At 40.6% G+C, this 144,179-nt stretch overlaps 1 protein-coding gene across 4 annotated transcripts; it reads left to right on the forward strand.

Annotated features, from left to right (window-relative positions):
- The first annotated feature begins 35,806 nt into the window (after positions 1–35,806).
- BPGM (bisphosphoglycerate mutase) lies at positions 35,807–101,523 on the forward strand. Of its 4 annotated transcripts, XM_058426911.1 has the most exons (4): positions 35,807–35,855; positions 48,685–48,739; positions 81,024–81,685; positions 98,002–101,523. In XM_058426911.1, exons 3-4 carry the CDS (start codon positions 81,085–81,087, stop codon positions 98,178–98,180), a joined length of 780 nt encoding a protein of 259 aa, XP_058282894.1. In that variant the 5' UTR covers positions 35,807–35,855; positions 48,685–48,739; positions 81,024–81,084; the 3' UTR covers positions 98,181–101,523. The 4 variants fall into 4 exon arrangements, with proteins under 4 accessions (XP_058282894.1, XP_032617693.1, XP_032617696.1 ...); XM_032761802.2 differs by lacking the exons at positions 35,807–35,855; positions 48,685–48,739 and adding an exon at positions 66,513–66,644; XM_032761805.2 differs by lacking the exons at positions 35,807–35,855; positions 48,685–48,739 and adding an exon at positions 76,738–76,867.
- Positions 101,524–144,179: the final 42,656 nt, after the last annotated feature.

Genomic DNA, 144,179 nt, shown 5'->3' on the forward strand with positions numbered 1-144,179 from the left:
AGATGCTAGTGTTCATTGAGAGAGGTGTGGCATTTCCTCGGGAAGTAGGGTGGAAGAACAATAAAGATGCTCACTATTGCCATTAATCTGGAACATTTCTATTTGTCCTATAATAATTGCTTCTTATGAAATATTCCAACTATATAGAAATGTACAGGAAATAAACTAATGAGCATCTGGTCACCCACCTTATAATGTTAACAAGTGCTAGCCGGGTGTAGTGGTGTGCACCTGTAGTCCCAGCTACTCCGAAGGCTGAGGTGGGAGGGTCGCTTGAACCTGGGAGGTGGAGGTTGCAGAGAGCCCAGATTGCACCACTGCACACCAGCCTACGTGACAGAGAGAGACTCTGTCTCAAAACAAAAAACAAATTGCAAATGCTAACCTTTTGCCATATTGGCTCCAAACCTTTAAAAAAAAATTAAGAAATTAGGGGTTACCAATGTGGTCGAGGACCACTTTGTGCCTCTCCCCATCCCCATTCCCCTGACTCCCTCTCCAGAGGCAAATGCTTATCCTAAATTTGTGAGTCCCCTCATCCTCTGGTTGGCCCTGGGGGGTACATCTAATTCCCAAGCTTCCTTGCTATGTTATGACTTCCCCCGGGTTTGCTCAGTGAGAGGTACTGTTAGGAGCTTGAAGGGCTGGAGAAGGGAAGAGCCAGGCATTTCTCTCTCCCTCTCTTCCTGTCTCTTGACCTTGAGTGGCATCTCCAGTAGAAGGCACATTCCTCTGTGGGCTCAGCTTTTCCAGGCAGCCTCCACCTTGATTCTATCTCCTACCAGACAAAGCTTCTGGGATGAGGAAGCAGCACTCTTTCTTTGTCCTTCTTCCTTAGAAGCAGGAATCTCTTCCTGCTGCTGCTAACCTGAGTTGCCTCATCTTCTCCTTTCAATAGCCCAGCTCTTCCATCACGTGTAACTGATCACCTATTATAACCAAGTATTTGAATCAAATATCCAATATTTAAAACTCTTAGTGTAGTTTCTTTTCTCCTGGCTGGACCTTTGACTGGTATACTTCCCATCCACATTTTTGTATTTTTAGTATATATGTGCACATCCATACACAATATCATAGACTGGGTGCTTTTAAAATGTATATAAAATGTATACAATTGATACACAGGAAGCATTTTCAACCCAGAGCCCAGTGATAGCTCTTTAGTGAGCATTTTGTGAAAGTTTTCTTCTTCATGTGACTGTGATTATGATTTGCTCCATAAAAAGCTGAGGTTTTGGGATAAAATGGTTGGGTTTCTATTATGTGGCTTTTTGTTTTGTTTTGTTTCACTTGAATTTAACCAAACAGAGGTAAATTTAAAAAGCTGATATGGTGGAGTTCTGTGTTTTAAAAAGCAACATCTTAGTTATTCTGTTTATCTTTGTAGAGAAGGAGTCTTGCTCTGTTGCCTGGGCTGGAGTGGAGTGCAGTGGCATGAGTATAGCTCACTGCAACCTTTAATTACTGGTGCTCAAGTGATCCTCCTGCCACAGCCTTCTGAGTATCTGGGACTACTAATTATGTCCTCCTAATTATTTTTTGTAGAGACAGGATCTTGCAGTGTTGCTATGTTGCCCAGGCTGGTCTCAAACTCCTGGCCTCAAGTGATCCTCCCTCCTCTGCCTTCCAAAGTGTTGGAATCACAAGCATGGGCCACCTCACACAGCCAGTTATCTGATTATATTTTCAGCATTTATATCTCAAGTAACGAGAACCTTGCAGGCCTCGGGGTCCTCAATGTCACAACTGTAAGAAATACAATGAATCCATCCTAAAATTTGTTCACTATTTTGTCTCAATTGTTCAGAAATAAAGCCACCATCATCATCGGCTAAACCAAAGCTGCCATTATGGGGAGAGAATCTAAGGTATACACTACAGGTGTGTGTTAAATAACTCTTATGATAATATAGGGAACTTGCCTTATGAAGAGAAAAGAAGGGGAATAACCACAGAGAGGAAGATTGTAAGTAAGGTCAGTGTGAAAATGGAAGGGAGCTTGTCGTGGGAAGTAGGGAGGCAAGGAGTGAGGCTCTTATGTTTCAAGTATTCTCTCTACTCATTGTCTAAGAGAGGGCTGGAAAAATGGGTTGCAACTACCATGGAGATTCTGGAATCACTTTGACCATCCTGCCGGGTCCAGGTAGTTCAGAGGGCTAGACTTGCCCACTTGTATTTAAGCGAGATCTGGCAAATGCTGGCCAGATGATGCCAAACTATAACTGGGACCTAAAGGGATTTGGATCTCCCAGCCAGACCCCTTAATGCCTGACTGTCCAGGGCTGCTCCAGTCATTTCAACAACCTTACAACAACTCTGCACTTTACATGATTAAAAATTTGGACCCAGCCAGGCCTGGTGGTTCACACCTGTAATCCCAGCACTTTGGGAGGCCGAGGCAGGAGGCTTGCTTGAGGTCAGGAATTCGAGACCAGCCTGGGCAACATAGTGAGACTGTTGCCGTATGAAATATTAAATTAAAAAATTTGCATTGTTGTGAGATTTAACTATTTATTGCATTATTGTGAGATTTAACTGTATATTAGAATTAAAAATGTACAGATGAGAGAGGCTTCTGTAGAAAATAGTTTTCAGTAAAATTTGAAAGGAACCTGAAGAGTGAAGATTGTTGGAAATAATCTTTTTTTTTCTTTAATGAGTGTGCATGACTATAGAAATGTAAATTCTGAACATAAACATATGCAAAAATAAACCAGCAGCGGTGGCTCACGTCTATAATCCCAGCAATTTGGGAGGCTGAGGAGGGTGGATCACTTGAGGTCAGGAGTTTGAGACTAGCCTGGCCAACATGGTGAAACCCTGCCTCTAATAAAAATACAAAAATTAGCTGGGCGTGGTGGCAAATGCCTCTTATCCCACTCAGGAGGCTGAGGCATGAAAATTGCTTTATCTCAGGAGGCAGAGGTTGCAGTGAGCTGGGATCGTGCCATTGCAATGCTGCCTGGGCGACAGAGTGGGACTCCGTCTCAAAACAAAAACAAAAACAAACTAAGAGGAGATAAACAAACTTGAACGAAACCATTTGGCAATTTTCATATAATCAAAAGAGCTTATTCATATCAATAAGAAAATTCTAAGATGCCAAAAAGAAAGTTGGTACATAAAAATTGAACAGTACATGACATGAAAAATTGTACTGACTAGTAATAAGAATAAAAATTAAAATAAGTTTTTTTCACTAACTATCAAACCAACAAAACTTAGAAATAAAAGGAAAATATATCTAGAAAGATATGAATATTAACAGGGTTTTTTTCTATATTGTATGGCAACAGGTTTTTTTTAATTATTCTTTAATGTAATTTTCAAAATTTCCACAATATGAAATGCACTTTTACAATCAAGAGAGGCATTAAGGATTTAGAAAATAACAGAGATTTAGCTCAATTAGTTATTTTATACATCCACTGGGAAAACTAAATGTAAGAGACACTTTCACTTGAAATTATTCTCATTTAACAAGGCTTTCAATTTTAGAAAATACGTATTCTGAATGTACAATGCAGTGGAATTTGATTACATTTAATTTTAAACTCTACCTAGTTCATTTGTTTTTCCTCGTTTGTTGTCAGCGTTCTCTCAGAAACTTCATGAAAGTTTTGCACCCTTAAAATCTTACAGTGTTGCGTTCCAGCACTTTGTTGGTTCAAAAATGTCAACCCCCAGATAAGTTAGGGACAGTTGGTGGGGACCAAGAGGACCTTGACCATTACTAAAAAATTACACAAGAGAGGTACTTGTGCCTCAGGGTTTTCCCTTGCTGTTATTGCCTGGGATGCTCTGCCCTCAGATATTAGAATAATTCTCTGGCTTGTATTTTTAATTTCCTTGCCGATTTATCATCTTGTCAGGGAGGCTTTTCTTCATCACCCTATTTAAAATTAACCCATCTCCTCTGACATTTCCTCTTGTCCTTCTGTGTTTTCTTCTTCTCCTTGGCATTTATCAATATGTTATGTATTTTAAATATTTACTGTTTGCTTGCTTACCCTGTTTCTACCCACTGGAATGTAAGCTCTATGGGAGAAGGGATTCTCAATAATATCTGTTGAATAAATGGATAGATCGAATGGATGGAACAATGGATGGATGAATGGATGGATAGAGGGAGGGAGGCATGGATGGATGGATGGAAACATGGAGGAAGGATGGAAGGATGGATGAAAGGAAGGAAGGATGGATGGAAGGATGAATGGAAGGAAGGATGGGTAGAAGGATACAGGGATTGGGGATGGATGAATGATGGATGGATGAAATGATGGATGGATAGAAGGGTGGTTGGAAGGATTGATAGGTGGAGGGAGGGAGGCATGGATAAATGGATGGAAGCAGGGAAGGAAGGATGGATTGATGGATGTTGGATGGATGGAAGGATGGATGGATGGAAGGATAGTTGGAAGGATGGATGGATGGGAAGTGTTTTTACTCCGATTTTACTTTTTAACTCCAATTTCAGATTAAAAAAACCTGAAGCTAGATTTCTTAATCGTTACAACCCATAATGCCTACTCACAAAATCTGAAGTAATTTCATGAACTCTACAGCCAGTCATAAATTGCAGAGACTGTATAACATCCTTGAACTGGAACTGAGATAATCATTTTGGAGTCAGGGATGATATGTGGAGAATGTCAATCTTTAATTCATGATTGAAGTTTTACTTCTGTTCTCATTCAAGTCTAATAGTGAGAGGTCAAATAGGAATTGAGGCACCACTAATATTCTCTCCTTTCAATTCTGTTTGTTCTACTCCATGCTAGAAAATGGTGCATTGCTCTTATTAGCAATTCCTTCCTATGTGTGAGTTGAACATGGCTTGCATATATTTCCAGGATCTACTTTCTACTAGGACACAGCATTCAGCAGACCTGAGAAGCACTGAGCAGAGAACAGCCGTGGTACTGCTATCCATGAACCAAGGGATGCTGACAGCTAAAGTGAAAAGCGGGGGTAAAGGCAGCCTATATGTCAGATTCCCAGGGTATAGTTAAAGGCTGTCTTGATTGGAAAAAACTATACCCTAGTGCTTCAACCTTGGGATAATCCTGAAGACTAAAAAAAGATAATGGCTCCTCTATATTTACTGATAAGCAGAATTCATAACCTTGATTTCTTCCTATGAATATCAATATTCTCATTATTCTAGTTTTTGTTTCTCCATTAGTGTCTCTATTAGTTTTCCTAGTGAGAGGCAGGACTAGCTGGATTTCCTAGGCTGACTAAGAATTCCTAAGCCTAGCTGGGGAAGGTGATTGCACCCACCTTTAAACACAGGGCTTGTAACTCAGCTCACACCCGACCAATCAGGTAGTAAAAAGGGCTCACTAAAATACAAATTAGGCTAAAAGCAGGAGGTAAGGAAATAGTCAAATCATATATCGCCTGAGACCACAGGGGGAGGGACAATGATCAGGATATAAACCCTGGCATTCAAGCAGGGAGTGGCAACCCGATTTGGGTCCCCTCTCATTGTATGGGAGCTCTGTTTTCACTCTATTAAATCTTGCAACTGCACACTCTTCTGGTCCATGTTTGTTCTGGCTCAAGCTGAGCTTTTGCTATCCATCCACTGCTGAATGCCACGGTCACAGACCTGCCATTGACTTCCACCTCTCCAGATCAGGCAGGGTGTCCACTGCATTTCTGATCCAGTGAGGCACCTGTTGCCACTCCCATTTGGGCTAGAGCTCACCATTGTTCCTGCATGGCTAAGTGCCCAGGTTCTTCCTAATTGAGCTGAACACTAGTCGCTGGGTTCCACGGTTCTGGTCCATGACCCACGGCTTCTAATAGAGCTATAACACTCACCACATGGCCCAAGGTTCCATTCCTTGGAATCTGTGAGGCCAAGAATCCCAGTTCAGAGAGCAAAAGGCTTGCTGCCATCTTGGGAGTGGCTGCCACCATCTTGGGGGTGGCCCGCCACCATCTTGGGAGCTCTAAGAACAAAGACCCACACGTAACATTTGGTGGTCTGTACGGGGATTCTCTAAAGCAGTGAGTAATATTGGACCACTTTCTCTTGCTCTTCTGTCCTATCCTTCCTTAGAATTGGAGGAAAATACCTGGCACCTGTCGGCTGGTTAAAAATGATTAGTATGGCTGCCGGACTAAAGACTCAGGTGTGAGGCTTCCTGGGAAAAGGCTTGCTAACAACCCCCAACCCTTATGGGTTGGGAGCATTGGTGTGCCTGGAATCAGCTTCCACTTTCACAATTTTCCTGGGGAAGCTGAGGGTTGACTAGAGGCAGAAAGCTGTCGTCCTGAACTCCTGGCATTGGCCGGTTGAGATCATGGCACAGTCAAAAGTCTCTACTCAAAAGTCACCCATGCGTGTGCCCCTACCTCTCCTTCTGACCCATACCTCCTGGATCCCAACCATGATTTTCTTGAAAGCGTAGCCCCAAAATTCTCCTTACCTCTGAATCTACTTCCTCCGATCCCTGCCTCCTAGGTACGAATGCTTCAGACTTTCACTTCCTCTCCCAAGTATGAGAGCAAGTTGTATCTCCAAAGGGATCTAAGGAAGCTCTATGCTGCATCCTTAGGCATCTAGGCTATGAATCCAGGGAATCTTGTCCCTGGAGTCCCTCCCAATTTAGGCATCTAGCTCTCAACATGACCAGTTATGTGTGACCCATTCCCCACCACCCTTGCTGGGGCCTTAGAACTGATAATCCAGTACTTTAACAACTGGAACTGGGTCTACAACAACATAATAGATCAGGATGAAAATGAACTGAGTAAATGAAAGGGAGGCGCATATTCCTATAGTGAAAAATGGGGGCAATGAGCAAATATCCTTCCACTGTGTTTCCAAACTCCATCTACAAAGACAGAGAAGAGAGACACAGAGAGGAGAGACAGAGAGAATGGGGGGGAAAAGAAGCAGAGAGAGAGGGGGGGAAGAGGCAGAGAGACAAAAAGGGAGTCAAAAAGAGAAAGAAAGAGAAAAATAGAAGTAGTGAAGAAAAAAACAGTGTACCCTATTCCTTTAAAAGCCAGGGTAAATTTAAAATGTATAAGATAATTGAAGGTCTTCTCTGTGACCCTATAACACTCCAATACCACCTCGTTGTCAGTGCAAACAAGGGCATAGCCTGAAAACACTGAAGACCATTGACAACCCATAACATTCCTATCAAAAATACTTAACTCAGTAATCGCGGATGGGCCAAATGCATTCAGTCAGTAGTGGCAACTGCTTTGCTAAAAGTAGAAAAATAACCTTTAGAGGAAACCTCATTGTGAGCACACCTCACTAGTTCCGAGCTATCCTAAGTCAAAAAAAGCAAAAAGGTAGCTTACTAATTCAAAAATCTTAAAGTATGGGGCTATTCTGTTAGAAAAAGGTGATTTAACATTAACCACTGAAAATTCCCTTAAACCAGCAGGTTTCCTAACAGGGGATTTAAATTTTAATTACCATACAAAGGTCCGACCAGACCTAGGAGGAACTCCCTTCAGGACAGGACGATAGATGGTTCCTCCTGGGTGATTGAGAAAAAAATCACAATGGGTATTCAGTAAATTATAGGGAGACTCCTGTGGAAGCAGAGTTAGGATAATTGCCCAATAACTGGTCTGCTCAACTGTGCAAGCTGTTTGCACTCAGCCAAGCCTTAAAGTACTTACAGAATCAAAACTCTATCTCAATCCTGACTCAAAAGGTTACCTACACCCTCTCTGAAATGAATTTGCATAAGAACAGTTGTTTATGGGAATGCATCTGATGGGGCAGCTGGGTTGTTATGAAATACTCAGGAACCCAGCCCAGCTCTAGGACTCATCCCTGAGCAGAAAGGCAATATTGGGCACACTGGTAAAGGACCACTAGAATCCAGCAGCCTGGACCCCTTTCTTTGTGGTCAAGAAAAGTGGGGAAACAGGTGCAGGACTGCCTCATCGGTGAGCATAACTAATCCAATAAGCAGAGGTCCATGTGTGGTTACACACCCTGGAAAGGTGCTGAGACCAGCTCGGTCATGGAGACCCTAACCCAGCAGTGCTAGAGGAATTAAAGACACACACACAGAAATATAGAGTGTGGAGTGGGAAATCAGGGGTCTCACAGCCTTCAGAGCTGAGAGCCTCGAACAGAGATTTACCCACATATTTATTGACAGCAAGCCAGTGATAAGCATTGTTTCTATAGTTTATAGATTAACTAAAAGTATTCCTTACGGGAAACAAAGGGATGGGCTCTGGCTAGTTATCTGTAGGAAGAACATGTCCTAAGGCACAGATCGCTCATGCTATTGTTTGGGGTTTAAGAACGCCTTATGTGGTTTTCTGCCCTAGGTGGGCCAGGTGTTCTTTGCCCTCATTCCAGTAAACTCACAGCCTTCAGTGTTGGCATCATGGCCATCATAAACATGTCACAGTGCTGCAGAGATTTTGTTTATGGCCAGTTTTGGGGCCAGTTTATGGCCAGATTTGGGGGCCCGGTCCCAACACAAAGGAATAAGCATTAGGACCATAGAGGACGCTCTAGGACTAATGCTCACTGGAAAATGACTAGGGGTGCTGGCATCCCTATGTTCTTTTTTCAGAAATGTTCCCCCCAAGGCAAAAATGCCCCTAAGATGTATTCTGGATAATTTGGCCTAGTCAGAGTATATGTACTTTTTTCCCTCTCAGACTTGAAGCAAACTAAAATAGACCTAGGTAAATTCTCAGATAACCCTGATGGCTATATTGATGTTTTACAAGGGCTAGGACAATCCTGTGATCTGACATGGAGAGATATAATGTTACTGCTAGATCAGACACAAACCCCAAATGAGAGAAGTGCCGCCATAACTGCAGTGCGAGAGTTTGGCAATCTCTTGTTTCTCAGTCAGGTCAATGATAGGATGACAACAGAGGAAAGAGAACAATTCCCCACAGGCCACCAGGGAGTCCCAGCGTAGACCCTCATTGGGACGCAGAATAAGAACATGGAGAGTGTTGCCGTAGACATTTGCTAACTTGTGTGCTAGAAGGACTAAGGAAAACTAGGAAGAGGCCTATGAATTCTTCAATGATGTCCAATATAACACAGGAAAAGGAAGAAAATCCTACTGCCTTTCTAGAGAGACTAAGGGAGGCATTGAGAAAGCATACCTCTCTGTCATCTGACTCTGTTGAAGGCCAACTAATCTTAAAGGATAAGTTTATCACTCGGTCAGCTGAAGACATTCAAAAAGACTTCAAAAGTCTGCCTCAGGCCCAGAGCAAAACTTAGAAACCCTATTGAACTTGGCAACCTCGGTTTTTTATCATAGAGATCAGGAGGAGCAGGCACAACTGGACAAACAGGATAAGAAAAAGGTCACCACTTTAGTCATGGCCCTCAGGCAAGCAGACATTGGAGGCTCTGGAACAGGAAAAGGCTAGGCAAATTGAATGCTTAATAGGGCTTGCTTCCAGTGCGGTCTACAATTACACTTTAAATAAGATTGTTCGAATAGAAATAAGCCACCCCCTTGTCCATGGCCCTTATATCAAGGGAATCACTGGAAGGCCCACTGCCCCAGGGGATGAAGTTCCTCTGAATCAGAAGCCACTAACCAGATGATCCAGCAGCAGGACTGAGGGTGCCTGGGGCAAGTGCCAGCCCATGCCATCACTCTCGCAGAGTGCCGGGTATGCTTGATTATTGAAGGCCAGGACTTTAACTGTCTCCTGGACACTGGCACAGTCTTACTCTCTTGTCCTGGACAACTGTCTGCCAGATCTGTCACTGTCTGAGGGGTCCTAGGACAGGCAGTCACTAGATACTTCTCCTAGCCACTAGGCTGTGACTGGGGAACTTTACTCTTTTCACATGCCTTTCTAATTATGCCTGAAAGCCCCATTCCTTTGTTAGGGAGAGACATCCTAGCAAAAGCAGGGGCCATTATACACTATAGTTAGGAGAAGGAAAAAGGGTGAATATGTATATAGACTCTAAATATGCTTACCTAGTCCTCCATGCCCACGCAGCAATATGGAGAGAAAGGGAATTCCTAACTTCCAAGGGAACACCTATCATACATCAGGAAGCCATTAGGAGATTATTATTGGCTGTACAGAAACCTAAAGAGGTGGCAGTCTTACACTGCTGGCGTCATCAGAAAGGAAAGGAAAGGGAAGTAGAAGGGAACTGCCAAGCGGATATTGAAGCCAAAAGAGCTGCAAGGCGGGACCCTCCATTAGAAATGCTTATAGAAGGATCCCTAGTATGGGGTAATCCCCTCCAGGAAACCAAGCCCCAGTACTCAGAAGAAGAAATAGAAGGGGGAACCTCACAAGGACATAGTTTCCTCCCCTCAGGATGTCTAGCCACTGAAGAAGGAAAAATACTTTTGCCTGCAGCTCACCAATGGAAAGTACTTGAAACCCTTCACCAGACCTTTAACTTAGGCATTGATAGCACCCATCAGATGGCCAAATCATTATTTACTGGACCAGGCCTTTTCAAAACTATCAAGCAGATAGTCAGGGCCTGTGAAGTGTGCCAAAGAAATAATCCCCTTATTGCCAAGCTCCTTCAGGAGAACAAAGAACAGGCCATTACCCAGGAGAAGACTGGCAACTAGATTTTACCCACATGCCCAAATATCAGGGATTTCAGTATCTACTAGTCTGGGCAGATACTTTCACTTGTTGGGCAGAGGCCTTCCCACGTAGGACAGAAAAGGCCCAAGAGGTAATAAAGGCACTAATTCATGAAATAATTCCTAGATTTGGACTTCCCCAAGGCTTACAGAGTGACAATGGCCCTGCTTTCAAGGCTGCAGTAACCCAGGGAGTATCCCAGGCGTTAGGCATACAATATCACTCACACTGTGCCTGGAGGCCACAGTCCTCAGGAAGAGTCAAGAAAATGAACGAAACACTCAAACAACATCTAAAAAAGCGAACCCAAGAAACCCACCTTGCATGGCCTGCTCTGTTGCCTATAGCCTTACTAAGAATCCTAAACTCTCCCCAAAAAGTGGGACTTAGTCCATGTGAGATGCTGTACGGATGGACCTTCCTAACCAATGACCTCGTGCTCGACCGAGAGATGGCCAACTTAGTTGCAGACATCACCTCCTTAGCCAAATATCAACAAGTTCTTAAAACATTACAAGGAGCTTGTCCCCGAGAAGAGGGAAAGGAACTATTCCACCCTGGTGACATGGTATTAGTCAAGTCCCTTCCTGCTAATTCCCCATCCCTAGACACATCCTGGGAAGGACCCTACCCAGTCACTTTATCTACCTCAATAATGGTTAAAGTGGCTGGAGTGGAGTCTTGGATACATCACACTTGAGTCAAACCCTGGATACTGCCAAAGGAACCTGAAAATCTAGGAGACAACACTAGCTGTTCCTGTGAACCTCTAGAGGATCTGCGCCTGCTCTTCAAGTGACAACTGTGAGGAAAGTAACTGAATCATAGATCCCCATGGCCCTCCCTTTTCAAATTTTTCTCTTTACTGTTCTCTTATCCCCTTTTACTCTCACTGCACCTCCTCCATGCCACTGTACTACTGGTAGCTCCCCTTACCAAGAGCTTCTGTGGAGAATGTGTCTTCCTGGAAATATTGATGCCCCATCTTATAGGAGTTTTTCTAAAGGAAACCCCACTTTCACTGCCCACACCCATATGCCCCTGCACTTCAGGCCTACATTTCAATCCCTGTATCTTTAACCTCCTTGTTAAGTTTGCCTCTTCCAGAATCAAAGCTGTAAAACTACAAATGGTTCTTCAAATGGAGCACCAGATGCGGTGCACGACTAAGATCTACCGTGGACCCCTGGACTGGCCAGCTAGCCCATGCTCCAATGTTAATAACATTGAAGGCACTCCTCCTGAGGAAATCTCAACTGCATGACCCCTACTACACCCCAATTCAGCAGGAAGCAGTTAGAGTAGTCATTGGCCAACCTCCCCAACAGCACTTGGGTGTTCCTGTTGAGAGTGGGGACTGAGAGACAGGACTAGCTGGATTTCCTAGGCTGACTAAGAATTCCTAAGCCTAGCTGGGGAAGGTGACTGCACCCACCTTTAAACACAGGGCTTGTAACTCAGCTCACACCCGGCCAATCAGGTAGTAAAAAGGGCTCACTAAAATACAAATTAGGCTAAAAGCAGGAGGTAAATAAATAGTCAAGTCATATATCACCTGAGACCACAGTGGGAGGGACAATGATCAGGATATAAACCCAGGCATTCGAGCAGGGAGTGGCAACCCGATTTGGGTCGCCTCCCATTGTATGGGAGCTCTGTTTTCACTCTATTAAATCTTGCAACTGCACACTCTTCTGGTCCATGTTTGTTCTGGCTCAAGCTGAGCTTTTGCTCACCGTCCACCACTGCTGAATGCCACTGTCGCAGACCCGCCATTGACTTCTACCTCTGATCCAGTGAGGCACCCATTGCCAATCCATTTGGGCTAGAGGCTCGCCATTGTTCCTGTGTGGCTAAGTGCCTGGGTTCATCCTAATCGAGCCAGACACTAGTCACTGGGTTCCATGGTTCTCTTCCATGACCCACGGCTTCTAATAGAGCTATAACACTCACCGCATGTCCCAAAGTTCCATTCCTTGGAATCTGTGAGGCCAAGAACCCCAGGTCAGAGAACAAAAGGCTTGCTGCCATCTTGGGAGTGGCTGCCACCATCTTGGGAGCAGCCCACCACCATCTTGGGAGCTCTAGGAACAAAGATCCACCCCATAACACTAGGGTGGCTGTAGCAAATTACCACAATCTTAAAACACCAGAAATTTATTCCTGCATAATTCTGGAGGCCAGGAATCCAAAATTTACGTGTCATCAGGGATGCACTCCCTCTGAAGCCTCCAGGAAAGCATCCTTGTTGCCTCTTCCTAGCGTCTGGTGGTTGCTGGCAATCCTTGGAGTTCCTTGGCTTGTAGCTGCCTTCCTCTGATTTCTGCCTCTGCCTTCACATGACCTTCTTATGAGGACACAAGTCATTGGATTTATGATCCGCCTTAATTCAGAATGCCCTCATCTTAATTTAACTCCATCTGCAAAGACTCTATATTCAAATAAGGTCACAATCTGAGGTTCTGAGTGGACATGGACTTTGTGGGGACAGGATTCCACCCAATATAGAGTCTGACACATTTTCCTGCTTGTAGTTGAATGCTCAATATTTATGAGTATATACTTAGGGACTTTTGTTTATTTGTTTGTTTGTTGAGACAAAATCTCGCTCTATTGCCCAGGCTGGAGTGCAGTGGCATGATCTCAGCCTCCTGAGTAGCTGTGATTACAGGTGTGTGCCACCATGCCTGGCTAATTTTTGTATTTTTAGTAGAGATTGGGTTTTGTCATGTTGGCCAGGCTGGTGCTTGTGCCCCAGGGCTTGTGGCACTTTTGCCCCAGGGCTTGTGGCACTTGTGCCCCACTCCTGACCTCCAGTGATCTGCCCACCTTAGCCTACCAAAATGCTGGGCTTATAGGCATGAGCCACTGTACTCAGCCAACATTTTTTATCAGAACTTACTTTCTCATTCATTCGTTACCCAAGTAGCTAAAATACCATCTCTTGGTATAATCTGATTCATATTTAGCCACTGCTTTTCTCAGTAGCCTGTTTGTTTCTGTACGTATTCATTCTCCAGTCTCCCTGGATTCTCATTTTTTTTATCCAAAACAAAGCATTCTCAGTTGTGTCTGAGAGTGTTGGCAGCTTCCCCAGCACCATGACTTTGCATTTGTGCTCTCTGACATGGAAATTTGGACTCAAGCAGTTTAGTCCCACAATTGACATTTACTGACCTTGTGGAAGAAACAAATTGCCTGATCTGACTGGAGGGATTAACTGGGCCTTGATCTATCTGGCCTAGGGGCATTTTGCTTGTTAAAGCCAGGCTGAGTGGAAGCCCTGATAGTGATAGCCAGCCATTCTCTATCACAAAGAAAATGTAGGCTGAGTTCTAAGACAACCTCCAATGACCCTTGCCTAATCTTGCTCTATGTAACCTCCTTCCTTGAAGAATAGGCAGAACCTGTGATGAACATGATCACACTGGCATGATTATTATGTTGTATAGTAAAAGAAATTTTTTTAGATGTAATTAATGTTTCAGATCAATTGATGTTAAGATGGGGAGATCATTGGGGTGGGCTTGACTTAATCACATAAGACCTTCATTATGTTATCTCTGTTTATTGGACACCCCATATTCCGAAAGTGACATCGAAGAAATGAAAAGATAGGGGAAACCATAGTTTATTTTCCTTTCAGTACATCCTTACCAACCAGTAAGCCAAAAATAAAGTATATTAGTAGACTGTGTGCATATCAGGAAATGAAATAAAAGCATTTGGGCCAGGCACAGTGGCTCATGCCTGTAATCCCAGCACTTTGGGAGGCCAAGGTGGGCAGATAACCTGAGGTCAGGAGTTCAAGACCAGCCTGACCAACATAGAGAAACCCTGTCTCTACTAAAAATACAAAATGAGTCGGGCGTGGTGGCACATACCTGTAATAACAGCTACTTGGGAGGCTGAGGCAGGAGAATCACTTGAACCCGGAAGGCAGAGGTTGTGGTGAGTGGAGATCGTGCCACTGCACTCCAGCCAGGGCAACAGAGTGAGACGCCATCTCAAAGAACAAACAAACAAACAAACCAAAAAAAAAAACCAACAAAAACAAACAAAAACATTTGAATTAGTTTTGTGCAGTGTTTCCACTCTTCTAAGAACAAAATATATACACATATATGAGCTCCAAAATATGAGTTGTATAAAGTTGGTGACTCTGTAAAAACCAGTATTGCACAATATAAAGACAAACAGTATAACTCATGCTAAAAACTTAACATTTTAATTTTTCTATATTTAAAATGCATTAAATAACAAACAAAAAAAAGCCACTAAGAAAACTTGAGAAAGAAACTGTGGGAAAAAGGAAAAAGATTTATATTTTAGCACTTTTTTTCCCCAGTGAAAAATAGTATGATTTGATCCAGCGAAATGTTTTTAAAACTGTAATATACGATAATACAAGCAACCCTTGTGTATTAGTCTGTTCTCACTTTGCTATGAAGATACTTCCTGAGACTGGGTAATTTATAAAAGAAAGAGGTTTAATTGACTCAGTTCTGCATGGTTGGGGAGGCCTCAGGAAACTTACAGTCATGGTGGAAGGTAAAGGGGAAGCAGGCACCTTTTTCACAAGACAGCAGGAGAGAGAAACAGCACCGGGGAAACTTGCCACTTTTAAGCCATCAGATTTTCAAGAACTTCCTGACTAGCATCAGAACAGCATGGGGGAAACCGCCTCCATGATCCAATCACCTCCAACCAGGTCCCTCCCTCAACACATGGGGATTACAGTTAGAGATGAGATTTGGGTGGGGACACAGAGCCAAACTGTATCACCTTGCTAATACATTTTCCCCCAGCTCTCAGTTGAACTCAGGTGAAAGTTGAAGATTTTTAGGTACTGTTATTGAAAGTAAATTTTTTCTAAGTACCAAATATAAATTTCACTGTAGAATATGTAGGAAAACAGAAAAACTCGAAAAAAGAAATTAAAATAATCAGTAATCCCAGCACTCAAAGATCACCATTTTTAATATATTGGTATGTTACCTTCATTCTTGGTCTATCCTGAGATATGCCTTCTTTACACGAATGCTATATTTTGTAATGTGCCTTTTTTTTTTTTTTTTTTTTTTTTGATTCTCACTCTATCGCCCAGGCTGGAATGCAGTGGTGTGATCTCAGCTCACTGCAACCTCTGCCTCCCGGGTTCAAGTGATTCTCCTGCCTCAGCCTCCTGAGTAGCCGGGACTACAGGTACACGCCACCACGCCCAGCTAATGTATGTGTTCTTTTGAAAAGTGTCTGTTCATGTCCTTTGCCTACTTTTTAACAGAGTTATTTGTTTTTTTCTTCTACATTAGTTTAAGTTCCTTATAGATGCTGGATATTAGACATTTATCAGATTCATAGTTTGCAAATACTTTCTCCCATTCTTTTTTTGTGACTGTGTGGTTGAGGGACAGAATCTCGCTCTGTCGCCCAGGCTGAAGTGCAGTGGCACAATCTCAGCTCACCACAATCTCTGCCTCCCAGGTTCAAGTGATTCTTCTGCCTCAGCCTACTGAGTAGCTGAGATTACAGGCATGCGCCACCATGCCCAGTTAATTTTTTGTATTTTTAGTGGATACAGGTTTTTGCCATGTTGGCCAGGCTGGTCTCAAACTCCTAGCCTCAAGTGATCCGCTTGCCTCAGCCTCCCAAAGTGTTGAGATTACAGGTGACAGCCACCGCGACTGACCCATTTTGTAGGTTGTCTATTTATACTGTTAGTAGTTTCTTTTGCTCTGCGGAAGCTCTTTAGTTTAATTAGATCCTATTTGTCAATGTTTGCTCTTGTTGCAATTGCTTTTGTCGTCTTTGTCATGAAATCTTTGCCTATTCCTATGTCTAGAATCAGATTGCCGTGGTCATCTTCCAAGGTTTTTATAGTTTTGCCTTTTATGTTTAAGTTTTTTTTTTTTTTTTTTTTTTGAGACTGAGTCTCACTCTGTTGCCCAGGCTGGAGTGCAGTGGCATGATCTTGGCTCACCGCATCCTCCGCTTCCTGGGCTCAAGCAATTCTCCTGCCTCAGCCTCCTGAGTAGCTGGGACTACAGGTGCACACCACCACACCTGGCTAATTTTTTGTATTTTAGTAGAGATGGGGTTTCACCGTGTTGCCCAGGCTGGTCTCAAACTCTTGGGCTCAGGCAATCTGCCTGCCTTGGCCTCCCAAAGTGCTACGATTACCAGGCATGAGCCCCTGCTCCCGGCCACTTTTAAGTCTTTAATCCATCTTAAGTTGGTTTTTGTACATACTGTAAAGAAGGGGTCAAGTTTCAGTCTGCTGTATTTGGCTAGCCAGTTATCCCAGCACCCTTTATTGAATAGGGAGTCCTTTCCCCATTCTTTGTTTTTGTCATCTTTTTCAAAGATCAGATAGTTGTAGCTGTGCAGACTTATTTCTGGGCTCTCTATCCTGTTTCATTGGTTTATGTGTTTGTTTTTGTACCAGTACTATGCTGTTTTGGTTACTGTAGCCCTGTGGTATAGTTTGAAGTTGGGTAGCATGATGCCTCCAGCTTTGTTCTTTTTGTTTAGGATTGTCTTGGCTATTCAGGCTCTTTTTTGGTTCCAGATGAATTTTAAAATTTTTTTTTAGTTCTGTGAAGAATGTCATTGCTAGTTTGATAGGAGTGGCATTGAATCTATAAATTGCTTTGGGCAGCATGGCCATTTTAATGAAATTGATTCTTCCTATCCATGAGCATGGAATGTTTTTCCATTTGGTTATGTCATTTCTGATTTCTTTGAGCAGTGTTTTGTAGTTTTTTTTGTAGAGAACTTTTGCTTCCTTGGTTAGCTGTATTTCTAGGTATTTTATTCTTTTTGTGGCAATTGTGAATGGGATTGCTTTCCTGATTTGGCTGTCAGCTTGACTGTTGATTTTGTATCCAGAAACTTTGCTAAAGTTTTTTTTTTTTTTATTAGCTTAGGCAGCTTTTGGGCCGAGACTATGGGGTTTTCTAAATATAAGATCATGTTATATGCAAATAAGGATAGTTGAACTTCCTCTCTTCCTATTTAGGTGCGCTTTATTTCTTTCTCTTGCCTGATAGCTCTGGCCAGGACTTCCAATACTATATTGTATAGGAGTGGTGACAGAGGGCATCCTTGTTTTGTGCTGGTTTTCAAGGGGAATGCTTCTAGCTTTTGCCCATTCAGTATGATGTTGGCTGTGTGTTTATCATAGATGGTTCTTATTATTTTAAGGTGTGTTCTTTCAATACCTAGTTTACTGAGAGTTTTTAATATAAAGGAGTTGATTCCATGTCTCTACTATTGTGAACAGTGCTGCAATAAACATACGTGTGCATGTGTCTTTATGATAGAACAATTTATATTCCTTTGGGTATGAATTTGGGTTGAATTTTATTGAAAGCCTTTTCTGCATCTATTGAGATAATCATGTGGTTTTATCTTTAGTTCTGTTTATGTGATGAATTACATTTATCGATTTGTGTATGTTGAACCAACTTATATTTCAGGGCAAAAGCCTACTTGCTCCTTGTGGATAAGCTTTTTGATGTGCTGCTGGGTTTGGTTTGCCAGTACTTTGTTCAAGATTTTTGCATCAATGTTCACCAAGGATATTGGCCTCATGTTTTCTTTTTTTGTTATGTCTCTGCCAGGTTTTGGTATCAGGATGATGCTGGCCTCATAGAATGAGTTAGGGAGGAGTCCTTCCTCCTCAATTTTTTGGAAAAGTTTCAGACTTTTGGAGCTCATTATTGGGCCACTGAGGGATTCAGTTTCTTCCTGGTTCAGTCTTGGGAGGGTGTACGTGTCCAGACGTTTTTCCATTTCTTCTATATTTTCTAGCTTATGTGCATAGAGGTGTTTATAATATTCTCTGAGGTTATTTGGATTTTTGTGGGGTCAGTGGTGACATCCCCTTGTCATTTCTAATTGTGTTTATTTAAATCTTCTCTCTTTTCTTCTTTATTAGCCTAGTAGTGGTCTATTTTCTTAATTTTTTCAAAAAATCAACTCCTGGATTTGTTAATCTTTTGATTTTTGTGTGTGTGTCTTAATCTCCTTCAGTTCAGCTCTGATTTTGGTTATTTCTTGTCTTCTGCTAGCTTTGGGGTTGGTTTGCTCTCAGTTCTCTAGTTTTTTTAGTTGTGAGTTATTATACTGAGATCTTTTCTAACTCTTTGATGTGGGCATTTAGTGCTATGAATTTCCCTCTTAACACTGGTTTAGCTGTGTCCCAGATATTCTGGTATGTTGTATCTTTGTTCTCCCTAGTTTCAAAGAACTTCTTGATTTCTGCCTTAATTTCATCATTTACCCAAAAGTCATTCAGAAGTAGGTTATTCAATTTCCATGTAATGTATGGTTTTGAGTCTCAGTAGGTCACATGCCCCCCTAGTCCACTGGATCTGCACCCAGCTCAGCACTAGGATTTGCCTAAGAATTGCAGTCCTTGTGGCCCAGACTGCCCCACAAGTTCACTTAGGGTCCCAGAGCACTCCAGCCCACAGTGGTGAGGCTTGCTGGAACTCAAGCTCTGATTGCTGGGCTGGGTGACTTCGCTTTGGCTAGGGCCAATCCAAATGCTCCGTCTGTGGGCAGACATCAGCTGAATACAGCCTGGATCTAATTTTAAATGAGGTAATGTGATTGCTCACTGATTTTTGGTTTTTGTGAGAGTATTTTATTATTATTATTATTATTATTATACTTTAAGTTTTAGGGTACTTGTCTTGTGAAAGTATTTTTGCATGTAGTTAGTTGTTAAAACTTGGTGTTTCTGCTGTGGGGACGAATGATGTAGGCTTCTATTCAGCCATCTTGCTCTGCCTCCCCCATATAAATAATTAATATCAATTCAAGAAACATCAATGGATGCTGAAACTAGTGGGTAAACATTTGATGAGGAATAGGATATCTGTCTCGTCTCAAAGTACCTCTTTACAAAATGCTTATTAATTACTAAAAACAGGTACTTTACAACTGAGAGACTGGCAGATCCCACTTGTATTAGTTTTCTATTGCTGCATGACAAATTACTACAAACCTAACAGCTTGAAACAACCCATTTATGGTCTTATAGTTCTGTAAGTTAGAAGTCCAGGCAGTCCCCCTGAGTTCTTTGCCTAGAGTCTCCCAAGGCTGCAATCAAGGTGTTGGCCAGGCTGGGCTCTTCTCTGGAGGCTTTGGGGAAGAATCCCTCTCCCAGAATTCAGCTCCTTGCTGCAATTAGACCAAAGTCTCTATTTCCTTGCTAGCTGTCAGATGGTGGCTGTGTTCCATTCCTGGAGGCCAATCACAGTTCTGTGCTGTGGGTCTTCTCCATCTCAACAAGGTAGAGCTTCTCTGGAGGTGAATCTCTGCCACATCTTGAATATTTTTGACTTCTGCCATCAGCTCTCAAAAACCCTCTGCTTTAAAGGCCTGATTTATTTAGATTAGGCCTACTTCGGTAATTGCCCATTTGCAATATAACACCATCGTGGGAGTAATACCATGAGCCAAGGTCATAGGGCCATCTTAAAATTCTGCCTACCACACAATCTGAATCAAGTGATCAATTTAATATTACTAGTAATAGGACAAATTGAAATTGTGTACCACTTGATAGCATGCAGTGTGAAGAATCCAGCTTCAAATCTGTGATATCTCTGCTAAAGATGTATACTTTGAATCTAAACACTAGGAAATATCAGACAAACCTACAACGAGATAAATTCCACAAAATTAGTGGTCTGTAGTGTTTAAAATAGTCAAAATTATGAAATCAGAAAAACTGAGAAATGGTTCCAAATCAAATAATATTAAAAAGACATGATAAATGAAATATGTAATTTTAAAATGGATCATTTGGCTAAAATGGATATTACTGAGGCAACTGAAAAAACTTTAATGATGTCTGAAACAAAATGATAGTAATGTATTAGAATTAATTTCCTCATTTCAATGGTTTAAATGTAGTAAGAGGTGTAAGTCTTTGTAAGAATTGCCCACTAATGCATTTAAGGGTGATGGAGCATCATGTTGGTAAAATACTCTCAAATTACTAAGGAAAAAAAAGTTATTTGTATGATTTCCGCAATTTTTCCTGAAATTTTTTTCTGAAATTATCCAAAAGAAAAGAAAAGAATCATCAGTTATTTAATAAAGAAAATAAAAAAGACAAACTAGATACAAAGCAGAATGGAAAAGAAATGATTTGGGGAAGAATCTCACATATTCTTTTTAAAATCCGTTTTATTTTATGTTGAACATTAAAAAAACACACCAAATATAAGGGTCTGTCCCCTTTACCAAATCAGTTTGCAAAAATGGAAAAATTGCTAACTAGGAAGAAATGTTACTAAATCAATGTGAGTAATAAAACTGATTTTGCTGAGTGTGGTGGCTCACGCCTGTAATCTCAGCACTTTGGGAGGCCGAGGAGGGAGGATCTCTTGAGCCCAGGAGTTTAAGAGCAGCCTGGGCAACATGGCAAAACCCTGTCTCTATAAAAAAGACAAAAATGAGCTGGGCATGGTGGTGTCAGCCTGTAGTCCCAGCTACCCCAGGGGGATGAGGTGGGAGAGTCTCTTGAGCCCTGGAGGTGGAGATTGCAGTGAGGCATAACCATGCACTCCAGCCTGAGCCACAGAGCAAGACCCTGTCTCAAAACAGAAACAAAAACAAACTTGTCTGAGTAGTTCTCAGACAATCAGTGTATCAAAATGGCAAAGCAGAATTTCGGAAGGATAGAAAAACAGTATTTGTTTCTACAGTATATTAAGAAGGTGATAAATGTTCTTAAAAGTATACAGAAATGTCAAGAGTTTTGTCATGGTCCCAGGGTTACAGAAAGACAATGACCTTCCTTTATGTGGCAATAACAAGGGTTTATAACAGTTTTTAAAAACATTTCATAAGCAGTGAATATTTACTGATCATTCTTGTTTCTCCTGGAATTCAACACTTAATCAATACACAGGGTCTAGCTTTTGGTTTCTGTAAAAACAAAAATCACCCAAGCTTAGGATTCTTAATTGTCTTAGTAACATTATCAAACTCTAATCGTCACCTGAGACACACATTCGAGGTTCTACTTTTTTTAAATAAACTCTAATGACTTCCACAGGTTAGTTCTCTGCAGTTTGGATTTCCACATCCAGATATGGTCTGATCAAATGCTAAGTTTGCTGGCTGAGTTCCCAGCACCATGACTTTGCAGATGCACCTTCCTCACCCTGTCTTTAGATTTGGGATTTTGACTTTTGTCTGTACAAGATACATCGTTGTCACTCTCTCTCACCAAGGCCAGGGCTGTGGACTCTTGGGGGAGAGCAGGCTTGTGAGAATCAGAAACAGCCACATGTCCCCAGCTCATTCTTTCTCTTAAGAACCTCTTTTCCTGGTGCTAGTTATTGTAAAAAAAAAAAAAAAGTCCCAAAAAAGTTATTTTTAAAAAGTGCCACATCTCCCATGCGTACTCTTCAGAAGAAACCACATGCCAAGTATTTTCTTAAAAGTACACAATCAGAAGATTAGTAAATTGGTAAAGTTAGAAACTACAACCCTTCCTAAAGTATTAATACTCCCACATCTGCCAAAAATAAAGTTCCCTCTCTTCTGCTTGCCTCTCAGATAATGTAACGTCGGAAGAGGCTTTTTCTGAACCCTATAATTTTCCTTGGCAACAATTTGGAGCTAGCCCTAAAGGCACTGGAACTCTTGAATCTGCTTCCTTAATTTCTGCTTCAGCTCTCAGAGAGAAAAAGTGATCTCGGGGAAAATACAACTTTCGGCTCCTTTTGTCTCCTCTGATTCCAACACTAAAGGTGCAGCTTCTGTCCGTTTAGCTTCACTTGATTTATTTATAAGCAAACAGTTAATATTCTAAACCAGAAAATCCTGCTGCAATTGGTGTGTCCTAATGTTTTGTAACTTAGTACTCTTCTACCTACAAGCCGGAAACCAAGCATCCAGACAAGGACTTTAAACACTTGCTTCATCAACATATTATCAGCTGCAATTTCACCCATTATGCATTCACTAGGTACAAAGCAGCACACTCATAGCGTCAAGCTCTACAAGCTGATAAACTAACAGCTTTGTCTCACTGGAGCCCTGCCCTTTTTCTGTGCAAGATGTGAGCTAGGGCTGGTAGAAAACGTAATTCCAAGGCTAGCATGCAGCTGTAGGCTTCAGGCTGCAGGAGAAGGGATATGGCTGATTTAGGAGGTTTAGCATGTGCCTGCCAGTCTAGAAGTGGAACCAAACGCATGCTCGCTGCTTGCAGTCTAATTAACAAAAGCGAGGTCTGGTAGAAAGAAAGTGACTTTATTAACCAACACTAGTAAAGGGGAAGCTGCTGGATTCCTATCCAAAGGAACCGCTTTGAATCTAGCGGGGAAAGCAAGAGTTCAAAATGGGAAAACTCGGTAAGGAAGGCATGCAGGAATTGTGCTGATTCCAATGCCTGTGTGTCTTGCTCTGGTGGCTGTCTTGGGTCCCAGGCCACCTGGATCACTGGCTGGCATCATCTTAACAATGGCTGGGTTGTTGACTAGTCACCTTGAAGTCATCTCTGGAATTCTGTAGCTGGGTCTCCAGAGTTGGTCTGCCTAAAAATTAGCCCCATAATAATTATGTGCCTTTAGACACTAGCACGCAGTTAGATAAATGCGAAGGGACTATATTCGGTGAGAAAGAGGGACGTGGAGTCCATTTTAAGGCTCAGGAAAAAGGCTTCTGCAGTTTGCTTCAAGGTTATATGTTGAAACCCAAGAGAAAGGAAAAAAAAAAACATTTAAAATGCATCTTGAAGTTAAGTTGCCTAATTACAGAATCATAGACTCGAGGTTGGTGGGGCCTAGAGGCACTGGAGGTCTTGTAGATCTTCAATATTACACACAGTCTGGCTAATGTTTAAACACCTCTAGGGATCAGAATTCACTTCCCAACGAATATTTAGGAGAAAATCTTGTGTTTAGCAAGTCTTCCTTATGTGCAGCTGAAATGCCATCTTCCTTCATCTTCCATTTGTAGATCTCAATTCCGCATGCAGTGACGGCACAGAACAGGTCTTTTCCTATTCCTAATGAAAGCCCTCCAAATATTTGATATAGGTCTTATATTCCTCTGTTACACCCAATTGTTTTTGATGAATACCCCCAATTAATGGATACAGTTCAAATTCAACAAATTAAATTCATTTTTAAATTCAATTTATTAAAAATTGATTTATTAGTTTACTAATATTGATACATCAATTAAATTACATAACTTCAATTAATACAGTTCCAAATGGATGTGTCTTTAATACTCTTGGCTTTAAGAGAGAGACAGAAGGCTGGGCGCCGTGGCTCACGCCGTGGTTCAAGCACTTTGGGTGGCTGAGGCAGGTGGATCACGAGGTCAGGAGTTCAAGACCAGCCTCGCCAAGATGGTGAAACTCCATGTCTACTAAAAACACAAAAATTAGCTGGGCACGGTGGCAGGCACCTGTAATCCCAGCTACTCAGGAGGCTGAGGCAGGAGAATCGCTTGAACCAGGGGGGCAGAGGTTGCATTGAGCTGATATCACACCACTGCACTCCAGCCTGGGCGACAGAGCCAGACTCTGTCTCAAAAAAACCAAAACAAAACAAAACAAAAAAACAGGAGAAAGACAGAAGGCTCCAGCTGAATCTTTTAGGCTGTCAGTACCTTAGTAGGGTCATTTTGAGACCAAGGTCCAGTCTACAGTTTTTCAAATTTAAAAACTTATTTCTAAAAATGTATTTTTGTTAATCCACTCAGGAATAATATTGGGGATGATCCATAATAATCTAGTTCATTAAAAAACTGATATAGTAGAATCTTACATAACTATTCAGAGAGCTATATCCATCAAGCCGACTGAAACATATGTGCACCTGCTGGTCATATATGATCTTTTCAGTAGCCAGAAAGTCTTTGAAAATGATTTGCATATCAGAAGAGTGATTATAATAAATAACTTAAGCCTGAGGCACTTACCATCTTGATTGATCCTAAGGACAGAGCACACTGCCACATGCCTGCAGCCCAGTGGGTAGATCCTGTTTTGATAGTTGTGGAGGGAGATTCTCATAAATTCTGGATGAATGATTCTTCCCTTTCAATATTCATTATCAGACATACAAGTCTTCCATCATCTCTGTTTTTGGCAGTACGTGTAGCGGCTATGAGGCTTGGCTCTAGAATAAGTATTTATCAAATGAATGACTGAATACACAAACCACATGTCATCGGGATAGGATAAAGTCAGTTGAAGTTTAATGACAGGAGCATATTTTGCTGAAGTATAGTTTGAAAGCATTGCCGTTCCAGATAAAATTTGTAAAAGGTGTCACCTCAGGCTCCTTCCTATGATTTAGAAAACACTCCAGTTAGTAATGTTTGTAACATATTTTGGGGGAGTAAGTTGATTCAGAGATGAGATACAGGATATCCATTTTTATTACTTTCTATTGAAGAGGGTGGAATTTCTATCTTCTCCATCCGACTCGGTACATCTACCCGGAAAGACTCTGTAGCTCCTGTGCTCAGTCTACAGTAGAGAAGGGCTTCAGAGAGGACAGGATGGATGACCTCAGTCCCCCAGATAAAGGAGGATGTGAGCTCAACTGCTGCGGTTGGGGAAGCTGAAATGCGGTAAGGGATTTCAGGGAGTGGGGAAGGCTTAGAATGCTTCCATGAGGAATCCCCTAAGAAGTTAATGAAGAATGAAAGTTGAGTATTGAAGTCACCACTGAGGTTACATATCACATATTTAGAATTGTCACTGTGCAGACTTTTGTAATTTTCTGCCAAGCACCTGGCTGCCCAGAGAAAGAGAGATAAGAAGGTTGATTTTATCTAGTGTTGGGAATTGCCTAAGTACAAAGGATTCCAGGAGGCCTAGTGATATTAAATGATCTTTAAATAGAAAATCGTTAAGGGTTGTTTAGCGGGAAATGTTTCAAAGCAGGGGAAAGGCTACCCACGTAGACAGATAGGAGTTGATTATAGACAGTGAAACTGAGAGTACCCTGTCATCTCCCCAATGGCTGAGGTCTCACCATTTCTCTGGTTTACACTTGCATGGGGCTTAAGATCTTCTTGGCCCCAGCTGACTGACCTCCCTGTATTATTCACTATTGTTTGTTTAATTCCGCTATTGTCTTACCCCTTCAAACTTGAGGCTTTCATTATAAATATTAATTATCTGACTCGGTGCCCAAGCTGGGGGACAGTCAGGTTGGGGCTCTGCTGCCACCTAGTGGTCTTTAGTCGCTTTGCATGTCTATGGTGTCCAGGCTAGGAAGGGGGCAAGTGAAACCAAAACACAGCTGGAATAGAAGCACTCAAGGGGTCTGGAGTTCACGACGGGTAAAAAGAAAAAATTATTAGGTACCAGGAAGACATAAGAATAATAGTTTGTAGTCTAGAAGAATTTCAGAGTTTGAGATCTTGATGATGGAGGAGTACTAGGGAGGATAATAACCAAAGAAGTGGCTATGGTTGTGTGTGGCTGAAAAAGACTGAAGAAGAACATTAAAGTTGAAGGTCAAGGAGTTCAGGGTCAGTTTGTTGCAAGGGCCATTTACGTTCTCCACTTAGAGGTGAGTGTCCCTGTGTGGGACACAGGATCCTAAGATCCACGTTTCGGTAATACTTATTTTTTATCTTCCACACTTCCAAATACAGTGTCAGCAAAATGTTGGTGGAATTGACTTGAGTGTTGAAGAAAAAAATCACTCACGATGATTGTAGGAGATGGAGTGGAGATTATAACTTTGGACTTGCTGATCTATACTTTTAGATGAGAATGGTTTCAAATAGGTGGCTTTCTCAAGCCAGGCAGCTATTTTCACTCTTTCAGTGACTGCCCCAACATATCTCCACTGGACGAATCTCCCCATTCCTGGTATTTTACAGTTTGTTGTGATTCCTTCTAAGGCAGGAGAACATCCTGGATGTTGCTGTGTGCTCATGGTCTGAAATGAGCACACCACATGTAGCAATGCCCTTCATACATTTCCTGCCATTGATTCTCCATGTGAACTTTCTGTAAGCAAGATGTTCATCCAGGAGTTCTCCAAAGCCTACCTTCTTTTCACTCCTTTCTGAGTTTGTAAAAAAAAAATTGGGAGTTAGTTACTCTACTTTCCCATACTACTCCAGGAAATTTGGAATTCCTGCACATCTGCTTCCTGGGTAAGTTGGCTCTTGATTGCACTGTTTTCAGTCAGCTGGGTCTTTGGCCAACCCAGAGGTATTCCTTTGTTAATTCCCACAAGCTAGAGGGTTTCTAGAGATTTTTTTTCATTCCCTATTCAGTGGACTCTTTATTTCTTCTCACCCTAAATCATCGGCTTGCCTCACCCCTGCCCCACTCTGATTTACCTCCCATGTGGCTCATTAGCTCCAAGCCAGTTTGCAGTGACTCCCAGGCTCTCAGCTGCCTGAAGGATTGGCTGCCATATTGGACACTTTGATGACTATTCTGGTTGTCTCTTGATTCTTAGGACATCTTTGTAGGCCAACCTATCTATATGATGACTTCCTTCTTTGTCAGATATAATAATGGATATTGATTTTTTCCTAATTTTTCATTATAGGAATTTTGAACACATAGAAAGTTAGCGGGAATAGTGTATTGAATGTAGTGTACATATCACTCAGCTTCATTTATGGACAATATTATTTCATCTGTACTTTTTTACTTCCCTGATTATTTTGAAACAAATCCTAAACATCATATCCTTTTATCTGTCAATGACAGTGCATAGATTTAAAAAATAATAATACTTATTTTGTCACACCTAAAAATTAGCAAAATTTAGCAAACAAATTTACAAAGTCATTCAGACTAGAATAATAGTGGTTGAGAGTAGCTCTTCTTGTTTAGAAAAATTTTAATTTCAGCCTGAGTGAAAACCAAAAAATCACAATTAAGCTTTACCACTGCTAAGCCATTAAATTCTTGTTGATAGAGCAATTCAGGATATTCAGCTTCTATTTTTGACAAAAAAGTCATGAAACTGCAGATGTTTACACCACAAAAGTGAATAAGGTCCATTTTGGACACGACCTGTTCAACAACATATGATAGAATCAGACATGTTATGCAAAGTACCTATTGATGAATGATTACAGGTTTTAACATCTTACTTTTTCACAAGCTTTTAAATGAGTCCATGTAACCCTTTGTCTGCTTCATACAAATTTTTACCACCATGTAGCACATCTTAGCAGATTCCACTTCAGGTTGTACTGAATTAGAAATTTTACCAACTTCTTTGAAAATATTATTCTCACTTGTAGTTATTCCATACAGACTATTCATAGAACCTAATTCTTTAGTTACTTCAAACTTAGCATTGATACCTCAAGTAAAAAACAACAGCTGAGCAGTATCAGTGGCATCTGTCTATTCATCAAGAGACAAGGAAAGATACTCAGAACAATTAACCTTGTTTTTAACTATTGATGTTGCTCCCAAGGTCCTCAACTTTTCAATCAACTTTTGTTACCAAAAGACTCACAGTCTTGAACAAGTTTATTTTCTGTGGACACATTTCTTCAGCTAATAAAAACACAATTTAATTAGCTTACCATTGATAAATGGGTTTCCTCCCTTGCTAACAAATGAACCACTTGGAAACTAAGTGTGGTTGCAGCCTCATTTACATTTGTAATTCTTGTGAAGAAATTCCACTATAATAAGATATTCTATTTTAAATTTCCTAATTTTTCTCCCTGTTGCTTTCCTGTGAGTTGGGCATATTGTGATGAGTGGTTAGTCTGGCAATGTTGACATATATTGTGTTGTTTTAGCATAGTTATAGTGTCAGTCCACACTAAACACATGCTTTCCGATCTAATTCAATTTAAAAAAAGCCAGATGCCACAGTAACTTAAAGCACAACATTTGAAGTTGACTTTTCTTGTTTTGACATGAAAGATATGCACTGATAAAATAAAATAAAAGTAAAACAAATATGCTTGGCACTTGAAACACTGTCAAGTCGACTCACTGAGCAGCAGTAAGAAGTGATGAAGATTCCACAAATGGTCTCTGTTGCAACTCTTCAACTTTGCTGTTGAAACTCAAATGCAGCCATAGACAATATGGAAATGAATAAGTGTGGCTATGCTATAGTAAAACTTTATTTATAATATTAAGCTTTAATTTAAAATAATTTTCACATCATAAAATATTATTGTTCTTTTGATTTTTTTTTCAATCATTAAAAAACGTAAAAACTGGCCGGGTGCCGTGGCTCATGCCTATAATCCCAGAACTTTGTGAGGTCAAGGTGGGTGGATCACTTGAGGTCAGGAGTTCAAGACAAGCCTGGCCAACCTGGTGAAATTCCATCTCTGCTAAAAATACAAAAATTAGGCCAGGCGCAGTGGCTCATGCCTGTAATCCCAGCACTTTGGGAGGCGGAGGTGGGCTGATCACGAGGTCAGGAGATCGAGACCATCCTGGCTAACACAGTGAAACCACATCTCTGCTACTAGCCAGGCGCGGTGACATTGCGCCTGTAGTCCCAGCTACTCAGGAGGCTGAGGTAGGAAAATCGCTTGAACCCAGGAGGCGGAGGTTACAGTGAGCTGAGATCACGCCACTGCACTCCAGCCTGGGCGGCAGAGCGAGACTCAGTCTCAAAAAAAAAAAAAAAAAAAAAATTAGCTGGGCATGGTGGTGCACGCCTGTAATTCCGTCTACTCAGGATTCTACCGCTGAGGCAGGAGAATCGCTTGAACTCAGGAGGTGGAGGTTGCAGTGAACTAGGATGGCACCACTGCACTCCAGCCTGGGTGACAGAGTGAGACTCCTTTTCAAAAAAAAAAAAAAAAAAGTAAAAACCATACCAAAGGCTGGATGTGATACATGGGCCGTAGTTTGGCAATCCCTGGTCTAGACCATTGCACCTCAAAAAATTTCACAGATGTGTCATGCCCTTGAATATTTGTAGGGTTTATCTTCTATCACCTGAGGTGCAGATGCCTTACTTAGGCATTCAGAACTCTAGTCACTTTCTGCCACCAGGTCCACTTGGCGTGATCTCATCAAAATAGTGGAACAATGACCAGAATGTCCAGGTGATCAAGATCCATCATCTGTCTAGTTCAAGCAAGGACCAAACTGGTAAATTGAATGGGTTTTCATGGGAAGCATCACTCCTGCATCCTTTAAGTGTTTGAGGAAGACACAAATCACTTCAGGATGCAGCAAGTAGCTACTTGAGGAGAGGTTGTGAATAGCTACTTTAACTACTTGCTATGGCATTGCTGGCATTTCCTCAAGGGGACATGGCCCTTTTATCAGTGTATTCTAAGTCTTAAAATGGCCTTAGTTCTTAAAACGGGACAAGAGATCATGACTTCCTATCATGTGCTGACCAACCCAAGGTCTTTTTCAGATTATTAGTCAAACAACACCTTAATGTATGTTGCTGCTAGAATACCATAGTTTATTAGTCTTAGGCTCCCTGGTTGTCACTCTGGCCTTGTTACCCATTAGGGTAATCGAGTATACCTGTCTTCCTGCAAGGTTGTTGTGGAAATTAACACAGCAGCTAATTTCATCAATCCTACCTTTCGACAGTTTTATGCTGTCATCTGGCTATTCTAGATCCTATCATTCGTATTGACACCAGGGAGCCCAGTTTCTGAGAGTGTCTCCTACTATCAATCTTGACCTACAGAGGACACACAGCATTGAGTTTCTCAAGGTGCTAGTGCCTCCTTTATGAATGCTTTATTCCTTATTGCTTTAGTAAAGAGAGCATCCTCTGGGTCCTCGTGGGAAACACAATCATCTAGTGGTTCTTTGGTGTCTCACAATACATCAGTTCTAACATGCCTACCTCTCTGAACTTTTAGATCCCTTCCTCTGCCAAGGAATTTCCAGCATCTCTACCTCATTTACTGCAGACATTTATTGTTTCCAAGCTGCAAGGAGCTATTTTAGCAGTTTATTAGCAATGGCTCCAGCTATCCATACCAGGACAAGCTGGGGGAGGAGAAAGCAAAGAGCAAGGAGAATGAAAGAAGAGACCACACGCCTTCTTCCCTCTGTTAAATCCGTCAACCAAAAATCAGTTCTGAACTGTGGGAGGGGAAACATGTTGAAATGTATTACAGTTTGAAGTTTTTAGCCAGATAGTACCTTTTAGTACCTGAAAAGTCAGATTGTTTTAACACACAATAGTGACTGGAAAGTGATTGCCTATGATATCTCCAAGGAACAGGGAAGAGCGGAGAACCCATGGTATTTTGGGGTTGGGGGACAAGATGTTGCTCTGCAGTGAAGTGGTGTGATCTCAACTCACTACAGCCTCAACCTCCCTGGCTCAACCAATCTTCCCACCTCAGCCTCCTAAGTAGCTGGGACTATAGGGGCACACTACCATGCCTGGCTAATTTTTTCATTTTTGTAGACACGATGTCTCACTATGTTGCCCAGGCTGGTCTTGTGTTTCTGGGCTCAAGTGATCCTCCCGTCTTGGCCTTCCATAGTGCTGGAATTACAAGCATGAGCCACCATGCCTGGCCCCAATGGTATTTTTGAAGGCAGTGGTGGAAGAAAAATAGCTGTTTCCTCGTTGTTCACTACCAATTACAGATAGTTCAAATAACCAGCTGCACAAGTGTTGCAGTGCAAAATGGAGTTGCTGCCTCTTCGTTCTTTGATTTTTTTTTCCATTTAGGAAATGGGTTAAAATAAGCTATTGTGGAATATGAAATTACTAAACATTCTGTCCTTTATAAACACAGGGAACAAAATACATTAATTCTGCATACCATAATATGTGAACTGGTTTTGGAGACTGGGGAATAGTAACATAAATGCCATACAGGAGTTTTAGCCATGAACTATGGTGCTCAAGGAAGGAAATAAATGTCTCATCCATGGCTATGGGGGGCTGCTGGTCAAAGAGAGCTTAATGAAAGAGGTTATACTTAAACAGAAGTTGACATGCTGAGTGTGGTTTTGAAAGATATACAAAAAAATGATTTCTGCGTACAGAGAACAACAGGAAAAGGTATGGCAGTATACTAAAAATGGGTAATCCAATTTAGATGAAACAAAGAATCTATGAAGAGATATAATGGAAAACAAAGCCTGAAAAACATACTTGACCAATATCTGAAGTCTTGGATACAAGGTGGCAGGATTTATACATTATAGGTAGGCGTATGCTATGGTTTGCATACATAGTTCACCTGTTGGATGTGATCACCTTAACACCCAAGGTCATGGTATTAAGAGGTGGGGTCTTTGGGAGGTAGTGAGGGCTCCATCCTTATCAATGAAATTAGTGCCCTTATTAAAGGACTTGAAGGAACCTGTTAGCTTCTTCTGCCTTTTCTGCCATGTGAGGATGCCGCAAGAAGGCACCCTCACCAATTACTGAAGCTGCTAGCACCATGATCTCAGACTTCTCAGCCTCTAGCACTGTAAGAAATACATTTCTATTGCTTATAAATTCTCCCATCTAAGACATTTTGTTATAGCAGCAGGAATAGACTAAGGCAGTATATTAGTCAATTTTCAAGCTGCTGATAAAGACATACCCAAGGCTGGGTAGTTTATAAAGAAAAAGAGGTTTAATAGACTTACAGTTCCACGTGGCTGAGAGAGGCCTCACAATCATGGCAGAAGGCGAAAAGCACATTTTACAAGGTGGCAGACAAGAGAAAAATGAGAACCATGCAAAAAGGGTTTCCTCTTATAAAACCATCAGATCTCGTGAGACTTATTCACTACCATGAGAACAGTATGGGGGAAACTGTCCCCATGATTCAATTATCTCCCACTGGGCCCCTTCCACAACATGCAGGAATTATGGGAGCTACAATTCAAGATGAGATTTGGGTGGGGACACAGCCAAACCATATCAGGCAGCATAAGAAAGATTGATTGAAATTCTAATATTTCCCTTGGTGTTTCAAAAATAATTTATTTAAATTCTTATTTATAAACTGAACCTCAAGATAGAGGAATTGGGAGTAAGACTCCACTAAGGGACAGTGGGAAGGGAGCTGGGAAGCACAGCAGTGACTGGGGTAACTATCAGTACATTCTGATGGGAGGGACTTAGTGGAAAGAGACAGCCCAAAATTCTTGCTGCATCTGCCAGTCAGCAATAGCTGAGGTGGGAGCAGGCAGACCCCTGTTACTCAGGCACCACTTCTGAATTTGGCATCCTCCAATAAGTCTCTTTCGCTGAAGTCCACCCACTACCCCATCCCAGTCTGATCTTGGTCTGAGTATAGGAAGTGAATGGTATACCTCTGTGTCAGATCCTGTGTGCCAAGTGTTCTTTACCTCTGGAGTTGATCACTTAAACTTCAAGTTGAATACTGGGAGTCCAGTATCAAAACACCACATTTACATTAACAAGCATATGCTTCCCCATTTCTTAATCATCAGAAGGAATAGAGTTATTAGAAAGTTGCTAAGTTGTTAGAAATCCATCAGCTGTCTGAGGAAGTTAGTGGAAGGATGCAATAGAACAACACATTTAAAATGACTACCACTTCCTGGCACAGAGTAGATATTCAATATCAAGTTCCCTCTCTGTTGTTTTCCTATACAAGAGAGTGGCACAGAGTAAGTAATACCTGTCCTATAAACTCTCTGCATGGCTATCCCTCCCTGCCCTGCTAAAATAAGACATAGTATATCCTCCCATTAATTTCTTTCCCCATTCCTACAGACATTCTTCCTATGAGATGGTGTCATCCTTATCCATTCCTGTTTTCTTCTTCTGGACACCTATGGTTTGTTTCTGTCCGTTTATGATGCAATACCTCAAACAACATTCAGTTCCTCAGATATGAGCTGACTAATGAAGGAGAAACAAAAGGGCTCCTTCATCTTGGCTTAGATGCAACAATTCTGTTTTTCCAGGCTAAGGATTTCTTTCGGGTTTTGTTTGGTTTGGTTTGGTATAGCAGCCACAAGTTGCTGTTGACTCATTTAGCTTCTAGCCAAAGGAAACCCCTGAGCCTCTTTTTCCTCCATGTGATGCTGCTGAGCCATCTCTTCCCCACCCAGATCCTGGACAGCTGTTTGCTTTTCTAGATCTGAGTAAAGGACCTCTCATACCCAGTAAATTCCATCTTGTTAGATTCATTTTCTTCATTGTAGCCTTTAAGCACATTAACTATCCCGTTCCATCACCACTCCACATATCTTCTTCAAATTAGATTGATTTTCCAGTGATGTCCTTTATTGAAGACATTGCTAAAAAGCCTGAATAGGACAAGAGACAACACTGAGCCCTGTGACCTGCCACAAGAAGCCTCTTAACAGGTTGAAAGAGAATTCATTAAACAGAACTCTTTTGGTATGGCCATTCAACTGGATGTGAATTCACCTAATTGATCTAGAATCCAGTTCATATTATTACACATTTTCTTTTTTTCTTTTTCCTTTTATTTTTAGATGGAATCTTGCTGTCACCCAGGCTGTAGTGCAGTGGCGTGATCTTGGCTTACTGCAACCTCCGCCTCCCAGGTTCAAGCGATTCTTCTGCCTCAGCCTCCCGAGTAGCTGGGATTACAGGTGCCTGCCACCACGTCTAGCTAATTTTTTGTATTTTTAGTAGAGATGAGGTTTCACTGTGTTAGCCAGGATGGTCTCGATCTCCTGACCTTGTGATCCACCCATCTCGGCCTCCCAAAGTGCTGGGATTACAGCCATGAGCCACGGCGCCCAGCCTATTACATATTTTCTAAAACAAATCATGAGATATCTTGCTAAACACTTTGTTCAAGTCACATCTACAATTTTTGCGGCACTCACTTCATCTTCCAGTCTAGAAAGTTTATCAAAAATGAAAATAATTCTACTGTAGAATGGTTTACTCTTTGTGAATACTGTTTATTAATGTTTGAAATGTACCACCACTCCATTGCCCTCACACATTAAAAAACTCATTTTCTAAAATGTGCCCCCCGCCCCCCAACTTTTTTTTTGAGCCAGAGTCTCACTCTGTCACCCAGACTGGAGTGCAATGGTGTGATCTCAGCCCACTGCAACCTCCGCCTCCCAGGTTCAAGCAATTCTCTTGCCTCAGCCTCTCAAGTAGCTAGGACTATAGGTGTATGCCACCACACCCAGCTAAGTTTTGTATTTTTAGTAGAGATGGGGTTTCGCCATGTTGACCAGGCTGGTCTCAAACTCCTGACCTCAAGTGATCTGCCTGCCTTGGCCACCCAAAGTGCTGGGATTACTGGCATGAGCCACCACACCTGGCCTCAAATGTACCCCTTTTTTCATAGAGACAGTACAGCACTGTGATCCAGAGTGTGGCTTGAATCCTGGCTCCTCTACCTTCTGGCTGTGCCGACATGGGCACTTCGCCTCAGCTGTCTGTCCCTCAGGTTCTTAATCAGTAAAATTTGGACAATGATAGAACCCACATCATAGGATTAGTATAAGTATTGAATCACTTCACACTGGTAAAGCATTTAGAAGCATTTCTGGCACTTTAGTAAGCAAAATATGATTCTGGAATTTGGAAGATATTTGAGCTACAGATATAAACATGGGAGTCTTTGGCGTATCAATAGTATTTGTTTTACCTTGGATTCCCCTAGAAGCAGACCCTGACAAGGATATGAGTGTAAATACTTTATCTGGGAGGAGAGTCCAAGAAATACTGGTGGAGAAATGGGGAATTGAGACAGGAAAAGGAAGGACGTCAATAAACGGTGCATTATGAAGTAAGTTATTCTTGCAGATAACAGATGTTTAGTCCCATTGTGGGACTCTGGGAGAGAATGTAGAAGAGGCCTTAAAATTATCCTAACTGAGGGGCCAGAAAGCTAGATAATTATCCATCAAATCTCAACCATGTTTGGCCAAGGCCTGCTTTGGGGGCTTAACTCTTCAGCAGTTCCAGCTTCTCTGCAAGAGAGTCCAGAGCTCCCTGGGTCAAGAAAAGGCCCCAAGGCAGAGAATCTGAAGTGCCCCCAGTAATCAGCCTTCTGTGTGCAGAGGTGAGTCTTGAGGGACTATGAGTGGGGCACCCAAGCATGAGAGTATCCGATGTCATCCTAGGAGTGAGTGAAGTTAGAGAGAAGGTGGGGTCTGGTCACCAAAGTGCTGTAGCACTCCAACATTTAGAGGTCAAGAAGATGAGACGGAACCAGGAAAAGAAACTGAGGAGGGGCCAGTGAAAAAAGAGAGAGTAGAGTTCTGGACTCCAAGTTGAGAGGAAGAATCCAAGCAGGAGGAAGAATCAACCATGTCAAATACTGCAGAAAGGTCAAATAAGGTGAGGACTGAAGACTGACCATTGGATTTAAAAACTTGGAGGCCACTGTTGACCTTGACAGGAGCGGTTTTAGAGAGGTAGTTCAGGATAGGGAGTGAGTTCCAAAGAGAAGTAAAATTGGAGGCACCCTGTATAGACAACTCTTTCAAATAGTTGGTTGTAGAGAAATAAAACAGTAGCTGTAGGGGGTGTGCAGGTCGAGAGAGAGAGAGAGAGAGAGTTTGAGATGGGAAATGTTGCAGCATGGTTGTACGTGGATGGGATTGATTCAGTCAAGAGAGAAAAACTGATGATGCAGGGAAAAGAAGGATAGTTATGAAAGTGTTATCCTTCATAAGTGAGAGGGAATGGGATCTTGTGCACAAGCGGAGGAAGTTTCCTTAGAAGCAGAGATCACTCATCAATAGTAACAGAGAGAAGGCAGAAGGGTCTACACACTCCACCACAGATGCAGACAGATGGTGAAGTGTGTAGAAATTCTCTTCTGAGCTCTGATAAATTTGACAGAAACAAGTAAGTCAGCTGATATCTGATGATTGGGGCAGAGGGGATGTTGGAGTATTGAGGAGAATGGAGAAGGTGGGAAATAATCATCTAGGATTGAGAATAGATGAGGAACAGGGAGAAGGATCGCCAAGCAGCACCAAAGGGTCATGGGAGATGAGTGGCCTAAGAGCAGTCAGCAGGGTTATGTCTTTCTCCAGCCATGTTCAGCTGCTTGGGTGCAGACACGGAGTGGAGGAGAAATAGATTTAACCAAGGTTGGGTATGCTTTATGTCCAACTTCCAACATGTGACCTTGCTCCAGGAAGACATTATGTAGTTATTGGCTAAGAAATTAAATTTTATTGAGACAATAATCCTGAATTCCAAGAGTTTTGAGAATATGTTAAAAGCAAAGTGAGATAAAAGAGATTTATGGGAAAGCAAAGCAGAAGTTGCTTTACTCAATCCATTTTGAAGGTGTTTCTTTGCCAAAACTGAATAGGGGGTTAGCAGAAACTCGTTTACCCTCCATAAATGTTGGGAACTGGCTTTCCTCTCTGAGTCTCTTGATTCTGGTGGACCCTGCAACCACTGACTAGCTAAGTAATCAGAACCCAACATGTCCTTTAACTGTAAGAGTGGTAAATTATCTGTTCCAGTTTAAAAGAGGCAGAGTATGTTACAATCACAGGGACTATAAAAAGAAAGGAAGGTGTGTGTGAAGTAACTCCACCTTTCTCCAGTAAACATGTCTTACTCTAGGTGTCTTACAGCAGAGCTCACATCCCTTCATGAGCCTCTAGTCAAAGATTCTAGTAAGAAAACTCTTGGAGACCCGAAGCTGGATAATCAGGACCTCTATTTTACCCCTGGATAATGGGAGTTAAGGCACTGCATCTTTCTGTTCTAGTATCCAGTTTATCTAGTTTCTGGACAAGGTCAAACAGCCCAGTCATAGGTACTCAAAAGACAACCTTAGCAGTAAGCCACAAGATGTGTGCAACAAAGAAGGTGCGTAGCGGGTTGAATGGTGTCCTCCCAAAAGGATATGTTCAAATCCTAATTCCCAGAACCTGTGAATGTATGCTTATTTGGAAAGGAGGCCTTTGCAGATATAATTAAGGATCTAGGGATGAGATAATCCTAGATTCAGGATGGGCCCTAAATCCACTGATTGATATACTTAAGGCAAAAGAGAGGGAGTTTTGAGACACATGGAAGCACAGATGAAGGTTTCATGAAGCAGGAGGCAGAGGTTAGAGTGCTGTGTCCACAAGGGCCGAGGATTGCTGGAAACCAGAGGTGAGGAGAGAGGCATGGAACAGATTCTCCCTCAGATCCCCCAGGAGGAACCAACCCTGCAGACACCTTGATTTCAGACTTCTGACCTACTTAACTGTGAGAGAATACATTTCTGTTGTTTTCAGCCACAAGTTTGTGGTCCTTTGTTAAGGTAGCCCTAGGAAACTGATACAGGGTGGGAACTCCTATTTTAGTCATGTGAAAAGTGAATGGTCTGGAAAAACACAATGATGTATTCATGGGGCTAGGGAGACTAAGACCACCTGTAGTCCCTGAAACTTTGGGGGTAATCTCCTTCAAGCTCCCTTTAGAAAAATATGGCTCCTTTTCCAGAAACCACATATCCTGATAGTCTGAAATATCTGTAGTTATTTTTAGTCCATTGTTCCATTTCCACGGAAATGTTTGCAAAATTAGCCGGGCATGGTGGCGCGTAGTAGTCCCAGCTACTGGGAAGACTGAGGTGGGAGGATCACTTGTGCCCAGGAGTTCGTGGTTGCAGTGAGCTCTGATCATGCCACTGTACTCCAGCCTGGGTGACAGAGTGAGACCATGTCCCAGGAAAAAAAGAAAAAAAGGAAAAAAAGAAAGAGTTTGCAAATATTTTGTTTCCCGGGAAGTCATAATACCCTTATGATTCAGTCAGCCTGATTCTGCAGTCCTGAAATCTCGGCTTGCAGCAGGTCTGTGCTGACAAGTCTGTGCTTAAAGAGAGCAGCCTCCCAGATCCCTGTATGCCCTGATTCCTGACTTGTCTCATCTGGAATAAAAAGAAGTAACAACCAACACTGCACTTTGAGGCTTTTATTCATTTGCTGCTTTTATTCATCTGTTCTCCACCTCAAGTGCCCTCACCCCACTTGGGGAGTCCTGGCTTATCCTTCAAGACTTGCCCAAATGCCTTCTGCCCTGTGAAGTCCTCCTTGAAACTGAAGAAGCAATTATTCTTCCTTCTACGTTCCCACAGAACTCTGCACCTCTATTAAAGACTTATTAAATTCTATCACAGCTTAGTTTTTATGTAACTGTCTTCCCTGAAACACTCCAGAGGTGGCATCATGACTTATTCATGTCTGAATCACCAGCACTTAATCTAGAACCTAGCTCCATAGTTTTCATATAAATGAAGAAAAGCAATACCTTAGAAAATCTCTAGTAGCCAAATTCAAAGTTTCTCTAAAGTGTACAACTGCTATGATTTAACTTCCTCTATTTTGGATTTCAAGCCACTAGAATTTGGAACAGGAACAAAGTAGTGCAGAAATTATTGTGTACTATGTGAGCAGAGTTCAGTGCAAAATTATGGAGGTATGTAAGTGTTTGTAGCTTTGGCATTATGGTCAGGGGAAACTTCTTTCCTGCAGAGGAAAAGGGCAGTGTCATCCCTGGGATCACAAGCTTCTTGAACATGTGGAAGGTGGGTTCTTCCTATTTTGGATTTGAGCTCAGCAAAGGCTTTCCTGAATTAATCACTGAAGGAGCACATGGTGCCATATTTCCTTCATCTGGTCACTGCAGACAGCGAAAATGTTTATACCAGATGGTGCTCAATGTGATGTCATCATTCCATGGTTTATCCAAATTCCCTCTTTCATCATGTTTTGCTTGGAGTTACACCTGGAGTTTTATGTATCTGCCTGGAGTTTTATGTATCTGCAAATAGTCAGAATGAATTCTCAGTTGTGGAAGAAAAAAATAGATGGTGCTCTAAGCTTATGTGTAAATATCCTTTGTAGAAAAGACAAAACATTTCAATGAATAAAGCTGAGGGCAAAAGGAAGGTTTGAGTAGGTAAGTGGTATATGTTCCCATGGGAACAAGCAGCAGCTGCCAACAAATGCATGAGAAAAGGCTATAGAGTCTTTCTATGATTCAGGCTAAAACTAAATTTGTAAAGGAGTCGAAACACACATGAATCATCCCCTCTTGTCCACTATGATCATGACTATCTCCAAGTCAAAAGCTAGCCAAGAGTCACAATGAAGACTAGCCTGTTGTGACAACTGAAGTTGTTTGCACTAAATATCTCCACCAAGGAATTCCAACAGCTTCTGACATCTACCACATAACAATTTAGATTAATTGGCCTATTAAGACCCTCATAATCTGGCACCATGATCTCTATCCCATCTAATTTCTGACCACTTTCCTATATGGGCTAAGGTGGTCTCACTATTCCCTAAACATTCTTGTTCATTCTTAACTCCAAAGCCTTTCTCATATACTTTCTCTGCCTTCTAGCGCTGTTTCCTTTTTCTTCATCTATTCAAACCAATCTATTCTTAAATTCCAGTCCTAGGATTATCTGATCTGTGAGGTTTTTCATGATTGCAAATCATACTGGTTTCTCCCTGCTCTGGATTTCTGTACTGTCCCTCAAGAGCTGGAGGTGCAAGCTAATGTTTCTATTGACATCAACCATCATTTATGGACACTCTTTTGTTCACACACTGTGCTAGCAGCATAATGGACATTTCCTGTTGTCCTGCTCCCTATTTTCTTTGCTGTTCCTTTGTTTTAAACCATTTAAAATAGTTTTTTTTCCCTTCCTCCCGATGATCAATATAACTAAGGAATTTTTGTTCCTCTTCAATCCTATATAAGGAAAACATTTTCCTCCCCTTCTTAGGATAGGAAAGAATTGGTGGATACTAAGCTTGGTAAAATCTGTTGGAATCTTCAACTTTAATCCCTTCCAAATTGAGGGGCTAGAATAAACCTTAGTTAAAGCACGAATTAGTTACTAATTAGGGAACTCCTGTACAGATAAGGGAGTATCAATTTTAGACCCTTTGGCCACTTTTTTGGATATCCAGATTGTAGAATTACCAACAGGCATACTCATTGGTGTGTACTGAGTCTCAGCCAGGATTCAGAATGAGAGTAATTATTTTGGGATCTGAATCTTGCAGGAAAATAAAAACAGGCAAAGCTCGATTCAGGTCTCAAAGTCTGGCACTGCCAGTTTAACCATGAACAGATAATGAAATCTTCATAATAACATTTGATTGATATCTAAAACCCCAAAATGCCTCTATTTCTAGGGCAATACTATCTCTACATTTTTAAAAATTTTCTAGATGCCAAGATATTTAGCTTGATTTTATTTATTTTTTATTTCAACAGGTTTTTGGAAAACAGGTGGTGTTTGATTACATGGATAAGTTATTTAGTGATGATTTCTGAGATTTTGGTATACCCCTCACCCGAGTAGTGTACACTGTAAAGTCACTCTTGTTCACTTATGAAGAATGAGAAGAAAAACTCTGAAACAAAAATTCTCCTGCCTTTAATTGAACAAACTATAGCCCACTCCTGAATGACTTTTCTGTAGCTGGCCCACTGTGGTAGAGTACTTTCAAAAATATTCACTCCTTTCCCCTTTTACCTCCACAAAGGAAATATTCTTCCCCAAATCCTTGACTTTGGGTTTGGCTGCATGGCTTGCCTTGTCAGATGTGACACAAATAGCGGGTTGAAATGTGCTTGAGTGGTTGGGCCTGGCCTCTTGCACCCCTATCATTGCCACGAGAAGAGTGTGTCTTGACTAGTCACTGATCCAAGGCACATGAAGAAGATGAAGCAGAGCCACCCAGCTGACCTGCAGCTCTGTGAGATTAAATGATTGCTATTTTAAGATACTGAGTTTTGGGGTGGTTTGTGACACAGGATTTTTGTGGCAATAGATGATACACATCCCAATAGCTCCACAAATGGTCATATCTTCCCAAGTTCTGTTTCTGTCCCCAGAAAATATCATTCTTGACTGAAAAAACGCAAATATAATATTTTCCTATGGGCTTCTAACTCAAACGGCATAGGGTGTTTCAGAAAAATGTTCCTATTTAATTACTTCAGTTATTTTTTATTCCTGACATCATGCTTTCCTCTAAGTACTGTGAGTGCACAGAGGGAAATGTGAGTCTGTGTGCTCAAGTACTTATTTAATTTCAGGCTTAGGGGAGTCTGTGATCCCTAAGTCTGACACTGTCTCATGGACTGAGAAGAACTTGAAGGCAGGAGGCTCTATCAGCCTCTCAGCAAGAGAGACAGCACACTCAGCTTTGTTGTGTAGAGGCTTTTTCATAAAGGAAATATTTAGAGGTGTGGTTTGGGTTAGAGGAACTAGCAAGGGATGTTGAGGTGCCCAGACACTAGGAACAGCAGGGAGTTCTGATGATCCCCGGGCCTGAAAAGTAGGGGGAGAAAACGCAATTTTTGGAGACTGGCTAAGAGTTAGAGTCAAGATGGGCTGCCCAACAGTAGCTGTAGTTTGAGTGATGAGGCCATTGATAGAACCACGGTGCAGCAGATGGTGAGTGGGAATAAATGGGTGAGGAGAGATATATTGAAAATAAATATTCCAACATCTTCTCCTCCCACTGGCCAGAGGGCAAGGGAACCTGGGTCACACAGTACCTAGAGGTCAGGCTCCCAGGACAAAGAACATAACAGAACACAGAATAAATCTGCAACGAATCAAAGAATAACCACAACAGATGTTTATGAATACTTGCCCCAGTTTTCTCAGGAAAGAAGGCATGGGGAAAGGGAGGGCAAGAAATGAGTTGTGTTTACAAGGAAATTGGTTACAGAGAGTTTACAAAGTCTTCAATTTTGAATTGAGTAGCAAAAAGATGGAGAATTAGACGACCTGTGACTGGGCCAGTAGATGTCTTTGCATTGCAGATATTCACCTCAAGCATTTCTCTAAAAGTATCATGAGACAAAACTGTAGTACTAGATGGCATCAGTGAAATTAACCTTAAAGTACCTGGAAGATAATTATTTTGAGGAGGGCTATGAGATCAAGCTTCTGGTCTTAATCTCTGGGTTTGACATTGAGATTTTAGAAGAAATATTTAAATGGATAGGGAAGTAAAAGGTATATTGATGCCAGCAGATTCCTGAGCTATAGAACTCTGACACTATTTCAATTTTTTGATAATCTTCTGATTCTTCACCTATGAAAATATTATATGAAACTATTTACCAAATTTATCAACCCATGACACATCCACAAACCCAAACTTGCCAGAATACTTTAGTTGTTGTGTTAATGTTTTTGAAGAAGAGTGTGGAGGGCGGGGAACACAGGAGACTCCTTGGTCTACATGTCCATACATGCATATCCACATACCAGCATCAGCCATCTCTCTTTCTTCAGCAAAATTACTCTTGCTTTCCATTTCTGTTGCCCAAAATGGGCAAAGGTGAGTGAGTAAAACCAAAACACCAATACATTGAGGATGTCTTTTATTATACACAGAAGTATCCTACTATGCTAGAAAACAATATTATACTAATTTTCTTAGAGAAACCAAGTAGCTGACTAGTCATCTGATTCAAATATATGTGAGAAACACTTTTTTGTCCTTCAGATACAATTTTCACATCATACTTTCTCTTTAGATTTTATAGTTGGCCCAGTTTCCCCTTGAATGCGAGCCTTATAAGCTTTTTGTACCTCTTAACATCAAACTCAATGAATAACTAAGACTTGGGCTATTTGTTTGCCCAAATGGGAAATGGGGGAGGGTAAAGGAAGAGAATCCTCCCCATCCGAAGGTTCCAGGAGGCTACAAAGAGATAGTGGTCGATGTTGATTCTAGAAAACTCGTTCTCATGAAGTTTTCAAGCTGATTTCCTTATGTATTAACTTCACTAAAAGAAGGATTCCTTTTGATAAGTGAGGACAAAAAGGCATCATTGAATAGCAATTACAAAAAGAAAAAATCTACAAGTACAATATTTTGCTTCAAATAAAATATATTTATGTGGCCGCTATGTTTTTGTTGATAGTCAATATATGTAAATATTTAGCTAAATTATGAAAATTCAAGAAAGATCACAGCTATTGGAAGTAGCAGGCTAGCTAAAAGCCTCTGCAGCATTGCTTGAACGGAAACAGACCAAAAGCAGATTATGTCTGAAGATGTATTGATTATTTATATCTCCTTAAAGAAATAATAAGTTCTTTAAAAGGGCAATATAAGCAACATTCATGTACTTATGAGAAATGTGTAACTAAATACTTCATTGCTTAACTAAACATTGATTGGATGCCTATTGGTGATTAGAATGAATGATTAGGAGTCTTGACCAAGGGTGTTCCAGTTAATTAATTACCTGAATTTGTCTTCCTATATATAATTTTCAAGGAAGAAAATAATATGACAAAAAGGAAATGGTTACAAAGTAACAAACATTTTATTTCCCAGTCTAATCTTTTTCAACCTATATTTATACCCAGAGCACTGTGTGGTATGTTCAGCATCATGTATCTTGGCTTCTGTCAAGATGAATATTTTGTATTGATCAACACTTTACACTTTACAAAGCCCTTTCAAATACTTATTTCCTTTGACTTCTAAGTCTTACTGTACCATTGTCTAGATGGAAAAATTGAGTCTGAAGTGGTGATTTCCCCAATGTTATTCTACTTCATGCCCACTAGAATAGCTAAAATCTAAGACTGACAGTATCAAGTATTGGTAAGGATGCAGAACAATTAAAACTCACATATATTGCTGATGGAAGTATAAAATGATATAACCACTTTGACAAAAAGTTTGGCAGTTTCTTATAAAGTTAAACACATCTTCTGATCCAGCAATTGCAGTTGTAGGTAATTATCCAAGATAAGTGAAAATACATGTTCACAAAAAGACTTGTAGAAGAATGTTCATAGCAGCTCTATTCACTGTAGTCAAAAATTGAAAACAACCCAAATTTCCATCAACAACAGGATGGGTAAACAAGTTGTAGTATATTAGCACTTAGCAATAAAAAGGAATGAATTACTGTACTGATACATCCAATAACATGAATAAAACATAATGATGAGAAAAGAAGCTGCATACAAGAGAGTATATATTGTATGTTTCCACTTATGTGAAGTTCTAGAACAGGTAGAGCTAACCTAAGGTGAAAAAAATCAGTCGTGCCTTTGAGGGTTTGGGGCATTGCTCCCAAGGGAGGACTTTTTTTCTTACGAGATGGAAATACAGTGAGGATATAGACACACAGCCCAAATTGTTCAATTAATACTTGTGCATCTCAATATATGTATATTTTACCTTAAAAACTGTAAAAACAATAACAATCAGATGGAGGAGTTGGGAGTGGAGGTTTAGATAAAAGAAGCGAGGCAGAACATTGATACTACAAGTTGAGTGATGAGTGATGTTCCTTATACTCTTCTGTTTATCTATGCTTGAAATTTTCCACCAAAAAAAAAGTTTTAAAAAAGACAATAAGGAAAAATGATCAAAAGGCTTTCAGGGAACTGGAAATAGTTCAGTATGGCTGGAGCAGAGAGTGTGTTTTCTGCTCTCTCATTTCACAGGAATCTTCCCAGACAGTGGTGAACTGAAAACACCAAATCTCTTAGTCACATCTGATTCTACAGCAAGGACGGTTACAATGACTAGCCAACACAAACGAATAATTGTGGTGGAAAAAACAGATGTTTGTATCTCAAGTGTAAATATAACTTACCAAATACTATTACTTGAAGTACTTGGCAACAATTGGAAAAAGAATTTAAACATGAGCCATGTAGTTACCACGGAATATGGACATGATTAATGGTACAGGCTCAGACCAGTATAATCCCCTTCCATAACTTGGTAACGCTCCTGACATTGCAATAAGTAAACTAAACCACACCCAGTCAGCAACTAATTAAAAAACTATAAATGTCTTATAAATAAAAAAATTATGTATCTGAAAATATGTGGGAAATATGCTCAATAAATCATCTGATTCATCACTTCTTATTTTAATACAGATTATTGCAAAGCTGTGGGTATTTCAATAAGAAATCTACATTAAGTTTTCTTCATCTGAATGCAACGCATTTGTGTGTGTGTATGTGTATGTGTGTGAAGTTGGGGCTCTGTGTAGACTTAGAATGAATTACAGATTTCTATTTTAGGAAGAGAACTTAAAAGTTCCCTTTAATTTTATAAATGAGGGAACTAAAACCAAGAGAAATGAAGTGACTTGTCCAAGGTAAAAAGGTGTAAGACCACAGATTTAGATCTGATTTCTTCAAATTGAAGTAGACTGTTTACAATGTGTATGAATCTAAAACGCTTCCCATGAGCTGCATCCATATTGAATAACTCAAGAAAAGTTTGTCTTGGCAGTTCACAGAACACTATTCAAATACAGAAGCCTTGTGCATTAGTGGAAATATTCTTCTGCCCCATGGAGATTATAATACTGAAGCAGACAGATATCTTCAAAAGGTTGTGGAAAACAGCCAATGTACCATTTGTCTATGCTTGCTTATAGAGCATTAGAGAGGATATTGAACTACCAAGACCCTTTCCTCTATTTTCTCTTCTTGCCTAGCTCTTTATTTGGGTGCCACCACATGCTCTTTATACCACTGTGTTTCAAGCTATGGGTTACAATCCACTTATGAGTTATACAATCAACTTAATGGCCACAATCAGCATTTTTAAAATTAAATTAATTAGATTAGAAAATATCAGTGGACAACACTCATAAGGTTAGGGCAAATTATTTCATGAAATTCCTGTTTCAGTTATAAACATATGTGTGTACACTGTATGGAAATGTAAAACATTTTTTACTATGGATCAGTCAAGAGTACTTGAAAGAAGATGGCATTCATAGGTCCTCAGAGGGACTTGGACATGCTTTAACTCTGATTACGCCTTCCTCAACTTGTGTGTTCATGGTGTTCACGATTTTATTCTCATTTTTAAGTCGACACAAATGAGGCGTTATTAGAATCATTTATTCTCATAATATACAATGTACGACATCTGTATTTACCTACATGTTTGCTAATTTCTTTGCATCTGTGAAATTTTTTAATGTGGTAACTTTCTTAATACACAATATTCACCATTTAATCATTTAACCCCAACTCAGTGGCATTCAGTACAGTGATGTGCAACCATCACCACTATCTATTTCTAGAACATTTTTGTCGCCCACAAAGGAAACTCCCTATTCATTAAGCAATCACTTTCCATTCCTCCCTCCCCTGCAGCATCTGGAAATCAGTAACCTGCTATCTATCTCTATGGATTCTGGATATTCCATGTAAATGGAATCATACAATATGTGGCATTTTGTGTCTGGCTTCTTTAAATTAGCATAATGTTTTTAAGATTCATTCAAGTTGTAGCATGTATCAGCTATTCATTCCTTTTCTGTGTCTGAATATTTCATTGTATGAATATACATTGTATGAATATACCATCTATCCATTGATAGACATTTAGGCTGCTTCCACCTTTTGGCTACAGTGAGTAGTGCTGTTATGAACATTTGTGTACGAATACTTATTTGAATATCTGCTTTCAGTTCTTTAGGGGTATATACCTAGGAGCGGAATTACTGGTTCATAAGACAATACTATGTTGAATTTTTTGAAGAATCACCAAGCTGTTACAATCTATTAGTGGGTTATGAAATCAAACTCTTTTCCACAGTGGCTGTACCATTTTAAGTACCCACCAGTAACGTACAAAGACTCCAATTTCTCCACATCCTTACCAACACGTTATTTTTCATTTTCGAAAGATGATAGCCATTCTAGTGGGTATGAGGTGGTATCTCATTATGGTTTCAATTTGCATTTCCCTAGTCGCTAACAATGCTAAACATTTTTTTATGTGCCTGTTGGCCATTTGTATGTCTTCTTTGGATAAATGTCCATACAAGTCCTTTGCCCATTTTTAAATGAGGTGTTTGTCTTTTTGTTGTTGAGCTGTAAAAGTTCTTTATATGTTCTGGATACTAGATCCTTATCATTTATATAATTTGCAAATAATTCTATGTTGTCTTTTTACTTCCTTGGTAATGTCTTTTGATGAATAAAAGCTTTTGAATCCAATTTACTTCTTCTTTTGTTGCTTGTGCATTTGGTGTCATATCTAAGAAATCATTGTCAAATTCAAGACTGTGAAGTCTATCCTTCTGTTTTTTCCTAAGGATATTACAATTTTAGCTCTTAAATTTAGGTCTTTGATCCATTTTAATTTTTGTATATGGTCTGAGGTTAGAGTCCAACTGTATTCTTCTGCATGTGAATACTCTGAACTTTTTAGAATCCTATTTCCTCTTTCTGAAATACATTTCTTAAAAGTTTGTTTAGAAAAGATTTCTTGGTAATAATTTCTACGTTTTTTTTTTTTTTTTTTGGTAATGTCTGTATTACCACTGTATTCTGGCTTCCATTGCTGTTACTGAGAAACTTGACATCATTTTTCCTCCTTTTTTTCCTACCTCTTTTCTCTGCCTACTTTTAAATAGTCTTTGGTTTTACTAAAATATATCTGAGAGTGGCTTTCTTTTTATCTATTCTACCTTGGACTCTTGTTTCTTGTATCTGTGGATTCATGACCTTTCTTCAGTTCTGGAAAATTCTCAGGCTTTGTATCTTCAAACATTGCCTTTCGTCTATTTTCTCTATTCTCTCTTTCTGAAACTGCACTTACATATGTTATATTTACTCATTCTATCCTCCAAGTAGCCTAACATTTATCTTCTTTAATATTTATCTCCCATCTCTCTGTATTATGAGTATTTCCTTCAGATTTAATTCTCTCTTCCTGCGTATATTCTGCTGGCTAATTTATTGGGTTATGGATTTCAATAATGATATTTTTATTTCTAAATATCTTAATTCATTCTTTTTTTCAAATGTGCCTGGTATTTTAAATTAGATTTATATTTTGATCATTTTTCAGTTTTTATTCCATCTTTAATATCTTAAAACATTTGCTGATAATTGCTTTTTACTATAATAATTTCATTATCTTAAATTCTCAATAACTTAAGTGTGTTTTTGTCTTCTCCTAACTTTTGTTCATGATATATTTGTTAATATCTTATTATACATTATATTTTATTGAATTTAATATTTCCAAATCAGAAGGCCTTAAATTGGGAATTTGCATTTGCTTTATGGATCCAGGAGGAAGTACTAATCTGGGACTACTCTAGAGCTCTTCAAAGTTATTGGCTTAATGAAAGAGTCTCATTTTCTTTGCAGAAAGCCCAGAGCTTAATCTTCGAATTCCAGTGCTGGCACTGACATTTTCCCCAAGGTAATCCTAGCCTTTTCGTTTTTTAAACTGTTTATCATTCCAGTTTTAGTTGTTTTTCACTTTCTATTTTTGGCAAATGGGGATATTCCTTATTTCTTGTCAGTCAGTGTGATATCATAGAAAGATACTTGGCCTTTGTTCCTGGTTTCTGGCACACAGTTCCCAAAACTCTTAGAATTTCCTGAGTGATAAGCGTGACAGGAGTATTTTTTGCTCTAGTGACATGACTTTTTGTGGGCTTCTAGATAGCTTCAGGAGGGTGGCTGTTCCAGAAAAACCAGCCTTGATTAGAAGCTTGGAACATTCCACCCACCTCCCTCTAATCTCTAGTGCAGGGAAAGGAGCTGGAGAATGAATTGATTGCTGGTGGCCAATGATTTAATCATTGCCCACAGATGAAACTTCCATAAGAAACCCTAAATGCTGACATTTGGAGAGCTTCCAGGTTGGTGAACACATCAAGATGCTGGGGAAGTGACATGACCAGAGAAGGCATGGGAGCCCCATATCCCTGATCCCAAACCTTGCCCTAAGAATCTCTTTCACTTTACCATTCCAGAGTGGTAGCATTGATAATAAACCAGTGAATTTTATGATCTGTTCTCACAAATCATCAAACCTGAGGAGGGGATCATGAGAACCTCTGATTTATAGCTGGTCAGTCAGAAGGATGGGAGGCTCGGGACTTAGGGCTGGCATCCGAAGACTGTGTTGAGGGGTAGTCCTGTAGTACTGAGCTCGAAACCTGTGGCGTCTGCACTAACTCTGGGTTGTTAGTGACAGAATTGAATTGAATCAGTGGACACTCAGCTGGTGTCCAGAGAGCTGGAGAAGTGATAATGGAAAAGACACCATGCATTTGGCATCAGGAGGAATAAATGTCTCAGTCAGCAATGTTTTAAAAATTATATTTGAAATACATCCAGCCTTTAGTCATATCATAGTGGGAGAGTCACTCTATCTAATCCATCATAATCCTAGCAGTAAATGGAATAGAATGTTTTTCTCTATATCCACTGAAGGTTTTGACTTTGGAAGAAAAAAAAAGGAAGTGAGATGTGAATAATAAACCGTGCAGAGGTCTTGGGTAACAGGGTTTGGTTTCTTAAACCATGATTATACCATGCTTACTTTTCTGAGAAAGATAGCAAAATACATGGAGAAAAGTTAACTGTAAAAGGGTCTAGAAGAGCTTGACACCTAAAGATAAAAGAGAGAAAATGTTTCCTTATAGTTAACTACTTAAAATAAGTCATATTTTCATAAAATAATAAGCTTCTTGAGAATAAGGACAGTATCTCTTTCATATTGCTTGTTTAACAAAGAATAACCACCTATGCACTTTTGGGGATCCAAAACTACTATACTAAAATGATTGTCAAAGGTCGTGTAGACTTATCCTGAGGTCACACAGCCAGTGTAACAGATCATAGGAGTAGACTAAAGTCTCCTGACTCCAGGCCATGCTTGTGTATTATATCACACTACACCACTGAACTGAGTCAATATAAATTATTCAAGTACATGGCATTGCATACCACAAAGGAGAAAAAAATACTCTATTTGGATTCAATCGTTTTCTTCTTTACTGATTACTTCATATATAACCTTGTTTGTTGAAAGGAGCACATATTCTCTATCACTATACATCCTCAATTGTATGTTTAAAAAAAAATTCATACTGTAAGGACACAGTCATTGTGTATGTATACAGCTCAACTTCCTCGGTTGCTAAGGATGAATACTGCTCAGGATTAAACATGAAACACAGCTCTAGCTAGAGGCCAAGAAAGAGCTGATTTGTACATCAAAGTCATGGTGTCTAAGAGCTATAAATGGTAAATACGTGATGAAAGAGGTTAAGAGAAAAAAGAGAGGTGTACATGCATGATGTGAGTCAGGCTGGGGTCTGAAATTCTAAAAGGTGGATATGTTTTGCTGATTTGGGGGTAGTTTTAAAGCAGTCAAGATGCCATGCATACTATCTCTGGATTTATCCACCTCCCTTCAGAGTGGGCCTGAGTAGAACTGGATTGGAGTTTCTTTAGTGGTTTGTTTAGTGAAAGTTGTCACATGGTTGAGGGTGTGCTTGTAGCACTGTGGACTCCCTTTTGGTCATCAGGTGTTACACCTGTTTTTTCCAGGATAACCTGTACAGCACTTTCTCACTTCCTCCAGTAACAGAGGTGAGCTATGGAGGCAGGGTATATTGGATAGATGCAGCTAGGCTGGGTACAGCAGGGAGTAGCAAAGGGCAGGTGTATATATATGCGTGTGTGTGTGTGTGCGTGTGCGTATGCACGCGTGTGTGTGTGAAGAGCTAGAGAAGAAAGTGAAATAATGACAACTCTGGATACCCAAGAATGGGCACAGGACTCTGTCCCACAGCTCCCAGCTGTGATTTGTAGTACAGATCTGCTAGCAAGAGACTACAACCACCTTGCTACTTCAGTAGCTTTCTCTGCTGTGTGGGTTTGCAGTTAAGATCTTATAGCTCTATTTGACTATAGATGGATGCAGCAAGGAATGATAAAAGATGAGGTAGATACATAGAGAAAAGTAGTGGATGTGGGGAGACCAGTCAGGAGGTTACTGCAGTCAATAAGAAAGGATGGCAACCTGAATAGCAAAAGGGTTATAAGTACAATGAAAACAGATATTTTAAAATTATAAGAAAATACAACATAAAATTTTGGTGCCATAACTTCAAAATCTAGATGAAATGGCTGATTATACAGAAAACACAAATTACCAAAATTGATTCAAGAAGAGATAAGAAGCAGGAATAGACCAGCTAGCAGCAGAGGTCAGGGAAAAGGTGAGGTGGTGAAAACCATATGAAAAGATCTACCCTATAAAACATCTCCAAGTTTGAATGACTATGCCAAAAAAAAAACCCTATCAAACATTCAGAGTGTAGATCATTTCCATGATATCCAAATTATGTCAAAGCATCAAAACCAGGAAATTTTGCAATTCATCTCACAAGGTTAAAATAACCTAGAATTACAATCTAACAGTCATTGAAAATTACAGACCAGGCTTTCAAATAAAAATAGATAGGAAATCCTGAATAAAACATATAACAATTGAATCTAACAGTATATTTAGAAAATATACTGTGCCCAAGTAGGTTTTTATTTCGGAAATTAAAGGATAGCTAAATATTAAATATTCTATAGTGTAAATACTACATAGTGTAAATACTATTTATTTACATAATATAAAAGAACCAATTAATGAATTTAATTAATAGAATAGAAGATAAAGCAAGCAAAAGATAAAGAGTCAGTAATTAGAGAAGTTGGAGGCTAGAAGTAGCCAGTTTGGGGTCTGGTCAAAATACAGGGAAGATGATTATTCCAAGTAAAGAAGAGGGACAATGAGACAATTAAAGTACCACAAGATGTTAAGATCTCTAAGGAGATCTCGGTTGTCCAATAGACATTTGAGGTGGATGCTGAGTGTGGGCTTTTGGCCACAGACGCCTCTGAGGAGGCAATCTATCCATCACTCACTTGGGCCATTTAATTCGAATCTCTGTAACCCTAAATTCTCACCTAAAAATATGAGGCTAATGTGATGTAGTATATCTTTCAGGGTTGTTGTGAGGATTAAACGAGATAATGAGAACTAAGTAGTTAGCACAGAACCTGGCACATAATAAAGTATGGTAGCTGCTATCTTGATTATTAATGTATTTTTTTAAACTGAGACTGGATTGACAACCCCTTCATACGTGCTTTCTTCTCTGACCACCAGAGAGCAGACCAACATTACCCTTCCAGAATGAGCAAGTACCTCAGGTTCCACAGCCTGAGAGTTCAGAATGTTTTCGGTAAGCTGCTCTTCTATAAATTTTGTCAGAAGAGCAAACTAACCTTTGTGAAAGGCATAGCAAAATGTCTGCTTTCTTCTTTATATTTTAGTTGAGAAAGGAGCAAGATGTAAGTTAAATAGTCACTGAATATGAAATTATATGTAAATATCAAGATACACCATATCTGGCATTAGGAATCAAGATGATAACTTGATGTATTACTTTTCTTTTTGCTTTACATCGTAGGACACTTTTTGAAGTGCTATTATATAGATATAACAGGTATAATATAATAGATGTAAATATTCCATTTTATCTTCACAATAACAGTGTGAACTTCACAGGCCAGAGCACGTTGTTCCAATTTAACTGGTGTGAAAACTGAGGTTTATTCGAGTTTAGTGGCTCTTCTAAAGACACACATATATTTGGTGTCACAATCTGAACTTCATCGGATCTGAAGACAACAGCACATACAGGAGTGCTCTTTTGGTTCTCTTCCCCTTCTTCTCTCCCTTCCTGTGTCCTTCCTGCCCTTCTTTTCTTGCTTTCCTCTTTATATTTTCTTTCCTTTCCCCTAGCTCCCCCCTACTTTTTCTTCACTTCCTTCTTCATTATGTGATATTCCACACATATATATGATCTAAATAAAATGAATGTGATTAACCCACCATTCAGCTAAGAAATATTCCAGTTTCTCTGAAGCCCAACTGCACGCCATACCCAACCTGTAACCTGGATTTTGTAATAATTTTCCTTTTCGTTCAGTTTTATCATCTTATCACTTATGCATCCCTACAAATATATACATTATTTATTTTTATATTGTTGGACTTTATGTAAATGAAATCATTCTCTCTTTTTTTGCTCAAAATTGTGTATCTGAGATTTATCTGTGTTGATGTGTATAGCTATGGTTCATTCATTTTCACAGCTTACAGTACTCCATTTTATTCCTCTGTTCTCTTACTAATGGGCTTTTGGGTGATTTTCAGTTTTGTGCTATCATAAACAAAGCTGTATATGACTCTTGCTGTACATATGCAAAAGTTTCTCCAAGGTATTCGCCTGGGAATGAAATTACTGGTTCATGAAGTGTACTTACCTACAACTTTACTAGCTAATGCCGAATTGTTTTCCAAATTATTTTTACCAATTCCTATGAGCTCATTACTTTGCATTTTCACCAACATGAAATTGTCAGAAATTTTAGCCAATTTCGCACCTAATGCTCAGATTTTGGTTTTCAAACACCATTCTGCAATAAAAGGAACCAGGTTCCTTGGAGAAATAGCTGATTCCAGGGCTAGAGTAAGTAATAAACAAGATGATCTTGGAATATCTTGTAGTGCCAGAGAGTAAGAAAATGCTCCACGAAACAAAAACAAAAAAAAAACACAGCAGCCAATCACTAAGGAGCTCCTAATTGCCAAACCTGGAACAATCAGAGCAGCAAAATAAATACAGTGTACCCTAGAACAACATGGGTTTGAGCTGTGAGGGTCCACATACACATGGATTTCCTTCCACCTCTGCCACCCGGAGACATCAAGACTAACACCTCCTCTTCCTCGTCCTCCTCAGCCTACTCAGTGTGAAGTCGATGATGATGAAGATCTTTATGATGATCCGTTTCCACTTAATCAATAGTAAATATATTTTCTCTTCCTTATAGTTTTCTTAATAACATTTTATTTTCTCTATTTTAAGTATACAGTATATCATGCATATACAAAATATGTGTTAATTGATAATGTTTTCTGGAAGGCTTCTGGCCAACAGTAGGCTGGAAGTAGTTAAATTTTTTGGGAGCCAAAAGTTATAAGTGGATTTTTTTACTGCATGGAGGTCAGTGGCCCTAATTCCCATGGTATTCAAGAGTCAACTGTATAGTATTAGATTATAAGCCATAAAATATAATAAGCTTCCATTAATTCTTACTGATATAAATAAATAAATAAATAAATAAATAAATAAATAAATAGGGGAGATGGGACAGCTCTTCCTTGTGACAGAATTTGAATTAATAAATGTAAAATGAAAGAAAAACACAAAAAGTCTTCACTAAATACCACCATAATAACTCTTGCAGACATCCTCCATCAAGAGATGCTAAAATTAGTGGGTGAAAGTTTGAGTAGAAATAAAGTTTGAATCATTTCAAAATACCTTCCCTAAAATATTGACGACAAAGAGAAAGACAGTAATTTTACCAGGGAGAAACTTGGCAGAAAGCAACTTAATCAAGTGATCGAGGTTACCACTACCAGTAATAAGATATCAAAATCATGAGCCCTGCGATATGATGCAGTGAGGACACAGCATCATTTCATGGTAGTCTCACACAACATGCATAACTAGAGTTCAATCACAAGAACACATTAGACAAACTCAAAATTGAGGGACATTTGACAAAATAATGTCTATTCTTCAAAAATATCAAGGCCATGAAAGATAAGAAAAGGACAGGCATTGACTTCTCCCTAGCTATGAAAGTCCGAGGTGGCAACTTCTTCCAACAGAAGGCTGTTTCATTTACATTAAAAATCTGTTTAGTGTAGCCACTTTCATCAATGATCTTAGCTAGATCTCCTGGCTAAGTTGCTGCAGCTTCTACATGAGCACTTGCTGCTTCACTTTGCATTTTAATGCTATAAAGACACATTCCTTCCTTAAACCTCATGAATCAACCTCTGTTAGCTTCCAACTTTTTTCTCTTTAGTTTGAAGCTTCAAACTTTTTTCCTGCAGCTTCCTCACCTTTCTCAGCCTTTATAAAATTGGAGAGAGTTACAGCCTTGCTCTGGATTAGGCTTGGGCTTAAGGGAATGTTGTGGCTGGTTTGATCTTCTATCCAGACCACTAAAACCTCTGTATCAGCAATAACACTGTTTCACTTTCTCATCATTTGTGTGTTCCCTAGAGTTTAATTTCCTTCAAGAGCTTTTGCTTTGCATTCACAGCTTGGCCGTTTGGTGCAAGAGCCTTAGCTTTCAGCCTCTCTCGACTTTCAACATGCCTTCCTCACTAAGCTTAATCATTTCTAGCTTTCGATTTCAAGTGAGAGACGTGTGATTTCCTTTAACTGGAACACTTACAGGTCACTGTAGGACTATTAATTGGCCTAATTCCAATGTTGTTGTGTCTCAGAGAATAAGAAGGCCCGAGGAAATGCGGAGAGATGGGGGAATGGCTGGTAGGTCAAGCAGTCAGAACACACACATTTATCAATTAACTTTGATGTAGTATATGGGTGTAGCTCATTGCACACCAAAGCAATACAATAGTAAAATCAAAGACAACTCATCACAGATCGCCATAACATATATAATAATGAAAAAGTTTGAAATATCCTGAGAATTGTCAAAATGTGGAAGAGATACAAAGTGAGCAGATGCTGTTGGAAAAAAATGGCGCCAATGGACTTGCTTGACAAAGGGCTGCTGCAAACCTTCAATTTGTGAAAAATGCAGTATCTGCAGCATGAAGTAAAATGAAGAGCAATAAAATGGGGTATCTGTACAGATATTAAACTGAATTAAATATTTCCATTTGGTTCAATGACAGTAACTTATAAGAATGGTTGATTAGAGATTGCTGGGAGATAATTGCTGGGCACCAAGCCACTTTTTAGTAATAGTTTCAAAATTTACAGTGATTGGAATAGTGAGTTTATATTTGGTGGTGCATGAAAAAACAAGGAGATACATCATAAAAACCTTGGAAATAATAGAATCATTATCTTTTATAGCTTATAAAATGGTGGGCTGAGCTTGTGAGTCTACAAAATTGAGTGGGAAACCTTACACATAGTGAGTTCACCAAAGCTAGTGTCACCTCAATGGTTTTCCAGGCCTCATTGCCCACATTTTGTTTGAAACTTCTTTGGGTCCTAGGAAGGTGCCCCCTTGAACAACAATTAAGAAAAGTCCAGACCACATTTCTATCATTCAGGCCTTCTTTCACTTCCTTTTCAAGGCTACATTCATTTCTCTTATCTGTGTCTGTAGCAATAGATGGTATTTTCTTTTTTTTTTTTTTTTTTTTTTTTTAGATGGAGTCTTGCTCTGCGGCCTGGGCTGGAATGCAGTGGCATGATCTCGGCTCACTGCAACCTCCACCTCCTGGGTTCAAGCTATTCTCCTGCCTCAGCCTCCTGAATAATTCGGATTACAAGTGAATGCCACCGTGCCCGGCTAATTTTTTTCTTTTTTTTTGTATTTTTGATAGAGAGGTTTCACCATGTTGGCCAGGCTGGTCTTAAACTCCTGACCTTGTGATCAACCCACCTCAGCCCTCAGCCTCCCAAAGTGCTGGGATTACAGGTATGAGCCACCACACCCGGCGGATAGATGGTATTTTCTAAGCAACAAATGAGGGTATTTGAGCTGAAAAAAATGTGCCTGTCTTCAAAGAAAGAGTGGATAGAATATTTCAAAAATCAGCCAGTCTTGGGAAATCAGCAGAGTAGTTACTGTGCTCCAATCCCACCTCTTTCTGTAAATGACACATGGAGGGTATAACACAAGGATTTAGTCTGGGGGTGGGGCCGGGCACGGAAGTCTACACTCCTAGTTGGGAGGAATCTTCACCTTGACTAATTCTCCATGGTCACAGAGTTCCTTTTATACCGCTCCCTCTAATTTCTATTATCAGAGTCTTTAAACCTATGCCAACATATTTCTTTAAAAATGTGGTCCAAGAAAGGGCCACTTTAGAAGAATGAGCTCAAAGACTGCTTTCCCTGCTCCTCTGACCCCATCAGGTTTCCAACACTTCATCTCCAGTAACTTCAGTCTCTCCACTGTTTCTTCCAGGCTAGTTTCCAGTGGAAAGACTGTGTCTAATGTCCTTGAGTTCTTCTTCTGTTGCTGGTTGAGATATGCCATTGCCCCAGGCAGCAATGGCAGCAGTTCAGAATCCCCAGCCTCTTTCAAAATAGGAAGCCCCATCCCTTAAACAACCACCTTCTAGTGTAGTACATGCTAGACCGTGCTACCTGGGAGAAGTGGAAATAGCATCCTCTACAGCGGCCTCTGGTCTCAGAGCACATCAGTGCTTTGGCTCTGTGTTTCTATTCTGTCTTTGGTCCATGGAAATGTCTATACTGTTTTCGAACCCTAAAATATATTTTAGGCATTTTCTTTTTATGTTATTTAATACTGCTGGACGTTTAAAGTGGAAACCTACTAAGCAATTCTGACTGGAATTCTGTGCATATTTCAACATTGCTCAGAATTCACCTCTTCCGTCAAATATCTAAACTTATTACATCCCTGCACTTACACACTCCCTTTCCACCCCAAAATACTCTGTGAGCCCTTAATCATTCTACTTGCACTTGTATTTGTTGGACTGTAATTAACACCTGAGTTAGTCTTTCCCCTACTGGACCATGCTCCTTGAGGACAAGGAGGATGTTTAATTTATTTATATATCTCTTGTGCTTGGCACAGTGACTTGTTTATAGTAGGCATGAAAAACATTAATTCATTTCCTTCAAAATTCCTAACACAAGTTCTTGAACATTAGGAGGAATTCAATGAATAATTGGTTACTTATTGGTTTGCTAGCTGAGACCAGATTCTGTACACACTTCTGAAGATTTTACTTATTATTCTTCCTTATCCTTTTTTTCTCTCCTTTGTCTCCCATTTTTAGAGAGGGCAGAGACGCAGCAAAGCATAAGGAAATAGATGAGTTTAGGAAAACAGAATATATATATATATATGCTATAGTTACCTTTTTTCAGAAAAAAAAGAAATGAAAGCATTTTCCATAATATTTTGTTAGAGGTTGGTCTATTCTTGTTTTACTGAATATAGCTGGGTTTGGAGCTGAGAACACAGGTCCTTTCCTGCTGTGTGTAAAAACAGTTATCTACAGAAGGGAAACTCTAGCAATATATCAATGCCAGGCCTTTATACACTTGTTGGTATTCTGATGGTGAAGACGTGTATGTCATTTGGCATTGCAGTTCTTTCTTTATTTCAGCTGTGATAGAGTGATCCAGGATCCTAACAGTCTAAACATCACCTTACTTCGAATTATCAAGCTTTGAAGCCTTTGCCATTACTCACTGTATTTTTTTTTTTTTTTGAGACGGAGTCTTGCTCTGTCACCCAGGCTGGAGTGTAGTGGCGCAATCTCGGCTCACTGCAAGCTCCGCCTCCCGGGTTCACGCCATTCTCCTGCCTCAGCCTCTCCGAGTAGCTGGGACTACATGCGCCCGCCACCACACCCGCTAATTTTTTTTTGTATTTTTAGTAGAGACGGGGTTTCACCGTGGTCTCGATCTCCTGACCTCGTGATCCGCCCGCCTCGGCCTCCCAAAGTGCTGGGATTACAAGCTTGAGCCACCGCGCCCGGCCTGCCATTACTCACTTTATAAATCGTAATTTAGTAAACAGAACATCATATGAGAGTGATTTTTCTTCCCTATCTGATTTTTACATCTTCTGGTTGCAAACAGCAATTTATCTATTCCTCTTATCTGATACCTCACAGAATGACAACACCAGAAACTAGTTAGGACACTCACCTGGCAGAGACTGGAGTTTAGTGGTTGGTACTGACTGATGATATAAACAATGAATTATTTACTCTCTTTATTCTTTATTTCAAAAGTTACTAATAAATGAAGCCAGTCAAGCTGTTTCTTAAATTTTATTATTTTTAAATTTTATATTTTTATTTTAATTTTATATTTTAAATTTTAAATTTTATTATAAAAATAAATTTTATTAAATTTATTTTATAAGGATTTTATTTTATAAGGATTCTGTGAGTACTTAAATGGGAAACATAAAGAACTTTGTCTCAGTCATGTTGGAATCATAGCTCTTTAGTAAAAAAGTAGCCTCTCTCTAGACATAAAATAACAACTAGAAGTTGCTATAGAAACAACAGCTCTCAAAGCCAGTAGAGAACATTTTTAAAAAGGGTGCCCCTTAGAATCTCAGGTAGCCTCCAAAATGCTTACACCCAAAGAAAAAGTATTTTACATAGAAGGGCTTAGTTTAGAAGTTTAAGATGATTTCATCTTTAAATAAATTGCCCTTTATTCTCTGTTGTGATTTTTATACTGTTTTAGATTTCTGAAAAATTTTTCCCCTCTCTATTTTTCAGACCCATTAGGCTTCATGTCATCTCAGCTGACTAGCATCTGTGGCCTGGCACTTGTTTTGACTAAGTAATCATATGCCTTTCCCTACCTAGTGCAGCCCCTGAAACCTTATCTGCTAGGACCAGCCTTTTACTGCCCTAGGAAGGCCTCCCGGTTGCATGTTACATCTGTTTTTCTCTGGAAGAAAACAAGAGAAAACAATCAAGAAGGTTGATTTTACCCTATATATAAGAAACTTCGATTCTCATCCTGTGCTTTAACTGCTTTTGTACTTAAGCAATTCTTTTGTCTACTTTGAGCCTCTATTTTCTCAACTATAAAATAAGGGAGTTGAGTTATATGATTTCTGTTTCTTTCAGAGCTAACATTTTCAGTCCACACATAAAATTTAACATTATTCTTATAAGTTTTTATATATCACATTTTATTGTAAACTCCTAGGGTCTCAAGGCATAAACGTTTTTAAAAAGACATGTAGTTATTTATTTGTGTGAACTTATACATAAAAAGTATTATTTAGCAAAAAAAAAAGACAGAGGAAATTTAATCTATTTCTTTTTTGATGCATTCATTTATTAACATATATTAATTGAGCACCTAATGCTGGGCATTGTGGACAAGTGGTAAACCAAAGCAACAGGGCCCATATGTTTAGGGAGCTTGAAGACCAATGGAGAGACAGATCATATACAGTGTAAGTACATTAGTGTAAAGTTCGATAAAGAAGTGCACAGTGCCTTGAAAACATGTAATTAACCTAGGAGATAGAAGCCAGGTAGGATCAAGTTTTTCCAGGGGAATTACCACTCAATAAATATCAAAGTTGAATAGGAATCATTAGACTAAGGGGCAGGGAGTGGGGAAGGGAGGAAGAAGAGAGGGAGGGGAAGGATGTAGCATTCTAGGTAGGGAAAACACATGTGTGGAGGCCATATGATCATAGGGAGAAGGAAGGGTCACTATAAGGAGCAATGGGAAGCCACTGTTCTAAGCTAGGGGGTGGTAGGGGGTGACTTGTGACAAAATCACTAAGGTATTCTACCATATCACTCACCCCTGGCTGCCTAGAAGAGAGTAAAAGTGGATTCAGAAAGACTTGTTGGGAGGCTACTGAGAAAATGCCGGCAAGAGGTGATGGTAGCTTGGGCTAAAGTGTTGGTAGTGTGTAGGGGTGTGGTGTGTCTGTGAATAGGATGAGGAGGATGGAAAAAAATATTTGAAACATATACCTTGATTGATACTGATTTGGATTAGATTGTGTGAAGAGGCTTTAATGAGACATTCTAGAAATTACACTTCCATGTGTCACTGCCTTCTAAGTGTTACATTATGAAGTTACACACCCATTTCAAAGATGCTTCATGGGTGTCAACAATTCTGAGAAGCTTCTTTCAGAACTTACGTCAGAACCAGTGTATAAACCACACCAGAAAAATAGGCTTACTGCTATATAGAAAATATTTCATAAATCCCCAAAGCTAAGGAAACAAATATGTGTGTTATGTTCTTAAGTTGATGCAGGGTTTATAAAGACTTCCTTTTATGAGTTTGACCTTCCAACATATACAGTGAGGTCACTTCTTTAAGAAAATATGCATGTATGTAGGAGAAAAGCTATGTTATCTGAGTCTTCATCAAAGAATGAGGATATGTTCTTTTACCCAAGAGCTAGCTGACTGGGGAAGCCCATAGGCAGAAGAAAATCCTGGTCAGGAGGGTTTTTTTCATTTTTATTTTTAGGGAGCAGATAAATACCTCTTAGATGACTGACAACAAATTTTCCGAAGAAAAGAAGAATGAAGTTATATCCATAAGTTTTTAGGAGCAGTGCATGGTGGGAAAAGCTTAGAACAAAGGCTAAGAGTCAAACTCCGGTTTTGTGACTAGCTGCGCAGTCTTAGACAAATTATTTCTTCCAGTCTTACTTTTCTCATCTGTAAATGGGGACACATATGCCAGGAGTTTTGTGAGGATTTACTGATGGAGCTCTGATAGTTTGGCTGTGTCCCCACCCAAATCTCATCTTGAATTATATCCCCCATAATTCCCACTGTTGTAGGAGGGACCTGGTGGGAGATAATTGAATTATGGCAGTGGTTTCCCCCATACTGTTCTCATGATAGTGAATAAGTCTCACGAGATCTAATGGTTTTATAAGGAGAAATCTCTTTCGTTTGGTTCTCATTCTCTCTTTGCCTGCCACCATCCATGTAAGACATAACTTGCTCCTCCTTGCCTTCCATCATGTTTGTGAGGCTTCCCCAGCCACATGGAACTGAAAATTCAATTAAACCTCTTTCTTTTGTAAATTGCCCAGTCTTGGGTATGTCTTTATCAGCAGTGTGAAAATGGACTAATACAAACTCTGATTTCCATCCACCATTCCCTCCATATCACCTCCCCACCCTGGCTCCTCAGCTAAACACTTTTCTTCAGGTTAAAGAATAGAAAACTCTGTGGAGACAGAGGGTAAAGGGAAACCCTTCAGTAGCTATCAGCCTACTATCTTCACCTTTCTTAGCTCTGTAATATTAGAGAACAGAGAAAAGAATTCCTGGCCACTTTATCAGTCTCCATGAAGAAAGGGTGGAGCCAGTAGGCATTGCCATTGATTCAGTAGACATTCCCGCAGCACCGTCATTTAGAGAAACAGCAGCCCATTTAAATCAATGAACCTTTTTAGGAAACTGAAACAAGTGCAATGCCCAAGAGTAGAGAATTGGTTGGACAATTCTCTACTCTTGTACATACCACCTGGATGCACATTCATGTAATGGAATTATACACCGAAGAAAAATATTAAATGACATTGGGACATGTTAATAACAAATTAAGTAAAAAAGATTGCCACAAAACAGTATATATACTAAGATTCCAGGTTTTTTTTAAGTAATTGATTTATGGGAAAAATAGGATATACAAAATGTTAAAAATAAATTCTGGAAGGTAGGATTATAGGTATTTTCAGTTTTTTTCTTTTCTAAACCTTACACAATAAACATTTTAAAACATAAATTTATAATTAATAAATATAAGCTTTAAAAAAAACTCCATAGGGCAGAATTTGTGTTTACCACCATATAAACAACAAGCATTTAAAGAAACATGGGTTTTTCCTTAGTGGAGTAGAGAGTTTGTAAAAGAGGAAAGCACCTCTCTTGATTCCTCATGTTTCTACCTTTTTCCCCTATCCTTGTCCCAGATCTGAAAGTAGTGGGGAAAAAAATCAACCTGGCTCTTTTCCTACGCCAAGGTGGTTACTCAATGTTTAGTCTTACTGTAGGGGAATTTCACATAGATCAGGCTTCCCAATACCAGAGGTTCCTGGCTTTGCCACTGGGTCTGTACCCTCTCTGGCATTCACTTCCTGCCCATTACCTCTCTGGGTAGCTGCAAGATAGCTGGGGAAATCCCAGTCTCATGTCCTCTGCAAGAGTCCAGGTCTCCACTTGAGTGGAGAGCAGGAAAAAGAGGCAAGTGCAATGCCAAGACTTTACTGAGTTATTTGAATAAGAATACTTGTAAGCAGGTAAAATGCTTTACATTTATCATTACCATAATTGTTGGGAACAACAACTACCATTTATGAGATGCTTTCCATGTGCCAGGCACACACCACATTATCCCATTTAATTTTCACATTGGTAATTTGGGTATTATCTGTATTTAACAGATAAAGACACTGAGGCTGAGGTCAAGCAATTTGCCTAGGCTATTCTGCATTTTGCTAGCCTAGCAAAACCATTGGCTCCTTCCTTCCAGCAAACTCTAGAGTTAGCTATGATTGTGAGGCTTCCCCAGCCACGTGGAACTATAAGTCCAATTAAGCCCCTAAGTTCCCAGTGGTGGAAAGTGACAGAAACAAGGTGCTTCAAAGATTGCAAAGCTATTCCAAAACTGCCTCCATGATTCTTCACCCTACTCTGTGAGGTAGATGAGGATTCTAAGTTTTAACTTTTGAAAGAAAGGGACAGACTTTAAGGTCCCTTCTGAGAGGTCTGGATGGCTGATCCATAAGAGCATTTCCAGTTTTTAGTTTCAGAAAAGGGAGTCTTGTACTTAGGAGGTCAATGATGGGGGCCACACATAGGTCTATTATACTAGGTTACGAGTGGTTAATTTTAATCTGACCCTGAAGTAAGTAGGGTATAGTTGGAGACTAAACACTGGCAGCAAATAACCAACTCATGGTGTGTCCTGATACTGTGAAGAAAAGGAGACATGGGATATAGAACTAGCTAACTCTGGAGTTTGCTGGAAGGAGGGAGCCAATGGTTCTGCTAGGCTAGCAAAAGGGAGAATAGCCTAGGTCCATGGATGATGTTTTGATGCATAGTGAACCAATTCAGCCATACGTGGAAAAGGCTAGAGGCTCTGTGCACATAACTGTGAAATTATTTTGACCAGGTATGTATGCTATCGATAAAATAGTAGTTTATTCAGGTCACAAGGAAGACAATTTTCTACTAAAACTCAAAGTATTATATGGGTTAATATTGACTTTTTGATATACACTTCTAACAGAAAGGAAGACAAAGAGACAACATAGCTATAATAATTTATCGCTTTTCATTTCTTGTTTGGATAAAAGTGAGACTACATCAAAAGTAGTTTGATGACACTGAATTATTTTCATAGTATCTATATCACTTGCTGTATCAGAATTGAAGTCCTCATGATTGGTCTTCAATGGAATTGAATCCTAAAATTAACCATAATTTAAAAAACACATTGCTTTTGGGATGACGAGGAGAAGGCAGCAGGAAGAGGAAGCATTTTCCCAGAATTATATGAATTAGCAACCTTGGGTCCTAGCCCAAGATTTGTCCCCAACCAAGTAATTCTGAGCACATCACTTAAGCTTCAGTTTCTTTATCTGTACAACAAGGAGCTAAAGTTTAATTTCCAAAGCCCTGTCAAGTACTATGTTTGTACAAGTCTAATATTCTTTGGAGTTCATCTTTGCCTTAAATGGATTTATGATCATCTTTGTGAACCACGACCTCGTTATTTAAAAATTCATAAGGGAGACAGCTCATAGAATTGACCAGGACACAGGGTTCAGGATATGATACTGTAACATAATTAAGTATGGAGAACAATCTTGCCATAGGGCAAAAGTAACTCATGAAATTCTGTTAGCCTCTGTGCACATTTGTCTTACAAACATGCTTGCTCCTGATGAAAATTTGCTTTTTAATTCCTTCTAGACAGAATCACTGATACAACTGCTTCCATCTTATATCAAAATGACTTATTCATAAGCCACATATTCTTGCGAATGATTCCAAAAGGCAAGTGATGTTTGATATTGTTAAGGTTTTATGTAACAAGCTAGCATTCCATCGGTGTCCATAACAACAGTATACTTAAATCCAATGAGTAGGCGCCCTTAAGTCCAGACTAAGTAGCCCTAAATGCCAAATGCCACAAGACTGCCACTTGGGAATGACTGTCTTTAGCCTCCAGAGTATGGATGGTGGGCACTCTAAGTAGGAGCTTTATTACACTGTAGAAGAAAAGCTTTCTCCTTACTTTGTCCTCAATTGATATTGAGAAAAAAGCAAGAGGGCAAATGTATAAGATTTGGAAGCTGCCTCTTCCAGCTGTTCTGGCCTGAACTCTAGTTTATCTTGTGCAAGTTAAATTCTAACTATCACTAGATGGGACCTATCACCTGCTGGGACCTGTCAAGCCTTGGATTAGTGCCGTCCCGGAAGTAACGTTCTGTTCTTTAATATCCCAGGAAGGAACTGTCATGCTCTAAGATGGATAAATGAGATACAGAACTGGCTACGATTAGGTCTTAATGAGTTCAATAAAGAGTGTGTCACAGAATTTCAAATGTGGAAAGATTATCTTTTCAACTGTATGTATAATTATTCTGAGGACTTGCTTGCCTGTCACAAACGTAATGCGTTTGTTATGAGGATGAAACAGGAAAAACTCACATGAAGACACGAAACACTACGTAGGATAGCTTCTAAGAAGGGAATCTCCCACAACATTCCTTATCTTTCCCGCCCACCCAAAAGTTCTGACACATATGCTTCAAAACCTCGTGGGGTAGTTCAAGCCTGCTTAGAAGCTTTTAAGGCCTCGTGCCATGTTTCCGGTGTTTTCATAGATTTCTCTCGTTCAGTTATTGTCGCCTCCAAATTTGTCATTCTCTCATTCCACTCCAGCCTGCCTTCCTCTGTGCAATAAGCTTTTAGGGCATTCCATTCATCACTTTTCTTCCCCACCTAAAATACCGTCAGCAAACTGCCTAAGGGGAATTGCTATAAAAGCAGTAAGAGAAAGTAAGGATGCGTTACTGCCTATAAATTGGACACTTTAAAGGCATTTGTTTTAATCACGACTTAAGACTTTCAATCACGAGTAATTTGTGCGAAAGGAGCTTCTTCTGGGAGGATAGCTCGGCTTCGTCTTCAGGTTTCAATCCCTAAATTTCCCATAAGTAAAAGAAACATCACCTCCTCTCTTCCAAGAGTCCACTGACACCTGTCTTCACCCGCAGGTGCTTCTCTTAAGACGTTAAGCGCTTTCTAGAACCTCAAACCGCTAAGATGCCCCCCAGACCCGAGGTTTCGCCCCAGCGACGCTCCAGGGTGTATTTTTCTACTTCCCTAGGCCCAAGCCTGCCCGCTGGCATCGAAGCCAACTCCTTACTGGTTCAGGTATGTGCTCGTCTCTATAGCGAACCAATCAGCGCCCCACTTCTTACTCCTGGGATTTGGTAAACGGAAGAGACCTCTCCGGTCCCGGGAGTAGGCCGGGACCGTGGATGAGTGACAGTTCGACTTTCCAATAGGCAGAGCCCTAGGACCTGCCCTCGTCTGGTTCAGGGGCTAGAAAAGAGCGTCGATGCCGGCGGCAGTGATGAGTTCTAGGAGGCGCTGGCTCCTCGGCGGCTCGGAGGAGCGGCTGCTGCTGCTGCTGCTGGTGGCCCCTTTGCAGGTGAGTGGTTTTGTTTTAGAAAATGTTGCGAACGTTTCCATTTTTTAGTGATGTGATGTTTTATTTTTGGGTGCGAGGAAGGCCAGTTTCTTTACTTCCCCCGGTTTAGTCGTTGGTGGGAGTCTAGTGCCCACTCCAGCCCTCAAGCTGGGACCCTCTCTTATCGCCCCGGTCGCTTTCCCTTGTCCCTTTCTCAGAATGAGCCTCACAGGCAGTCACAGTTCTGTCAACTGAGAGGAGGAGCCCGCTTTGGTAGTGCTGTCCTTATGGCAAGAATATATAGAAGTTGGAGGGAAGATAAACTCTCTCCTGGACGTCTGAGGCACTGTGTGGCAGAGCCCTTCCAATAGTAAGATCCCCTGGAAGGAAGCAGGGCGATGCCGCTGTATTTAGGGCTCTGGCAGACCTGGCCCTATCTATCATTTTGTGTAGTAGACAGAAAAACTCGAATGCGGTGAAAAGAGAAGGAGGTGAATATATGCAGTGGTTTCATGTAGGAATCTGGGGCCAAATCACAAGTTCTTAGAACCACTAGAAATAAAAACGTAAGTGTATTTTCCTCTTGTCTAAGGGACGGGCTGGTATTACACTAGAGAAGGTCAATGAAATGCATAATTGCAGTTAAGTTCACAGTTAAGCTTTAAAGAATAGTTGGTTGTTAGCTAACTTATTATAACTCTCATTCCCCTACTGCCTCCCTTGCAAATTACGGAAGATCTTTAGCTTGTGAGTGGCACTAGAATGTTAGCTGACTAAATGCAGACTCTTTCCAAGAAGGGGAAAAATCAAAAGCTAAGTTTCACCTGTAGGTACTAAAGGTTTTTTTTATAGTGCAAGCAGAACTCATGTCAATTTGTCTTTTATTTTTTATTTTTTTTGAAACGGAGTCGCTTTGTCGCCCAGGCTGGAGTGACTGCAGTGGCTCGATCTCGGCTCACTGCAACCTCCGCCTCCCGGGTTCAAGAGATTCTCCTGCCTCAGCCTCCCCAGTAGCTGGGATTACAAGCCTAGGCCACCACGCCTGGCTAATTTTTGTATTTTTAGTAGAGACGGGGTTTCACCGTGTTGGGCAGGCTGGTCTCGAACTCCTGACCTCAGGTGATCTGCCCGCCTCGGCCTCCCAAAGTGCTGGGATTACAGGCGTGAGCCACCGCGCCTGGCCTTGTCTCTTTTCTTTCTTTCTTTCTTTCTTTCTTTTTTTTTGTTTGTTTGTTTGTTTTGAGATGGAGTTTTGCTTCTGTTGCCCAGGCTGGAGTGCAATGGCGCGATCTTGGCTCACCGCAACCTCCGCCTTCTGGATTCAATTGATTCTCCTGCCTCAGCCTCCTGAGTAGCTGGGATTACAGGCATGCGTCACCACGCCCAGCTAATTTTGTATTTTTAGTAGAGACAGGATTTCACCATATTGGCCAGGCTGGTCTCGAATTCTTGACCTCAGATGATCTGCCCGCCTCAGCCTCCCAAAGTGCTGTGATTACAGGTGTGAGCTACAGCGCCCGGCCTTCTTTTTTTTAAAACTACCTCCCATGAGTCCAGGGAATAGCTCTTTCTTAGCCATCTTTGTATTCCAGTAGCACCTCATACACCACAGATGCTCCCCAGTTGGTGGTGGACTTTAGAGAAGCATAATTCAAACAGTGTCATAGTGGAAGGAGTTCTGAGTTAGAAATCAAGAACATTGGCTTTAGTCCTGAAGCTGTTACTATTTGTATGATCTTAAACAAATCGTTTCAACTGTGACTCTTAATTTTTGCATTTTTTTTTTTGAGACAGGATCTCGCTCTGTTGCCCAGGCTGGAGTGCAGTGGCGCGATCTCTGCTCACTGCAACCTCCACCTTTGCCTCCTGGGCTCAAGCAATCCTACCACCTCGATTTTTGCATCTTTAGAAAGCAGATGTTGTGTTAAATTATACCTGAGGTATAAACTCTGTATTAAAAGTCTGTTTTAAAGTAAAAATGATTAGTATACAAGCAGAATCTCATTGCAGTAAATTCTGTACCATCTATTAGCAAGTAAAAGTTCCCAGCTTCAAGGATATATTCTTGTTTTTTAATTTTTAATTTTTGTGGGTATCTACTAGGTGTATATATTTGTGGGTTACATGAGATATTTTGACATAGGCATGCAATGCGTAATCACATCAGAGTGCATAGGGTAGCTGTCACCAAAAGCATTTATCCTTTATGTTTCAAACAATCCAATTATACTCTTTTAGTTATTTGAAAAATTTACAATTAATTTTTTTTTTTACTGTAGTCACCCTGTTGTGCTAGCAAATACTAGGTCTTATTGATCTTCCTATTTTTGTCCCCATTACAAGGATATACTCTTTTGTGTTCATATTTAAACCAAACCAGATTATTGTAGAAAATTTGGAGCATACAGAAGTATAATGTGGCAGAAAAATGTCACTTAGAAGCAACCACTGTTAGTGTTTGGGTAGAGCTTTTAGTCTTTCTTCCTCTTTTGCCTGCTGTGGTTGGTTGAGATTAAGAGGCACATTTTAAGTAATGATTGATGCACCTAAATTCACCTGGCCTTCATCTTTGTGTGTCTGGGGCCTGAAGAACAGAGGTCACAAAAGTGTTTGAAGCGAATGGTTTCTTGAAACATCCTTGGAATGAAATCTGATATGAAAGATGTTTATATGGGTGGCAGGACAAAAGAGGACAAAAAGTATTACTTAATAACAAAACCCTTCTGCTGAAACTTGGCCACAAATATGAGGAAAACATACTTTGTAAAATATAAATTAAATGTTAACCACTTCATTAAAGCATTTGGATTGCAGAATATTAGTACTTGGTAAGCTTCTGAGACTGTATCTTACCATCACCTTCTTCCATCCCACAATATTTGATTGCATTCCTCCTTCTACCACCTAATTTAAGCATTTCTCCTCTAATTCCTCCCTTCATTTTACTTTATTCTCAGCTTTTGCTTCTGCTCATATCACCGGCAAGGTAGGATTGCTTTGACGGGCCTGAGATCTGTGCCATTATTTATGAGTTAGTCAAAGTCTGCTCCATTCTACTTCTCACTTTTTGGTAGAGTGCTTCACCATAATCTCATTTAATCTTCCTGATAGCCCCCTGAGAACTGTAGTTTCATGATCCTCATCTTTATAGATATGGAACCTGAGGTTCAAAGAATTTAAATAACTTACTTAAGATCACATTGTCAGTCAGTAGCAGAGCTGGGCTCATATCTGGGTTGTTTTTACTTTAGACTTTTGGGATTTGGTGGAAACAGTTTGTGTTGATAAAAGCTACTACCCTGGGGAAGACAATGACCAGAGATAGGAAGGAAGGGTCCGTCATGAGTGGGTGTTGTCCACAGTGGTGATGCCATGTAGGCTGGAACATGCAACATGCCCTGAGCAAATGCACATCTCATTACACATGTATATCTCTTCCCCATGAGTAGGAGTCTGCCTGGTATGGTTGGTTATTCTTGTAACAAGCAATCAGTAGGAAATATTAGTAGATGTAAGATTGGTGAATGAGAGGGTTTTAGTGTCTGGAAAACATCTGTGAGTGGTAACATTTGCTCCTGGTAAAAAGATGTTCTTATAACTGCAAGTACAGATGAAAAAGTTTCTACAAAGCCTTAGGAAAAATAATGGACCATGGAACAGTTTTAGGTACAGTTGTGTTTGAACTTCTAATAGTGAACTTGATTTGGGGGAAGGCATAGTTTGTTAAGACATTAAAAGCCTTGGCCAGGCACGGTGGCTCACGCCTGTAATCCCAGCACTTGGGAGGCCGAGGCGGGCAGATCACGAGGTCGGGAGATCGAGACCATCCTGGCTAACACGGTGAAACCCCGTCTCTACTAAAGATACAAAAAAAATTAGCCGGGCATGGTGACAGGCGCCTGTGGTCTCCGCTACTCAGGAGGCTGAAGCAGGAGAATGGCATGAACCTGGGAGGCGGAGCTTGCAGCTAGCCGAGATCCACGCCACTGCACTCCAGCCTGGGTGACAGAGTGAGACTCCGTCTCAAAAAAAGCATTAAAAGCCTTAAGGAACTGAGCCCCAGATTTCATTTCCCTTGAGAACTGTTCCTTTTTAATTTGTTAAAGACATGGTTCTTTTTCTTTGTCCTCAAATAATAGCCAGCCCATCTTCTATAAAGTTAGATTCCTATTGCAGTGTGGGTTAAAAGTTGCTCAAAACCACACAATAAGGGGTTTGGACCAAGGAAAACGTCATCTGAGTGTCTAGGGTAGCAACTGACTATTTAATATTTAAATGTGAACTTTGAATCTAAGTGATTCTGGTTCTACTTGTCTTATTTTATATAACTTCAACATTATATTGCTGATCAAATTTCTTGCTCAAACGTTGGAAATACAAGAAAAACTAGGTTTTTTAAGTTGGACTTTACCCTGTAGTTGGCCCTATTTGTCCGTGAGTTGTACCACTAGGGTCTTAGGCATTTTATTAACTTTCAAACACGTGAGGAAGGGAGGAAGCAAAGTCCCAGGAGTGTCAGTTTGGAAGACAGGATGAGCCTCAGTTATGGGGAGTACTTATAACAGAGGAGCCTCAGTTATGGGAGAAATATAATGTGAAATTATATTTCACATAATTTCATATGTGGAATTATATAGTTTAATGAAGGAGCAGGAAGCAGCAGCAGATGATCATGCTACATTTGTTGAAAGTACTTAGGCATCTCGAAAATATTAGAGGGGTAACCTTAGTAAATGCAGTGCTTTGCAAGTACATCATTCCCATAACTACAGCCCCTGTCTTGCCAAAAAGAATGCTAATCTTGAATCATAATTTTGTGTTTCAATTTTATGGTGGCATTTATGGAAAGAATATTCTTTGCTTTATAGCTAACTTAGATGGAATTGCTATACATTTATAGTGAAAGGTCTTTGAAAGTTATAAGTCACCTGCAAAGTATGTTCTTTGATTTGTTTATTGTCAAAGCAATTACATAGCACCTACTCCTGAGCAAGTATGAATTCCCCTGAAGTGTGAGGCACTATGGGATAATTTATGAAGATGTCTAATGGAGTAAAGTGTGTCAAAATGACAGATAATATTTTTGAAGGAGATTAACAGGATGAATCCTATAGTTTTCCCCCATAGTTCAATCTTGAACCCATTCCTAAATAATTTAGTTAAGCAAAAATCAAGTACTCAGACTGATTTAAATGTCTTCAGTACTGCATTCTATGAGGAATAAAAACAGTTATGAATGGGATTCCATTACTCATGGTACTTGCCGTTCTGGCCAAGAATAAAATCTAGTGATTTCATAATGTTGGGATTATTCTATGACAGGATGCTTAAAGGTTAAAAATGCTGATGTCATTAGTAGATCTAAGTGTGGGATCCAGCTAGGCCAAGATCGACATATTGAGGGCTTCTGGCCTATACCTTTTTAAAAAAAATTTACATTTTTAATTTTAAATTATGGGTGCATAATAGTTGTATATATTTATAGGTATATGTGATGTTTTGGTACAGGTATACAATATGTAATGATCAAATCAGGGTAATTGATTTACCTCATGCATTTGTCTATTACCTCATGCATTTTTCGTGTTGGGAACATTCTAATTCCATTATTTTAGTTATTTTAAAATGCAATAAATTATTATCACCGTATTGTGCTACTGAATACTAGACCTTATTTATTCTAACTATAGTTTTGTACCTGTTAACCATCCTCACTTTAACCCCCTCACTCCTGTTACCTTTCCCTGCCTCTGGCAACCATAATTCTGCTATTGCAATACATTCAATTTTCAAAATTTTTAGCTCCCATATATGAGTGAAAACGTGAAATTTGTCTTTCCATGCCTGGCTTATTTCACCTAAACATATGCTCTCCAGTTCCATCCATGTTGTTGTGAATGACAGGGTTTCGTTCTTTTTATGGTTGAATAATATTCCATTGTATATATGTGCCAAATTTTCTTTATCTGTTCATCTGTTGATGGGCACTTAGATTGCTTCCATATCTTGGCTATTGTGAATAGTGCTGCAATAAACATGGAGTGCAGATGTCTCTTCAGTATACTTACTTGTTTTCTTTTGGATGTATACCCAGTGGTGGGCTTGCTGGATCATATGTCTACTACTTGTTTTTGAACAGCCCACAAACTATGCATGGGTTTTACATGCAAAATGGTTGAAATAAATTAATATTTCATGTGCGTGAAAATTATGTGAAATTCTAATTTCAGTGTCCATACCTAAAGTTTTATTGAAACAGATTTATTCACTTATATATTATGTATGGTGGCTTTCAGCTGCAGTGGCAGAATTATACATTTGTACCTAATTATGGCAGAGACCAGTATAGCCTAGAAAGCCTAAAAAATTTGCTATTTGGTGGTTTACAGAAAAAGTTGCTAACATCTGAGCTAAGCTATAGTGTCTTTCACATTTATCTCCTTCATCTCACTTAAACGGCCATTTTCCTGGTCCAAGTCTTTGTTCTGTGTTACCAGAATTATTGCAAAAACCTCTCAGCTAGTGTTCATACTCCTTGGTTTTCTTGTCTATTTCTGTATGTAAGTGCTGCCTGATCCTGCTAAAATGCATGCTACTAAACTTTTAATGATGTCCCAATATGTACAGAAAAACCTACATGCTTTGGCACAAGGCCTTTTTTGGATCACTATTTTTTCTTATCTTTCTAGGCTAGTCTCCTCCTGCTTCCTTATTATACCCTATACTTACAGTGGCCATATAATTTTCCAAATGGGACACTTAAGTGTGAAAGGGGCCCTAGTAGTAATTATGTTGGGGAAACAGGCCTAAGACAATACTGTTCTTTAAAATGATGCATGTGCATCTTTCTCCTAACTACCCTCTCTGTCCTGACCTTGCTAAAAGAATGCTAATCTTGAACCATAACTTCAGTTTTATGGTGGCATTTATGGAAAGAATATTTTTTGCCTATTAGACAAATCAGGATGTATGGTTACTCTAGCTATACTCCGACCAGTTTGAATGGGCTCACCATTTTCCATATGTACCTGTTCCTTTGCCTTCACTCACTGTTCCCCTAGATTGGAATTCCTTTACTTTTTTCTGTAAATCTAAACCTTGCCTTTCCAAATCCAGCTTAAAAAATACCGTGTCCACGAAGCCTTACTCAGAAATATTCTCTCCCATCCCACCTCTCTTTTACTAATGAAGTGCTTTCTCATGGTGTGAATTATTTTGAGTTTTAGGTACACACACACACACACACACACACACACACACACACACGTACTGAAGACATAATTCTTGTTGGATTACATATTCCTCATAGGCCTAGCATTGGGCCATGCCTAAATGGGATCTGCAAAATGTTTGAAGAATGAATTAATTGGTCAGGCTAGGGAGACTGAGTATTTGGGGCTTTCAATTTATGAGTCATCCATTTTAATGTGATTAAAGCAGTGAGAAAAGGGTTTCCCAGAACTGAAGACTGAGCCTCAGGTTTCAATGTGACAGTGTAGCAAAATGGTTCAGGGCATAGATATGGACTTCTTGAGACTAAATTCCAGCTCTGCCATTTACAGCCTCTGTTACCCTGGGCAAGTTAACCTCTCCTCCTGTTTCTTCATCTGTAAAATGGGAGTAATCATAGTAGCAACTCCATGGAATGGTGGTTGAGGATTCAAACAGTGTCAAGTAACATTGAAGTAACATTCATAGGTGAGCACTCTGTGAATGTTGGCTACTGTGACTAATATGATCATCTTCATAGTACTCTTATGGGTGGGTAAGAAAATGCAGAGACCCAAGACCAAGTTGTAACCGTGGAAGAGCTGGAGGAAATGCTACACCAAAATCTTAGTGGGTTTTTTTCTTGATGGAAGTAGTCTGTTTTAGAGAAGTCGTGAGAGAAGATGATCTCCACTTAGTAAGAAGTAACTAACCTGCAGTCTTTTGAGACACCATTTCAGTAGAGTGGGTAAGGCACAAGTTAGGTGTCAGGAAACTAAAAAAGGAATGGCTAGAAGGGAAGGTAAATGGACAAGAGGAAGGGGAGGGAGGATAAGATACACAGTTGTGTAAAAGATGTTTGCTTAGTAAACTTTTTCTTCAAGCCAGATCACACTTTAAAAAGGATAATTCAATAACCTATGTGTTCTTTTTCTGACATGATGTAAATTATTGATTAAAATTGGTACTTAAGTGCCAGTAACTTTTGCTATGGGATAAATGAGAAACCAGGTGCAGGTTGGTGAGCTTTTATGAAAAACAAAACAAAACAAAACAAAAAAATAAAGAGGTTGAAAAGGAATAGTTTTTAATTTGGGATGGGGAGTATATATTCTTAGTAAGGTTCCTCTTTATAAGTTGGGATGACTATTGCCTGTCTTACTTTGTGCCTTGAGGTTTTTCTCAGGACTATTAATAAGCCGAGCCCTCCTTCATGTTCACCTTGTTCATTTGCGTTTTATGAAATGGCTGCCTGGGTTTGGAAGGACAAGTTGGAACTGGAGATGCCTCTGTGAAGTGAAGCCAAGTGAGCCAATATCCTCAAACCACGACTCTAATATCTCCAGTGGTGGGTTGAAGGCAGAAGACCAGGGTTGCAGTTCCAGTTTGCCATTTACTGGCCATATGTTTTTGAACAAGTCAATCAGAATCTCCATTTTTTTTTCTGTGGAGATTATGGCCATCCATGAACATACTAAACTTATAGTACAAAAGTACAAGGTACAAAACTATAATGGATCGTTATTCTTGGCTCCTGTTTTGACATAAATACACTGGGATTCTTAAGTTAAAGCTTCCTAACATCTTGGCCCTGTCAACTGATTTTACCGTGGCAGTTACCATTAAAACTCTCAAGCCTTAGTCTCATGAGCACAATCCAGTCATTTCTGTCTGACTTTGATTCAGTCAGCAGGCCTGACCTACTTCCCAATGGGTGAAGAGGAAGGGAGAGAAGTCTAAAGCAGGGGTTCTCAAAACATGGTCCTTGGGCCAGCCATGTCACCATCACCTGAGGACTTGCTAGAAATGCATATTCACAGTCCCACCCCAGACCTACTAAATCAAGCTCTGGAAGTGGGCCCAAGCAATCTGTTTAATGTGATTTTGATATACATTAAAGTTTGAGAACCACTGGCCTAGAGGAACTAACATTTAAGCTGAGCTCTAAAGCTGCATGATCTAGTGTAGTAGCCACTGGTCACATGTGGCTATGGAGCACTTGAAATGTGGCTGGTTCACATTGAGATATGCTTTCATTATAAAATACACACCAGATTCCAAAGACATACTATGGAAAAAAGAATGTAAATTGCCTTATTAATAATTTTTGTATGTATTATGTGTTAGAATTGTATTAGTTCTCATGCTGCTAATAAAGACATATCAGAGACTGGGTAATTTATAAAGGAAAGAGGTTTAATTGATTCACAGTTCAGCATGGCTTGAGAGGCCTCAGGAAACTTACAATCATGATGGAAGGGAAGCAAACATGTCCTTCTTCACATGGTGGCAGCAAGGAGAAGTATAAGTGAAGTGGGGGCAAAGCTCCTTATAAAACCATCAGACCTCGTGAGAACTCACTTTCTATCATAAGAACAGCATGAGGGTAACTGTCCCCATGAATCAGTTACCTCCCACTGCGTACCTCCCATGACACATGGGGATTATGGGAACTACAATTCAAGATGAAATTTGGTCCTGGCCCCTCCCAAATCTCATGTCCTCACATTTCAAAACATAATCATGCCCTTTCCAACAGTCGCCCAAAGTCTTAGCTCATTCCAGCATTAACCCAAAAGTCCAAGTCCAAAGTCTCATCTGAGACAAGGCAAGCCCTCTCTGCCTATGAGCCTAGAAAATTGAAAGCAAGTTGGTTACTTCCTAGATACAGTGGGACTATAGGCATTGGGTAAATACACCTGTTCCAAATGGAAGAAATTGGCCAAAACAAAGGGGCTACAGCAGGCCCCATGCAAGTCCAAAATCCAATAGGGCAGTCATTACACCTTAAAGTTCCAAAATGATCTCCTTTGACTCCATGTCTGAATGATAACTTTTGGACCTATAGGATTAAATAAAATATTGCAATTTATTCCACCTATTTCTTTTTACTTTTTCATGTGGCTTGTAGAAAATTTAAAACTTCATTGTGCCTCGCATTATATCTTGATTGGACACAACTGATCTGAAGGATGACTAGAGCTTAACCTAAAGCAGGGTGAGACTGAAGTGGCAATGGAGAGATGAGATGAAGGGTGAGTGTTCTGCATGGGGTACAGTGTGTGCAAAACTACTGAGGCAAGAAAGAAGCTGACATGCTTAAGGAAATAAAACCAAAGCCTTGCAGGTCACATGAAGGATTCTGAACATTTTTCTAAGACCAATAGGAAGAATTGAGGGTTTAAAATAAGATACTTAATTTTCAAGGAGTTTAATTGTTAGTTCGCAGTTAATAAATGAGGGCAAGAGAACTTCAACTGAATATAGCAAGACTTTCAACATTGAAGCTCCTCAACTCCCTAGGATGGTGGGGGAGGGGCAGTTTGTTCAGCAGAGGAAGCATGACACTGCCCATCACCTGATCCTAACCCTAGGGTATGAGGCATGAGCACCCCCCACTAGAGAGAGAAGCAGTGTCACCTGGGAAGAGGCAGTTTTCAGTTCAGTTCTTTTTCAGTGCAATTGACACTCAAAGCTGAGTGGAAGTTTGAGGACAGAGCTAGAAATTCTGCAGGGCACCAGCAAATGGTTTGGTGAGGGAGGGCTGTAAAGGTGGGTCAGGGAGAAGGAAGCCCAGAGCATTATGGGGATTAGAGGGTCTGTCCTTTGAAAGGCTGTGTTGGGCAATAACAGGTAAGCTGTTTAAGTGGTCCGGATGCTTGGGTTCTGACCGTCTCCTGGGGTATGGTGGCTGCACCATTTATCTGTGGCCCAGAGGAGGTTTCCCTTTAAGTCAGAGGTCGTAAGCTAGCAGCTACAATCTAGCCTGCAGAAGAAATGTTTTGTTTCACTCACATTTTACAAATGTATATTAGTTGCTAATATTTAAATCAGATATCAGATAAAAATACATGTTTTCATGATTTTTTTAATTGGAAGATCTAGAAACCTCAGTTGCTCAGTATCACAGGGCAATGGGCTGGAGCTAAGTAGTAGGTACTCCTTTTATTTTTTATATGAATTTTTAGGAGGTTTTGAAATGATTGTTTTAGCTTTTTTAAAAAAAAGACATTTATTTACTCAAAGGTTCTCTGTGATCTGACTCTAGGTCTTGCATTCATCCTAGTCTTCGGTGTCAGCAATCCCATCTTCTTTTTGTTTTCCAGAAAACTTCTAAGAACAGTGCTGTTGGTTCAGTGAGATGAGGTTATCTGAAGACTTTCACTGTTTACACAAGAGTTGCCTCCTTCAGAGAAGCATGCATGTTCCTTGCAGTTCACTGTGCCCATCACTCTGCATAGTCCAGCTGCACTCTGCTTCACACAGCTGCCTGGCCATTGTAGGCATTTGAGTTTGCAATCCATGCCTTAAACTTTAAATCACACTGGCTACAGCGCTGTGTGTTTCTTGGTAAACACTGGGTAAATCAGCTCCAGTGGATGTTGACTGAAGTTTTCATGTTTGCAAGCTAATCCTCAGCAGTTTCTTTGTAAATATCCAGCAGTTAAGTGGGAAAAGTCTGTTGATAGTACTAGGGAGGAGAGAGGAAAGTGACCTTTTGTTTTCCTGAGATAGACATACTAATTTAGTACTTTATCATGTATTCACCTGTGTAAATGTATTCCTGTGCTTCAGAGTGAGGGAAGATGTGTATTTGCATAGTTTTTGTGACTGCAGTACTGTTCCTCTGTTCTGGTGTGTGTGTGTGTGTATTTATTTTTTTTTTAGTAAAAAGAAAACAACTTTGTTTTAATGCAGTAAGCAAATATAGGAGAATAAGATACCACAAAGCTTGGTGGTGGGTGCCTGAGTGTCCATGTTGCTATTGCTACATTGTTTTGTCCCGTTGATATAGTTTATAATCAAAAGATGGTGGAAAGGTGATTCTGTCTACAAAATTTGTCTAACCATGCGCTTCTTTAACTGAAGAGAGAACGGCTTCATTAGCTTATGGAGGTTTCTTACTTGACAAGATAAACTGAGGGTGAAGGTAGAGGAACAGTTGATAGCTTCCTTTTTCTCCATACCCCTCCTCCACTACCACTAACAAAACCAAATGATCAATGGTTACAAAGGGTAGATACAGTTTTTGATGGAGCTGAGGCTTCTACTACTTGGTGGATTGGGGCTTTGTAAAGAAACAATGCAAAAATATCTTCCATTTGCAAATTAACACACTTACACACACCCCTCCGTGTGTGTGTGTGTGTGTTCATCGCTTGGTTTCTTGCAGGTGGGGGGCTCTGAAGCTTGAACTTTGTTAGACTCATGACTATTCTGCCCCTGGGCACAGGCAGCCATCTGGCAAAACACCGCCTAGATACCTTTTGTTCCCTTCTCTATTCTGCCACCCTGATGCCCCTTCTAGGCTAAGGACAAGAGACATTAGACCCCCTCCTTGGGAATTCTCAGCTCTGTGGGATGCTTTCACCTGGGTCTTGAGTCCAGGCTCTTCTGGTTCCCTGGCACTTCCCTGCTCCACATGCACAGCAACCTGATACTTAACAAGAAAGCAAAATCATCATCCTAACTGCTGTAGCCTTTCAACTTCAGTCATGCACCACCTAATGATGTTTCAGTCAAGCATGGATCGCGTATATGATGGTGGCTCTTTAAGATGGTAATGGAGCATATATAGACATCTGATATGTGGCACTTGACATTGGCATTGCAGATCGAGTAGGGGAAATGATTGATATTCAGTAATTGTGCTGGGATACTTGGTTTTCCATATGAAAAAACATAAGTAACAATATGTATACCATCTAGGTTTGTGTAAGTACATTCTGTGTTGTTTGCATGACGAAATCACCTAATGATGCATTTGCCAGAATATATTCCCTTCATTAAGCAACACATGACGATTCTTGCAAATCACCTCAATTTGATTTCTTCCCTTAAGTCCTCTGTTTGCCTTCCATTGAAATATAAAGCCTTATTTTAAAGACTGTTTTCCCTTCAGAATCTCTTGGAATTACTAAAGAAAGGTAGAAACTAGATCTAGATTCCAATCAATTTTGCCATTGATTGTTATTTTACTGTAGGTGACTCACAGTTTAAGTGGGAGAGAAAATCTCCAGTTAATGGAAGTTGCCAAGAGTGGCAGAGGACCAGGCCGTAGTGCTCGTATAATCTTTACAACCCAGTGTGCAAAACACTGGAGTGGAGATGGAGAGGCCCGGCGTGTAAACCAAGCATGTGTCAGTGTAGATGTATCAACCACAAGGAGAGAGAGGTGGGCTGAGCAGCCATGTCAGCAGATTCTCCGAGGACGGAGTGGGCCCAGCAGATCTTCAGGCCAGCAGCTTAAATGTAAGGAGTTCAGCATAGCTTGAGAATTGCTGGTCTCCCTTTACTAGATTCTCCCCCTGCTAAGATGTAGCTGGTGTGTGTAGGATATCTGGATGGCTGGGGAGGAGGAGGCGGGGCCTCTTTATCAGTGTGGTTCCTCTCACTCCTACCGACCAAATCTGTTTGTACAGGCAGCATCCCTCAGCTGCTTGCATTTGATAGCTTATTTTGCACTGGATTTATTCCTGCTGAAAACTCTATCTTGAGGCAGGTGCAAGATTATTTAGGTGCGTGCCGTATTTGGTGTTAGTGTCTCTTTAAATCATTTAATTTGTCTGAATGTTGAACTGATGTGTTTTGCATACCTTAGATTTTGTTGTGTGTGATGTAGCTTGTGGCATTGAAGAGCTAGTTGCCACCAGCCAGTGATACATACCAGATATACGCAGTGGTGCATTGAAATAACATGTTTAATAACTTCTATAATAAGAATGTGAGACTGGTAAATACTTCTTTTTCCACCACAGGAAAACAAAGTGAAAAGGGTGCCTTCAGTGTAGAGTCAGCTGCCGGGAGCTGGGAGTTCCCAGCCACTAGTCATTCTTTCAGACGTCTGTAACTCATTCTATTAAATCCTTTCTACTGTAAGCATAAATTGCCTTTGTATCTGGCAGAAACACAGCATGCCATTAGAATGAAGTGTTTTGTTATTTTATGTCATACAGTTAACATGCTATCCAAACATCAGAAAATTTAAGTCAACTAGATTCCCTGTAATGAATTATTAATATCTATTGAATATGCCTGTATGTGTCCCAGTGTATGAGTTATCACATTTCTGACTGTTCAAAGGGATTTCAGTTTCTTTTAGAAATTGGGTGTTGTAAAGCGACGTTTCTATTCCTAGGTTGTCAGTTGAATGAAGAATATAACTTAGACTCGTTGTTCTTGTCTTTCTAGATGTATTGCTGTCCTTGAATATTAGCCCATTTGAAAACGCCTGGGAAGTTCAGCCATCAGTATGTCCAAGTACAAACTTATTATGTTAAGACATGGAGAGGGTGCTTGGAATAAGGAGAACCGTTTTTGTAGCTGGGTGGATCAGAAACTCAACAGTGAAGGAATGGAGGAAGCTCGGAACTGTGGGAAGCAACTCAAAGCGTTAAACTTTGAGTTTGATCTTGTGTTCACATCTGTCCTTAATCGGTCCATTCACACAGCCTGGCTGATCCTGGAAGAGCTAGGGCAGGAATGGGTGCCCGTGGAAAGTTCCTGGCGTCTAAATGAGCGTCACTATGGGGCCTTGATCGGTCTCAACAGGGAACAAATGGCTTTGAATCATGGTGAAGAACAAGTGAGGCTCTGGAGAAGAAGCTACAATGTAACCCCGCCTCCCATTGAGGAGTCTCATCCTTACTACCACGAAATCTACAATGACCGGAGGTATAAAGTATGTGATGTGCCCTTGGATCAACTGCCACGGTCGGAAAGCTTAAAGGATGTTCTGGAGAGACTCCTTCCCTATTGGAATGAAAGGATTGCTCCTGAAGTATTACGTGGCAAAACCATTCTGATATCTGCTCATGGAAATAGCAGTAGGGCACTCCTAAAACACCTGGAAGGTACCAGCTTTATATACCACTTATTAGAGGTTGCCAAATGTGATATCTGGGCCTTAATCTAGAAATTAAGCTAATGATGCCCTATTTACACAATAGACTCCTCTATCCCCCTTTATCACTTCAGATTTAAGAATTGTCTTGTTCTATAAATCAGATCTCTTGTGTATTTTCCGTTCCTGTTACCCGAAGCAGCAGTTTTCAGACTTCAGCAAGCATCAGAGTCACCTGGAGAGGTTGGTGTATCACAGATTGTGGGTCCCATCCTCAGAGTTTCGGAATCAGTAGGTCTGGGGTGCACCCTGAGAATCTGCATTTCTTAGAAGTTTTAGGTGATGCTGATACTGCTGATTGGGGTTCCACACTTTGAGAAGCACTGGTCTAAAGGACTGTATGGCTTGTAGTGAAATGAAAGGAAGCTAGGAAAGGAAGGAATTGTTGAAATGGCCTTGAAAGTAAATTAGAGTTTTTCAAGTCAAGTAAATTATCTAGACTTCAGTTTTGCTCACGTTCTTCCAACTTTAAACAATGATTGCTGTGTTTCCAGACATAGGTTTCCTGAGCAGTTCTTTTGTTTCAATCCTCTTTTCAGAACAGGCTTAGTCATTGACTGGAAGTAAGTTAGGGGGAAGGAAACTAAAAGGATAGTTAGTTTATTTATCTTGACTCTAAAATTTTGGAAATCATCGGCAGCCATTATTTTAACTACTTTATGTCATGTTCTACATGTATACTAAAACACGTTATTAGTTATGTTATTGTTATTAGTCATTTATGTTATTGTTATCTTCTTTTTAAGTAACATGAACCAAATGAACTCTTTTGAGGATTCAGGTTCACCGGTTTTGAGCATCAGTGATTGCACTGTGACACCTTCTGGATTTCTGACTGTTCTGTGGATTTCTCGTTTCCCTCTCTGCCTCCACTCATCCCAGATGATTGTGCTTTTTGCGTGACATGCCCTGTCTGGTGTTTTCCTGCCTTTCATCACTGTCAGCAGTTAGCTTACTGGTAATAAATAGAAGAAATTTCTCCACCATTCCTTTTCATTCCGCTTTAATTTTCTGTAAGAGGCTGTGACAAATAAAAAGGCTGACCTTATATGTGAAATAAGTAGAAATAGATTATTAGTTAAAAATGGAGTAATCTTTAGCATGTGAGTATTTTCCCCTAATTTTTATAACATGACCAAGAACTAAATCATTACTTGTATAGCTGACATCCATTAGTCATGCAGAGACCTAAAATCTACAGACTATTAGATACTAAAATTTTATTGGCTAGACATGGCACTTGATATGTGTGTGTGTGTATGTGTGTGTGTGTGCACGTGCACGTGCATTTCTGGGCACATGTGTATCTTATTTACTCGACTATATAAAAGGTTCTATTCTTGTTCAGAATAATTAGATCTTTAACTTCATTGTTAGTGATATATAACTTCATCATTAATGGACCATAGTATTTCATTGTTTGAAGAAGAGTTAAGGCTCTTACTAGACAACAACAAACTGAAATTCAGAATTTCAGAGTTTCTGCCAGAGACGTATTCTATTCAACCATGCCAACTCCTTTTTCAGAGCTGGATCTGATTTATTGTGGCCAGGCTCCCTTCTCGCAAGAAAATGCCACTATCTCCTTTAGGATCCTCTTTCTCCACCTTCTTAGCTTGGAAGTCCCCCTTTTAAAACAGTTTCCTACTGTTTAATACCATTGACTCTTCACCTATCTTCAAATTTATTATAGATCTCTTTAAAACGATTCTACAGCCCAACCACAGTTCATTGTACACATCCCGTCCTGCTAGTGCATTGATGATTTAACTATTTTTTACTGTTCTTTTTGAGGGAAATCGGAAAGTTTAACCAATGATGGTAAAGAAAACTATAACCATGGTAGGGGCAAAGAGAGAATTGCATGTAGAGGTTGTGTTTAGACATAGCAAAACTTACTTTTCTGCATTTGAGGGAGGTTTTGAAACTATTAGCAATTTATTAAATTAACTTAATCAAATAGTGTACCTGCTTTCGAAAACAATCTGGCAGTTCTTCAGAAGGGCTAAACATAGAGTTACCATATGATCCAGCAATCCCACACCTACACATATAGCTATATTAGCTTCCCAGTGCTGCCATAAGAAAACATACAAACTGGGTGGGTTAAAACAACAGAAATGTGTTTTCTGGGGGCTGGAAGTCCCAAATCAAGGTGTGAGCAGGGCTGTGCCCTCTCTGATGAGTCTAGGAGACAATTCTGCCTTGCCTCAGCTAGCTTCGATGTTTGTCGGCAATCTTTGATGTTCTGTGGCTTGCAGAAGCATCGCTCCTTGGCATTCTCCTTGTGTGTGTGTTTCTTATCCATATTTCCCCTTTTATAAGGCCACGAATAATATTAGCCTGCCGCCTCCCACCAGTGACCTCCATTTTAATGGGATTATTCTCTGTTAAACACTGTATTTCCAAATAGGGTCACATTCTGAGGTACTGGAGGTTGGGACTTCAGCATATCTTTTTGAGGGGATCACAGTTCAAACCATCACAATGCCCAAGAGGAATGAAAGCACATGTCCACACAACAACTTGTACCTAAACCTGCAGAGCAGCATTATTCATAGTAGACAAAAGATGGAAACAACCCAAGTGTTCATCAACTTATAAATGGGGTCTATCTATACAATGGAATATTATTTGACAATGAAAGGGAAGGTGATGCTGGTACATGCTACCATATGGGTGAACATTGAAATAACTCTGTTATGTGAAAGAAACCAGCCACAAGGGATCACATATTATAGGATTTCATTTATATGAAATACCCAGAATAGGCAAGTCTTTAGAAACAGAAGGTAGAGTGGTTGTTGCCTAGAGGGTAGGGAGGATGGAAGATTTTGCAAGTGATTTGCTGATGGATACAGAGTTTCTTGTTGGGGTGATAAAAATATTTTAAAATTGATTGTAGTGAGGGTTGCACAACTCTGAATATGCTAAGAGCCATTGAGTTGTACACTTTGGGTGAATTGTATGTGAATTATATCTCATTAAAGCTGGAAAAATAATCAGTGGAATTGAAAGGTTAAAGGATTTGTCATTGGCCTAGAAAACAATGGGGGATGGCAAACATATGGAAGTGATAACAAAACTGAAATGCATGGCTGTCGAGTGTAGAATACTGGGGAAAATCAAAGTGCAGCTTTGACCACTGGGGCAGAAGTGGACTTACAGGGCTCATTGGGAAATAAGCAGGCATTGGTCTTCAGGCAGCTTCCAGTCCTTCATCTAAAGGGCTTTTTATTTTATTTTATTTTTTATTTTTATTTTTTTAAGTTGGAAGTATGAAACTGAATGACCTTTAGAGATGAATGACATTTTCTTTTCTTTTTTAGACAAAGTCTCACTGTGTTGCCCAGGCTGGAATGCAGTGGTTCGATCTTGGCCCACTGCAACCTTCACCCCCTGGGTTCCAGCGATTCTCATGCCTCAGCCTTCTGAGTAGCTAGGATTATAGGCGTGTACCACCACACCTGGCTAATTTTTGTAATTTTTTAGTAGAGATGGGGTTTTGCCATGTTTGCCAGGCAGGTCTCGAACTCCTGGTCTCAAACTCCTGGCCTCAAGCGATCTACCCACCTCAGCCTCCCAAAGTCTGGGATTACGGCATGAGCCACCACGCACCTGGCCATTAATGACATTTTAAAGTAGCCTTACATTATAACTCCTATCCCTATTACCATAAACAGGCTTTATAGAAAATGTTTTTATTTGGGAGATAATTGAGGTAAAACAGTGGGGTTGGTGTCGAAAGAAGTAAATTGTAGGAAATGACTTCAGTAGGAAGTATGTGAACACAGAAAAAGACATGGGCTGCCGGAGAGGGAGGTATCTATGAGAGAGGTAGAGAATAAAAATGATGGGGTTGGTGACCAAGGAGGATGGCAGATAGTTAGAGGAAAAAAATGGCAGAAAAGCCAGAACATGCAGTTAGGATAAGACCATAGCCTAGAAAACTAATGGAGTGGATGTGAGGATCCAGATTTGTCCACAGGAAAATAGAAGGATGGTTTGTAATCTTGACTCTCACCCATTCTGGATATGACGACTTTGTTCCTTTTTGGCCTATAGTACCTCCTGGTGGTACTCCAGTTAACATTAATGGAGTTCTTAGATGTTGCTGTAGTTCTCTACTGTGACTTAGCTCCCACACCTAACATGGAAGAAATTATGTCATGTGCATGAAATAGGCTGGATTGGATTTCAGGATCACCGCATAAGTTAGTTATTGTCTTTAAATGCCAATCTGCGTTAGTAAAGTTTCTCTTACGGTGTCTATTGAAATATAAGGTCCCAAGTATTCTATTTCACAACTGTAAGAATTAAGCATAAGTGACTTTCTCATGATCAGAAGAAATAGTATGTCATCATATTGTTTTCACATCATTTCTGTTAATTTAGTGAGATTTTAGCCCTTTCAAAATTGATTGTAGATGTATTCACTCGCCAGAATAGGCATGTTAGTCTAATGTTAGTCCTCTTGTATTACATGTCTAACTTTCAACAGTTCAAGTTACAGGGGTTTGTGTGCTTCTTGGTAACTTACCAACCTAAAAGAAAACATTTAATTGGATTTAGATGCTAACATTTCAAGACTCCAAAAATTAAGTGAATCTCCCCTACTGTTTAGGGGGAAAATAAAGATTTTCTTTTATAGGAAGGACTGCTTTGCCAGTTCATGTGTATGTGTTTATGGTGGTACAAAATATAAGCTACCATCTTAATTGCCAATTTATGCTTACTATCAAGTTACATGATCATACATGCCCATTTTGTGGTTAATGCCTATCGTCCGAATGTAATTATTAATAGCATCTCCTTTTACTTTCAAAAGTGCCCCACTCTGGATGATAAATTATGTGGTTACCTCACTATAAAAATATTGAGCTGGGTGTGGGGTCATGCACCTGTAGTCTCAACTACTAGGAAAGCGGAGGCAGGAGGATTGCTTGTGCCTAGGTTTGAGATCAGCCTGGACAACATAGTGAGACCCCCTTTTAGAAAAATAAAAACGTAAAAATGAAGATGTTAGCTTTCACTACTGTTAAGAATTGAATCTAGAAATGGGCATAACCAGGGTTTTATATTTCCTATAAGCACAAAAGTTGCTAAATTTCTTTGCATTTATTATAAAAGTGGCTTGTGGCTGCAGATTCATCTGATTCCAAGCCATGCTTTCTAGAGATGTTTATGTAAACTTCTCCCATGTAAAATGGGCTCTTTCAAGGGACTGGAGTAATTTTTCCCTATTTTGTCTCTAAACTGCTTGACAAGCTAAAAATGTTTTACCTACTGGGGAGGAGTGTGGTAACTGATAGCATCAATGACAGCATACTGTCCTATCAGAAAAATACTTTCTTATTGTTTGAAAACTGGGGTGGGAAGAATCATGACCCCAGTTAAATAACTAATTAGAATATTGGTCTATGCTGAAATCTCAAATTGCTTTAAGATCTTTCTACGAAGAGTATGCTAGTATTACTCATCTCCTCTTAGGTCTACTCTTAGAGGTATCATCCATATACCTCAACAGTAAAGAGTGTTGGTTCTGAAGATGTTAGTTGTTTCTCAGATATTTGATATTATGACACTATAGGCAGTCATATCCTGACTGATGCTTTCTCCATTTGTGCAAAAGAAGACAGGTGCTGTTGGAGGAAACTGAAATCTAAAGAGACTCTAGATTCCTTGGCCGTGATCATGGTAATTAGTTGGCGTCAAGAACTCTGCTCAAAACTCAGTTCACTGAGGCTCCACACACAGTTATCACATGGGCTTTAAAACTTTTTTCTAAAAGGTAGCCTTTCCCTTGACCTATTCTTTGTTTGGAATACTGTGTTTTAAGAAGCTGAGTCAAGAACATCCTTGGCAGGTAAACTATAAAAAGGTAATTTAATGCAACTAATTGGGTCTTAAATTATTACTGCTGTTATAACATTGTGGTCCGAATGGCGCACTCTAGCATAGCTATACAGGATGACCTTTGTTGATTACATACTGCGTGCCAAGCACAGTTTTAGACATTTTACATACACATGTTGTTTTATGTAGGAACTAGAACATGGCTCTGAACTCACTGGAAAGCTGTGGTTCAATACTGCATTTTACTTTGCTGTTTAGTATATCCAGGTCATATTTTTTATTTCATTTGATCAATCATTGATCACTAAGCTGTTTTGCTTAAAGAAACTGCTTCAGTAAAAAGAAGCAAACCATTGATACACCCATCATCATGGATGAACCTCAGCTGCATTGTGCCAAGTGAAAGAAATTGGGCTAAAAAAGCTGTGTATTGTATGATTCCATATATGTGCCATTTGGGAAAATGCAGAACTATCGGGAAATAACACAGATTGGTGGGGTAAGGGTAGGCTGCCGGGGACACAAGGACATTTTAAGGGGTTGTTAGAGCTGTTTTATATCCTGATTGGTTATTACACTACTGTATGCAGTTGTCAAAACTCATAGAACTGTATGCTAAAAAGGGTGACTTTTGCTGTATGTAAATTATACCTCAAAAAAGACTTGCTTTATCCAGTGAACTCACCATTGCCTTAATTGGGACCTTACCTTTTGTTCACAAAGTAATACACTACATTAGTCAATTAGGAGAATTAAGTGAAGGGTTGAAGGGTTGCTATATGCACCTATCTGTCCCTTTGAAAACTAACCTGGAGGGCATTTGTTATGCTTTCTCAAGGCTTCAGGAGCCATCTGGTTCTGACTTTCGCACCTAAACCACGGTCATTGTAGGGAACTGCCTTTTAAAGTCCTTCTACATGAGAAGTTATGTTTGAGAATCTTGCTAATGTTATAGGTTGAAAGCTCCTCTAATAAAGGTTTTTTTTATTTTTTTATTTTTTTATCCCAGACTATCTCTGCTTATCATCAATTTCGTTAGCCTTAATTGGGCCTTCCATCCCCTCCTTTTTCTCTTGTAACAACCTAGTCTAGGAGCGGGTCAACAAGGACCTCCTGGAGTCAACGCAGATGAGTGGTACACTGAGAGGCAAGTGATACTGATTCGGAGCTAGATAACACTCTTGTATAAGAATTGCAAACACGGAAACCACATGTCAGTGCCTAAGACAGGCTTCCTGGCTGATGGAGATGACCTCTCCCGTGTCAAATGACTTATTTATATAATATATCTGCTCATAAATCGTATATGCTTTTGAGATTGCTTTACTTTTAATCTGATGGTAGTTAATGCTTTTGGAAGAAGTCAAAACAAGACATACAGAATATTATATAGTAAAAAAATGCCTACTTAAGGGACTGCTTTACTGGCTTTTAGAAGTACCTATTATTGTGCTAATAAGTCCAGGTTAAAAAGCAGGGCCCACCTCTGACTGGTTCGGACACACTTCTCACAAAGCACCACCGAGAAAACATCTAACGCAGACCTAAGTATCTGAAAGCATCCTGTACTGTAGCGTTCCAGACAGGCATGTGTTTCATTCTCTGTGGTTGGCATAGTCACTTCCTGTTTGTTTCCTGCTGGCGTGCATCCAAGGGAAAGCCAGGTACCAAACTGAAACACTGGATGTAGTCTGCATCTTGCCAGAGGAAATGGATTGTTTAGTCTGGGTTTAAGCACAGGACGAGGCAGTTTCAAGTTTGGAGTAAGAGTGACACACAAGACACTCATGCAAGACAGACTTGATCCCTGAAGACCTGTGTGCAGCTGCATACATAGCAAGGCACAGAAGTGGTGAGATAAAATTAGAGACTCAGGGAGGAAAGGTCAGCTGGGACTAGCTGTGGGGACGGGGACTGATGAGTTGGTTACCTTTGGCATTTTAGTGTGATATTTTCAGAAGCAGCCAATTCAGGCCTCTCTTCTGTGAGGCAAGTAGTTTCCTGTTGGTATGGTTAAGCTTTCTTTTATAATAATTGATTTATAGAACCCTTTATTTTTTAAACATCATAGGTTATTTTAACTATAAAATTAAACATAGAATGGATTCTTCTCTCTGCCTTATTCTAAATTAGTGGCTGTTATTTTATCGTGTTATAATATTCAAATCACCCTAGCCTATCTTTACATATGTAGTATTCAGATCTTAAAGAATTAAAAATAGGTAGATCATTTATGAAACTGAATCTCTTGTTTCAGCTCTTATTGGCCATAAAGGAATACAGAACTGTTATCACAGATTGTTGGTGGGGTTTGAATTGTGACTTACTTGACCAGGAGAGGAAAGTGAGGAATGAATGGGTGGCACCTTATTAAATGAATGAGTTGACTGAAGTTGTTTCCCTTTTTTTTCTAATTCCAAAGAGTATACACTACAGAATTGGGGTTTCTTCTTTCCTTCTCATCCCGTAGCAAATCTTTCTGTCTCTCTGACCATCTCTTCTGGTTTTCTAAAATTCAAAGATTTTGAACACTTTGGAGAAAATCAAAGAACATATAAAGCCATTTAATTTGAATTGTTTATTTTATTGGCACTAGATGTAAACAGCTTTTTGTTCAAGGCTAAGATTCTTTTAATTTTCCTTTTTTTTCTTGGTAAGGTCATAGGAGAGCACAATGTTTAATCAAGGCTTCAACAGTAGAGGACTAGATTTAATTTGAAAACCCAGAGAGTTAGAATTTATTCAATTCAGGTATGCACCTAGAGTTCACTAAATCAGGTCTTGTTCTTGGTACAGGTATAGCACCTATATGTGAATGAGACCACACAAGGTCCTTTTGTGGAGCTTTTAACCTCTTTCTGAAATTTGTCTATACTGTACCTCTGACAAAGTCCTTAGGGTGTTTTCATATATAGGCTTTATGTTTTAGGATTTTTAATTAACATTTTGTTCTTTTTTTTTTTTTTGAGACGGAGTCTCACTCTGTCGCCCAGGCTGGAGTGCAGTGGCGCGATCTCGGCTCACTGCAAGCTCCGCCTCCCGGGTTCACGCCATTCTCCCGCCTCAGCCTCCCAAGTAGCTGGGACTACAGGCACCCGCCACCATGCCTGGCTAATTTTGTTTTTGTATTTTTAGTAGAGACGGGGTTTCACTGTGTTAGCCAGGACGGTCTCCATCTCCGTGATTGCCTGCCTCGGCCTCCCAAAGTGCTGGGATTACTGGCATAAGCCTCCACACCCAGCCTAACATTTTATTCCTTATAGCCTTTAGTTGTATGTAAAAAGTAGATTCTCATAATAAATACAGTTGTAATTACTTAGTGGATCATATTACTGAATAATTTCTGGACCCTAGCAGCCAAACCATAAAAGTGTTACTTATAGTTGAACAAACATTTACTAAATCTTGCAGTGGGTAAAGCACTGTGTTCTAACAGCATGGGTGATACAGAAATGGATCAAACATTGTTCCTGCTCTCAAGGAATTTATAATCCTGGTGGGAAAAGTGAGCATTTGCACAAGCATCTCTACCAGGAGGTGCTTTAGTAGATGTACAGTGTACATAACAGTTTGTCTTTGGTTCCTGTTCCTGCTATGGTGACTTAGGGGAGGGGGTTAGAAGGTGCAAATTTGACTTCCTGAAGTTGGTCCTCTATGCAGAAAATAAAGTTGTTTGACTTTCTCCCCAATTTTGGCCTTGAGCTACTTCCTGGACTTATTACCCCAAACTTTCATTATTTCTTCCTTAAAATATCCCATTATTTAAATTGACTGCAGTTAGCTCCTAGGTGCTTCTACATGAAGATTCAAGACTTAAAGGCAGACTTTAAGTCTTTAACACAGACTTAAAGACTTTAAAAGACTTTAACACAGACTTAAAGGCAATGGCGGACCCTTAAAGACAGGGTAGCTGTGAAGGGAAACACCACTGAATTCTCACCCTGCACCTGCTCCTCTCCACACTACTGTAGAACACAGTGCCTTGCCCATTGCAAGAATTTAGTAAATGTTTGTTCAACTGTAAATAACACTATTATGGTTTGGCTGCTAGGGTCCAGAAATTATTTAGTAATATGGTCCACTAAGTAATGACAATTGTATTTAACTCCATACCACTGTGGAGAGGGGTAGGTACAGGGTGAGAACTCAGTGGTGGTTCCCTTTATAGCCGACCCTGGAACAATATGGATTTGAACTGCATAGGTTCACTTATACATGGATTTTTTTCCCAACAAAAATTGGATCAAAAATACTACACTTGCTAGATGTGAAATCTGTATATACGTAGGGCTGATAGTACTAATTCAGTTTGGTTTAATACAGTTCAGATGCATTGTTCTGGCCTTAGGAGCTCTGCCTGCTTAACTTTCTTAGGATGATGAATGGAACTTATGCCAAGATTGAGTGATGAATAATGGCTTCACTGTGGTTTTTCCTAATTTGCTGTTTTAAAATTTAGTCGGCCAGGCACAGTGGCTCATGCCTGTAATCCCAGCACTTTGGGAGGCCAAGGCAGGCGGATCACAAGGTCAGGAAATCGAGACCATCCTGGCTAACATGGTGAAACCCCGTCTCTACTAAAAATACAAAAAATTAGCCGGGCGTGGTGGCAGGTGCCTGGAGTCCCAGGTACTCGGGAGGCTGAGTTAGGAGAATGGTGTGAACCCTGGAGGCAGAGCTTGCAGTGGGCGGAGGTAGTACCACTGTACTCCAGCCTGGGTGACAGAGTGAGACTCCATCTCAAAAGAAAATAATAATAAAAAAATTTAGTCACTTAAGTCTCACTGATTACTAACCAGTCTAAGTATTTTAAATATTTGTAAGTAATTAGTCTGCTGTGTGAATGGCTTGAGTAGTCATTAAAGTGAAATGTTGATTTTATTTATTTGTTGGAAACATTTCTATTTTTGTTGAGCTCTCCTTCCTTTGTAGTTGAAATATTACAGTGGCCTTTGTTTATTTGGCTCTTTAATTTGGTCCCACACAAAAGGGACCAAACTTGAGAGTGCTGCTATTAAAGAGGGGACCTGTTGGATCTGGTTAGATCTGAGGCCATGGTCAAACAAGTGAATCCCATGTATGCCCCAGCCCCTTGCTGAAGACCTGGAACTCGTTTCTCAAGTCACAGACAACAACCCCTAAACATGGCCCATCATAATCGCCTTGTGTTACCTGGGGATCAGACAAACTTATTCATTCCCTTTACCAGTCGTGGGAACACTGGATGGCATCAGCAGATGTCCATTTAGGACCCGGCCTTTCACAAGGGCAGAGCATTCATATAAACATTCTTCTCTCTCCTCCTTGGTAGTCATGGAAATAACCATTGATAAGTCACCTAAACCAGGGTTTAAATCCTGGGGATTTGGTAGTTAAAAAAAGGTCCATTTTTACTGCCTTAACAGTCCTGTGTAGAGCAGGTTTATTTAATCACTCTGGATCTGTTTACTTTTTTTTTTTTTTTTTAATTGAGACAGAGTCTTGCTCTGTCGTCCAGGCTGGAGTGCAGTGGCACAATCTCGGTTCATTGCAACCTCTGCCTCCCAGGATCAAGCAATTCTCCTGCATCAGCCTCCCAAGTAGCTGGAATTACAGGCGTCCACCACCACGCCTGGCTAATTTTTGTATTTTTAGTAGAGACGGGGTTTCACCATGTTGCCCAGGCTGGTCTTGAACTCCTGACCTCAGGTGATTCACCCACCTCGGCCTCCCGAAGTGCTGGGATTAGAGGTGTGAGCCACTGCGCCCGGCCCTGTTTACTATTTTTTAACATCTTTATTGCATTTATTTTATTTATTGTGTTATAATTCACATACCATGCAATTCGCCATTTAAAGTATACAGTTAAATGGCTTTTAGTGTATTCACAAAACTGTAAATCCATTACCACAATCAATGTTGGAACATTTTCACTACCCTAAAAAGAAACCCAGCACCCCTTAGCTGTTATCACCCCTCCAGTCCCTCCCCTATTCATCCAGCCCTGGTCAACCACTAATCTACTTTCTGTCACTATAGATTCACGTGTTGTGGACATTTCATATAAAGGGACTCATGCAGTAAGTGGTCCTTTGTGACTAGCTTATTTTAGTTAGTAGGATCATGCTTTCAAGGTTCATCCAAGAACCTTGTTGTGGTTTGCATCAGTACTTCATTCCTTTTCATTGCCAAATAATAGTCTATTGTATGGATATACCACATTTAATTTATCTGTTCATTAGTTAATGGACATTTGTGTTGTGTTCACTTTTTGACTATTATGAATAATGCTGCTATGAAGGTTTGTGTACAAGTTTTGTGTAGACTCATGTTTCATTTCTCTTGGGTATATGCTTAGTAGCGGAATTGCTGGGTCATATGGTAGATCTGTGTTTAACAAAAGGAATCGCCAGACTGTTTTCCAAAGAGGCTATAGCCTTTTGCATACCTGATTTTACAGTGTATGATGATTCCAGTTTCTCCACATCCTTACTCACACTTTTTTATAATCTGACTTTTTATTGTTACCATCCTAGTGGGTACAAAGTAGTATCTCATTGTGGTTTTGATTTGCATTTCCTTGATAGCTAGTAATATTAAGCCTATTTTTATGTGCTTATTGACCATTTGTATATCTTTGGAGAAATGGCTGTTCAAACCTTTTGCCCATTTTAAAGTTTGGTCATTTGTCTTTTTATTATTGGAGGCAGTTCTTATATCTGATAAGGAACTTGTATCTAGAATATGTATGATATGCAAATTTTTCTCCCATTCTCTGGGTTGCCTTTTTATGTTCTTAATAGTGTCGTTTGAAGCACAAACATTTTTAATTTTTATATACCCAGTTTATTTTTTTCTTGTGTATGCTTTTGGTGTCATATCTGAGAAACCATTAATTAACTCAAGGCCATGAAGACTTTACTCCTATAGCTTTTTTTCTAAAAATTTTTATAATTTTAGCTCTTGACTCTAAGTCTTTGATTCATTTTGAGTTAATTTTTATATAAAGTATGAGTTAGGGGTCCAACTTCATTCTTTTACATGTGGATATACAGTTATCCCAGTACTATTTGTTGAAAAGATTATTCTTTCTGCATTGTGTCTTGGCACACTTGTTGGAAATCAATTGATAAAAAAAATGAGGGTTTATTTTGGGTTCCCAATTCTATTTCATTGATCTATGTCTATCTTGATTACTATAGCTTTGTAGTAAGTTTTGAAATCAGGAACTATGAGTCCCTTGGTTTTTTTCTTCTTTTTCAAGATTGTTTTGGCTATTCTGAGTACCTTAGATTTCCATATGAACTTTAAGATCAGTTTGTCAATTTATACAAAAAAGTCCACTGACATTTTTGATAGGATAGTATTGAATCTGTATGTTAATTTAGGAAATATTGCCCTCTTAACAGTGTTACATCTTCTAATCCATAAATACATATTTAGGTTTTCTTTAATTTGAACACTGTGTTGTAGTAGTCAGAGTATAGTTTTGTACTTCTTAGGTTAAATTTATTTTTAGCATTTTATTCTTTTTGATGTTATTATAAATAGAATTGTTTACTTAATCTTTCATGTCGCTTATTGCTACTGTATTAAAAACCCAATTTCCTTTTCTGTGTTGTTCTTGTATCCTGCAGCCTTGCTGAGTTTATTAGTTCTAACAGGTTTTTGGTGGGATCATACTATCTGCAAATAGAGATAGTTTTACTTCTTCCTTTCCAATCTGGGTGCCTTTTATTTCATTGTCTTGCCTAGTTGCCCTGGCTAGGATCTTAAATACAATGTTGAATAGAAGTAGAATGTTCAGTCATTCTACAATAAAGTCCTAGGTTCAAGAACTTAAGATTAATAGTTGGTGACACTGCAAAGGCACACATCTATGAGTGGTGAATCCAAGATGCTGATAGATATGTACACTCATAGTTTCTACTTCTGGTAAACTTTAGTCAAGCATGGTCACTTTTGTTATCTTTTAATAAATTAATTTTGTATAGTGAAAATTTAGATTATTTGGAGAAATCTATAAAATCCATTTTTCTCTCCAATTGAGTGAGCAATATGCTTATAGACTCTGGAAACAGATAAAGCATGGTCCTTGCACAGTAGATGAATATAAACAGTACTCAATGTCCTCATGCTCTTGTGTCTCTAAGGTGCCTCCGCTTTTCTTAACCATTAAGAATAAAATAAAGGAATGTTGGTGCTAGAGGGACTCATTTTATAAATGAAGAAATAGTTCATTGGAGGTAAAATCTTGGCCAAGTCACTCACACATGTTCTTCCACAGAGTACTAGGAACATAAAGGGCCCTCAGTTACTAGTTAGTGGGTGAATTAGGTTTGGAGACCTCCAGAGCTTCCCCTGGATTTGGGAGTGAGCACTGTTGGATTTGAAAGGCTCAGTGGTCACCTGACTCCAAACAACAGGCTGTTGACTTCCCCTCCTGCTCTTTCCAAGGGATGTTTGTGGTGGCTGTTGTGCAGCTAGCTGACATTTCTGACCTGTTGAAGCCAGAAGGTGCTTAGAATCTAGAGCAGTCATCTCCCTGCTAAACAGCTAGAGGTCTGATCTGAATAGATTTGTTCTCAGCAGCTGTAGTTTGTGATGGTAATCTTCTGTAAGGTTGCAGTGTGAGGGTGGGGCTTGGCAGGGCAAAGGAGTATCTTAGTAGCCTTCCCTTTAAATCTTCTACCTAGAAGGGAATTCCTAATAGAGAAAGAAGAAACACTTATTGTGCTACCCTTTTTTCATGTATGTTCTCTTTTAAGCCACCCCTTTTATCCTACAACCCTTTAAAATGCTGGCAAAGGAAGAATGTGTGTTTCTTTTCTTTCTTTCTTTTTTAATTGACAGAAGAATTGGAGGTCCAGAGAAGTTACTTGCCTAAAATTGCATAGTACATTGAAGGGGGACTGGTGGGGAGGTGATGGGACAGTACACTTACTTGGAAGAGACTGTGTCTTCCGAGTTAAGATCCTTTCCATTTTTCATAGTTGTTTGAGTATGGATAGTTTGTGTATAAGAGTTATTGGGTAGCTCTTCTAGGCCTTGACATGAAATTCTAATAAAAAGCCACCCCAGCAGTTAGGATCCAGTGCTACGATTCTGTGACTGTTTGGCTGGTACTCACAGTTAGGATCAATAGCTAATTAAAATGAAAATGTGCATTGATTACTAACTGACAACAACTTATTCTGCCGCCCTCAAGTAAAGACAGACCCTTGGACTCCCCTGAACTTGTTCCACCTAGGTCCTTTCTGTTAATATAGAACAGGAAGCATATGGTTAGAATTTAGAAGTCTATGTGATTAATAAAGGAGTGTTTTTAAAGTAGACAATTTGAATACTTTCAGTTGTCTTTTAGCTTGTTGAACTTCATCTCTTTCTCATGCCTTCCCTTTGCTCACTTTGAACTCAGAAACTTGAGAGGAGTTACATTATACAGCAGGTACAGACCCCTAGGTTTAAATCCAGGCTCTGCCATTTACTCTCTGTGTGATAATTGTTTACTTAACCTCTCTGTGCCAGAACTTGTTACATGGAGAAATAATATGTCGTCATAGGATTGCAATGATGATTAAATGAGTTAATACATACAAAATGCTTAAAAGAGTACCTGGCATGAAATATGAACTCAGGACATGTTAGCTGTTTATTGTTAAAAGTACTTATAATAATAAAGAATATTATTGCTACCACTGCTACTACAACTACAGCTCTTCTGGTCCAAGTTGAATTACCTGTAATTCAGTTGTACTTTAAAAAGGGCTAAAGGTGGCTTCTGTTTTATATATACCTTCCTTTTTTAGCAGCTGGAATGTTCAGGGACCATAGGAGAGCGAGCCCTGTTCACAGGCATACTGTAAAATCCCTTCGTGTTTCCCTTGACTGTGCTTTCTAAGCACCTAGGAAAGCATTCCTGCTGGACTGGATCTAGCTCAGGGTATTGCAAGCTCACTTAGTGTGGGAAAACCAAACACATTCTAAGCAAATGAACTAGATTTAGAGACTAGCGAAAAGTCCTAATTTTAGTACCAGCCTGGGTACAACACATAAAAGGAGAAATACAGACAACGCTCCTGGTTCACTTTCTGATTTTTCAAGATTACCTGATTCCTTGGAAAACTAGTAACACAAATGTGCGCATAGAGAAAATAATTTTCCTTCGTTTCAGATTTAGATAGGAAACAGGAACAGATTGTCCGAAAAGGTATCTACTGTCCTGATGTAGCACTTGCTGTGAATCTCTAAGCCTTTTTTCTTGTAATTTCTGGAAAGTTCCTGGCTTCCAGGAATTATAGCTGGAATCCCTCAGTACCTGCATGTTTCAGGCACACAGTTAAATAGGATTAAAGTGCAGTTATATAATTAAACAGAACTTCCTCCTGAGTTGTGTTTTAACACCTGGTCTCTTCCTGTCCTGATAAACAGGTATCTCAGATGAAGACATCATCAACATTACTCTTCCTACTGGAGTCCCCATTCTTCTGGAATTGGATGAAAACCTGCGTGCTGTTGGGCCTCATCAGTTCCTGGGTGACCAAGAGGCAATCCAAGCAGCCATTAAGAAAGTAGAAGATCAAGGAAAAGTGAAACAAGCTAAAAAATAGTCTTTCTCAACTGTTGGCTAAGAAGAAATGCAAAAGAAGTGGCATAGGAGTGTGTTATGGGTGCTGAACTCTCTCTCTTTTTCCCCGATTTTCCAGAGCTAGGCTATGGAGTAGAGTTTGTATAGGTAACTAGGTAACTTTTGTGGCCCAGATAAGGCTTTAGGATGCCTCAGTGCTTATGTCATAGCCTTATGAGTTAGCTTTCTTGCTAGCCCCCTAGTCGGTCACCAAACTAGTAACTAGTGGGGTTTAATGAAGGTCATAAGTTTCTGAGATGGGAGAGCAACAAGTAGAGATGAAGTTAAAGGTATTTATCATTCAAGAAATCATTATTGAGTCACTATTGACAGGCACTATTCCAATCAGTAGTTCACTTTAATATTTAGTAAGATTTTCTGGGATAACAGTAAAGGATATTAGATAATATATCATATGTATTTATTACTAGTCTTTTCCTCTAGGAAAAGGGATGCTTTGATAATTAAGGCCAGAGGCCCATTAGTTGAGAAAGTCACAGATATATTTCTCCAAGAAAGCCAACAACCACCACCACAATGACAGAAATGACAACAAGGCCCTTTAACTTGTCTTCTAGTTTAGAGACATCCTTCATTTGACATTTAGTAGAATTCCTCTTTGGCCACAAGAATAAGCAGCAAATAGACAACTATGGCTGTTGAGGTTCTCATTTTGGTTTGTTTTAATTTTTTGAACTTTAATGTTTGGGTACCTGTAATTTAAAAATAAAGTTCCTGATAATAACATGACTGAAAATGGCATCCCCAAAGTGTCTCCATGTGTTTGGTGAATTTTAGGTAGGCTTCTAAACTAGTCTTTGACTCATACCTTCCTGTAACACTCAAAGAATTGCACTTATTTCAACACAACAGACACTCATGATTTTCTATATGTTGGAGCATGAAGCAGGGAAGGTAGAATACAGTGCATGTAACTTTATTCACATAAGCAGAGGGAATGGTATATTGGGGCTTGTGACATAAATTTGTTCATTAACTGATGGCAAAAGATTATGGTATGTAGCACAGAGCAGTCAGGGTAGGCCATGGACACGATTGCTTATCTGTCTTAATGATACTCTTCTGCACCATGTTTTAGATGCTGTGGGTATGTAGGTCATCATTTCTTTAAGGCATTGACTCTGTTTCAAAGCAGGTCACATATATTTCGATGATAAAGTCATGTAAAACATTTGTAGCTATAATACCTGTTACAGATATTTTCCATTTTTTCATGGTTTTTCATTGGATTAATTTATTTTTATCCACTTTATAGTACAATTGGCATTTGAAGAATACTAACTTTAAAGTATTTTTGCTACTGCTTTGTCTCCATTTGATTATTAACGCAAGACTTTTAAAGATTAGCCAAAGAAGATGGTTGAAAAGAAGAAATGAACCTGCTTTGCCTGCAGCTGGCCACATCTGTGATGCATAAGGACATGGAATGTGGTTGCTTTACATTTATTACCTACTATTGGTTTCTCTAGTATAGCCCCTTCATTTTAGTGATGTTGATTAACCAAGTAATACTCTAGAATTCAAATATCAGGGTCAACAATGCAACTACCAGATGTTCGTAGAATTCCAAACCTATGGCTAGGCTGCCATAGTGATATTCACACCATTTTTGAATATCATCATCTCTGGAACTGGCCTCTGAGTTTTCCAGCCCAAGGGGTGACCATGTCTTAATGTACTTCAAGATCCTAGAGTTAGATTCTTACATTGTCCTGCATCTAGGTATCTTCTTCCAGGGAACCTTCTGGCAGTATGATGTGGTTCTGCACACAAAGCAACTGTCGTATCCAGTCACTTTAGAATCTCACAGGCTTCCCAAGAAAAGGATGATTTTTGCTGATACAGTACTCTATGATACAATTTGGTCTTACTGTTTTTGAGATCTTGGCTGAAAAAATATGAACAGAAGAGACTTTTTTTTTTTGAGACGGAGTCTCACACTTTTGCCTAGGCCAGAGTGCAGTGCATGACCTCGGCTCACTGCAAGCTCCACCTCCCAGGTTCATGCCATTCTCCCGCCTCAGCCTCCCGAGTAGCTGGGACTACAGGCACCCGCCACCGCGCCCGGCTAATTTTTTGTATTTTTAGTAGAGATGGGGTTTCACCATGTTAGCCAGGATGGTCTCGATCTCCTGACCTTGTGATCCACCCCCCTCGGCCTGCCAAAGTGCTGGGATTACAGGCGTGAGCCACCGTGCCTGGCCAAGACATTTTTTTAAATGTCACTTAAAATTAGTTAACAACTCCAGTACTTCAACCTTAGGATCACCTAGTGAACCTGTTTTCTTTGCATTGTTAACAGTTTATCCAGAATTTCTGATGCAGGAATCTTGAAGGCTGCTTATTCTCTATCCTAATCTTGGCATCCTTTTGTTCTGAGGCTGGGACAGAAATTAGGTATTTATTTTCTCCTATAAAAGAGGGATGACAATGACCAGCCCAGCCGTGGTGGCTCATGCCTGTAATCCCAGCACTCTGGGAGGCTGAGGCAGGAGGATTGCTCGAGCTGAGAAATTCGAGACCAGCCTAGGCAACATAGCAAGACCTTGTCTCTACCTAAAAAAAAAAAAAAAAAAAAAAGACAGCCTATCTAGGAATTAGGTCCTTGGAGGGGGCAGCCTATCCTGTTGCCAGTTTAGTCTTTCCCTGGAGCCAGCTATGCATGTCTCCTCTGCCCATGCTGAGATGATTGTCCCATGTGGGTCAGTGTGGCAAGATAAAGGCAATAGCAACATCAGCTGCTCCCAGAGTTTTAACTTTTAAAAAGCCTCTCAGACTAGTACCGTATCCCAGTACACTGAGAATGGTTTTTCTAAAAGAGCAGTACTGCATCAGAAGAGAGGATTTTGCATTGTGTAGTACCAATATGGGCATCAAATTAACAAAATATCCTTGGTTAGAATACATTATGTCTAATGTATTTTTCCTTGATAAAGCGTGCAAGGAAGATGAATGTGATGATCTATTTCCAAGCTCAACCAGACTCTTTTGCTCAACATTTGCAAGATATTTCTCATCCCAGGTTGTGACCACTTTTATTAAAATGCAGTTCCCAATGTGCACATTAATAACAGTGGTTATTTGTCTCCTGGCCTGGAATTTCGACTTGTATATAATCTGTATTATCTCTGGTTACTATTTAGAAGCCTGTTAGCTTGCTATGTGCGACTTTTGCAAGATGACGTGGGATAATTTGGTAACTCTGATGTTAAATCCAAGTGCATAAAGATGAAAATGTTGCTGAGACTATTTTTACTACATAATTCTGAAACAATTATGTAGCATTAAAAATGAGTATAAATGTATTGATGTTATTGTAAGTGAGGTTACTCACTATGGGAGAAGAAAGATACAGAATGGAGGAAGGTAAAGAAGGACCGTGTGGTATATTAGTTCTGGATGAGAGGTGTTTGTGTAAGTGTGTGTGTGTGTGTGTGTGTGTGTGTGTATTTTCCAATCTCTTTCCGCCAAGCCCCTCCCTACTAACTCCGGCTCTGTCCTCTGGAAGGGCCTAGAAACAATAACCCAGAAACAACAAACACACTGAATTCCTTCAATCTTGGTTCATAAACACTATTCCACAGAAGCAGCCATGTTTGGGGAAATGCTTGCTTCCAGGTTTGAGGCAGATGAAGCATAAGGTGAACTTTGAGCACTTTTCTGACTCATGAAGATGTTACAAGACTGATGGGACACAGACATTTGCTTGAAGGACCAAATTTGGGGCAATTTAAAGTTAGAAAAAGAATGATGGTAATGAATTATAGAACATTGAATTTAAAAAATAGTGCCTAAGACCATAAAGGTATTTTTTAAAGGTGGGGAGAGAAAAAGGAGACAAAAATATATACTATTTCTTTACAGAAGATTGCCAGCTTCCGTTGTTAATAACGGATCCAAGCAAGGACTATTAATGGATGCTAAAACCACTGGGCTTTTAGAGAACTGAACATTTGCATAGTCTCAAATCATAATAAACTTCTTATTAATTACAAAGAGAAAATGTATCTTCACAGTGGAGAGATCCCTTAGGCACTACTGCAACCAAGTGATTAACCTTAAAATCTCCAATGGATGGGTCAAATAGATAGTATGTGATTTTATGCATGTCCTTGTATAAATCAGTGGGAAGTACCTCACTTAGTCTTCTTCCCAAAAACTCTTTATCTAAATCTAATAATGAGAAAGCAATATGACACATTCAAAATACAGGATACGCTAAAAGACAACTGGTATGGACTTTTAAAAAATATCAAGGCCAAGAAATAAACACAAAAATATGAACGGACAGTTCCAGATTAAATGACACTATAGGGACATGATAGTGAAATGTAATTCGTAAACTTTAATTGGATCTTTAGCTTGTAAAAATTTACAAAGAACATTTTGGGGCACTTGGGAAAATTTAAATATGTGTCTATGTAGGCTGGGCACGGTGGCTCACGCCTGTAATCCCAACACTTCGGGAGGCCAAGGCAGGCGAATCACTTGAGGTCAGGAGTTCAAGACCAGCCTGGCCAGCATGGTGAAACCCCGTCTCTACTAAGTATACGAAAATTAACCAGGCAAGGTGGCAGGCACCTGTAATCTCAGCTACTTGGGAGGCTGAGGCAGGAGAATCGCTTGAACCCGGGAGGTGGACGTTGCAGTGAGCTGAGATCATGCCACTGCACTCCAGCCTGGGCAACAGAGGGAGACTATCACCACCCCCCGCCCCCGCTCCCGCCAAAAAAAAAAAATCTGTCTCTGTATTAGGTGATAATAAATATTAAATTTATTCGGTATAGCAATGGTATAGTGCCTTGTTCTTAGGAGATAGCTGCTGAAGAATTTAAGGGTAAGGCATCCTGGTATCAGTAAGTCATTTGTAAATGGCTCAGCAAACACAATGTTTCTATATTTTTAGAGAGAGACAGAAAGCAAACACCAGTCATTGGTCACTTAACGATGGGACTTGTTCTGAGAAATGGATTCTTAGATGGTTTTGTCATCATGTGAACATCATAGAGTATACTACACAAACACAAAAATACATGGTTTAGCCTATTCTATGCTAAAGACTTGTGCAGCACGTTACTGAACTGAATATGGCAGGCAGTTGTAATACAATGGTAAGTATTTGTGTGTCCAAACATAGAAAAGGTACAGTAAAAATATGTTATAAAAGATTAAAAAGTGGCACATTTGCATAGGGCACTTATCATGCATAGAACTTGCGAGAATGGAAGTTGCTCTGGGTGAGTCAGTGAGCGAGTGGTGAGTGAGTGTGAAGGCTTAGGACATTACTGTACACTACGGTAGACTTCATAAACACTATACACTTTGTCTACACTAAATTTATTTAAAAAATTTTCTTTCTTCAATAATAAATTAACCTTAGCTTACTGTAACTTTTTAAAAGTTTTTAATATTTCAAAACCTTTTGACTTTTGTAATAACACATTAAAACAGAAACCTTATTTAACCGTATTAAAATATTTTCTTTATATCATTATAAGTTACTTTCTTTTTTTCTTTTCTTTTTTTTTTTTTTTTTTTTTTTGAGACGGAGTTTCGCTCTTTCTCCCAGGCTGGAGTGCAGTGGTGCGATCTTGGCTCACTGCAGCCTCTACCTCCTGGGTTCAAGTGACCCTCCTGCCTCAGCTCCAGAGTAACTGGAATTACAACCACGCCACACCATGCCTGGCTAATCTTTTGTATTTTTAGTAGAGACGGGGTTTCACCATATTGCCCAGGCTGGTCTCAAACTCATGGACTCAAGTGATCCGCCTGTCTTGGCCTCCCAAAGTGCCGGGATTACAGGTGTGAGCTACCACGCCCAGCTATAAGCTTCTTTCTGTATTTAAAATTTTTTATTTTTATTTTTTACTTTTTAAACTTTCTTGTTAAAAGCTAAGACACAAATGTCACATTAGCCCAGGCCTACACAGGGTCAGGATCATCAGTATCACTGTCTTCCACCTCCATATCTTGTCCCGCTGGAGGGTCTTCAGGGGCACTAACATGCATGGAGCTGTCGTCTCCCATGTTAACAATGCCGCCTTCTAGAATACTACCTGAAGGATTTGCCTGAGGCTGTCTTAAAGTTAACTAATTTTTTTAATAAGTAGAAGGAGTATATTCTAAAACAATAAGAAAAAGTATAGTATAGTAAATACAAAAAGCACTGTCAGCTATTATCATTTTCAGGTATTACATACTGTACATCATTGTATGTGCTATACTTTTGTATGACTGGCAGTGCAGTAGGTTTGTTTACACCAGCATCACCACAAACACGTGAGTAATGGCTCATGCTATGACCTTAGGATGGCTATAAGTCACTGCACAACAGGAATTTTTCAGCCCCATTATAATCTTACATCGTATATGTAGTCCACTGTTGACCAAAACAGCACATGACCGAGGCACATGACTGAATAGTAAATGTCATAGTTGGTGAATTGATGAAATGATTTGTAATGTTGTATTATTCTACTATCATCTCAGCATTTCTGTAGGTTTGAAATTTTTTTTAAAAAACTAGAAAAAATAAAGTGACAGAGGAAAAAATTGATAAGTTTAACAATGTTGTGTTTAGTATAGTCATTAAAACATGTCTTATTCAGAGTGAGGTGCCTGGTTTTTTTGACTTTTCATTCTTGAAACCTCAGTCTTTGTTAAGTAAGAGAAAGATAAGAGAAAGCCTTTTTTTTTTTTTTTTTCTTTTGAGTGAGAGTCTTGCTCTGTCGCCCTGGCTGGAGTGCAATGGTGTGATCCTGGTTCACTGTGACCTCTGCCTCCCCAGGTTCAAGCGATTCTTGTGCCTCAGCCTCCCGAGTAGCTGGGATTACAGGTGCCCGCCACCATGCTCGGCTAATTTTTGTATTTTTATTAGAGATGGAGTTTCACCATGTTGACCAGGCTGGTCTCAAACTCCTGATCTCAAGTGATTCGCCCGCCTCGGCCTCCCAAAGTGCTGGGATTACAGGCGTGAGCCACCACACCTGGCTCAAGAGAAAGACTCCTTAAGTCTGTATTATCTTGTTGAGAAACAAATTGTATACTTATTTTATTTCCATTATCTTTGAGGCTACAGCTTGCATCAGACCAGCAATGAGCTTGTGTGCTGAAACAACAAATCCGAAACACGATTATGACTGCCATCACCTTGCAGTTAACAAATAGTAGTGGAATGCCTTTCTCTTGATGCAGAACCTTCTATTTATTCTCCTTAGTACCTTTGGGTGATATCCTTTCTTGGTACCAACATTTGGCTCCTAAACTTAATCTCTGGGCCTCCATTTCCTTAGATTTTAGCTCCTTATAGCAGCCACCTCCCAAGTGTCCCTTGTGTCACTCAGCTCACTGTCATGGTTCAGCTTGATTCCATGTGACACTAAAGCAGTTATCATTTCTACTCTTCCACACACCCTTAGATCGAGACTGGTGAAGGTCAATGGCCTGTCAGGCATGCTTCTTGCTGCTCTCAACAGAGTAGAATGGATTCTGTTGGCATTAAAAATTTGCCTTTGATCATGTCATAGTTGGCTATTTAAACTGAAGTCTATTTCGTTTTTTAAAAAAACAAGATTCATGAAAAATGTCTTATTTTCATGAAGGAGACTCTACCTTTTCAAGACAGCCTCATTACCTGACCTATAAATTTAATTCTTTATAAAGCCAGGTTTTAAAAAACCTCCATGCAGTCCAGAATGGGACGGTGACATAAGCATATTTTCAAAGAGTCTATGCCTGTTTTCTAGTTTACAAAAAATTGATGCCACCTGATAGCAAACTATAGCAACTCTTGGCCAAGATGTTAGAGGGCCACTTTCTCTCTCATGATGAAGCCACTCCAGCTGAAGGAGTTATTTTGCTACAGAGAGTTTACTCGAAAATTTCTCGTGAACTTGGCTGGGCACGGTGGCTCACGCCTGTAATCCCAGCACTTTGGGAGGCTGAGGCGGGCAGATCACGAGGTCAGGAGTTCAAGACCAGCCTGACTAACATGGTGAAACCCTGTCTCTACTAAAAATACAAAAATTAGCCAGGCGTGGTGGCACAGGCCTGTAATCCCAGCTACTCAGGAGGCTGAGGCAGGAGAATCGCTTGAACCTGGGAGATGGAGGTTGCAGTGAGCCGAGATCACGCCACTGCACTCCAGCCTGGGCAACAGAGCAAAACTCCATTACAAAAAAAAAAAAAATTCTAGTGAACTTAACCTTAACCACACAGTATTGAAAAGGGAATGTCTGCCCAACCACACTGCTTTGTATCTGCCTGAGAGGAAAATTCTCTGGGTGTCGTTTTGAACTGGATGGGGAATCAGACAGAGCTGGAGTTTGTATTAGTCAGATTAATTGCATAAAATCTACCCTGAGTGGGAAGACTCTTTGGAGTAATTGAACCTAGACCTTGACATATGTAACCTCTGAAGCAGAGGGGGCAAAGGCCAACACATAGCTCTGCACCACAATTGAGGCTATGTAATCCATCCCGACACTCATTCTGTAGAATATTCATTAGAGTTCTCCAGACCTATGGCCGCTGGCCATAGGTTAGCTAGTCAGTATTTTTATCTCTGAGGATGCCGGCTAGGATCCTGGGATTGGATTGCAGGGAATGTTACTTGTAGCTGGAATTCCAGGTACTCTCCCAGGAGTCTTGGTATTTTATATCGTTTTGAAAATCTTTGTTTCTGTACACAGACACTGGGGGTCAGTATTTATTCATAAATGCCTCTGGATATTTATGATAAAAGATTGTTTCTAAAGAGGCTTGGAATTCCTTCCCTGGTGCGACTTCTTTCTCTGATTATTAACTATAGAGTTTACCCTATGTAATCATAAATGTAAATATAAACATCATAGATGTCCATGGATTAGAATGTGGGAAAGGGGCAGGCAGTTTTCCATCTAAAATATGAATGAATACCAAGTACTCGTTTGTTTCTAGACACTTGTTTGGCAATGTTGGCCCCACCAGTGCACCCAGATATCTAGCTAGCATCTTGACAATCACCCTTGACTTTCCTTCTTCTGATGGTTATGAAGTCCTGCTGATTCCATCACCTCTTACCTTGCAAATTCATCCCCTCTCCATCCCCACTGTTCTGCCTTGAGTCAAGCCCTCATCTTTTCTCTCTTTCAACATTTCAGCAGCCTTCTAGCTGATCCCCTTGCCTCTGCTTTTACTCTCCTCTAGTCCCCTCCAGACAGTCATCAGGGTAATTCTCCAAGGCTCTGCCCCGCGGAGCCTCGTGTAGACCTTCAGAGGTCCAGCACACTTCCTAGGCTCTGCCTTTGCACACGCTGTCCCCTTGGCCTTGAACTACCCTCCATCACCCACCCCACCTTGCCCTCTTCTCATTGCCTGCCTAATATCTGCTCATCTTTCAGGGTTTGTAACAGTCTCCTGTGGAGCCCAGTGATTGACTCTTGCTGGATCTGGCTTGTTCACTTTTCTGTTCACTTCACTGGCAGGAGAACTGAATGGATTTAAGTCTGGGTGCCAGCCAAAGTCATGCAAACTTAAACTCCAGAATTCCCTAGAAATATCCACTTGGGGGGCCAAATTGCCCACTTTTTAAGATTTGTTCTTTAAAATATTTCTCGCAGCTGGCATTTTTTTTTCTTTTTTTCTTCCTTTTTTTTTTATTTTGGAGACAGAGTTTCACACTTGTCACCCAGACTAGAGTGCAATGGCATGATGGCAAGATCTCGGGTAACGGCAACCTCCACCTCCTGGGTTCAAGTGATTCTCCTGCCTCAGCCTCCTAACTGGGGTTACAGGAACGCACCATCATGCCCAGTTAATTTTTTGTATTTTTAGTAGCAATGGAGTTTCACCATGTCGGCCAGGCTGGTCTCAAACTCCTGACCTCAGGTGATCCACCTGCCTCGGCCTCCCAAAGTGCTGGGATTACAGGCGTAAACCACTGTGCCCGGCCTAAAATATTTCTTGTAGCTGGCACTTGATCTGACCTGTCTGTTCTCTGCGGCTCTCTCCCTACCATGCCAAAGCTTGGAAGCAGAGATGGAAATCCTGCCACTGCTGGACAGGAAGGTAGGTGAGGCCAAGTAGCCTGTCAGCTCCGAGCCATTCTCCATAGGCAGCTGCTGTAATGGTATGGAAACAGGTTACTTATGGAGTTGCAACCTGTTTTTAACCTGTAATTATAGAGTTAAATACAACCATATAAATATCTTGAAAATAAGTGGGAAAGATTCCCTAATGTTCCCATCCTAAGAACTATTTTATTTCTTTCTTTCTATATGCATGTTTCACTTAGACATACTCTTGATTTATATTCATATATTATTCTTGCCTTTATCATGGATAAAGGATTTCTCCATGTTGTATAGACTTCAAACAATTTTATTCTATGGCTGAACACTGTTGCATCATTTGGATAGAACTTAAATGTCCCACAGGAAAAAAAATTAGGTGCTTTCAATGTTATGCTGTAAGTAATGTCTAAATATTTAAAAACTCAACCAAGCTAATAAACTGCTATATAAAATATGTTTTGCATTTTTTTATGCCTTGAAAAATATACCTTCATAACAAAAAGTATTTTAGAATATATAAAGCCATTTTATATGACTAAAAGCCACCACACATCATCAAAGATGGTGATGACAGTCTTCTCTGGAAAGGTTTCATATATATCGAACTTTGAATGATTTTGTATGTGTTTGTGTAAGTGTATATGTGTACCTGTACATGCGCTCCAGGCTGAAGAAATAACAAATGCAATAGTCCTGAGACAGAAGAGAGTGTTTAGGCAACAGATAACTGGTAAGGTGAGTGTAACTTGCACAACTTGAAGAAGGTGTTTAGGTAACAGATAACAGCTAAGGTCAGTAATGAAGGCTGAAGTGGTGTAGGATGCGATTGGGTAGGTAGGCAGAAGCCAAATTGAGCCATGGTAGGGTGAACCTAAGATAGGAAAGGTCTTCCAAGCAGAAGAGTAGCCCAGTAGCCCAAGCCCTCATTGCACCTGAAGAGCTTCTGCCATCTAAGCATGTAATCTCTCCAAGACAACATTTAAGTTATTGTGTAAACATAGATTATTGTGTAACATAATCTCTATAAGAATTGTAATTCCTATCATATTTAAAAAGAGAGTAACAAGGAGACTTCAATGTTTCTAAATGCACCCCTTCTGAAAGCATTTAAATCTTGATTTTAAATTTTATCATTTAGCTACGATGAATGAACTCCCCTGGGTCATTCTCTAATGGCAAATTAAGTCAGGTCTTGGATCTTGTTTAATCCTCACAATAATATTGTGAGGTGAACATTTTTATTATATTCATCTTACAGAGGAGCCTCACAAAACCTGAGTAGCAAGACACAGTCGCAAAGCTAGTATATAGCTGCAGCAAGATTCAAATCCAAGTTTACCTAACTCCAAAGCCCATTCTCTTGGCCACTGTCCCATACTGTTTTTAGTTTAATTTTTTTTTTTTTTTGAGATGGAGTCTCGTTCTGTCACCCAGGCTGGAGTGTAGTGGCTTGATCTCAACTCACTGCAACCTGTGCCTCCTGGGTTCAAGCTATTCTCCTGCCTCAGCTTCCCTAGTAGCTGGGATTACAGGCGTGTGCCACCATACCAGTCTAATTTTTTGTAATTTTAGTAGAGATGGGGTTTCACCATGTTAGCCAGGATGGTCTCGATCTCCTGACCTCGTGATCCATCTGCCTCGGCCTCCCAAAGTGCTGGGATTACAGGCGTGAGCCCATCGCATGCTTGGCTGAAAAAAAAATTTTAATTAAAATACCCATCCAAAATCCGTCAAAGAATAAAGTGGTTCAATGAAGCTACAGTGAGCAAGTTTCATTTTCATTCTCTTAAAAAGTAACATGGTGCCACACCAGTTTAACAGGACACCGAGTGGAGCTGGAGAGCTTAGATATTTTTTTCCACACAAAATTTAAGTGTGTGCTTTTGAAAGTGGGAGAAATAGGCGTTTGCTTTCCTTCTTTTCTTAAACTGTCTGCTTTGATATTTGGAGAATTCCGAGCTTGTATATTAAAGCCTAACTGAATTTTATAAATACACACATAGGAAGAGGAGAACAAAACATTTTATTTGCAGAAAATAAAACAAAGCAAAAAATTGTGTTTTCTTTGGCATGGAGTATTAAAAGCCACAGAGCTCCAGCCTTCGAAAGCTATCAGTGCCAGGGCCTTCCATTAAAATCTGTAAAGACCAATCTAGCTAATCTAAACAGAAAAGGAATTTGTTAAAGGATATTGGGTGGCTCACAGACTCTTTGGGAAAGCCAAGAGAGTTAAGCTTGGAAAGCCAGTCAGCTGAGAACAAGACTCAGCGCACACTGTGGGATGGTTCCAGCACGGACTCAATGGCCCTGCCGCTGGGCACAGACACTGCCCTCCTGCTGGAACATCCGCTGCTGCTAGCCCACTTGGCAATGGTCAGAGCGATTGCAGAAGTGGCTACAAATCCTTGTCCTCCTCTGTCCATCCATGCTCCCTTACAGGGAACTTTGAATGTCCTCCCAGCTGATTCTGGGCTCAGCTGCTGGGCCGACTTCTTTCCTTTTTTCTGCGTGTGAGTTCAAAGTCAATACCAGATGGACTGTGAGTACGGACAGGAATGCTTTTCTGCACTGAGAAATACCTACTGCTCCCCGGTGCCAGGCCCTTGGCTCCCACGGCTGCGGCTGTGGCTGCACACACAGGGCCTTTGTGTAGTCTGAATACGCCAGTTCCCACAAACCTCCAGCTGCGATTCCCTTTTTACCAACCATTCCCATCTAAAGAGTTAAAGGACGAATCACATTGCAAGGGACAATGGGTGTACAGGCTTGCTGAGAGAGCTTGCTTCCAAATCCATGAGATGAAGAGACTCGTGGGCAGTATGAGGCCATGGAGGCACTGCTGTTTTGGCACAGAATGCTGGTCGTGACCACTTCCTTCTCTTTATTCTTCCTCAGAGTTCAACACTGGCCTTGCCCAAGTACCATGCTGAGACCTGGACCTCAGGAACTCCAACACACACGCCCTTTTCAGAAATTTGTAATTTCATCATTTCTTGACCAAATGACTCCAACCGCAGAAAGGCACAAATTTTCCATTGGGATTTATTCTGCCCTCCCTTTGGTGGGTATACTTTTTCTCTCTTTCTTGCTTTTGAAACCCCACTCATTATGTGAAGTATAGGTTTTTCAAACTGATTTTAAAGTAAACTTGTTATTAAATATACACATCTTGTCTTTCTGTCTTTCTGACTCCACTTTATAGATTTGAGAATTGAGACACAGAACGGTCTATGGCTCAGAAAAGCTAAATTCAATTTTTATTTGGCCTACGGGCCCTAATCTGGGCTTTGAAGTCTAAAGATCTAGAATTACCCACCCTCTTCCTACCCTCAGTCTGGTCAGACTCCGATGCATAAAGCCAGGAACCTCACTCCCCAAGCATGGGCAATCCAAGACTTCCCGTTTCTGGTTGCAATTGAAGGCTAGTAAATTTGGAGCACAGGATGGAACTGTTTCTAGTACAGGCAAATAATTTGTAATAATTAAGAAGTATGAAGTTAATGAAAAGCAATTAACACCATGGCAAGCTCGGCCATAAATTTTACTCCCAAAGTGAACGCATGATGCAGGTATGAGCCTTGATTTCAGATAAAGAAGAGAATGTGGAGCTATTATTAAATACAAAGTAAAACAACATGAAAAATGCCAGAAGATATAAAGAATGCAAATAGGAGCCTGGGGGCAGAGGGAGGGAAGAGCTAAGAGAAGGCGGGGGCGGGAGGCGGGGAGGGGGGGAAGGTGGGGGGTGCGGTGGTTGAGGATGAAGGGAAGGGGAGACTGTTCCAGGGAGCTATGCCAATCTGATGCAGTCTCCAGGCTGGCCGATGCTGAGTGGAAGGGGCAGAGCTTGCTCCTCCCCCAGGAGACCTGAACCTGGACTTCTACAGGCACTACTGAGCCCCCTCAGCCTCCCCACCCCACCCCTCACCCACCACAGGGAGGACTCACATGGTGTTCCCCTTTTAAAGCAGGATTGAAAGAATTACTCCTCATTTCCTGGAACACTTGAGACCACAGGGGAGCTGGCAGAGGCAGGGGAAAATTAGGATTTTTGGTAGAATAGGAAAAGGGCCAGGGAGGAGGGTGCCACCATGGCCCTTGTGTCTTTCCCTACCAGGCAGAATCCTGGCAAGAGGCATGGAGGGGCTTTTCAGGCAGCCTGTGGTTGAAAAACCAACACAGGATGCTTCAAGTTCTACTCATAGGTCCCGATGACTAGGGAGGGGTTTCTGCCTTTAAAAGATCAAAACAGGATTTGCTCTTAAGCCACCTGAGGTGTAGCTTGAATTAACACCTAATATGATCACCAGGTCTTCCCCAACCACTGAGAAAAAGCATCTTCCCTTGTTTCTGTCATGGATGTTCAAAATTCCTTTAATAAAAAGTCTTTACTGAAATCGTTAGAGATAAAATTTTAACAGCACATACCACTAAGGAACAGAGAATTCTGAAGACATTTATTCACAATGGAAAAGTAGTCAGTCAATGGAGGTTCCAGTAAACTTATTGGTGGCAGATTCCTCCTTGATTTGACAGTGAAAAAAGGGCTAAAGAGGAGGAGGGACTGTCTTTTTTAAGAAAGACCTGGAAAACTAAGTTATTGACTAACTGATGATGCCAAGGGCTGGCCTTGTTTATCTTCAGTTGGGGTAGAGGAGAGAGAACAGTCCACCTGCAAGCTGGGTGTGAAGGTATCTTGTCGCGTTGGGCTGTTGGAGATAAATAACTTTGTGTATGCTTTTGTGGACATTTTGGTGCTTTCTTTTGTAATGCTTTTTTAAAAAAACATGTTACTGGAGCATCCTTTAGCATCTTTATTTGAGATGTATGTGTATAATGAGACACTTGGCAGCACGAGCGAATGAAGTGGAAGGGGACTGGGCACGAGGCGCCCAAGGTTTGGATTCTACCCCAGGCTCTGCTACCAACTGGCTGAATGACCTGCAGCCCATTACTTCATCTCTGAGACTTAATTCCCCAAAGCAGTGGCTCTAAATCAAGGTTTTCTTCTTCCTAAATCACAACACTTTCTTTGAAAGCAGAGCTGCCCAGTGGAAATGAAGGAGGGGCCCCAGGACTCTGCCATTCAGCTCCCCACATCCTCCCCCTGCCTGTGTGGTGCCTCATCAGAACCCTGGGCTGATCTGAACTGCACTGGCTCAGATGATGACTAAACACCCCTCCAGGTCATCAAAGAGTAGCTGCAGTTGGAGGAGCATCACTGACACTTTGGGAAGCTGGCAGTCCTGTTTCAGTGTGCGGCACAGGCCCCATGAGCCTTATTCTGCTCTTGGGTTGCACGTAGCAGCCAGGGAGCTGATGGGCTTTAGGTTCCCCCAGGGCGTGGATAATTTCTTTCTTAGCTGCATGAGCTGCTGAAGACATGGAAGTTCTAGGAATTTTTATTAAGAATTCTTTGATTAAGAATAGCTTCTAATCATTACATCCTCTACTAACAATCACATAACTTCCTGACTTCCAGTTCAGGCCCTCCTTGCTAGCCTAGGAGGCCTCTTGTTCTTTTCTATCTCTGCCATCCCATTGGAGCCTGAGAATAAATATTGTTTGACACTCTGTGTCACAGATGACTTAAATGGTCAGAATAAACACGTCTCCTGTATTCTGTAAGTGAAGGTATCACCCTTCCACCTCCTATTCCCATCAGATACAAGAGAGAACAAAGAGGAAACTGTGATCTTCTCCTATACCTGCTATTAAATTGCTGAGTAGCCTTGGAGATACTTATGGCGAGCAACTTTTCAGTGCCCCTAGGCCCCTGCTGTTGGCAAAAAGCCTTTACTGAGCACCTACTCTTTGAGAAAGCAAATTATTAAGCACTAGATGGAATAAGAAGTGACATAAAAAATGAGAAGTAATGAAACTGCTTCTTTAAGCCTCCACAAAAATTAGAGTCAGGTCCAAAGCCACGCCACACACAGGAGGGAAGCCCTAGAGACTCATAAGCCTAGGAGTGGGGTGAGAAAATTGCATTTGAGCAAAATGGTCCTGCAAAAAAGATATATAGGGAATTAGAGAAGACGAAACTCAAAACAAGGCCAACCATCTGAGTGCTGTAGAATCGACACTAGGAGAGCTGAAGACCCGGTCCTGGCATTACATCTCTCCCCCAGGAAAGGCAGCACCGAGCAATGGGAAGAACTGGGCCTAGGGCCTGGAGACTGAGAGACCCCAGGGGCTGGCACAAGTTCTGCACTCAACTTCCTAACAACAGGCTCTACAATAAGGAGGAGAGCCTCATGGTCTTTGAGCACTCCCTGGTACTTACAGTCTATAATTCCCTCCTTCATCAGCCTTTTTTAAAGAAAATAAACTTAATGTCCTCAGAAAAGTCACAAAGCCACATGGCATCCTTCCTTTCATTCTCTGCATGCATTTTCATTTGTCCCCAGATTCTGCTGGTCATCTTCCATGTTAATGGTTAAAAGTCATCAGAGCAGTCCCTGATGGTACAAAGCCCTACCTAAAAACACTGTGTAATAGTAACTCACACTTGTGTGGAACTAATTCTGTCTAAGCCCTGCTTGAGCACTTTATACATATTTGTGTATAAAGTAGGTACTAATATGATTCCCATTTTACAGATGAGAAAACTGAGGCACAGAGCAGTTAAGTAAGTTGCTCAAGGTCACACAGGGACAAGTGGCAAAGCTGGGCTTCAAAGCTGGGCAGTTTGTTCTGGAGCCCACGTGTTAAGCCATCATGTTTCACCACCTCTCCGTAATATGACAAATCATAATGGCAAAACCTCAATAACATATATGGAAATTTCTTGGACATTCTGAACACAGAGAGATTTGAGCCCTTAGGAAAGAGCCAACGCAACAAGGAGGTGGGTGGTGGAGTGTCTTAGAGTGTGCTAAGGGGCCTTAGAGGATGTCACAGCTATTGTGTACATGCACTGCTGCCACTGTCTATTTCTCTCTAAAAATTAACAACTACAAAGAAACATGATCATTTCAACTTAAAAAAAAAAAAAAAAAAAAAAAAAGGCCAGCAGCTATAGGAATCTGGAAATAATCCCCTAACTCAAGGGACTGATGCACTGGTTTAAAAGGGGTTGACTTTAAAGCTGGTATGTAAGTCGACTGAGGCCATTGGCAGGGATGCTAACAATTTATGGAATGCATTTTTGGAAAGAATTAGGGGGAAAATCATGTTGTGTCTTACAAACCAGTAATTAGGAATACAGCTCTAAGGGGCAAGCATTAAATATCAAGTTTTCAGTATGCATAGTTTTTAAGGGAATCAGTTTGCCTTCTCCCTTCTCTTTCTTTTCTTTCTCAGATCTTACCCTAAGGATCAGATTCAGGCCATACCGGATGTGCCCAAATCATTTCCATCTGACACCCGGGATGACCCAGGAGGCCTGGCCTTGAGGAGCAGCTGTCCCCGTGAGAGCCATTTGTGAAGGAACCAAGCTAGAACCGCATCAATTGTTTCTGTTCAGCCTGGTCCTGGTCCCACTGGTATGGTCTTGCTGACTTCCTTCTGACAGCTGAGTTTTTAAAATGGGCTGCTTTACAGTGTGGCCATGGATTAAAATAAGAAAAAAGAAGCCCTTCATTTCTATTCTATTTCCCTCCCACTCCCTCCCTTTCCAGCATATAAGTAAAGTGCTTCTCACAGAGCAGAAGCTTACTGACAACAGATGGGGAAACTGAGGCACGGAGAGGTTGACTCATGTGTCCAGCTCTGCTTATTTTTTGTGTAACAAATTAAGAGACACAGAGCTCTCTGTCCAGAACAAAACTCCAGGTAGTTAACGAGGTGTTCAATCAAAAAGGGAACACTGGGCTTTTATTTTTATTTACTTATTTCTTAAGAACCCCTTTGTGGCTATTTCTGGGAAAAGTGGTTGGAGCCCACCTGCCTGATCCCAGGTTTTCACTGCTCCCCAAGACACAGAAAGAGAGCTGTTTAGTTCTGTATTCACCTCCACCTTGGCCAGATGTGATCAGACAAAACACGCCTGGCAGAAAGGGTTTCCAGCTGCTCCCGAAGGCAGCTACGGTAATTTCAAGGGTAGAAGTTGGACACACTCATGTTTACCAGGGAGGTCAGTGTCTAAACTGAAAGGAGAAAGGGAGGTGTGACTGGCAGCCCACAGCACCCTCTTTGAGGGCTGAGGGACCAAATGGCTTTATTTTGTAAATTTTACCCAAGAATTTTTTTTTTTTTTTTTTTTGAGGCCTTTAAGTGGCACGATCTTGGCTCACTTCAAGCCCCACCTCCCGGGTTCACACCATTCTCCTGCCTCAGCCTCCCAAGTAGCTGGGACTACAGGCGCCTCCCACCACGCCCGGCTAAATTTTTTTTGTATTTTTAGTAGAGACGGAGTTTCACCTGTTAGCCAGGATGGTCTCGATCTCCTGACCTCGTGATCCGCCCACCTCGGCTTCCCAAAGTGCTGGGATTACAGGCGTGAGCCACCACGCCCAGCCGAGAGATACTATTTTAAAGAATAAAATGCTTCCATCAACTCAGATTCTTTGTTTTTGCTACTTAAATAGAGAGACTTTGTAGAGACCTGTTTTTCATGTCACACAAAACAATATGGTCAGTACTGGTCACATTCTAGGGTCTAGAAATCAAACAAATCACATTGAGAAGCATTGATTGAGCACCATGTATGTGCCCAACACAAGGAAAATTGCCAAGTAGTGTAACCCTACAGTGTTTTGTAAACTTTCTACTTGGAATCATTTTAGCTTAGGAGGAGTTACAACATGAGTCTAGAGGGTGGATATGGGCTCTTCACCCTGCTTTCCCCAATGATGACCTCATACATAACCATAATACATATATTATTGAAATTGGAAAATAACCCTCTACTTTTACAGATGAAAGAATGCAAACTCAGGGAGGCCAGGCGACTTGCCCCAGGGCACACAGTGAGTGAGGTAAGTTGGTGTCCCCAGGCAGGCACACCCTGGTTGGTAATATCAAGGCTTTGTTTGAGTCCAGTTTCTGCCACAGATGAGCTGGGTGACGTTGGACAAGTTCCTTAAACTCATCTGTGAAATGGAGACAATAATAGTGCTTTCCTTGGGTGATTGTTCTGGGGACTAGGAAAAGGTGTGTGCAAGATTCTTGGCACAGTGCCTAACGTGTAACAAGAATCCACCTGCATTGGAGGCTTGCTTTGTTCTGGTCATTGTTCTGGGTGCTTTATATGTTACACTATTTATTGCAACAACCCTGGAACCCATCATTATCAATTCTTTTACCAATGAGAAAACTGAGGTACAAAGAGGTCAAAGGCCTAGTGAGGGGCAGAGATGGGGCCCAAAGTTGGGCTGAGTTGTGGAACTCCTGGCCTCCCTTGGTCGAGGCTGAATGAACAGTGCTGCTGCGGTTGCTGTAAGCATGTTGCATCTCACCTGGATGCTCTGGCTTACTGTGGTGGCTTCTCTGAGCCATCTCTCTAGTGGCATCTGTGCATCAGTTTGGCTGGATGTGCAACCTCAGGGCATTTAACATTGGACCACCATGAACTTTGCGGCTAACCAGATACTGCACTGACTTTACTCAACTCTTGGGCCTTTCAGGAGCTCAGTAATTATCCATTATGAGGCTCCTCACTTGCCCATCACTAGAAACTCCTTTCATCACCTTTCTCTTTTTCTCCACCTTTTGTGCCTCCTTTGTTTTAAAAGACTTTGCTATCAAACAACCTGTATTTTAAAATTAGTTGATCCATGCTTCCATTTTTAAAGTTATTCCAAGATATGTGCAATTGCCAATTAGACATATTGGGCAGCAAAAGATAACCAACACCATCAAACTTGGTTAACAGAATTCTAGCCCAAAGCAAACAAAATTTGACATTTTAATGAGACTGTGCAGGCTTAGCAGGCAGGGGTAGGACTTCAATGTGACTTTTAAAATACTGAAAATAGTTTGAGGACTCCTAAGGGTTTAGGAATCCCGGAGACTTAATCCAGTCCCCAAAGATTCTAAAGATTCCAGAAAATCCTCCATAAAACATAAATACCCTTTATTATATGTGCTTTATGTTGGCCTAAATCCCTTTTTCAATATCTTAATCTCATTCTACCTTACAGTTTGATATTTACATGAAACTCTCTAAAATTCAAGGAAATCCAATTGCATTAAAATATTTCTATGCACATATGGTACCCAGGTGCATGATAAAGGTAGACATCATTATTTTAAAAAGAGTGGCATGCAGTTTCTTCCCTGGTTATTCAATCTCTATCTACTCATATAGTTTCCAGCATTTTCCCTCTCCCGTCCAGCCTTCAGCCCTACTCGCCGTCTTCCTTTTCCTTGCTATTAAGTTGGTGGTTCAATAAACTCTTACTAAACATGTGCTGTATTACTCCATGTTTTCCAGAGAAACAGAATCAACAAGATATTGATTCAATATATACACATATATATTTGGATGTATACATGTATATGGAGAGAGACAGAAAGATAGAGAGACAGAGATTGATTCATTTTAAAAGAAAGTGTGGGAAATTGAGTGTGGAGGCAGAATTCCTTCTCATTTGTAGGGCCTCAGTCTTTTCTCTTAAGGCCTCCAACGGATCAGATGAGGGTCACCCACATGATGTATGGTAATCTACTCAAAGTCAACTCACTTAAATATCAATTATATCTTTTAAAATACCTTCTCTGCAACACCTAGGCTGATGTTTGACCAAACAACAGCTCATGACGTTTGTTGTGCCCCCAAGCTGACACATACAATCAACCATCACATGTACAGGCACTGTATTAAGCACTAGGGTGTAAAGATAAATATGACCTTGTCCTCAATCTTGAGGAGTTGATGATCAAATGGAGAAGGAAAGGCAGGAAGGAATCATTCTGGTAAATTCCATATTGAGGTATAGATGCAAAGCTGACAAAGGAGTTTGGCCTTGGGCCAGTATGAGAAAGCTACACTTTATTAGGTGCAATTTGAGCTGGATCCTGAAAGCTGAGAAGAGGCTCGTCCCAAGGAAAGGTGTCCCAGTGATGGAGAAGCAAAAGGATTTGCACTACGTGGGCAGCCGTGAATGGCTGGATGCGCTCACGTAAATAGGCAAGTTTTCTGAATAACCCAGCTGATTTCAAATCACGTTTAGCCATTCCTTGTTACAACATTCCTTCACAAAGAGTCATTTAGTTCAACAAACTCACTGTGGTCCTCTTTTAGAGAGAAAGCTTCTCTTTCTCAGAAATGTAGCTGAGTGATGGTATTTTCCTTATAAGAAGAGACGTAGATCAGCTCACTGTAGTTGTATCTGACCTCGGAGCTCTCCAGAAAGCAACAATTCCTTTTAATTCCTCTCTTACCTCTTTTCATGCCCCAAATCCCACACACACACCTCAAACCCAAAATAATTCAACCATAGCCTTGTGCATTGATGTCACAGGGCTTTCCTCTACTGAGAGGTTGAGCACAAAATCTCTTTAATTCTCTACTCCTTTCAGACTATGAAATGACGTCTGTTGGTGAATTGTTTATACATTCCAACAAAACAAGCCAACGAAAAAAACTGAATGAAGTTGGCTCTTTTTTTCTCTCTGTGGATTTCAGAAAATTCCATTATGTTGCCTATTAGGCTTCCAAAATGGATGAACAATCTAAAAGAAAAATCTAGACAGCAACGTTATGTAGAGGAACAAGCACTATACTAGGAATCAGAAAAATGAGTTTTTCTTTTTACTTGTTTAAAACCCATTTATGCCTAGTGTTCCATTACTGGGATGCTGAGCACATGGGAGTTATTTATATCCTACTGCTTAAGGTCATCACCAAGGGCTGTTTGCAAAAATTCAAAAATTGCGATCTCAGGTATAAATGGGTTAAATGTTCTCTTATTTTAACCCTTATCTAAGCTGTGTGGCCTTAGGAAAGCACACTGCCTCTCTGAGCTTGGATCCTCATCCATGTGGGCTTCACACTCTCCTAGGTCCTCCCAGTTCCCTGATCATGTTCCTTTCTTTTTTTGCATTTTGTTTTGTTTTGTTTTGAGACGGAGTCTCGCTCTGTTGCCCAGGCTAGAGTGCAATGGCGTGATCTCGGCTCACTGCAACCTCCGCCTCCCGGGTTCAAGCTATTCTCATGTCTCAGCCTCCCAAGTAGCTGGGATTACAGGCACCCACCACCGTGCCCAGCTAATTTTTGTATTTTTAGTAGAGACGGGTTTTCGCCATGTTGGTCAGGTTGGTCTCGAACTCCCGACCTCAGGTGATCCACCCACCTTGGCCTCTCAAAGTGCTGGGATTACAAGCGTGAGCCACCGCGCCTGGCCTCGTGCTCCTTTCTTTCCCCACTTATTTATAAACTTACATTCTTGAATAGAACATCTTTATTCTTTTGCTTTTCCAGTATTTTAAGGCAGTAAAAAATATTTTTGGAAAATACTTAACTTCACAATTTGCCATATACATTATTTTTTACCTAAACCAGGACTGAAAATAGTTAATTTTTGTAGTTGACCATTCGTGTGATGTTCTTTCTTTCCACCTGAAGGTAATGTGGAGGAGGCGACATTAACATAACGAAAGCATGGAAGAAGTAGAAACGTCAGTCTTTGATGCTGAGCTTCATAACTCTTCCTTCGTATACATCATTGCCAAATCAATGTCAGCATTTCAAATTGCTTTGGGATAGCACATCAGCTTGAGAGGAGTTGAGGTGAAGCCTCTCCTTTTGGTCTTCCTGTTGAATAACTACACTGAAATTCACCAACATAGTCAGTGGTGGGCTTTAGGCCACTGAATTAAACCAAGCTCACTGGCCCCATCTAGGGATCAAAAACATTTAGCCTATGTTCTAACCATTGAATTAGACATCAAGGGTCCAAAGTTCTGAGACTGGCTTAGAATAACCCTTTACCTCCAGGCGGCACAACCTCCAGAACGTTCCTGGAGGATGAACTTTTGGCTTTCACCAGCCTAACTGTTAAGCCATCCACCATGGAAGATGAAATGTCTCACCAGAAATCACTCCCAGGTGGCAGTTCGTGCCTGTTTCCTCTCACATGGCCATCATGGGACGTCGTTCTGGAAATCATTCTGCAGCTGTATGAAACCAGGACCAAAATCCATTCCCCTACCCCGGAAGCAAGGGAAATACGGATATGGGAGAAATGAAATTTACTGACTATTGGTGATGAGGTGCTGTTGTCAAGGGTAAGGACTGGGCAATACTTTTAAGAGACTGAACACCTTTTGTTTTATCAAGAAAACTGTGAAAGACCCAAGACAAAACAAGCAAGAAGCAAAATGACCAATAGTTTGTCTCCAGCCAGGCCTCTATAAAGACCAGGTGGAGCAGCCTCCCAAGAGTCAGGCAGATAGATAGGCTATCTTCTTGTCTAGTCACTGTGAGATGACAGGGTCACAGGGTCACTTAGCTTTGTTTGTAGAATCCTGAGCCCGCTAAATCCAGTCTTGGATCGGAGGAGAGGGGAAGGAGCTCTACGGAAGGAGGATCCCTATCAAGATTCTGGGGGACCCACAAGTGGCTCTGGGCCTGGGAACAGCCACTCTGCCATATTTGCTAAATACCTGTCACCGGCAGAATCCTGCTCTAGACGCTGAGAGGAGCTACAAGGGCTATGAAAGTTCCCTCCATCATGGAGTTTGAGGTATGAATTGACACAAAACCAGTCTGTAAAAATGCATGTGAACATGCATTTACTGTCCCCCTCAGCTGCATAGAAAGCTACACTAACACCCCTGCCACTCAAGGGTGGGACACACCTGCAACTTCAGAGTTGGAAAGCACCCTCAGTAATCCCCTTGAACGATCCTATCCCCGATTTACAGAAGAAACAGTACACATGCGGTTGGGAAGAGGCAGCATGGGAAGAAGAACTCCAGGCTGCTGGAGCCCATGAGAGGTCTGGTCCGGCCCAGGCTTCCTGACTCTTCTTGTGAGTTAGGGGAAGGGAGTGAGAGAGGCCAGAATCCGTCTATGTGAGTTTTAATCCCCTTTGTGATACAGTCTGTGCTTACAGATGGTTAAGACACTGTGTGGCTTTGCCTCTTTTTCTGCCCAGATGCTGACAATTTTGTTGAACAAAATTGCAAGAATAGCATAAGGATAACCTTTCCCCTGCCCTCTGCATGGGTCTTCCCGACATTGTTATGCTTGCCTCTCTTGTGCTATTAGATCAGCTTTCTTACTGCACCTATGCATTGTGGAACATTCTGGTTACAAGCCTGCGTGCTGGAGCCAGACTGCCTGGGTTCAAATCCCACCACTGCCTCTGCTGGCTGTGACGTTTGGCAAGTTCCTTAACCTCTGTCTTCAGTTTTCTTGCCTGAACAGTAAGGAAGGGGATCAGATCCTCTCAAAGGTGCTGCTCAGCCCTGACGTGATTGTGCTTTTATTTATTTAAAAAATATAAAAATGATGACTGTGCCTATTACAGGAAGGAATGGAACAGAAGGAGCAGGCAGTGGTGAGAGAAAGATGGATCAAAGAGCCTTTCCCTTCAGCTATAAACCAGCTTCTCTTGTTTCTCTTTGCCTTGCTTTGAAGGTATCTCAGACTACAGAGGAAGAAGAACATGAGAACTTTGAGTTGTTATTATTGAGGAAGACAGGATGATCAGGAATTTGACCAGGAAGCCCAGGTCACATCTAACATCAGTGAGGCAGTGACTGGTTAAAGGCTTGATGAGAACTGGCTGTCTGGCCCCAGGCTGCCAGGAATAGCGGGGGTCAATGACCTATAAAACCTTAGGCTATATCAGCTTGGGTGGACTAAGTGATCACCATGTGCCCCTAGAAGCTAGTCTGGAAGCCATCCGCAGGGGAATTTGAACTAATGAACCAGGGCCACTGGGAATGGGACCCAGGAATCTGGATTTTAACCAGCATCTCAGCTGACTCTTAGGCTTCAGGTTTAGAACTACTGATGTGGTCCATTCTTCTCACCGACAAACAAGGACCAGCTCTTTCTTTTTTCTTTGCTTCTTTCCAGACAGAAGGTGTTCAGGGTAGAGAAGTAGAGTTTGATCTCAGTGCTGCTTCTTCTTCTAAGCCACCGTCTTCAGAGAGCTAAGCATAAGGCAGAATGGAGGTGAGAAATCTCTCAGAAATTCTCAAAGCCCAGGGAAAGGTCGATTTGATTTCCTTTTGCATGCTTCCCCGAAATACGTTAATTCTGGTGTAAACACGGTCTGAGGAGGTGTTACTAGGGTCAGGAGAAAGGCGTGCTGAGAAAGGAGGCCCTTACTCTCATAGGCCTTTCATTGCAGGTCACAAGATGTCACTGATGGGTTTTTCTGAAAGCATTTGCCCCCTGCCCCCCCACCAAGCAAAGTCCTACCCTCTTACGAAAGCAGTTTGTCGGAGGTCAAAGGCTGAGAACAAACTGCAAATAAAAGCATCAGTCTCCTTTGCAGCTGACTCACTTAGGTCGCCCCAGGGAGCAGCCAAACCACTGTATAAGGGAGGGACAGCTCGATTTGAGGCATGTATAAATTAGGAAATGTGTAGTACTAATGGAAAATTAATAGGTTGTTTTATTTGCAGAGCTGATAGACAAATTTGGCATTCCGTGTGTTCAGACCTTTAAATATTTATAACCAAGAGCCTACAGGAGTACTGTTTCTGTAGAGACTTTTCTGATAGTGTATTGTGAATTTCAAAGTGCCCTTGGCTAAGCCTATCTGCGATTTCATTCCCCTTATTTTTTTTTTTCTGTATATAATGGTTAAAGAAATTTTCCTGGGTCACCTTAGTAAACACTGTGTGGTAGTACTTTGAATGTTGTAGGGACCTGGGATACACCCACTACGCAGGCCTAACTACCCAGCAAAGAAGTCCCTTTGCTATTAGAACAGGTGGAAGGGCCAAACCTATCACAACTTAACTTTGAGAAACCATAGGACCTCGTTGCCAATAGACTTTGTTTGAGGTGGGCCCTGGAGACCCCTCTGAAAAGTATTTCAGGAAATGTGAGAAGTTCATGTCCTCTTAGAAAAACCTCAGCTACTCCTAGGGAGTCATAAGCAAACCCCAAATTCCAGAAAGGGGCTTCTTGGGGATGTTGAGACTTTGGGGAGTTTGAGAACTTGACCTTCCCAGAGTACCCTAGAGAGGGGGGAACAGATCAAGAACTAGACACTCCATTGTAGCACCTGCAACCCCTCTTCCTCACACCCAAAGGGAGTGCTGGGCCTTCACTGGGACTCCTTGCACCCCGGGGAAATGGGCCCAGGAGAGTTAAGCTACTCATCCAAAGTCCCACTACAGTGAGTGGCAGGGCTAGGGTTCAAGCTCACATCTGCCAAACCTCAAAGCCACACTGCAATATAATTATGAAAATAATATGATACTTTCAGTTACTGAAGCATGCTTGGCTGAACCTCAGATTCCTTATCTATCAAGCAGGGCTAATAACCACACACAGAGTTAAAGTCAGTGTCAAATGAGATGATATACATATGTCGAGCACCCAACGTTGTTTCTGGAACATAGAAGATGCATAACATAGGATAGCTATAATTTTTACTGCTGTTGGAGAGTAGAAACAAATCAGTGGGTTAGGGGAAGAGTGTACACTCTTGTCTATAACCCAATACAGAGAAAAATCAGTGATCTTTGGGAATTGAAAAGAAGTGTTACAAATTGTCACCCTATCCCACTCTGACTTAACAAATCTTTAGATCAGCCAATCAACAACAAGAATGATTGTTAGGGATGGTTGTAAGAGACTGGGTGGTGATATACTCAAGACTGTTTTGAAGAGTGAAGCAACTCGCAGAGTTGCAAGTACAAATAATAAAGGGACAGCAAACAAGAACATAGGAGCCAATCTGCCGATACCAGAACGAGACGATCTCTGTCCTTCCTTCAGCATGTAGTGAGCAGCTACCACATGCTGAGAACTGTGCCGGTATAGATTTGGGTCCCTCTCAGGAGGGCGCTTCCGGTGCTAGACAGAAAATTGGACACTCTGTGGGATCACTGCCATGTCTGTAATGATAAAGAAAGACCATCCTCACAGATCCAGGTAAGCAGAGGACAGTAACATGGCTAAAAAGTGTGCAGTAGTAACAGCTGCTTCCACTGTTGACCATTCTTCTGAAGCAGTTATATTTATTAGAAAAGCTTTTGCAAATATAATTTTACTAAAGTTGCAACATTTGATGTTAAATTCCAATGGGATCCACTTTCCTGGTAATGTGTCCAGATCCCTTGGGGGAGCACATGGTTTTGATGAGTGGAGAATACTAGAATACTAGAATGATGTGATTATTTCTACCAACCAAACAATGAATTACTCCTGCCAACCAAACAATGAAAAAAAGGGCTTTGTTTTGTTTTTGGTTCTCCCGCACTTATGTAGCTGTTGGAGTCTCTACAAAGAAATAGCAGAAAAATGTTTTGCAATTTCAAAGAGTACCTGTGGCCAAATGCTATACCATTCAAAGTTAGAAGTAGTTTTATGAAGTGAGTCAGTAAATTCAGGCAGTAGCTTTCTAATATTTGAGTGTTCTGTAAGCCAGTGGTTCTAGTATTTTGAAATTCATTTTAAAATTAGGGACCAAGCGCCCTGGTTCATGCTGTAATCCAAATACTCGGGAGGCTGAAGTGGGAGGATCACTTGAGGCCAGGGGCTAAAGACCAAGCCTGGGCAACATAGCGAGACTCCATTTGTACAAAAAACAAACACACAAAAAAATTAGCAGGGCCTGGTGGTGTGTGCCTGAAGTCCTAGCTACTCAGGTGGCTAAGGTGGGAGGATCTCTTGAGCCCAAGTTGAGGCTGCAGTTTTCCACAAAAGAAAGGACTTTTTCCACATTAACAAAAGGAGGATAAAAACATAGACTAAGGATAAAAGAGCCTCCTTTCCAAGAAAGGATGATAGGTAGCCTTAACCTTGTGGCATATTCCAGCTAGGTTTTGGCTAATGTCTGCATACTTTCCTTCGAGCATATGCTGCTGGACTGCATTTTTTCACCCCTCGCCTTCATTTAGGTGGGGCCATGTGACTAGTTCTTAGCAATGGAGTGCAGAAGGGATGCATGCTTCCTCTGGGCCACCTGGCTAGGTGCAGGTGTGTCCTCTTTACCCTCCCTTCCCAGGTTCTAGAAGATGGCAGAGCCCCTGAATGGAAGGAGTTCAGGTCCCAGAATGACCATTGGAGCAGTCTTCACGTTCATGGACTGTGATAGAACTGCAAAATAAACCTTTATTGTGTTAAGCAATTGAGATTTGAGGGTTATATATTAGAGGTGCATTATTATTTAGCTTAACTAGCACATCCCAATTCATGAATACGTTTATACATTTATTTATTATATTTGTGTTTTAATTTTTCTAACTGCTCTGTGAACCAGTAAAAACTTTATTACAGACAAGTTTGGGAACCACTGCTATATGGCCTGGATTTAGAAGTTCAAAATACAGCAGGGTAGAAGTTAGTGAATCATACCATCAAGAATTATGACTGGTTTTTTGTAATCGTTTTTATTTTTAAGGACTCTAGCATAAAATTTACTAGTTACTCTACATTAAAAGGCCTATTTCTAGGGACTTTCAAAGAATCACATATGTTAATTGGTACAGAAGAGTCATTTCTACTTGGTCTATACCACACCATCTAATTTGATCTTAGCCTATCAGCATCCTGATATCTACTAAAGGCCTAGTGAATTTTCTGTTTCAAGTGTAATATTTAAGGCGACATTACCAAGTCCTCCTAGGAAAAGTCACACAAAAAATAAGTGATCTAGAATGTAACATTATGAAGATCTGGACAGGAAGGAATCAGATATCAATTTTTTAGAAAACAGCCCCTAGGCTGGGCACGGTGGTTCACGCCTGTAATCCCAGCACTTTGGGAAGCCGAGGTGGGCAGATCACCTGAGGTCGGGAGTTCGAGACCAGCCTGAACAACATGGAGAAACCCTGTCTCTACTAAAAATACAAAAATTAGCCAGATGTGGCGGTGCACGCCTGTAATCCCAGCTACTCGCGAGGCAGGAGAATCACTTGAACCCGGGAGGCGGAGGTTGCGGTGAGCCAAGATGGCGCCATTGCACTCCAGCCTGGGCAACAAGAGCAAAACTCTGTTTCAAAGAAAAAAGAAAATAGCTCATAACTAATATATAGATACAGAGATAGATAGACAGATAGATGATAGATAGACAGACAGATAGATAGCAACACCAATTAAAAAAAGAAAACCCTCAAATAACTCCAAACCAAAGGTAATATATTTTAAAAGGATACAGAGGGCAAATGAAATATAAAATTTATAGTGCCTGAATGTCAATCCTTAGTTTGACTCTGAAAGTATTAATGATAGGTAAGGTTTTGACAGTCATATATCCTGACTAACAAGTTAATAAATCAACACACAAAAGCAGCATTTTCAGTTTTTCAGACTACTTTTCAGTAATGTGACCAAACATGCATTGTGAAATCAGTCTGAAACTAGCCTCTTTTGGGAGGGTAATCACACATTGCCCAATATCTAAAACGTCCCCAGTGCCTTCAAGGGCATAGGTGCTAATGGGGCCTTTGGAGTAGGTTTACAACGTGCACACACACAGTCTCATTACATTAAAAGTGGCACCTCATTTTTTTCTAATTTTAAATTTTATTTTAAATTTGTGTGGGTTCATAGTAGGTGTATATATTTATAGGGTACATGATATGTTTTGATACAGGTATGCAATGTGTAATAACCACATCGTGGAGAATGGGGTATCCATCCCCTCAAGCATTTATCATTTGTGCTGTAAACAATCCAATTATATCCTCCTTTATTTTAAAATGTACAATTAAATTATTATTGACTACAGTCACCCTGTTTTGCTATCAAATTATTCATTCTTCCTATTTTTTTGTACCCATTAACCATCCCCACCTCCCTTTCACCCTCCCCATATCTTTTTTTTACCGAATACCATTACTCAATTTGGTGACAGTAGGGACCGTTCATCTGATCATCTCCCCAAATAGAATCATACATTGACTATGGTGCACATTCAATACTCTTCACTGACAGCCATTGGTTGAATGACCCCTTTAATTTATGAGACCTTGGTCTGAATGACTTATAGCTGTTTCCACAACCTCAAGCCACCTTTTAAGATGTGAAGGAGATAGTGTGAGGTGGATAGTACACTCTGTTTGGAGTCAGACGTTCTGGCTTTCTTATTTGCCAGCTGTGAGTACTTGGGCAAACAACTTAACAGCTTGAGGCCTTGGTTTCTTCATGCCACAGAAGTTATACAGAGTCTTGGGAACGTTTTGAGCATAAATGGGATAATGTATAAATAATATGATACATGGTATGATTATTTATTATTGTTATTTAAAGGGATATACATAGCCTGTAAAAATAACATCAAGATTTACAAACTTTTGGATCCATGAAAGTTAATTGGAATAAGTTTTCTCTTTGCAAAGTAGACAGCTCTTATTTGTTTTATTAGTCCTGGAATGCTGGTTAAAAACTCAGTCACACCATTACAACTTGAGGGATTAATAAAATGGGTGACAATTTGAAAAAGATCTTTACAATTTCCAGCTTTTTCTTTACCGTTCACAAAGCACAAGAATGCTATTGAGACCGAAATAAGCGGGAGGTGGAGATTTAAAATGGAAAGTACCATGATGGGCATCAGAAGTTTCTTTTGGATTAGGCTCTGATTAAAGAGTGGAAAATATTTTTGCAATGGAAATTCTTGTCATTAAGCCAAACACCTTTGTTGGATTATTTTCCTCTTGGGAGAGCTGATGCTCCCTCCCAGGCTGGCCACCTTATCTCCTTAGGGACTGACATTCCATCTGTAACCAATAATTTCAAATATGGATTTTTTGAGCCCTGTATTTCCAGGAATTATTATTATTATTGTTTATATTATTTTTTTGAGACAGAGTCTGGCACTGTCGCCCGGACTGGAGTGCAATGGCTCGATCTCAGCTCACTGCAACCTCTGCCTCCCAGGTTCAAGCAATTCTCTTGCCTCAGCCTCCCGAGTAGCTGGGATTACAGGCACCTGCCACCATGCCTGGTTAATTTTTTGTATTTTTAGTAGAGACGGGGTCTCACTATGTTGGCCAGGCTGATCTTGAAATCCTGACCTCGTGATCTGCCTGTCTTGGCCTCCCAAAGTGCTGGGATTACAATTACAAGTGTGAGCCACTGCGCCCGGCCAGGAATTAATTTTTAACAATAGATTGGTATAGGATTAAACGGCCCAGAAACAGTTAAGTATCAAAATGTCTTCCTATGTGACTAGTCTTTTAATTGCAGAAGAATAATACAATGTTTTTTACATTTCTACAAAATATATTTATTTGTAGAAAATTTGGAAAATGCAGGAAAACGTAAAGACTAAAGTAATAACCACCCATAATCCTGCTTCATTTTTGAGTCTAGCTTTTCATTTTTTTCTCTGTATGTACATATATTTAGACACATCTATATGTATGTTTACATGTGTAATATGTGTAATACATGCTTTGAGAGCTCATATTTACAAACTTCTAGAAACTGGCTTTTTTTTTTTTTTTTTTTTTTTTGAGACGGAGTCTCGCTCTGTCACCAGGCTGGAGTGCAGTGGTGCAATCTCAGCTCACTGCAACATCTGCCTCCAGGGTTCAAGTGATTCTCCTGCCTCAGCCTCCTGAATAGCTGAGATTATAGGCACCCACCACCATGCCTGGCTAATATTTGTATTTTTAGTAGAGATGGGGTTTCACCATGTTGGCCAGTCTGGTCTCCAACTCCTGACCTCAGGTGATCCGCCCACCTCAGCCTCCCAAAGCACTGGGATTACAGGCAGAACTGGCTTTTTAATTTAGTATATCATGAACATTTCCCCATGTCATTGATTTTCTACTCCAGAATGATTGTAAATGACCGTAGAGTGCCTCATGACAGTGGGTTTTGCTGTGACCTGGCCACAGTGTTCAGGAAGCCCTTCCCCAGGGCAACACTGGGTTGTACTTCCCTGCCTGCCCCTGCTCTGTAGGGGAGCAGGTGTTCTAGTCAGGGCATCCCATAGAGGCAGCTGCATGCTCTGCCACCGCCAAGGTCACGCTCCCTGTGCTGTCCCATGGGGTCAACCGAACCAGCAGTTGCAGCCTCTCGTGCCTGAGGATTTTCACAGTCTCAATGGGAGGGAAAAGGGAAGGGGAGTAGGCTTCCTATAGAGACCACCCCGTGTGTGAAGGGTGCCAGTGTGGCCCAGCAGTGAACCCCCCAGGCTGGTGTCAGGCTGACTGGTTTCTGAATCCCTGCCCCACTGTACACCAGCTCTAGGCCCTCCGGCAAGGTTTCGAACCTCTCTGGCTGAGATAAGGTGATAACAAAAGTGCTTACTTCAAAGAGTTGTGAGAATTAAGAAATCCATGCAAAGCATGTGACACAGTGTCTGGCAAACAGGAGATGCTCAGTAAATGTCAGCTGCTGTCACTGTTACCTCAGGGTTCCTGTGAGGGTGAGGGAAGTGGATGGGAGGACAGGTGGGGTGAGGTACAGAGAAGAATCCCAAGAAGAAACAGAGTCTAGGCTGTGAGGGTGAGGGAAGTGGATGGGAGGACAGGTGGGGTGAGGTGCAGAGAAGAATCCCAAGAAGAAACAGAGTCTAGGGAGGATGCTGGTGTCAGTGGTGGGAGGGACTGTGTGATGTGAGTTTTATGTGTCAACTAGGGCAGGCCGTGCCACCCAGATACGTGATCAAACACCAGTCTAGATGTCACTGTGAAGGTATTTTTTAAGTGATTCACATTTAAATTAGACTAAGAGTAAAGTAGTTATCCTCCAGGATGTGGTTAGGCCTCATCACAAAGGCCTTAAGAAGGAAAAAAACCAGAGGTCCCCTAAAGAGGAATACATTCTGCCTTCAGACCGACTTTGGACTTCAGCAGCAACACCAGCTCTTCCCTGGTCTCCAGCCTGTTTGCCTGCTGCACAGACTTCAGCCTGGCCAGCCCTCATATCATGTGAGCCAATTCCTTAAAATCAACCTCAGCTTCTCTCTCTCACTCATCTCTCTCTCTCTCTCATCTCTCTCTCTCTCTCATCTCTCTCTCTCTCTCTGTCTCTCTCTCTCTATATATATATGTGTGTGTGTCTCTCTCTCTGTCTCTGTCTGTCTGTCTCTCTCCATCTATATCCTATTGGTTCTATTTCTCTGGAAAACTAGAACTAATACATGCTGTTATGCACAGTGTAGAAAAAATAGAGAAAAGTTAAAATGGAGATGATGAAGGCTCAGGCAAGGTTGGTGGAGGAGGGAAGAGAAAGGGATCATTGGACACATTCAGAGCAGGAACCATCTCCCATTTATCTTTGTAACCTTAACACAGTTCCTGGTGTATAGGTACCAAATAAAGGAAGGAAAGAAAGAAGGAAAGGAGGGAGGGGGGAGGGAAGGTGGGAAAGAGGAAAAAAAGAAATTCCCAAGACAGGCTTGAGGCAAGATTCTGCTCTAGTTGTCATTCTCCCTTTTTAATTCTTGAAACAATGCTTAGAGTATTCATTTTCAGCATACTCTAAAATCAAGCAACAAGTACAGATCTCTTACCATTTCCTCCAAACCTTTTGCTTCATCAGATATCTCTCTCATCTATCTCACTTGGAGGTCTAGCCAACAATATCTTCTTTTTAAAATATTTAGTCTGGAATCTGTCTTGGCACAGTCATAATGCCCTGCTTTGATTATGGACTGGTGGAGAGATGGGACCAGGAAGACAAATGCCCCAGATTACTGGGTAATTACATCCCGGCCACCAGAATTCTTTCCTGTGGTTTCAGTTGGATACACGCATTGCATGCACTGTAGTCACCCACAGTGCAGCCACATTCCTGCTCAAGACACTGGAGTTGTGTCTCTGGGAAAATGTCCCACCTGGGACAATCCCTGGAATGTCTTCTAGAATTAAAGTAGACACTAAAGATGGTGGGTTATCAATTTATCATTTTAGATTTGTTCATCCTCAGAACTCAAGAGTGAGTTTTCTCTTTTGAGGTAAAATTGCAGGGCTCTGGCCGGGCGCAGTGGCTCACGCTTGTAATCCCAGCACTTTGGGAGGCCGAGGAGGGCGGATCACGAGGTCAGGAGATCGAGACCATGGTGAAACCCCATCTCTATTAAAAATACAAAAAATTAGCCGGGCGTGGTGGCGGGTGCCTGTGGTCCCAGCTACTCGGAGAGGCTGAGGCAGGAGAATGGCGTGAACCTGGGAGGCGGAGGTTGCAGTGAGCCGAGATCGTGCCACTGCACTCCAGCCTAGGGGACAGAGCGAGACTCCGTCTCAAAAAAAAAAAAAAAATTGCAGGGCTCTGGGAAGACTTTGATGCTCAAAGGGATTCTTCCTACCATAAGGTCACAGAGTCAGTCTTTTAGCTGAGATCTGACCCATATTGAAATAACAAACTACCCTTGAATAAAAGAGCAGTCTAAGATGGAATCAGGCATGCCTTCAAATGGGGTTTACATAATAGAGGGAAAAGAGAGAAGAAAGTCATTAAAATCCAAGACGAAAACATGCCTGAAAATAAACTTTGTGTGTTTTATAATTTGAACTAACACAATTCTCATTCACTCCTTCCCTCTTGCATTCAAGGATTTATTGACAGTCTATAATATACAAGGGACTCAGATATATATAACGTGGGAGAAGGGTAAAGGTACAAAAACAGAAAAGGAATTTAAATCCACCTTTCACATTGACAGATGAAGTTCTGGTGATTTCCCCAAATTATTTCCTAACTAGTCAGCATCAGGAAATAAGTGACATTGGTGTTCATAATCGTCTCTCTCACTTTTCACTCCTCGTTTCCTAGACACCCTGTGGACACCCCTTTGGTAGTTCTATTTAATGCCTGCCTAGAACCTACACTTCATGTTAATTTCCACTCTAATCCAAACTTACCTGACCTAGCCCCTATTCCTTCTCACCTGGATGGTACTGTGGAAAATAACCATAGTAAATAATTTCCTTTTAAGGGATCTAGTTGGAAACATGGATGGCCCCCAAACATGCAGTTCCCTCTGACTGTGGGGAAGGTTGGGAATGACTTGCTGCCTTGGTGACTGAAAGCCGGGGGCTCCGGGACATGCAGCGCCTTACACCAAGCAGGATTTCTCAGACCGTGTTTTGTGGGACGTGAGTTTCAGGAGAAATTAACAGGTATGCTACAAAAAGAAACATTTTTTTAAATTGAATTAGAATGGAAAACATGACATAATAAATCCCCCCTAGGAAATTCTCCCCCCTCAAATTAGTATAATAAAGGCTTGATATCCTTCAATAAAGAAACTCATTGATTTTAGTTCAGCTTAATAGTAATCCCAGGTGGGAAACAGGTTTTTTCCTGTGGAATGATGGTTCACAGAACAGTAGCTTAGAAAATGCATGCCCAAACCCATGAAGTTAAGAAAAGGAAATAGAAGTGGTGTGATTTCAGATGACTCCAAACTGCAGAGAGAAAAAATATCTTGAACTGGGGAGGGTTGGTGATATGGTTTGGGTCTGTGTCACCGCCCAAATCTCACGTCAACTTGTAATCCTCAATGTTGGAGGTGGGGCCTGGTGGGAGGTGATGGGATCAGGGGGATGGATTTCCCCTTTGGTGCTGTTCTCCTGAGAGTGAGTTATTGCTAGAGCTGGTTGTTTAAAAGTGTGTAGCACCTCCCACCTCCCACCTCTGTCTCTTCCTCCTGCTCCAGGCATGGAAGATGTGGCTGCTTCCCCTTCATCTTCTGCCATGATTGAAAGTTTCCCGAGGCTTCCAAGTGCCATGCTTCCTGTACAGCCTGCAGAACCGTGAGCCAATTAAACTCTTTTCTTTCTAAATTATCCAAATTCTTGTATTTCTTTATAGCAGTGTGAGAATGGCCTAATACAGTTGGTTTAGAGGAGAGGAAGAAGTTCCAGCCCATCTGCATAGTACCCCAAGAACATGCAGATCCATATTGTAGATAGATCCCATGCTCCTTCATCTCCCAGCCGACTTGTCCTTCCTCTGGCAGGTTCTTCCTGGTCCTTTCAGGTCCCTCCTCTTCAAGTTTGTCCACTTCTCCATCCAGAAGACCTAACTCTGCCCACCTTGCTCTCATCTCAGGCCACTCCTGTCTGCCTGTCTGCATGCCAGTACTGATGCAAGGCAGGTTCTTGGCTTTGCTCAGGAAAGAATTCAAGAGTGAACTGGCAGTGGACGAAAGCAGGTTTATTGAACCAGCAGTGTCACTGCTCAGTGACTGCTCCTTGCCCAATAGAGCTAGCCCATAGGCAGTTTGCCCAGAGGAGAAGCATATGGGCTGTTGGTTAGCAGTATTTATACTCATTTTTAATTAAATGCAAATTAAGGGATAGGTCATTCAGAAATTTCTAGAAAATGGGTGGTAACTTCCAGGTTTTGCCGTGGAAAGGGGTGATAAACATTTGTAAACTGTCATGGCACTGGCAGGAGTGTCTTATGCTGATGGGCAGCTAGGGCAAGTAGAGGTTGCTTTCTTGGTGCCACTTGCTGGCTCTGGGCATCAAAGGGTTGAAAGAGGTGCCACTTGCTGGTTCTGGGCGGTTTCCTATCTGGTCTGGAAAACAAGTCCTGCTAGTCTCCTACCTCAATAGCAGCTGTGGTTTCTCCTTTGCCTAGTAGGGGAGCAGCTGCATTTTCCTTATTAGTTGGCTCAGCTTCTTTCTTTCAATGAGTTGCCATATGTTACCCATGGAGCAAGGCTATGCCTTGTTGCAAAGATTCCACAAATATAAAACTCTAGCTTCATTGGGCCCGGCGCATTGGCTCACGCTTGTAATCCCAGCACTTTGGGAGGCCGAGGCGGGTGGATCACGAGGTCAGGAGATCGAGACCACGGTGAAACCCCGTCTCTACTAAAAATACAAAAAATTAGCCGGGCGTGGTGGTGGGCGCCTGTAGTCCCAGCTACTAGGAGAGGCTGAGGCAGGAGAATGGTGTGAACCCGGGAGGCGGAGCTTGCAGTGAGCCGAGATCGCGCCACTGCACTCCAGCCTGGGTGACAGAGCGAGACTCCGTCTCAAAAAAAAAACAAAACAAAAAACTCTAGCTTCATTGTAAGATATATATACTTCAACTCTTTAGAAAAAGAAATTATAATAAATACACACTCAAATTTGACATGCACTAGATTTTAACATACTAGCGACCGCCACTACGGTGACTTCTACTACTGGGTGAGCTTGGTTAAGTTCAAACCCGGAAATAGCGTTTCTCTCTTGAAATATATTTTCGCTCTTGTGTATATATTTGAATGTCTTACAGTCGTGTCTTTGAACAGATCATGTAGGTCTGCTATAATCTGTTCCTGAATTTGGGCCTGTGCATGTACCCAAAAGTAAACTATTGCAAGTATACACCCTCTATTAACATGGGAAAGACCACGCTCCATTAAATTGCTGGGTAGGGCTTGGGTGTATATGGTCAGCATTGTGCTCTCTTCTGGGGTGAAAATCAGTTACCCAGTACAAGTGGATATGTTATGCATTGTCTTATGGCAGTAACATATTGTAGTAGTTTTAATGAATTAAGTTTTCTTGCCTTCAGGTTTATAAATTTTATACGTATGTATGTATATGTGTATGAGACAGAGTTTATGTTTATATTTATTTTCTTCTGCCCCACGAGTGGGAATGGGATAATTATGCTTACAATAAGAAATGTATCAAGATAAAAATGACAAGTCTGACCAGGTCGAAGGCCAGTCAATGAAGGCCATGTGTGGAAAATTTTCTCATAAAGTCATGCAGAGACAAGGAAAACATTAATAATTATTTGTCATTGGGATTCACCTTTTATGGAGCTAAAAGTTACTGGATGTACTTCATGCAGTAAAAATTTGCAAAATAGTTTTATGATGCCTGCCAAGTTACAATGGTATTTTGAAACAGAATATAGTGAGAATAAAAATAAGGTTATTGGTATCTTACAGTGTGTCTTGAACTTACTGTACCTAGAAAACTGAATATGAACTAAAATTAAATCTTACAATAAAAAGTCACATTCAGCACGACTCTAAGTAGATGTACTCTGAGAGAAAATGGAATGTACCATCAGGGGTAGTTTTGTTAAACCATCTGTTTAAACAATGCAACTGGCTACTATGAAAATTCAACCACTCTCACTGTCTCATAAGATACTAGCTCAGATGCAAGAATTATCACCCAGTGTGTTTAATGAATCAATTAAAAGGCTGAAATTTTGTGAAATTTTGATAGCTCCAGTGGACAAGACTCTGTGTTGCTTGCTTTTGTATTGTAAGTTCATGCACACAAATGTGAGAAAGATTTATTATTTTCTAAACTCTTGACATGTACATGACAGAAGAAGAAACTTTCAGATGTTTGAATCAGTTTTTAACATACCATCAAGTAAACTGGCAAAAATACAAGCAAAAATATAAATGGACAGTGTGAAAACAATGTCAGGGAAAAAACTCAGCCGGAAGGGTTCATGTCAACACCATGACCAAAGTGAGTTCAAATATTCGTGGTAGGTAGAGTAGATGTGAGCTAGTTATTAAAAAGATGACAGCATCTTTCAAAACTACATTGCACCGTGCCTTGCAAATTGTCAGTTTTATTAAGGAATAGTATTTACACTGTAGACTTTGATGTGTGATATGGAGGATGTGAATAGTGAGTTCTAGAATTTACCTTTTTCACACCAAAGACCAATGCCAAATGGGATAAGAAATCACTGGTCTTCGATGTTTTGTGGTTATTATTGTTGGTAAACAAGCTCCATTACCATACTATCTCTCAAATATAACAAGGTTTGACCACTGAAGCTTTATATGTTACTTATCTTAGACTCTATCTATCTATCTATCTATCATCTATCTATCTATCTATCTATCTATCTATCTATCTATCTATCATCTGTCTGTCATCTATCTATCTGTCTATAATATATTTAATTTTTAGGACAGTATATTTTTACAGAATAATTGAGCAGAAAGTACAGAGAGCTCCATCTCTCTCCCACACCTCAACACACACAGTTTCCCCTAGTGTTAACATCTGACATTAGTGTGGTACACTCGTTAAAACTGATTAATCAAAACCGATAACACTATTATGAACTAAAATCCATGGTTTAGGTTAGGGTTCATTCTGTGTTGTATAGGTCTATGTGTTTTGACAAATGCATAATGTCATGTATCTGCCATAACAGTGCCATACATAATGGTGTCACCACCCAAAGGACCACTGTAGTTTTAATAAGCTGAAAGAGCCCAACTGGAAAAGCAGAGTGACCTTGGTACCTTGCTTACAATGGCCAAGAAAGCACCAGGAATGAAATCGAAACACATTTCAGTTTCATTCAACACATCTCATTTCAGGCAATACTAACTAAATGTACCTGCTTTGATCCTGAGAATGAAGGAAAATAAGGGGATAGAAGGTGGCCAGGCAGAAGGAACGGTGTGATGCAGAGAAAGCACAGGAAACCAGCTGCACTCAGCTGCTCAGACTGGAGCATTCACCTGCCTCCCTGCGCTCAGGCTCCGGGTCCATAAAGTCAAAGTGAGGAGTTTGACTCCATGATAGGAAAGGCCCTGCCAGCTCCACTTGAAAGAAGGCGCAATCATTATAACCAGGGCTTGTATATGTTTAATGGATTGGTAAACATTTTCCTTAAGCCCCAGGATTTTTTTGTGTGTGCCAATTGCCTTTGGAGATTTCAAGAATTAAAAAACAAATGACTAAGAAAACATAAATATGGAGACATATATTTCGGATTTTTATCTTCTTAGTAAATAACATGCTTAGACTACAGCTAAAACAAAGAGAAAATGCTAACAATATAGATGGTTTCTAGATAAAAGAACATTCTTCTTGTCATGGAAAAAAAGCAATACTAACTATGTGAATGCTTCCAGAAGGTAGAATTTTCATTTGGTACCTATTTTTCTTTTCCCCCTTTGTTTCTAAACGCAGAATCAATCTAAAGTTGGTTCATGGTAAGAGAAGAAAAATGGGAGAGCAGTTTTTGTTATAAGTGCCTGTGGATTTATTCTGAAACCCTAAGTTCTAGATTGAAAACATTTTTTTTAATCCTCCTCTTGGGAAAGAAGATGAAATCCAAAGGATCGTGTGAATATACACTATTAATAATAGCTACCATTTATTGTAAGCTTTATGTCATAAGCACTTTACATGGATTATAACATTCTATCCACTCATCAATCTTATGAAGTAGACACTGTTATTATCTCCATTTTACAGACATGACAAAAAGGCACAGAGAAGTTAAATAGCTTGCCCAAGGTCACTCTGTGGTGGTTAAGCTGGGATTTGAGCTGAGGCAGGTTGACTCCTGAACCTGAGTTTTTAATCACTAAACTCTACTGCTATAAATTACATACTTATATTTATTTGTATACATGGGTTTATTTAATGGGGAAAAAAAAGTTTCATATAATGACGTATCTGAGATGGGAGCAGAGACAAGTAGTAAAATACAGATGATTTATAAAAGGCTTGTTATGCATTAAAAATGCATAAATCCTGGCCTTAGCTGTTTTAAAATTTGAGTAAATTACTGTTCAAATTTCTGTTGCAATCAGAAGACGTTGGCTACTGCTGTTGTTGTGAATAATAAAATTCTTTGTCTCTGACCCAGAAGTCTCATGTCTTATACTGGTTGCTAGTTTTCAAGAAGGGTAAAATCTAAGACCCTTAGGAGTTCTTGACAACTGTTTCTGGAGTTTCTATTTCCCCAAAATATTGTCACTATTGCTTAGATGTCATACCTAGATGAATAACACTTGCCAAATAAATTTTTGAGTCAAGTTGAATGAAATAATTACCTTTTACTGGGAACCTGTCAGTGGTTCTCACCCATGCTAGCCTCACAACTACTGTGTACACTATAGATTATTATCTCCATTTTGCAAATGAAGAAACTGAGGTATAGGGACATTATTTTCCCCAATATCCTACAGCTCACTAATGTTAGAACTAAGGTCTGAAGCTAGTCCAATGTTCTTTCTGCCACTATTGCCTCTTAAAACATTTTAGCTACAGAAATATTAATTTTCAGACCAAATTATAAAGGTCACTGGGAAAGGAAAAATGATTGTTTAAAGAGAAAATTTAAGCTTCAGACAAGAAGGAAAGGGAGAAGTGAAGAATAAATAAGGATGAAAGAAAATAGAAAGAGGAGAGACAAAAAGGGATGAAAAAATATGTCCAAATAACTTTACAGGGCAAAGAGAGGGCTGGGGTCCCTACAACAAGAGTTGGGAGCAGAACAGGGTTATAAGGCTTGCTAGAGGAACTTGGTGTAGACCTGTAAAAAGTAGCAGAGCACCCAGGGTGAAACCTAGGAAGAGCCAAACAGCCAATCTAAATAAAGTACCAATCAGGCAAAGGGCTAGAGTCCAGGGAAATGGGGCAGTCATCATTGTCTCCTAGAAAGAGCAGACAGAGAGCGGGGTCCAGGGAAAGAAACCGGTAGTTTGCGAGGGGGATAGGAGAGATTTCTCCAAGCACAGGAAGAGTGTAGCTGGGCCCATCAATGGCCATTGTCCGATATGTGTTTGTCCATTTTGTTTTGCTTGGACGTCAACGGCCTTGTGTGTGTGCAAAAAAGACCTTTTAAGGACCCCAATCTGGTTTGGACAAGGTGACAGAAGCCAAAAGTTACCTTGGTTGAGTCTTAAGGGAATGAATTTTGAGAGTTATTTGTTCAAAAGCCAAAATGTTCAAATCCCGAAGTGTTCAAATCAATCACCAAAGATGCCCCCGAAATGTTCAAATCAATCACCAAAGATGCCTGCAGTGAGTGTTTGTTTTCTTGTTTTTATCTCCGTTTCAACTCAGTTGTACTTTGAGCTACACAGATCCTTCAAAAGAATAAAAGTTGGGTTTCTTAACCCCCACTTTGGTTAGTGTGTATGCTTTCAGCACCTACGTTTAGTATTTTTTAGCAGGTAGCCTTTGTAAACTTCACCCACTGTATTTTGCTGAAGTCAGACTCACCCTTTGTTCACCAGTAATCAGCAAACATTTGTTAATGACGACAGTGGCACTCTGGTTAGCCCTCCTCTTTTTTTTTTTTTTTTTCTTGCAGAGCATAGTTGAAATAATCTGGGAAAGTTTCTCTTCTTCAAGGAGCTGGGAAAGAATGATGAATGGGCCCCTTGTTCTGATGCATCCTTCTATTTCCTGCACAGGAAAAAACTGACAGCTGCTAATCTCTGTGTGTCCAGGAGCTCTACCTTCCTTTCTAATAAGATCGCTGTTGTAACAAGCATGTGCCATGGAGGTGAAGCAGAGTTTCCCATTATTCATTAGGCCTGATTCCTCTTTAGTAACTTCTTTATAAAATAAACACGAGGCTCTGCAGAAATGGGGAACAAGAGCCCACTTCATGCAAAGTACAATGATAAATGTCTCCTGTGGCCCCAGATTCCAGTGCTTAACATCTGTGATCTCCCCATCTCCATGGCAACATAAAGTAAATAGTAAAAATAGTCCAAATCCAGGAAAAACACAGCAGGGCATGTCTGTCCTAAAGGAAAACAAACGCTTAACATGCACTCACACATGAGCAAGAGGACCCACATGAAATGTAGCAGTTGGTCAATAGGAAAACAACAGAGAGTGGGGAATGAAGGGTCTTCAAGCTAGCAGACAAGAAATGTCAGATGATTTGAAGAAGTGTTGTCTGCTTTCAGTAGGAGGCCTGAAGGGAACATTGTGTCTTATATTCATGGGCTTGTACAGTGTGTATTTTACATTTTGTATAAATGTGTTTTGAATTATAAGCTTGTCATATTATACTAGATTTAAAGGGAACCATAGATTATAAAAGTAATAGCATCAAACAAAGAGTTGAGAACTGGCGATTTGGTGTTTGCCACATAACTTCTTAGCAAAGCTGTGGTCTGCCTAACAGACCCTCTGGATCTTCTCCCTACCTGTAGCCCAACAGCCTGGGGCTGTTACTGATATTTGCTATAGGCCACTGGAACAGGAGGCTCCGTGGCCTCCTTGTGTCCCCCACAGTTGGGGCAAGAGCAGTGGAGCAGCCCTCTGGAAGAGAAGAATGTTCCCCTTAGGGGTACAAGAAAACACCTGGGAATAGGATATTTTCAAGAATGGCGATTTTCAGTTAATTTAATTTTCTGATTAACTGCGGTGACTTTGGGCCTTTCAACTCACTGAACCTGGTTTAGGTAAAAAAAAAAAAAAAAAAAAAAAAAAAAAAAAGGATAAGGGTGCTTCATGACCCTGGAGTCCTGCCAGTCTTGGAATTCTGCAATTCTATGAATTGAGCACAAGGCATGATTTTGTTTCAGCCTTTGTGGATTAAAAAATTTAGAATTCCTGGGTTTACTGTTCCACTACAGCAAAAACTGCACACTGAATACAACCCCATGGCTGTGTGTGTTTAGGGGAGGTGGGGGGGTGAAGGGTGGGTGTGGCTTAGGGGAAAGACTGAGGGGGTCTACAGCCAATCCCAGTGACTAGCAGTGTGACCTCAGGCCAGTTATTCCACCCTTCTTGGCTGTAGTGTCTCCATCTCCATCAATGGAGATGATGGTATTCCTTGCAACATTATTGCTGTAGGAATACTGGTAAATGATCAACATATGGTAATCACAATATCCTATCAGATTTGGAGTCAGTACCTGAAGAATATTTTTCATCACATAGGTAAAACTTGATAGTAGCGAGGTAGCTTGTGCTGTGTAATTTATGGAATGCAGTCTCAATACTTTGTGATGGGGTTTCCCTTTGGCTCTAAGCACGTGTGACTCTATCCTGAAGATCTATGGTGGGGTTTTTCTTTTCATTCCCTGACTGTAGCTTTTTACTCTGATGGTTTTTCTCTTTCTTAAAGCTAGAGCACAGCTAAAACATTCTAGTTAAGTGAATATCCTAGAATGGCTGGATCCTAATACGTGGAAGGTTTTACTGTATGATTTGTGCACAGACGCCTTGCCGGTTATTCAGAGGTCATATTCAGATTAAAAGCTCACCAGGAGTCAATAGCCACAAAGATGACTTTGGAGCAGATTCCCTCTCTTCTATTGTTCCTTTCCTCCAGCCAAGTTTCTCTTCTCTTTGCCACTTTTTTCCTCTCTTACCTTTTCACCATTCTCTTTTCTCTTTTCTTCTTCTTCTAATCTTTTGATTTTAGGGTTCTCATCTTTCCAACTTTGTGCTGTGCATTCTGCAGTAGTTTTGTTTTGTTTATTTATTTATTTGTTTGTTTATTTCTGAGATGGAGTCTTGCTCTGTCGCCCAGGCTGGAGTGCAGTGGCGCAATCTCAGCTCACTGCAACCTCCACCTCCCAGGTTCAAGAGATTCTCCTGCCTCAGCCTCCCCGAGTAGCTAGGATTACAAGAGCATGCCACCACGCCTGGCTAATTTTTGTATTTTTAGTAGAGATGGGGTTTCACCATGTTGGTCAAGCTGGTCTCGAACTCCTGACCTCGTGATCTGCCCACCTCAGCCACCCAAAGTGCTGGGATTACAGGTGCGAACCACCATGCCCGGCCTCTGCAGTAGTTTTATTTCTCACTCCTTTGCTACATCTTATTCCACCCCCTCCACCTTTCCTTTCTGCTCTCTATCCTTTTACTTCCATTTACCCACAGTCCCTGCTGGGAGGCCTTTTCTATTAGATATATAGTGGAAAAGCAAGTCAGCTTTTCTTTGAATTTAGGAAAATGGGACTCACAGTTAACTTCTGGGGCTGAATTTCCGGAGATCTTTGTCAGAGAGCCCAGCTGCTCTACAATGACAGCAATCAGGATGAGACCTACCAACTGCCTGGGATTGTAGTGATTCCAGAGGCACCAGGACTCTAACCAGTCAAGGGAAGCACTAACACGGATTGGTTTCTAATATTAACTATCACCCCCACAGCTAAGCCTGAGTATGAAGCTCGTCTCTATCAGTTATCAGCTGACTGACCTTGGATAAATTACTCAACCTTTTTGAGTTTCAGTTCTTGCATAAAAAGATATAACTGTTATACCTCCTAGAGTCATATCACAGATTAAATGAGATCACATGTGTAAAGTGCATTTAGGGTAATCTGAAGTTTCTCTGTAGTTTCTGCATCTTGGCCTAGGATTTTTAATCCCTTAGGAAAATTCTGTCCATCTTCTGGGTAGTTTAGGGTTAGTATGGCTCAGAGCCCTACCCTGGTCCTCTTGTCCTGACAGTAATTGAGTTAGAAATAAGGTAGTGCTGAACATCATGCTATATACCGCTGCTCTTGGCACCCTTAAATCCAGCCATACTCGGTACCCCCAATATTCCCATTTGATTCACTGATGACTCAAGCTGTCAAGTACGGTAGAAAAGGTAACTTCTTTTTTTTTTTTTTGCAGAAAATTGCAAGCTCAGAACCGGTTTTAAACCTCATTCCAGGTCTGTTTAAAGCAGTGTTCTCAAGTGGGGGTGATTTTGCCTCTAAGAGAACATGTGGCATGTCTGGAAATATTTCTGACTGTCACAATTTTGGGGGCGGGCTGGGATGGTGCCACTGGCACATAATAAGTGGAAGCCAGGGATGCTACTGAATGTTCCACAATGCAAAGAATGCACGTGTTCCAAATGTCCATAGTGCTGAGGTTGAGAAAGCCTAGTTTAGAGGTAGCCAGTTGGACAAAATCATGTTGGAAGTAGGGGGATTCTCTTGGCTTTAGAATCCTACTGTTTATTGCGTCTGAGAAAAGCCTGGATAGAGGAGGCGTTCAATGGGATCTGCAAAATCTTTTAAAACTGAGCTGCTGTTATGAATTCAGAGAAGCATATTTGCCTTTTAGACAAAAAGATGTGGGGCCTCTTGCATGCCAAAAATTTGCTCAGGGTTTGCTATGCGGCAGCAGGAGAATCTGTCCATAAAAGGGATGGACTTTGCTGCCCAGAGGGA

This window comes from Hylobates moloch, unplaced genomic scaffold (genome assembly GCF_009828535.3).
Source record: "Hylobates moloch isolate HMO894 unplaced genomic scaffold, HMol_V3 SCAFFOLD_1, whole genome shotgun sequence".
NCBI classification, from domain to species: Eukaryota; Metazoa; Chordata; class Mammalia; order Primates; family Hylobatidae; genus Hylobates; species Hylobates moloch.

What these genes read in the sequence shown, in the direction of transcription:
- BPGM (XM_058426911.1), top strand. Translation starts at nt 81,085, where the DNA reads ATGTCCAAGTACAAACTTATTATGTTAAGACATGGAGAGGGTGCTTGG. An exon ending in ACTCCTAAAACACCTGGAAG is followed by an intron (nt 81,686 to 98,001) that starts GTACCAGCTTTA and finishes CCTGATAAACAG; the next exon opens with GTATCTCAGATGAAGACATC.